This window comes from Bombina bombina, chromosome 6 (genome assembly GCF_027579735.1).
Source record: "Bombina bombina isolate aBomBom1 chromosome 6, aBomBom1.pri, whole genome shotgun sequence".
In the NCBI taxonomy this organism is placed as follows: Eukaryota; Metazoa; Chordata; class Amphibia; order Anura; family Bombinatoridae; genus Bombina; species Bombina bombina.
Window position 1 is genome coordinate 506,087,721 of NC_069504.1, and position 144,179 is coordinate 506,231,899.

Here is a 144,179-nt window from a genome sequence, read left to right on the forward strand (position 1 = left end):
CGATACAAGTAAATCAGAGGACCAGAGATTCACTCCGTTGGTGGCTGTCCCTGGACAACCTGTCACAGGGGATGAGCTTCCGCAGACCAGAGTGGGTCATTGTCACGACCGACGCCAGTCTGGTGGGCTGGGGCGCGGTCTGGGGACCCCTGAAAGCTCAGGGTCTTTGGTCTCGGGAAGAATCTCTTCTACCGATAAATATTCTGGAACTGAGAGCGATACTCAATGCTCTCAAGGCTTGGCCTCAGCTAGCAAAGGCCAAGTTCATACGGTTTCAATCAGACAACATGACGACTGTTGCGTACATCAACCATCAGGGGGGAACAAGGAGTTCCCTGGCGATGGAAGAAGTGACCAAAATCATTCAATGGGCGGAGACTCACTCCTGCCACTTGTCTGCAATCCACATCCCAGGAGTGGAAAATTGGGAAGCGGATTTTCTGAGTCGTCAGACATTTCATCCGGGGGAGTGGGAACTCCATCCGGAAATCTTTGCCCAAATCACTCAATTGTGGGGCATTCCAGACATGGATCTGATGGCCTCTCGTCAGAACTTCAAGGTTCCTTGCTACGGGTCCAGATCCAGGGATCCCAAGGCGACTCTAGTAGATGCACTAGTAGCACCTTGGACCTTCAAACTAGCTTATGTATTCCCGCCGTTTCCTCTCATCCCCAGGCTGGTAGCCAGGATCAATCAGGAGAGAGCATCGGTGATCTTGATAGCTCCTGCGTGGCCACGCAGGACTTGGTATGCAGACCTGGTGAATATGTCATCGGCTCCACCATGGAAGCTACCTTTGAGACGAGACCTTCTTGTTCAAGGTCCGTTCGAACATCCGAACCTGGTCTCACTCCAACTGACTGCTTGGAGATTGAACGCTTGATCTTATCAAAGCGAGGGTTCTCAGATTCTGTCATTGATACTCTTGTTCAGGCCAGAAAGCCTGTAACTAGAAAAATTTACCACAAAATATGGAAAAAATATATCTGTTGGTGTGAATCTAAAGGATTCCCTTGGGACAAGGTAAAAATTCCTAAGATTCTATCCTTCCTTCAAGAAGGTTTGGAGAAAGGATTATCTGCTAGTTCCTTGAAGGGACAGATTTCTACCTTGTCTGTGTTACTTCACAAAAAACTGGCATCTGTGCCAGATGTTCAAGCCTTTGTTCAGGCTCTGGTTAGAATCAAGCCTGTTTACAAACCTTTGACTCCTCCTTGGAGTCTCAATTTAGTTCTTTCAGTTCTTCAGGGGGTTCCGTTTGAACCCTTACATTCCGTTGATATTAAGTTATTATCTTGGAAAGTTTTGTTTTTGGTTGCAATTTCTTCTGCTAGAAGAGTTTCAGAATTATCTGCTCTGCAGTGTTCTCCTCCTTATCTGGTGTTCCATGCAGATAAGGTGGTTTTACGTACTAAACCTGGTTTTCTTCCGAAGGTTGTTTCTAACAAAAACATTAACCAGGAGATAGTCGTGCCTTCTTTGTGTCCGAATCCAGTTTCAAAGAAGGAACGTTTGTTGCACAATTTGGATGTTGTTCGTGCTCTAAAATTCTATTTAGATGCTACAAAGGATTTTAGACAAACATCTTCCTTGTTTGTTGTTTATTCTGGTAAAAGGAGAGGTCAAAAAGCAACTTCTACCTCTCTCTCTTTTTGGATTAAAAGCATCATCAGATTGGCTTACGAGACTGCCGGACGGCAGCCTCCTGAAAGAATCACAGCTCATTCCACTAGGGCTGTGGCTTCCACATGGGCCTTCAAGAACGAGGCTTCTGTTGATCAGATATGTAGGGCAGCGACTTGGTCTTCACTGCACACTTTTACTAAATTTTACAAGTTTGATACTTTTGCTTCTTCTGAGGCTATTTTTGGGAGAAAGGTTTTGCAAGCCGTGGTGCCTTCCATCTAGGTGACCTGATTTGCTCCCTCCCTTCATCCGTGTCCTAAAGCTTTGGTATTGGTTCCCACAAGTAAGGATGACGCCGTGGACCGGACACACCTATGTTGGAGAAAACGGAGAAAGTAATTTATCAGGTAAACATAAATTCTGTTTTCTCCAACATAGGTGTGTCCGGTCCACGGCCCGCCCTGGTTTTTTAATCAGGTCTGATAATTTATTTTCTTTAACTACAGTCACCACGGTATCATATGGTTTCTCCTATGCAAATATTCCTCCTTTACGTCGGTCGAATGACTGGGGAAGGCGGAGCCTAGGAGGGATCATGTGACCAGCTTTGCTGGGCTCTTTGCCATTTCCTGTTGGGGAAGAGAATATCCCACAAGTAAGGATGACGCCGTGGACCGGACACACCGTTGGAGAAAGTAATTTATCAGGTAAACATAAATTCTGTTTTTTCCCGAACTGCGGGGTTCTGGGGAGCTGGACAAGGGTTTTTTTCCCTTTATCTGTGGCTGCACTATAGCATGCTACTTAGTCGTCTGTGCGGTTTCCTGTTTCTCAAGATACTTTTTGTTCTCTTTCGGTTTCCAACTTGGTCGTGTTTGGCTGATGATGCTCTTTTTTTCTGGCATCTAGTGAGGCTTTCTAGAGTCTCCCGAGCTAGTTTGATCTGTCTTTTGGAAGACGGGGTTCTGGTTAGTTATCCCTCTACCTTGCTTCTTCCTTAGGGGAGTTGTTGGTCAGGGTTCCCTATGGGGGCGTCTGTATGGGATCTGCCTTTGGGAGATCATCTGCTTAGAGTCCTGTTGGCTCGGTGGTGTTGCATGTGGTTTTTACCCAAGTTTGGGACTGTCGTTTGTGTCCTTGGGGCCCTTTTTTCTTTATTTGTTTATTCCCTGCTTTTGGATGAAGCAGGACTTTTTTTTTAATTTATGGGATGTGGTTCAGTACTGGTGCCCTGATACCCTGCCGTTCTTGACATTCAGTGTCCGCTTTGGCTTGGGTATAATTTTCCCACAAGTAATGAATGCGGCTGTGGACTCTTTCCCATTAGGAAGAAAAACATAAATTATGCTTAACTGATAATTACATTTTTTTCTGTGGGAAAGAGTCCACAGAACCCCCCCCCGTTCTTTTAGGCGTTTTTCGTTTATATTCTTCTGGCACCCTTTCACCTTGATATTTCTTCCACTGATCCATGTTTTCTCGGCAGAATGGCTGGTGTGTCTTTGCCTCCTCCTGGTGGCCAGGTTCTTATTTCCCACAATTAATGAATGCGGCTGTGGACTCTTTCCCACGAAAGAAAATGAAATTATCAGGTAAGCAAAATTTGTTTTTTTCAATGCACAATCAACAAATGATTCATAGTTATACACACATGCTGGTTTCTAATTTACCATTATCAAATTTTGCACAGTATTTTTATATTCACATTTTCTAGGGAACAAGATCCTACTGAGCATGTGCATAAGCTCACAGGCCCAGAGGCAGAACTTTTTTTCACTTTCTGCGATGAGATTTTTTTGTAGTGAAAATTTTTCTGCAGGTCATTTTAAAATGAAATTCAGTTTTAACATGCATGTAAACGATATTTATTTAGAACAAAATAAACAAACAAACATTTATTTAAAACATGGTAAACTTTCACATGTAGCATCACAATTTTTTAATTCCTGGAGAGGCTTAGAAATCAGCCTATTTGCCTATCTAGGTTTAGCTTTTAACAAATAATACAAAGAGAACTAAACAAATTTGATGATAAAAGTAAATTGGAGAGTTGTTTAAAATATTCATGCCCTATCTGAATCATGAAAGTTTAATTTTGACTTTAATGTTCCTTTAACCCCTTAAGGACAAGACCATTTTTCAATTGTCTTACCCTTAAAGGGATACTATACCCATTTTTTTTCTTTCATGATTCAGATAGAGCATGGGATTTTAAGCACCTTTCTAATTTACTCCTATTATCAATTTTTCTTTGTTCTCGTCCTATCTTGATTTGAAAAAGCAGTACTGTAAGCTTTAGAGCTGGACCATTTTTTGTTCAGCACCTGGGTAGCACTTGCTGATTTGTGGCTAAATGTAGCAAACCAATCAGCAAGCTCTACCAAGGTGTTGAACTAAAAATGGGCCGACTCCTAACCTTTTATTACTGCTTTTTCAAATCAAGATAACATGAGAACGAAGAAACATTGATAATAGGAGTAAATTAGAAAGTTGCTTAAAATTGCATGCTCTATCTGAATCATGAAAGAAAAAATGTGGGGTTAGTATCCCTTTAAGGACCAGGGCTATTTTTAAATTTCTGCAGTGTTTGTGTTTAGCTGTAATTTTCCTCTTACTCATTTACTTTACCCACACATATTATATACCGTTTTTCTCGCCATTAAATGGGCTTTCTAAAGATACCATCATTTTCATCATATCTTATAATTTACTATAATTTTTTTTATAAAATATGATGAAAAAATTGAAAAAAAAACACACCTTTTCTAACTTTGACCCCCAAAATCTGTTACACATCTACAACCACCAAAAAACAACCATGCTAAATAGTTTCGGAATTTTGTACTGAGTTTAGAAATACCCAATGTTAACATGTTCTTTGCTTTTTTTGTTGTTGCAAGTTATAGGGCAATAAATACAAGTAGCACTTTGCTATTTCTAAACCATTTTTTAAAAAAATTAGCGATAGTTACACTGATATCTGTCAGGAATCCCTGAATATCCCTTGACATGTATATATTTATTTTTAGTAGACAACTCAAAGTATTGATCTAGGCCCATTTTGGTATATTTCATGGTACCATTTCACCGCCAAATGCGACCAAATAAAAAAATCGTTCACTTTTTCACAAACTTTCACAAACTTTAGGTTTCTCACTGAAATTATTTACAAACAGTTTGTCCAATGATGTCACAAATGGTTGTAAATGCTTCTCTGGAATCCCCTTTGTTCAGAAATAGCAGACATATATGGCTCTGGCGTTACTTTTTGGTAATTAGAAAGCCGCTAAATGCTGCTGCTCACCACATGTGTATTATGCCCAGCAGTGAAGGGGTTAATTAGGGAGCTTTTAGGGTTAATTTTAGCTGTAGTGTAGTAGACAACCCAAAGTATTGATCTAGGCCCATTTTGGTATATTTCATGCCACCATTTCACCGCCAAATACGATCAAATAAAAAAAATGCTCACGTTTTCACAAACTTTAGGTTTCTCACTGAAATTATTTACAAACAGTGTGTGAAATTATGGCACAAATGGTTGTAAATGCTTCTCTTTAGTGTAGAGATCAGCCTCCCACCTGACACATCCCACCCCTTGATCCCTCCCTGACCCCACTCAAACAGCTCTCTTCCCTCCCCCACCCCACAATTGTCCCCACCATCTTAAGTACTGGCAGATATTCTGCTTTGTAGCTGTCTGCCAGTAACCAGTTTGCATACAAATTTTTTATTTTATTTATTTATTATTTATTTTTCTCTAGTGTAGCTCCCCCCCCTCAATAACTAACCCCCTCCCAGATCCCTTAGATAAAAAATGTCCCCCCTCCTTTCTCCCTCCTTCCCTTTACACTGTTCCATAGTGTATGGTGCCCACCCGCCTTCCTGCAGCTGCTCCCACCCACCAACGATAGCACCATTGCTTGCCGAGGCTTCCAGCCGCTTTAAACTCCTAACGACGTACAGGGTACGTCGTCGGTCTTTAACCAGCAGTTTGTGTATGACATACCCTGTACGACGTGTGTCGTTAAGACACTTTTAAATTCACTGTTATTAACAAATATACTTTGTTATATTGAGATCCTTTGTTGAAAATCATATATACATATTTTCTGCAGAAATGCACTTCTGAGCTAGCAGGGGACTACAAACAGTGGGGCCCATTTATCAAGCTCCTCTAAAGACTGCTGCTCCATAACCTGTCCGCCTGCTCTGAGCAGACGGACAGACATCGCAGCATTTCAACCCGATCGAGTACGATCGGGTTAATTGACACCCCCTGCTGGCGGCCGATTGGCCGCGAATCTGCAGTGGGCGGCGTTGCACCAGCAGCTCACAAGAGCTGCTGGTGCAATGCTAAATACGGAGAGTGTATTGCTCTCCGCATTCAGCGAGGTCTGTCGTACCTGATCCGCACTGTCAGATCAGGTCCGACAGACTTTCTTAAATAGGCCCCACTGTCTCTTGTCATTAGCTCACCAGTGCAGTGCATTGCTGTTGACTTTAACCCATTTGCAGGGGTTAAACACATAGGTATATATACAAGCAATAGTGCAATAATAAAATCCCCCAACATTTTAGAACATTTTCAATTTGCACTTCTATGACCCTTTTACAATATGCTTTTTAAATCCATTACAGCTACAGTGTTTTTTATTTTTAGTATATAAAAAGGCAGGTGATACGTTTGGCACATTGTGCCATAATGAAGTTTAATAAGTTGACATACAACATGTGTATATTTATACGGTAAAAGGGGGTGATCTAATAAAAATAAGATAAAAAAACAAAAGGTGGTGGATATATAATTTCAGTTTTTGAAAAATATGTTCAAATTCTAGGAAGCAGGTATATTTTGGAGTGTGTATAAGCATGATATATATATATATATATATATATATATATATATATATATATATATATATATATATACCGTAAACTCTCAGTTAACCGGAACTCAAGAAACCAACACTCAAGCAGCCAGAAAAAAACAGAATTTATGCTTACCTGATAAATTACTTTCTCTTGTGGTGTATCCAGTCCACGGATTCATCCTTTACTTGTGGGATATTCTCCTTCCCTACAGGAAGTGGCAAAGAGAGCACACAGCAGAGCTGTCCATATAGCTCCCCCTCTAGCTCCACCCCCCAGTCATTCGACCGAAGAAAAAGGAGAAACCATAGGGTGCAGTGGTGACTAGTTTAAACAAAACAAATCTACCTGACTTAATAGCCAGGGCGGGCAGTGGACTGGATACACCACAAGAGAAAGTAATTTATCAGGTAAGCATAAATTCTGTTTTCTCTTGTAAGGTGTATCCAGTCCACGGATTCATCCTTTACTTGTGGGATACCAAAGCTTTAGGACACGGATGAAGGGAGGGAACAAGACAGGTACCTTAAACAGAAGGCACCACTGCTTGTAAAACCTTTCTCCCAAAAATAGCCTCCGAAGAAGCAAAAGTATCGAATTTGTAAAATTTGGAAAAGTATGCAGCGAAGACCAAGTCGCTGCCTTACAAATCTGTTCAACAGAAGCCTCATTTTTAAAAGCCCATGTGGAATCCACTGCTCTGGTAGAATGAGCAGTAATTGTTTCAGGAGGCTGCTGGCCAGCAGTCTCATAGGCCAAACGGATGATGCTTTTCAGCCAAAAGGAAAGAGAGGAAGCAGTCGCCTTTTGACCTCTCCTCTTAACAGAATAGATAACAAACAAAGAAGTTGTTTGTCTGAAATCCTTAGTTGCTTGTAAATAGAACTTTAAAGCACGAACCACATGAAGATTGAGTAACAGACGTTCCTTCTTCGACGAAGGATTAGGACACAGAGAAGGAACAACAATTTCCTGGTTAATATTCTTATTAGACACAACCTTAGGAAGAAAACCGGGTTTGGTACGTAAAACTACCTTATCCGCATGGAACACCAGGTAAGGTGAATCACACTGTAAAGCAGATAACTCTGAAACTCTTTGAGCAGAAGAGATTGCTACCAAAACCAAAACTTTCCAAGATAAAAGCTTAATATCTATGGAATGTAAAGGTTCAGACGGAACCCCTTGCAGAACTGAAAGAACTAAATTCAGACTCCATGGCGGAGCCACAGGTCTATAAACAGGCTTGACTCTGACTAAAGCCTGACTAAACGTCTGGTACCTCTGCCAGACGTTTGTGAAAAAGAATAGACAAAGCAGATATCTGTCCCTTTAAGGAACTAGCTGATAATCCTTTCTCCAATCCATCTTGGAGAAAGGACAAAATCCCAAGAATCCTAACCTTACTCCATGAGTAACCCTTGGATTCGCACCAAAAAAGATATTTTCGCCAAATCTTATGGTAGATTTTCCTGGTGACAGGCTTTCTAGCCTGAATCAGGGAATCAATAACCGACTCAGAGAACCCACGCTTTGATAGAATTAGGCGTTCAATCTCCAAGCAGTCAAACGCAGAGAAATTAGATTTGGATGTTTGAAAGGACCTTGCATTAGAAGGTCCTGCCTCATTGGTAGTGTCCTTGGTGGCACAGATGACATGTCCACTAGATCTGCATACCAGGTCCTGCGTGGCCACCCTGGCGCTATTAGAATCACCGAAGCCCTCTCCTGCTTGATTCTGGCAACCAGACGTGGGAGGAGAGAAACGGTGGAAAAACAAGCCAGATTGAAGGACCAAGGCGCTGCTAGAGCATCTATCAACACCGCCTGGGGATCCTGGGACCTGGACCCGTAAAGAGGAAGTTTGGTGTTCTGACGGGACGCCATCAGATCCAGTTCTGGAGTGCCCCATAGCTGAGTCAGCTGGGCAAATACCTCCGGGTGGAGTTCCCACTCCCCCGGGTGAAAAGTCTGACGACTTAGGAAATCCGCCTCCCAGTTGTCTACTCCTGGGATGTGAATTGCTGAGAGATGGCAAGAGTGATCCTCCACCCACCTGATTATTTTGGTTACTTCCATCATTGCTAGGGAACTCCTTGTTCCCCCTTGATGATTGACATAAGCTACAGTCGTGATGTTGTCCGACTGAAATCTGATGAATTTAGCCGCAGCTAGCTGAGGCCATGCCTGAAGCGCGTTGAATATCGCCCTCAGTTCCAGAATGTTTATCGGGAGAAGAGCTTCTTCCCGAGACCATAAGCCCTGAGCTTTCAGGGAGTCCCAGACTGCACTCCAGCCCAACAGACTGGCGTCGGCCGTTACAATGATCCACTCTGGTCTGCGGAAACACATTCCCTGAGACAGGTGAACCTGAGACAACCACCAGAGAAGAGAATCTCTGGTCCCCTGGTCCAACTGTATTTGAGGAGACAAATCTGCATAATCCCCATTCCACTGTTTGAGCATGCACAGTTGCAGTGGTCTGAGGTGTATCCGTGCAAAAGGGACTATGTCCATTGCCGCTACCATTAGTCCGATTGAGACCTCAGAAAAGGCCACTACAATTTCCGTGTGAGACTTGGCTCTTTGGAAAGTCGACGCCTGAATTAAGATGTCGTCTAGATAAGGCGCCACTGCTATGCCCCGCGATCTTAGCACCGCCAGGAGGGACCCTAGCACCTTTGTGAAAATTCTGGGAGCAGTGGCCAACCCGAAAGGAAGAACCACAAACTGATAATGCTTGTCCAGAAAGGCGAACCTGAGAAACTGGTGATGATGTTTGTGGATAGGAATGTGTAGGTACGCATCCTTTAGATCCACGGTAGTCATATATTGACCCTCCTGGATCATTGGTAAGATTGTCCGAATGGTCTCCATCTTGAATGATGGGACTCTGAGGAACTTGTTTAGAATTTTGAGATCCAGGATTGGTCTGAAAGTTCCTTCTTTTTTGGGAACCACAAACAGGTTTGAGTAAAACCCCAGCCCTTTTTCCGCAATTGGAACTGGGTGGATCACTCCCATTGTAAGTAGGTCTTCTACACAGCGTAAGAACGCCTCTTTCTTTGTCATGTCTGAAGACAGACGAGTCCTTGAATTCTAGAAGATATCCCTGGGATACAATCTCTAAGGCCCAGGGATCGTGTACGTCTCTTGCCCAGGCCTGAGCGAAGAGAGTCTGCCCCCTACTAGATCCGGTCCCGGATCGGGGGCTACCCCTTCATGCTGTCTTAGAGGCAGCAGCAGGCTTCTTGGCCTGTTTACCCTTGTTCCAGCCCTGGTAAGGTTTCCAGGCTGCCCTGGGTTGTGAAGTGTTACCCTCTTGCTTTGCAGCTGGGGAGGATGAAGCAAGACCGCTCCTGAAATTCCAAAAGGAACAAAAATTATTTTGTTTGTTCTTCGTCTTGAAGGACTTGTTCTGGGGGAGGGCATGGCCTTTTCCCCCAGTGATTTCTGAAATAATCTCTTTCAATTCAGGACCGAAGAGGGTCTTTCCTTTGAAAGGGATGTTCAATAGTTTGGATTTTGATGACACATCGGCCGACCAGGACTTTAGCCATAACGCCCTGCGCTCTAAAATGGCGAAACCTGAATTTTTTGGCACTAACTTAGCTAGTTGGAAAGCGGTATCTGTGATAAAAGAATTAGCCAGCTTAAGAGCCTTAATTCTGTCCATAATGTCCTCATATGAGGTCTCCGTCTGGAGCGCATCTTCCAGCGCCTCGAACCAGAAAGCAGCTGCAGTGGTTACAGGAACAATGCACGCAATAGGTTGGAGAAGAAAACCTTGTTGAACAAATATTTTCTTAAGTAAACCCTCTAATTTTTTATCCATAGGGTCTTTAAAAGCACAACTGTCTTCGATTGGTATAGTTGTGCATTTAGCAAGTGAAGAAACAGCCCCCTCCACCTTAGGGACCGTCTGCCACTAGTCCCGCATGGGGTTAGATATGGGGAACATTTTCTTAAAAACAGGAGGGGCAACAAAGGGAATACCTGGTTTATCCCACTCCCTAGTAACGATATCCACAATCCTCTTAGGGACCGGGAACACATCAGTGTAGACAGGAACTTCTAGGTACTTTTCCATTTTACACAATTTCTCTGGAACCACCATAGGGTCACAGTCATCCAGAGTAACTAATACCTCCATGAGCAATAAGCGGAGGTGTTCTAGTTTAAATTTAAAAGCCAACGTATCTGAGTCTGTCTGAGGAGCAACCTTTCCCGAATCGGAAATTTCTCCCTTAGACAGCACATCCCTCGCCCCCATTTCAGAGCGTTGTGAGTGTATATTGGATACGGCTACTAAAGCGTCAGGATGCTCAGAATCTGTTCTTAAAACAGAGCTATCACGCTTTGCAGGTAACATGGGCAGCTTAGATAAAAACACTGAGAGGTTATTATCCATAACTGCCGCCAAGTCTTGTAAGGTAAAAGAGTTAGACGCACTAGAGGTGCTAGGCGTTGCTTGAGCAGGCGTAACTGGTTGTGACACTTGGGGAGAGGTTAACGGGCAAACCTCATTACCTTCTGTCTGAGAATCATCTTGGGCCACATTTTTAAGTGCAACAATATGTTCTTTAAAGTGTATAGACATATCAGTACAAGTGGGACACATTCTGAGAGGGGGTTCCACCATGGCTTCTAAACACATTGAACAAGGATTTTCCTTGGTGTCAGACATGTTTAACAGACTAGTAGTAAGGCAAACAGGCTTAGAAATCACTTTAATCAAGTAAAAACTCACTTTGCAAAAAACGTTACTGTGCCTTTAAGAGGTTAAAAAGGCACACAATTTTCCAAAACAGTGAAAAATGCAGCAAACTTTTCGAAATTTTTACAGTATGTACCTAAAGCATTAGTAAGATTACACCACTAGCAATAAAAACGATTAACCCCTTAATGCCCAAACCGGATCGATATTAAGCCAACAGACCGGTTAAAACAACTTCAGCACCTTGCCACAGCTCTGCTGTGGCCCTACCTGCCCTTAGGAGTCAGTTTTGTGGGGAAAAAGCTTCTTATGGGTCCTCAAACTGTAACAGGACCCTCCATGTGAAACAGCCTGAAGTTCTAGTCACTAAAACTGCGCAACTGAGGCGCGAAATTAGGCCTCTCCCACCTTACTCCGGTGCTGTGAGGCCTAAAGAAACACTCCTAAGTGTTTTAATAATAGCCATGTGGGTAACAACCCCTGAAAGAAACCCAAAGGAACCTTCAAAGTGTCTCAAAAAACAATATTTTTCAATAAAAACCGTTTGCTATAAAGTAGTGTCAACCAGCATAAATTAGCCCTGTTATGTAAGCTTGCAATTCCATACTTAGTTTCTGAATACAGCTTACCCTTCCCTTATGGGGATCTTATCAGTCTTTTCTAGCATTATCACATTCTTGTCTAGAAATAAATGACTGAACATACCTTATTGCAGCCTGACCTGCAAACCGTTCCCCCCCAACTGAAGTTTTCTTGTACTCCTCAGTCCTTTGTGGGAAATCTTCATCACTTTTCTGCTGGAGAGTAAATAGTACACACCGGTACCATTTAAAATAACAAACTTTTGCTTGTAGACAATAAAAACTACAATTCTAACACCACATTCACTTTACCCTTCCGATTGTTTTGAGCCGGCAAAGAGAATGACGGGGGGTGGAGCTAGAGGGGGAGCTATATGGACAGCTCTGCTGTGTGCTCTCTTTGCCACTTCCTGTAGGGAAGGAGAATATCCCACAAGTAAAGGATGAATCCGTGGACTGGATACACCTTACAAGAGAAAAAACATCGAAAATACTGTACATTTAAATTAACACTAACTTTTCTCTGCAGCCTCCTTTCTCTATAGTGGGCTCTGGAAGGTTAAAGCAAGCCCGTTTCATGCCACCAGACCCTACATAACTGCTCTTGAAAGTTGTGAGTACAAGACAGTCTGAGAATTAGACATCACGCTGCCACTTTGTGCCCGGGACTGAATGGAGGCGGCATTAATATTAATTAATGATTTTCTTCTATTTACTGTAGTTAAATATTAATATTAAATAAATACCGAGTTTATAGTATGGGTTATAGAACTTGTTAGGCCTATTTTTAATAGTAACTCTCAAGCAACTAGAAACTACACTTATCCGTAATCTACCAATCCCCATAGGTGCCGGTTAACTTTGAGTTTACTGTGTGTGTGTGTGTGTGTATATATATATATATATATATATATATATATATATATATATATATATATACACACACACACATATATTGGGTTTGTTTGGCCATTAAAAGATAATTACAGTGAACAAGGTGTTTATATTAAAGTTTTTATGTGAGCTGTGACATCACACACATCTACAACAAGCAACAGTTTTACTAGGTAGCATGAAAACATTAGCAATAACACAGGTAATAAAGAAAGATTGAGAATAGCCCCTGCCACCACAGTAATTGTACTGTATATTCTACCCCAGAACAAGCAGAGAGACTCTTAAAGGGACATAATACCCAAATGTTTAAACACATGAAAGTGATGCAGCATAGCTGTAAAAAGCTGACTAGAAAATATCACCTGAACATCTCTATGTAAAAAAGAAAGATATTTTACCTCAAAATGTCCTAAGTATTCACACCCTATTGTAAAGGGCTTTAAGCAGCAAATCAGTATGCCTGTCCTGGGACAGGCAAGAGAGTGAGCCTTGTGCACACTAATGTTATTTCCCTATTAAGTTTAAGGAAGTTTACTATGAAATCTCATGAGAGTTAAGTGAAATCTCATAAGATCACAGTAAAAGAGTTCATGACCTCAGCACTGCTGATGCTGATTGGCTGCTGTTCATTTCTTCCTTTTTTTTTTTACCTGCCGCTGGACAGCAGCTGAAGTATAACTTTTTACACAGCACATACTCTAATGAGCTGATTGCACTGCATCAAACTTATTGTCAGTAACGTGCCAGTAGTTGGTAAGTATGAGGAGTGCGAACAACAGAATATTATGGTCAGATTACCGCCAATCATCGATCAGAGTGACTAATATTGGCCAGTCAGTTAGAAAATGACAGGTGGACGGAATAAACTGTGAGGCTAAATAAACTGAGTTTAGGACCATTCTATGCGCAACAGACAATTTTTTTTTTTTTGCAGACATGCTGCATTTTCTGAGTTGATATCGCAGATCGCAGTATGTTCTGCCTTGGGGCTCACAGGGTATACATATACTAGTCTGGGATTGACTGTCACATGATACAGGGAGCCGGAAAATAGGGGAGGGGAATACATTTGTTAGAAAAAAAATCTGCTTATTTGAAATTCTATTTGCTTTGTCTTTATATTATGTAATTATTAATGTTAATTATACAATTCTACTGCATTAAGTGATCCTTTAAGTATGCACCTGACAAGATATGTATCATCGTAAAATATATACATATATACATTTAGCAGATTGAAACAACCATACATAGCATGTATATGCACTGTGTTAATATATATAGGCTTCTATTCTTATTCCTTTTTGAAATTAAAAGACTTCTAAATAGTATCATGTATTAACTGTTAATACCACTACCTGAAGATCATTTGGTATTTTGTTTGACGTTTAATATTTTTAATAAAGTGAGAACGGCCAATAAAGGAACAGTGTAGTTTGTTTAGATGGAGATGTTACTTTTAAAATTCTATTTATAGACATACGTAACTATGTAACGACTCTCGATTGATCCATTTAAAATTGGCACATACGGGTTTTGTCTTTAAATTAGCACTTTTTTTAGGCCGAGAAACGCATTGTATTAAAGTTTGTCACAATTTTAAATGTATCTGAATAGGACTTGTCACTTGGGTGTGCGCTCACCCTTTTTATTTGACAAATACATTCCCTGTGTTGCTCCTTCAACTATCTGCTGTGCCACGGAGAGTGATACCAGTTTTAAAGAGCCTGTATCCAGTGAGTTACGCACTAGACCTCCAGGTTTGCTGTTATGAGTTTCCAACGAGCTGACCGGTGCGGTGTCAGCCGTCCTATTTTTACCTACGTCCCTCAGGGGCTATCACATCTGTGAATGTGATTCTTATGGGTTGGAAATATTGAGATTTTTACAAACATGGCTACGCTATGAGGCACCCCTTCTCCTTTTTTTGTGTGTGCAGCCAATGACTGTATGGAATATAACAGAGTTCTTCACTTCCATTTATAACAGGAACTGAAAAGCTCACTTTCTTCTATAAGATACGTCGAGTCCACGGATTCATCCTTTGCTTGTGGGATATTATCCTCCTGCTAACAGGAAGTGGCAAAGAGCACCACAGCAGAGCTGTCTATATAGCTCCTCCCTTGACTCCACCCCCTGTCATTCTCTTTGCCTACTCTAAGTAATAGGAAGGGTAAAGTGAAAGAGGTGATAAAATGTTAGTTTTTATTTTTTTCAAGCAAGACTTTTTTATTTTAAAATTGTACCGGTGAGTGCTATTTTTTTCTCAGGCAGCAGATGGATGAAGATTTCTGCCTGGAGACTGATGATCTTAGCAGTTGTTACTAAGATCCAGAGTAGTTCCTACAGAATGGCTGAGGAGTACTTAAGAAACTTCAGTGTGAGGAACGTTTTTCATGCTACAAGCATTGAGGTATGTTCAGTCATTTTTTTTCTGTAGAGAATGTGTTATTTCAGAATTGGCTGACAGTATCCCCATGAGGGAAGGGGTAAGCAGTAATCCTAATGTATAGAGAGGGGTATTACTGGACCTGTATATTGGGCTGTAAAAAATGGTTGACACTGATGATATGATGTTTGTGGGCAAACGATTCTATGATGGGAGATAAAATCAAAGATTCTAACTACTTGCCGAGCATTTCATTCCATTCCTCGGCCATCAGTGGCGCAGTGTATGGAGGTCATTGCGTTAATGGTAGTGGCAATGGACATTGTTACGTTTGCTCGCTTACATCTCAGACCACTGCAGCTGTGCATGCTCAGACAGTGGAATGGGGATTATGCGGATTTATCTCCGCAGATAAATCTGGATCTAGAGACCAGAGACTCTCTTCATTGGTGGTTGTCACAGGATCATCTGTCCCAGGGAATGTGCTTCCGCAGGCCAGCATGGGTCATAGTGACGATGGACACCAGCCACTTGAGCTGGGGTGCAGTCTGGAATTCCCTGAAGCCTCAGGGTGTGTGGACTCAGGAGGAGTCCCTACTACCAATAAATATTCTGGAACTGAGAGCGATATTCATGCGCTTCAAGCGTGGCCTCAGCTGACTTCGGCCAAATTCACGACTGTAGCGTATATCAATCATCAAGGGGGAACAAAGAGTTCTCCAGCGATGATAGAGGTTTCCAAAATAATTTGATGGGCAGAGACTCACTCTTGCCATCTTTCAGCAATATATATCCCAGGAGTGGACAACCTGGCTTATGTGTTTCCTCCTTTTCCTCTCCTACCTCGTCTGATTGCCAGAATCAAACAGGAGAGGGCTTCGGTAATCTTGATAGTGCCTGCGTGGCCACACAGGACTTGGTATGCAGACCTGATGGAAATGTCATCTCTGCCACCGTGGATACTGCCACTGAGACATGACCTTTGTCATAGCCATAAATTGGCTATTGTAGTTAAATTTCTCTGGTGTTTATTAAGTTATTTGTAGCTATTGTGATATATTTTAAAACATGTCTTATTGTGTCTAAATAAGAGGTTATTTCAACTCAGATTAATTGGCATATAATTTGGCTATTGCACAATACACACTTTTTGGTGGTTTAATTGGAATTATATAGAAACATTTGTGATATTGTAATAAGCGTATAATTGATTCATAATCTATTTTCTACATAAATATAATTCAAAGTGTATATAAGGATAACTAATCTAGAACTAAGGAATAAATATTGATTTTAATAAATAAAATATATATTGTTACGTATATACATTTTATTGGTTGGCAACTTCTAAGGTAAGTTCTTTAACATTTTACTGGAGATTACTGCTGATATAATTATACATGATATTGTAAACCCTCGTATATACCGACACTGTACATTTATTTTCCTTCTATTGGCAGTGAGAGTCCACAAAAACATTTATAACCTAAGGGAAATACTATTTCTAGCCACCAGGAGGAGGCAAAGACACTCCAGACAAGACTATAAATATCCCTCCCTCTTCCCCTAATCCCCAATATTTCTTTGCCTCGTATCATGGAGGTAGGTAGAGAGAGGTGCTCTGTAAGAAACATGAAGTTAACTTGGATTGACTTATTGATTTAGGGATAATATATCCATATAAATCTCCATGAAGTATTAGTATATATTGTGCTGGTTGATGCTGGGTTTCCCATACCTTTTTCCAGTTAACCTAAATCCCCTGTCTAATAACACAGTGTGTTTCACACTAAATTACAGATTTATGATAGCTATGATAGGATCAGGGGCTGTGAGGGCTGCATCTTGGCGCCTTTATTGCAGGACATTGATCATCATTACATATTCCCTGTCACGAGGTGTAATAAAATGTTAGCTATGTCTTAAAGGTAATATATAAGGTAGTATGAAGCAGTTCTCTTGATAGTAATCGCTGCCAGCCCAGGTCCTCCTCTACCGTATACAGGATAAAAGATGCAGATATGGCGGCGCTGTATCTCTGGGAATGGAGCTGCATATCCCTCCTTGCTTCTCCGACCAACTTCTTTAACCTCCAAAAGAAAGTAGCCCATAATAGTGCAATAACGTCACACAGGGGAGTACACAAAATTGAAGATACTCACAAGATTTAAAGTAAAGGTCAGCTTTTATTATCGGAGTCGCCAGCAAGACATCGGTGGGATACAGCTTCATTAAAGATTTTTCTTCTGTTATGTGTGATCAGTCCACGGGTCATCATTACTTCTGGGATATAACTCCTCCCCAACAGGAAATGCAAGAGGATTCACCCAGCAGAGCTGCATATAGCTCCTCCCCTCTACGTCAGTCCCAGTCATTCTCTTGCACCCAACGACTAGATAGGATGTGTGAGAGGACTATGGTGATTATACTTAGTTTTTATGACTTCAATCAAAAGTTTGTTATTTTAAAATAGCACCGGAGCGTGTTATTACTTCTCTGGCAGAGTTTGAGGAAGAATCTGACAGAGATTTTTTACTATGATTTTAACCGGAGTCGTTAAGATCATATTGCTGTTCTCGACCATCTGAGGGAGGTAAAGGCTTCAGATCAGGGGACAGCGGGCAGATGAATCTGCATTGAGGTATGTGGCAGTTTTTATTTTCTGAATGGAATTGATGAGAAAAGCCTGCCATACCGTTAAAATGACATGTATGTATACACTTCAGTATTCTGGGGATGGTATTTCACCGGAACTACTGTGTTAAGGTCACTAATCCTTTTAATAACTATTCTCATGTTAAACGTTTTTGCTGGAATGTAGAATCGTTTACATTGCTGAGGTACTGTGTGAATAAATGTTTGGGCATTATTTTCCACTTGGCAGTTTTTTGCTTTAATTGTGACAGTTTCGTTTCTCTTCACTGCTGTGTGGGAGAGGGAGGGGCCGTTTTTGGCGCTCTTTGCTACGCATCAAAAAATTCCAGTCAGCTACTTTTATATGTCCTGCATGATCCGGTTCATCTCTGACAGATCTCAGGGGTCTTCAAACTTCTTTGAAGGGAGGTAAATTCTCTCAGCAGAGCTGTGAGAATTCTTATAGTGACTGTGTATAAAAAACGTTGTTTTGTTTTTCTTATGTACAAATTTAATTAGTGTTGTTTTTTACTAATGGGAACAAACCTTTGCTAAAAGTTGTGTTGTTTTAAAATTTGATGCAATAACTGTTTTTCAGTTCATTATTTCAACTGTCATTTAATCGTTAGTACCTCTTTGAGGCACAGTACGTTTTTTGCTAAAAAAGATTATAACCAAGTTGTAAGTTTTTTGCTAGTGTGTTAAACATGTCTGACTCAGAGGAAGATATCTGTGTCATTTGTTCCAATGCCAAGGTGGAGCCCAATAGAAATTTATGTACTAACTGTATTGATGCTACTTTAAATAAAAGTCAATCTGTACAATGTGAACAAATTTCACCAAACAGCGAGGGGAGAGTTATGCCGACTAACTCGCCTCACGCGACAGTACCTGCATCTCCCGCCCGGGAGGTGCGTGATATTTTGGCGCCTAGTACATCTGGGCGGCCATTACAGATAACATTACAAGATATGGCTACTGTTATGACTGAAGTTTTGTCTAAATTACCTGAACTAAGAGGCAAGCGTGATCACTCTGGGGTGAGAACAGAGTGCGCTGACAATGCTAGGGCCATGTCTGATACTGCGTCACAGCTCGCAGAGCATGAGGACGGAGAGCTTCATTCTGTGGGTGACGGTTCTGATCCAAACAGATTGGACTCAGATATTTCAAATTTTAAATTTAAATTGGAGAACCTCCGTGTACTACTAGGGGAGGTCTTAGCAGCTCTCAACGATTGTAACACTGTTGCAATACCTGAGAAACTGTGTAGGTTGGATAAATACTTTGCGGTACCGGCGAGTACTGACGTTTTTCCTATACCTAAGAGACTAACTGAAATTGTTACTAAGGAGTGGGATAGACCCGGTGTGCCGTTCTCACCCCCTCCAATATTTAGAAAGATGTTTCCAATAGACGCCACCACTCGGGACTTATGGCAAACGGTCCCCAAGGTGGAGGGAGCAGTTTCTACTTTAGCTAAGCGTACCACTATCCCGGTGGAGGATAGCTGTGCTTTCTCAGATCCAATGGATAAAAAATTAGAGGGTTACCTTAAGAAAATGTTTGTTCAACAAGGTTTTATATTACAACCCCTTGCATGTATCGCGCCGATTACGGCTGCGGCAGCATTTTGGATTGAGTCGCTTGAAGAGAACCTTAGTTCCTCTACGCTAGACGACATTACGGACAGGCTTAGAGTCCTTAAACTAGCTAATTCTTTCATTTCGGAGGCCGTAGTACATTTAACCAAACTTACGGCTAAGAACTCAGGATTCGCCATACAGGCACGCAGGGCACTGTGGCTAAAATCCTGGTCAGCTGATGTTACTTCTAAGTCCAAATTACTTAATATACCTTTCAAGGGGCAGTCCTTATTCGGGCCCGGTTTGAAAGAAATTATCGCTGACATTACGGGAGGTAAGGGCCACGCCCTACCTCAAGACAAGGCCAAAGCTAAGGCTAGACAGTCTAATTTTCGTCCCTTTCGGAATTTCAAAACAGGAGCAGCATCAACCTCCACTGCACCAAAACAGGAAGGAGCTGTTGCTCGTTACAGGCAAGGCTGGAAGCCTAACCAGTCCTGGAACAAAAGCAAGCAGGCCAGGAAACCTGCTGCTGCCCCAAAGACAGCATGAACCGAGAGCCCCCGATCCGGGACCGGATCTAGTAGGGGGCAGACTCTCTCTCTTCGCCCAGGCCTGGGCAAGAGATGTTCAGGATCCCTGGGCACTAGAGATCATATCTCAGGGATACCTTCTAGACTTCAAATTATCTCCCCCAAGAGGGAGATTTCATCTGTCAAGGTTGTCAACAAACCAGATAAAGAAAGAAGCGTTTCTACGCTGCGTACAAGATCTGTTAACAATGGGAGTGATCCATCCGGTTCCGTGGTCGGAACAAGGACAAGGGTTCTACTCAAACCTGTTTGTGGTTCCCAAAAAAGAGGGAACTTTCAGGCCAATCTTAGATTTAAAGACTCTAAACAAATTCCTAAGAGTTCCATCGTTCAAAATGGAAACTATTCGGACAATTTTACCCATGATCCAAGAGGGTCAGTACATGACCACAGTGGATTTAAAGGATGCTTACCTTCACATACCGATCCACAAAGATCATCACCGGTATCTAAGGTTTGCCTTCTTAGACAGGCACTACCAGTTTGTAGCTCTTCCATTCGGATTGGCTACGGCTCCAAGAATCTTCACAAAGGTTCTGGGTGCCCTTCTAGCGGTACTAAGACCGCGAGGGATTTCGGTAGCTCCGTACCTAGACGACATTCTAATACAAGCTTCAAGCTTTCAAACTGCCAAGTCTCATACAGAGTTAGTTCTGGCATTTCTAAGGTCGCATGGATGGAAAGTGAACGAAAAGAAGAGTTCTCTCTTTCCTCTCACAAGAGTTCCATTCTTGGGGACTCTTATAGATTCTGTAGAAATGAAGATTTACCTGACAGAAGACAGGTTAACAAAACTTCAAAATGCATGCCGCGTCCTTCATTCCATTCAACACCCGTCAGTAGCTCAATGCATGGAGGTGATCGACTTAATGGTAGCGGCAATGGACATAGTACCTTTTGCACGCCTACACCTCAGACCGCTGCAACTATGCATGCTAAGTCAGTGGAATGGGGATTACTCAGATTTGTCCCCTACTCTGAATCTGAATCAAGAGACCAGAAATTCTCTTCTATGGTGGCTTCATCGGCCACACCTGTCCAGGGGAATGCCATTCAGCAGGCCAGACTGGACAATTGTAACAACAGACGCCAGCCTACTAGGTTGGGGCGCTGTCTGGAATTCTCTGAAGGCTCAGGGACTATGGAATCAGGAGGAGAGTCTCCTTCCAATAAACATTCTGGAATTGAGAGCAGTTCTCAATGCCCTTCTGGCTTGGCCCCAGTTAATAACTCGGGGGTTCATCAGGTTTCAGTCGGACAACATCACGACTGTAGCTTACATCAACCATCAGGGAGGGACAAGAAGCTCCCTAGCAATGATGGAAGTATCAAAGATAATTCGCTGGGCAGAGTCTCACTCTTGCCACCTGTCAGCAATCCACATCCCGGGAGTGGAGAACTGGGAGGCGGATTTCTTGAGTCGCCAGACTCTTCATCCGGGGGAGTGGGAACTTCATCCGGAGGTCTTTGCCCAAATACTTCGACGTTGGGGCAAACCAGAGATAGATCTCATGGCGTCTCGCCAGAACGCCAAACTTCCTCGCTACGGGTCCAGATCCAGGGATCCGGGAGCAGTTCTGATAGATGCTTTGACAGCACCTTGGAACTTCAGGATGGCTTATGTGTTTCCACCCTTCCCGCTGCTTCCTCGATTGATTGCCAAAATCAAACAGGAGAGAGCATCAGTAATTCTAATAGCACCTGCTTGGCCACGCAGGACTTGGTATGCAGATCTAGTGGACATGTCATCCTGTCCGCCTTGGTCTCTACCTCTGAGACAGGACCTTCTGATACAGGGTCCATTCAAACATCAAAATCTAACTTCTCTGAAGCTGACTGCTTGGAAATTGAACGCTTGATTTTATCAAAACGTGGTTTTTCTGAGTCGGTTATTGATACCCTGATTCAGGCTAGGAAGCCTGTTACCAGAAGGATTTACCATAAAATATGGCGGAAATACCTATACTGGTGCGAATCCAAAGGTTACTCCTGGAGTAAGGTTAGGATCGCTAGGATATTGTCTTTTCTACAAGAAGGTTTAGAAAAGGGTTTATCAGCTAGTTCATTAAAGGGACAGATTTCAGCTCTGTCCATCTTGTTACACAGACGTCTGTCAGAAAATCCAGACGTCCAGTCCTTTTGTCAGGCTTTAGCTAGGATCAAGCCTGTGTTTAAAGCTGTTGCTCCACCATGGAGTTTAAACTTAGTTCTTAACGTTTTACAGGGTGTTCCGTTTGAACCCCTTCATTCCATTGATATAAAAATGTTATCTTGGAAAGTTCTGTTTTTAATGGCTATTTCCTCGGCTCGAAGAGTCTCTGAGTTATCAGCCTTACATTGTGATTCCCCTTATCTGATTTTTCACTCAGACAAGGTAGTTCTGCGTACTAAACCTGGGTTCTTACCTAAGGTAGTCACTAACAGGAACATCAATCAAGAGATTGTTGTCCCATCCTTGTGTCCAAATCCTTCTTCAAAGAAGGAACGTCTTTTACACAATCTGGATGTAGTTCGTGCCCTCAAGTTCTACTTGCAGGCAACTAAAGATTTTCGCCAAACTTCTTCCTTGTTTGTCGTTTACTCTGGACAGAGGAGAGGTCAAAAAGCTTCTGCTACCTCTCTCTCTTTTTGGCTTCGTAGCATAATACGTTTAGCCTATGAGACTGCTGGACAGCAGCCTCCTGAAAGAATTACAGCTCACTCCACTAGAGCTGTGGCTTCCACTTGGGCCTTTAAGAATGAGGCCTCTGTTGAACAGATTTGCAAGGCTGCAACTTGGTCTTCGCTTCATACTTTTTCCAAATTTTACAAATTTGACACTTTTGCTTCTTCGGAGGCTATTTTTGGGAGAAAGGTTCTCCAGGCAGTGGTTCCTTCTGTATAATGAGCCTGCCTATCCCTCCCGTCATCCGTGTACTTTTGCTTTGGTATTGGTATCCCAGAAGTAATGATGACCCGTGGACTGATCACACATAACAGAAGAAAACATAATTTATGCTTACCTGATAAATTCCTTTCTTCTGTTGTGTGATCAGTCCACGGCCCGCCCTGTTTTAAGGCAGGTAAATATCTTTTAAATTATACTCCAGTCACCACTTCACCCTTGGTTACTCCTTTCTCGTTGTTTCTTGGTCGAATGACTGGGACTGACGTAGAGGGGAGGAGCTATATGCAGCTCTGCTGGGTGAATCCTCTTGCATTTCCTGTTGGGGAGGAGTTATATCCCAGAAGTAATGATGACCCGTGGACTGATCACACAACAGAAGAAAGGAATTTATCAGGTAAGCATAAATTATGTTTTTCTACCTTAATTCCGATTGGCTGATGGAATCCTATCAGCCAATCGGAATTCGAGGGACGCCATCTTGGATGACGTCATTTAAAGGAACCTTCATTCGGACTTAGGACGTCGTTGGAAGAGGGTGGATCCGCGTCGGCTGCTTCAAGATGGTCCTGCTCCGCGCCAGATGGAAGAAGATAGAAGATGCCGCTTGGATGAAGATGTTTGCCGGTCCGGATCTCCTCTTCTGGCCGAATAGGATGAAGACTTCGGAGCCTCTTCTGGACCTCTTCTTGCCAGATAGGAGGAAGACTTCGGACCCTCTTCTGGACGGATCGGTGATACCCGGCATGGTGAAGACAAGGTAGGAAGATCTTCAGGGGCTTAGTGTTAGGTTTTTTAAGGGGGGTTTGGGTTAGATTAGGGGTATGTGGGTGGTGGGTTGTAATGTTGGGGGGGTATTGTATGTTTATTTAAATGCAAAAGAGCTGTTTTCTTTGGGGCATGCCCCGCAAAAGGCCATTTTAAGGGCTGGTAAGGTAAAAGAGCTTTACAATTTTTATTTTTGAATAGGGTAGGGCATTTTTTATTTTGGGGGGCTTTATTTTTTTAGGGGGCTTAGAGTGGGTGTAATTAGTTAAAAATTCTTGTAATCTTTTTTTATTTTTTGTAATTTAGTGTTTGTTATTTTTTGTAATTTAGTGTTTTTTTTTTTTTTTGTAATTTAGTTTTGTTGATTTAATTGTAGATAATTATAGATAGTTTAATTAATTTATTGATAGTGTAGTGTTAGGTTTAATTGTAACTTAGGTTAGGATTTATTTTACAGGTAATTTTGTACTTATTTTAACTAGGTAGCTATTAAATAGTTATTAACTATTTAATAGCTATTGTACCTGGCTAAAATAAATACAAAGTTGCCTGTAAAATAAATATTAATCCTAAAATAGCTACAATATAATTATTAGATATATTGTAGCTATATCGACGTTGGGGGCGGCAGATTAGGGGTTAATAAATATAATATAGGGGTCGGCGGTGTTAGGGGCAGCAGATTAGGGGTACATAGGGATAATGTAGGTTGCGGCGGTGTATGGAGCGGCAGATTAGGGGTTAAAAATAATATGCAGGGGTCAGCGATAGCGGGGGCGGCAGATTAGGGGTTAATAAGTGTAAGGTTAGGGGTGTTTATACTCGGGGTACATGTTAGGGTGTTAGGTGCAGACTTGGAGAGTGTTTCCCCATAGGAAACAATGGGGCTGCGTTAGGAGCTGAACGCTGCTTTTTTGCAGGTGTTAGGTTTTTTTTCAGCCCAAACTGCCCCATTGTTTCCTATGGGGGAATCGTGCACGAGCACGTTTTTGAAGCTGGCCGCGTCCGTAAGCAACGCTGGTATTGAGAGTTGCAGTGGCGGTAAATATGCCTCTACGCTCCCTTTTTGGAGCCTAACGCAGCCCTTCTGAGAACTCTCAATACCAGCGTTGTTTAAAAGGTGCAGGGGAAAAAAAGCACACGCAGCTAACGCACCCCTTTGGCCGCAGAACTCTAAATCTAGGCGTCAGTTTGTTATGTGAATTTGGGACAAACGTTTTTGTGTCTGGGAGTATTGTTTTCTGTTTTATGGGAAATTTGCTTGAGGGTTCTTTGGGGTTGTTTATAACCCACATGGCTTTCAGGCAGGGTTTTTAGTTTTGTGTAGGCCCCAGCAACATCGAGTGTGGTGGGCGGGGCCTACATTTACAAGCAGCAAGCAACTTCTCCTAAGGTCCTGAGAGTCTTCTGAGGGAATAATTGAAGCTTTAAACCCCATATTATCGCTTCCTAAGGGCAGGTAGGGCCACAGCAGAGCTGTGGCAAGGCGCTTTAGGGGTTTTAGACATATTTCAATCTGTTTTTTTTCATTTGTGGGTTTATTGCTTATTAACTTGTGGTGCAATCCTTCTAAAGCTTAGTGGGTACACTGTTAAAATTTCAGAAAAATGTAAGCAATTTTAACCTGTTTTGCAGTTTGTGTATGCCTTTTTTTCTCTTAAAGGCACAGTACCGTTTTTGCAAATTGTGTTTTTTTCATTTCAAGTGTTTTCCAAGCTTGCTTGCTTTATTACTAGTCTGTTAAACATGTCTGACACTGAGGAAACTCATTGTTCAATTTGTTTAGAAGCCATTGTGGAACCCCCTCTTACAATGTGTCCCACTTGTACTGATATGTCTATAAATGGAAAACAGCATATTTTGACTTATAAAAGTTTGGCATTAGATGATTCTCAGACAGAAGGAAATCAGGTTTTGCCATCTAGTTCTCCCCAAGTGTCACAACCAGTAACGCCCGCACAAGCGACGCCAAGTACTTCTAGTGCGTCTAATTCTTTCACCTTGCAAGATATGGCTTCAGTTATGAATACTTCCCTCACAGAGGTTTTATCTAAGCTGCCTGGGTTGCAAGGGAAGTGCAGTAGCTCTGGGTTAAGAACAAATGCTGAGCCTTCTGACGCTTTAGTAGCCGTATCCGATATTCCCTCACAATGTTCTGAAGTAGGGATGAGGGATTTGCTGTCTGAGGGTGAGATTTCTGATTCAGGAAAGATGTTCTCTCAGACAGATTCAGATATGACGGCATTTAAATTTAAGCTAGAGCACCTCCGCTTATTGCTCAGGGAGGTTTTAGCTACTCTAGATGATTGTGACCCTATTGTAGTTCCAGAGAAATTGTGTAAAATGGACAAATATTTAGAGGTTCCTGTTTACACTGATGTGTTTCCGGACCTTAAGAGGATTTCGGACATTGTTACTAAGGAGTGGGATAAACTAGGTATTCCGTTCTCTCCCCCTCCTGTTTTTAAGAAAATGTTTTCCATTTCTGACACCATAAAGGACTCATGGCAGACGGTCCCTAAGGTGGAGGGAGCTATTTCTACCCTGGCTAAGCGTACAACTATACCTATTGAAGACAGTTGTGCTTTCATTGATCCTATGGATAAAAAATTAGAGGGTCTCCTAAAGAAATTTTTTGTTCATCAAGGTTTTCTTCTTCAACCTATAGCATGCATTGTTCCTGTAACCACTGCAGCTGCCTTTTGGTTTGAGGCTCTAGAAGAGGCTCTTCAGATGGAGAACCCACTAGATGATATTTTGGACAGAATTAAGGCTCTTAAATTGGCTAATTCTTAGACGCCGCTTCTCATCTTGCTAAATTAGCGCCTAAGAATTCAGGTTTTGCCATTTTAGCGCGTAGAGCATTATGTCCATCCCTTTCAAAGGTAAGACCCTATTCGGGCCTGCATTGAAAGAGATCATTTCAGACATTACTGGAAGGAAGGGTCATACCCTCCCTCAGGATAGGTCAAATAAGACAAGGACCAAACAAAATAATTTTCGTTCCTTTTGAAACTTCAAGAGTGGTCCCTCTACCTCTTCCCCTGCTGCAAAGCAAGAGGGGAACTTTACTCAATCCAAGCCAACCTGGAGACCTAATCAGGCTTGGAACAAGGGTAAACAGGCCAAAAAGCCTGCTGCTGCCACTAAGTCAGCATGAAGGGGTAGCCTCCGATCTGGGACCGGATCTAGTAGGGGGCAGACTCTCTCTCTTTGCTTAGGCCTGGGCATGAGACGTTCATGATTCCTGGGCAGTAGAAATTGTAACCCAGGGATACCTTCTAGATTTCAAGGATTCCCCTCCAAGGGGGAGGTTCCATCTTTCTCAATTGTCTGTAAACCCGACAAAAAGAGAGGTGTTCTTACGCTGTGTAGAAGACCTTTTTACCATGGGAGTGATCTGCCCAGTTCCAAAAGCAGAACAGGGGCAGGGGTTCTACTCCAATCTGTTTATAGTTCCCAAAAAGGAGGGAACCTTCAGACCAATTCTGGATCTCAAGATCCTAAACCAATTCCTAAGAGTTCCATCTTTCAAGATGGAGACCATTCGGACTATCTTACCATTGATCCAGGAGGGTCAATATATGACCACCGTGGACTTAAAGGATGCGTATCTGCACATTCCTATCCACAAAGATCATCACCAGTTCCTCAGGTTCGCCTTTCTGGACAAGCATTATCAGTTTGTGGCTCTTCCTTTCGGGTTGGTCATGGCGCCGTGAATCTTCACGAAGGTGCTAGGGTCTCTTCTGGCGGTTCTAAGGCCACGGGGCATAGCAGTGGCGCCTTATCTAGACGACATTCTATTTCAAGTGTCGTCCTTCCAACTAGCCAAGTCTCACACGGACTTAGTGTTGGCCTTTCTAAGGTCTCACGGGTGGAAAGTGAACGTAAAAAAGAGTTCTCTTTCCCCCCTCACAAGAGTTTCATTTCTAGGACTCTGATAGACTCGGACATGAAAATATTTCTGACGGAGGTCAGGAAATCTAAGATTTTGTCCACCTGCCGAGCTTTTCATTCCATTCCTCGGCCGTCAGTGGCTCAGTGTATGGAGGTAATCGGACTAATGGTAGCGGCAATGGACATAGTTCTGTTTTCTCGCTTGCATCTCAGACCACTGCAACTATGCATGCTCAATCAATGGAATGGGGATTGTGTGGATTTATCTCCTCAGATAAATCTGGATCAAGAGACCAGAGACTCTCTTCTTTGGTGGTTGTCACAGGATCATCTGTCCCAGGGAATGTGTTTCCGCAGTCCAGAATGGGTTATAGTGACGACAGACGCCAGTCTTCTGGGCTGGGGTGCAGTCTGGAATTCCCTGAAAGCTCAGGGTTTGTGGACTCGGGAGGAGGCTCTCCTACCGATAAATATTCTGGAATTAAGAGCGATATTCAATGCTCTCCAGGCATGGCCTCAGCTGGCTTCGGCCAGATTCATCAGGTTTCAGTCGACATCACGACTGTGGCTTATATCAATCATCAGGGCGGGACAAAGAGTTCCTTAGCGATGATAAATGTCTAAATAAACAATGTCTAAATAAACAAAAATGTATTCACATTAAGTGATATGTAAAAACGGACGTCTCCGTAATTAAAAACAAGAATTACAATATAGTTGCCACCATTTGATATATGACTAGACTTGAGTTGCAAAGTTCACAATAACAGCAAGGATAGTCCGATTCCACACTGAAATTTCAATCGGAAGTTGGTTTGCTAGCAAAACAGGGGCTTACCCAGACGAGTGCACATTCAGTCTCCTCCGTGACTAGTTGTACGGCCGTAATGACGTCACTATTGAGGGCGCTGTCCCAAACACACCTTCTGATTGGTGTAAATGCGAGGTCAGTAAGTTGCAGTATTACTTGGCTTTCTTTGCTATAATGTAGCAATCATTGAAGAAAAGATTCCTGCACTTAGTGCCAGATAGCACGCAGGATGCCGAACACAAGGCTGAGGATTGTCGTTTAGAGTAATGTCCAATAATGACCCGTTACAGGTCTAGTGGCAAAATTGGAAAAAGCTGACAGTGTTAGCAGTATTGCACACTTTTCATATGACGAATAGTAACTTCAGCTTGTATGTCAAAGCTTGTCTTTGTCTTGTCTTTATCAGTTGCAGCACATCAACGCGTTTCTCCCTCTGCAGGGCTTTTTCAAGATGAATATTCTGCAACAGGTGTATCTTCTTTTAAAGGTGTAGCTTGCTTCTCATTGGTCAAATTCCACCTGGGAAATTGGAACTGAGGCGGGCTTTGGTTTTAAGGTGGTCATACTTTTAAGATGGTATTGGCAACATTTGTCTAGCTTAGGCAACTTATATATAAAAACATATATACAATCTTAGGGAGTTTTACACTTGGTTTTCCCAGCTCCCTCAGAAGGGATTATTTAATAAGAAAGATTAATAATCTTTATATATATAGATAATGAATAATAGAAAAGGGTAAAAGGTGAATAGAAAGAGTATCATTAGAACCTGCTAAGTGATATGGTGTAATGTTTATGTCTACATAATGATTTTTAATCAAATAGAAATAGAGAAATGTCTAATTCAGAGTTCAGACCGGCAGGGAACAAGGTATTATATCTATAAATCAATTCTGCTTCTTTAATTTTCAAAGCTTTTTCTATATTTCCTCCCCTCCAGTTCTGCTTCACCTGTATTATTCCCCAATAGCTCAAATCTTTAGTGTTCCCATTGTGTATTGACTTAAAGTGCTTATATAAGTTAGTGTCCACCATTCCTTTCTCAATGCATAGTAGATGCTCCCTGATCCTATCCCTAATCATACGTTTGGTCTCCCGAAAATATATCAAATTACATGTACACCTCAGAATGTAAATTACTCCCTTTGTAGTACATCTAATACAGTCCTTAATAATAATTTCTTCATCTGATTTTGGGATATGTATTATTTTTCTCTTATCACTATGCTTGCATGCCTTGCAAGAATAGCAGGGAAAAAAAACTGATATTTTCCCCCCTTGTAGATCTTTCTGTGTGAGGATAGGTTTTTGAGTTCTTACACGTGAACTAGGTGCAAGTAATGTTTTGAAATTTTTGGGTTTTTTGAAGATCATTCTTGGTTTGTGTGGGAGAGAATCTCCTAATATAGAGTCGGCTTTTAATATGGGCCAATGTTTATTTAGAATTTTTCGCATAATTCTATGGTCCACATTATATTCGGTTATGAATGGGACATTTATTATTTCAGAGTCATTCTTAGGGGGTTTCTGGAGGCTTTTTCTGTCTGTGTTCCTTGCTCTTACCACAGCCTTATTTATGACCTCATCGTCATAGCCTCTATCTTTGAATTTATCAATCAGGGATTCTATTTGGTTGTCAAAGTCTGAGATCCTGGAGCAGTTCTTCCTTACTCTCAGGCTTTGGCCCACTAGAATGTTGTCTATCCATTGCTGGAGATGACAGCTTTTTGAATGGATAAAGCTATTACAGTTGACTTCTTTGAAATGTGTTTTAGTCTCTAAATTGCTATTTATAACCATTATTTCTAGATCTAGGAATACCACCCTATCTTTACTGTGGTTAAAGGAAAAATTGAGCCCTTTGTCATTCAGATTTATATCAGAAAATAATTTCAATAGCTCAGATTCGGACCCCTTCCATATTAGTAAGACGTCATCTATGTAACGTCTATAGAGCACAAGGTTCGCGCCATAGCCACCCAACTGGAAGAAGGATTCTTCCCAGTTACCAACAAACAGGTTGGTGTAACTTGGTGCGAACCTCGTGCCCATAGCCGTACCTTCTATTTGTAAATAAAATTTGTTGTTATACATAAAGTAATTGTTTTTTAGGATAAATGAAATACTTTTTAACAGAAATTCTTTTTGTTCAGATTTTAGCTCCACATCTCTATCCAGATATTGTTTAACTGCCATGACTCCTTTCTTGTGATCAATTACCGTGTATAGGGACGTGATGTCCCCAGTTACTAGAATAAAGTCATCTTCCCAATTAACTTGTTCTAAGATATTAAGAACCTGAGTAGAGTCTCTCAGATATGAGTCCAAACCCCTTACATATTTTTACAGGAATGTGTCCACATATTGTGAGAGATTTGAAGAGAGTGACCCTATACCCGAGATAATAGGCCTCCCTGGGGGTTGGGAAAGATTTTTATGTATTTTTGGGAGGAAGTAGAATACCGGGACCCTTGGATAATTGGGGTCCAGGTATTCTACCTCCCTTTCATTTAGTATTCCTAAATCTCTGCCTTCTCTTATCAATTTTTTGAGTAATGCAGCAAACTTATTGGTGGGGTTTAGATCAAGTTTTTTATACGTTTTATTGTCTCCTAAAAGTCTTAGGTCCTCGGTTTCATAATAAGTTGTATCCATTACTACAATCCCGCCGCCCTTGTCGGCGGGCTTAATGGTAACTTTTTGATTCTTTTTTAGATTTTCTAGAATTAGGGTCTCTTTTTTTGTCATATTTGTTTTAAGAAACTTTGATGGTTTGCTATTTTTCAGATCTTTTAGTACTAATTGTTCAAAAGTCTCAAGGTGATTCCCTTTCGCAGAGATAGGGTTAAAGGTAGATTTTGGTTTTAGATTAGTGTGACTAAATTTATCTTCTGATGATTTTGCTTTATTAACAGAGATTCTCTCCAGAGGACCTTTCATATAGAATCTCTTCAGGGTGAGGTTTCTAATTAATTTTTTGACGTGAATGTGTGTATTAAATTTGTTTAGCCTCACACTAGGGGCAAAGGAGAGACCATAGTTCAAAATCTTTGTTTCCTCATCTTGTAGTGTAATGCTACTAATATTAAAGACTCCATTTTTTGTTATCTCCCTCTTTTTGCCTCTTTTGTTGATCCCACTACCTCTTGTTCCTCTAGAGGTCTTTTTCTGTTTTTCTGTTGTGGATACTGTCCCCATACACTCATCTTGTTGCTCTCCATGAGATCTTTTGATGTGCCCTCCCTTGGAGGGTTGTTCACTAAAAAAGGAGTGTTAGTCTCCCCACGACTTTTTTTTTCAGTATCAGGATCCAGGGGTAAATACCTATTTCTTACAGGTGTCTCCCACTTATCTTTATATTCCCAAATGGGTCTATTTGTACAATAGGGTAATTCTCTGTCTGAGTGATTATTATAGTGGTCATTAGATCTGCCTCCCATATAGTGGTTATAGTAATTATTCCGATTATCATATGAGTGGGCATTTCTATAGTTATAATGTTCATTATTATGTCCCCTGTTGTGATGTGAGTAATTTGGCCTCCAGGATCTATTTGGATCTCTGTTGGATTCCCTAGTATCTCTATCTCTATAATTATAAGTATTAGATCTAGAGACATGGAAATTTCTCTTATCTTTCTTTTTACTATAACTGACTGTTGTCCAATTTTCATTTGAAATGTGGGGATCCCTAATATTACTCTCATTGTTTACATTTTCATCTGGTTTCTTTTTCCATTTAGTTCTTAAAATATCTTTGTTCAAGATGTTTAATCTGTCAATAATATCTTTCTGTTTTTCTTTAAAAGATAACGATTTTTTATCCTTCAATTTATCCTTAATATCCACTATTTCTTTCTCTAAATCCACTAAGGTATCTTTTCTAGATCTTTTTAAGATCTCTATTAGATTCCGGATCATTTACCTAGTGGGAATATCAAGCTCTGGGGTAGCAAGTCAGGTAGGCACCTCAGCAAAGAAGCTGAGGTGTAGAGGTGTTAATTTTATTATTATCATTCAGATAATTTTTCACTTTTGCAGCCCAAGTAAAAAAGGTTACGGTTTAAATTTAAAGAGACAGTAACGGTTTTGTTATTTTAATTAAAAATTCAAGGTTATATTTTGACAATTTGATCCATTGTGAATCAGGATGGACCCAAGAGGCTTTGCAAAATGTCACTTGTTCTTTGTGTTTTAATACCAATGTGGAACCACCAATCCCTTTCTGTTCCTCATGTATTGAGAGAACTTTAAATTACAGGGATAGACTCTTTTCTGAGCCAACATTTTCCAAGGAGGATGCTGTTCAGGAGTCTAATGTCAATGTACAATATATGCCGCAGCTTTCTCCTCAAGTGTCCCAACTTGTATCGCCCACACATGCAGTGCCCTGCGCTTCCTCTCTAACTCCTCCTGGAGTTACGTTGCAAGACATCGCTTCTCTCATGTCCTCTGCGGTTTCTGATGCATTATCGGCCTTTCCCTTGCTGCAGGGAAAGCGCAAGAGGAAGAGTAGACATTCAGTAGGTGAGGTTACTGATGCAGTTGTGGCTATTTCGGATGCCCCCTCCCAGAAGCCTGAGGAGGAGGTTTCTTCGGTAGCATCTGAGGGTGAGATCTCAGACTCTGACAGTGTAATTCCTCCTGCTGATACTGAAGTTGTATCCTTCAGGTTTAAGTTTGAACCCCTCCGTCTGTTACTTAAGGAGGTTTTAGAAACATTGGACGATAGCGACACTATGGTCGTAGTTAATCCGAAGAAATCCAGTAAGATAAACAAATATTTTGAGGTACCTTCCTCAGTAGAGGTTTTTCCGGTACCGGATCGAGCTTCTGAGATCATTGCTAAGGAATAGGAGAGACCGGGTATCCCTTTTTCTCCATCTCCTATTTTTAAAAAGATGTTTCCCATTTCAGACTCTGTCAAGGAGGCTTGGCAGACAGTACCCAAGGTGGAAGGAGCTATTTCCACTCTGGCCAAGAGAACTACTATTCCCATAGAGGATAGTTGTGCCTTTAAAGATCCTATGGACAAAAAATTAGAGGGGTTACTCAAGAAGATGTATGTACACCAAGGTTTACAATGGAAACCTGCTGTGTGCATTGCTACCGTCACTAGTGCGGTGGCATATTGGTTTGATGCGTTGTCTGACGCTATTAGGACAGACACTCCCCTTGATGAGATCCAGGATAGGATAAAAGCCCTTAAGTTGGCTAATTCCTTTAATACTGATGCTTCCCTACAGGTTATCAAACTGGGAGCAAAGATTTCAGGTTTTGCTGTTCTAGCCTGCAGAGCCTTATGGTTAAAACCTTGGTCTGCGGATGTGTCATCTAAGTCTTTAAAGTTTTAGCGATTCCTTACATAGGGAAGACCTTGTTTGGACCGGGCTTGACGGAAATAATCTCTGATATTACAGGAGGAAAGGGTTATCTTCTCCCTCAGGATAAGAGAAACAAGCAAAAGGGACGTCAGAGTAATTTTCGTTCCTTTCAAAATTTCAAGGGAAATTCTTCCACTTCCTCTTCCAAGCAAGAACAGTCTAAACCTTCCTGGAGACCCAATTAGTCTTGGATCAAGAAAAAACAATCCAAAAAGCCTGCTATTGAATCAAAGACAGCATGAAGGGCCTGCCTCCGATCATCCGGGACCGGATCTTGTAGGGGGCAGGCTTTCCTTCTTCGCTCAGGCTTGAGTTCGAGATGTTCAGGATCCCTGGGCAGTGGACATAGTGTCCCAGGGATACAAACTAGAGTTCAAAAGTTTTCCTCCCAGAGGCAGGTTTCTACTTTCAAGATTATCTGTAGACCAGACAAAAAGAGAGGCGTTCTTACACTGTGAACGGGACCTCTCCGTCCTTTGAGTGATAGTTCCTGTTCCAATGCAGGAACGGGGTCTGGGGTTTTATTCCAATCTGTTCGTGGTTCCCAAAAAGGAGGGAACCTTCAGGCCAATTTTAGATCTCAAGAGTCTAAACAAATTCCTCAGAGTTCCGTCCTTCAAGATGGAAACTATTTGTTCCATTCTTCCTTTGGTCCAAGAGGGTCAATTTATGACAACGGTGGATTTAAAGGACGTGTACCTGCATGTTCCCATTCACAGGGATCATCACAAGTTTCTAAGGTTTGCCTTTCTAGACAAACACTTCCAATTCGTGGCTCTTCCTTTCGGTCTTGCCTCAGCTCCCAGAATTTTCTCAAAGGTACTAGGATCTCTGTTGGCGGTGCTCCGATTGCAGTGGCGGCCTATCTGTATGACATCCTGGTCCAGACGCCATTCTTTCAACAAGCAAGGTCCCACATGGAAATATTGTTATCCTTCCTGAGATCTCACGGATGGAAGGTAAATTTGTAAAAGAGCTCCTTGGTTCCAAATACAAGGGTAACTTTCTTGGGGACCATAATAGATTCCCTATCAATGAAGATTTTTCTGACAGAAGTCAGGAAATCAAAGATTTTCGATTCTTGACTAGCGCTTCAGTCCGCTCCTTGGCTATCAGTGGCTCAGTGCATGGAGGTAATCGGGCTCATGGTGGCGGCAGTGGACATCATCCCGTTCGCTCATTTCCATCTCAGACCTCTGCAGTTAAACATGCTCAGTCAAGGGAACCAAGATTATGCGTATTTGTTTCCACGAATACTACTGAAGCAGGAGACAAGGATTCTCTTCAATGGTGGTTGTCTCAGGATCATCTCTCCCAGGGAACCTGCTTTCGCAGACCCTCCTTGGTGATTGTGACAACAGACGCCAGCCTTCTAGGATGGGGAGCAGTCTGGGGCTCTCTAAAGGCTCAGGGAGTTTGGACTCAGTCAGAGTCTGTTCTGCCTATAAACATTCTGGAGCTGAGAGCGATCTTCAATGCTCTTCTGACCTGGCCCCAGTTAGCCTCGGTCCATTTTATCAGGTTCGAGTCAGACAACATAACTTCAGTGGCTTCCATCAATCATCAGGGAGGAACGCGGAGTTCCTTAGCAATGACAAAGGTAGCCAAGATAATTCGGTGGGCGGACACCCACTCTTGCTGACTGTCAGCGATCCACATCCCAGGGGTGGACAACTGGGAGGCAGACTTCCTGAGCAGACAGACCTTTCACCCGGGGGAGTGGGAACTCCATCCGGAAGTGTTTTCCAGCCTGATTCTGAAATGGGGTCAGCCGGAATTGGATCTCATGGCATCTCGACAGAATGCCAAGCTTCCAAGGTACGGATCAAGGTCAAGGGACCCTCAGGCGGTAATGATAGACGCCCTGGCGGTACCTTGGAATTTCAGTCTGGCATACCTATTTCCTCTGTTCGCTCTTCTTCCTCGGGTCATTGCTCGAATCAAGCAGGAGAGGGCGTCGGTGATCCTCATTGCACCGGCTTGGCCTTGCAGGATTTGGTATGCAGACCTGGTGGAAATGTCATCTCTTCCACCTTGGAGACTTCCGTTGAGGACGGACCTTCTACTTCAAGGGCCCTTCCTTCATCCAAATCTAGTTTCTCTGAAGCTGACTGCTTGGAGATTGAACGCTTAATTTTATCCAAGCTGGAATTTTCAGATTCAGTCATAGAGACCATGATTCAGGCTCGTAAACTTGTGACTATAAAGATTTACCACAAGATATGGCATAAATATCTATATTGGTGTGAATCCAAGGGCTACTCTTGGAGCAGAGTTAGGATTCCTAGAATTATATAATTTCTCCAAGAGGGTTTGGAGAAAGGATCATCGGCTAGTTCCCTAAAGGGTCAAATATCTGCCTTGTCTATTTTGTTACATAGAGGTCTGGCAGACGTTCCAGACGTGCAGTCGTTTTGTCAGGCCTTGGTCAGGATCAGGCCCGTGTTCAAACCAGTTATTCCTCCCTGGAGTCTTAATTTAGTTCTTAAAGTTCTTCAAGGGGCTCCGTTTGAGCCCATGCAACTTAGATATAAGTTGTTATCTTGGAAAGTTTTGTTTCTCGTGCCTATTTTATCTGCTCATAGAGTGTCAGAGCTCTCACCTTACCTTATTTTTCATTCGGATAAGGTAGTTTTATGTACAAAGTTAGGTTTTCTTCCTAAAGTAGTTTCTGACCGGAACATTAATCAGGAGATTGTTGTTCCTTCATTGTGTCCTAATCCTCCTCCTCAGAAGGAACGACTTCTGCATAATTTAGACGTGGTCCGTACTTTAAAATTTTACTTACAGGCGACTAAGGATTTTCACAGTCTTCTGCCTTGTTTGTGGTTTTCTCTGGAAAACGTAAGGGACAGAAAGCTACAGCTAGTTCTCTTTGGCTGAAGAGTATCATACATTTTGCCTATAAAACTGATGGACAGCAGCCTCCAGAGAGGGTTACGGCTCATTCCACAAGGGCTGTTTCTTCCTCATGGGCATTCAAAAATGAAGCTTCTGTAGATCAGATTTGCAAGGTTGCAACTTGGTCCTCTCTTCACACTTTTTCAAAATTTTCAAAATTTGACACTTTTGCCTCGGCTGAGGCCGCTTTTGGGAGAAAGGTTGTACAAGCAGTGGTGCCTTCCGTTTAGTTTCCTTGTCTTGTCCCTCCCTTATCATCTGTGTACTCTAGCTTGGGTATTGATTCCCAATAGTAATTAGATGATCCGTGGACTCATTGTGTCATTAGAAAGAAAACAAGATTTATGCTTACCTGATAAGTGTTCTTTCTTGACTCGATGAGTCCACGGCCCGCCCTGTTCTTTAGACAGGTTGTGATTATGTTATAAACTTCAGACACCTCTGCACCTTGTTGCTTCCTTTCTCTCCTTTACTTCAGTCGAATGACGGGTGGGAGGGAAGGAAGGTGATATTTAACAGCTTTGCTGTGGTGCTCTTTGCCGCCTCTTGCTGGGCAGGATTGATATTCCCAATAGTAATTACATGATCCGTGGACTCATCATGTCAATAAATAAATACATTTATCAGGTAAGCATAAATTATGTTTATTTTTTTCTACATTATATAACGTTTGTATTGCCATTACCAGTTACCACTAGTCTTTTCAGCTGCTGCTTTTCCTAAACTAATGCTGCATGTTTAGTTCTTTCACTGCTGATATTTTACTGATCTGGTTTATATTCTTTGGGAGTGTCTGCTTTGCACTCAAAACTTTCTACCGAAATACCAGCCTCTGTGTTTGCTTATGCTTATGTGTCTGCATATACCTGCATCTGTGTTTGCTTATGTGTGTGTCTGCATATACCTGCCTCTGTGTTTGCTTATGTGTGTCTCTGCATATACCTGCCTCTGTGTTTGCTTATGTGTGTCTCTGCATATACCTGCCTCTGTGTTTGCTTATGTGTGTCTCTGCATATACCTGCATCTGTGTTTGCTTATGTGTGTCTCTGCATATACCTGCCTCTGTGTTTGCTTATGTGTGTCTCTGCATATACCTGCCTCTGTGTTTGCTTATGTGTGTGTCTGTATATACCTGCCTCTGTGTTTGCTTATGTGGGTCTGCATATACCTGCCTCTGTGTTTGCTTATGTGGGTCTGCATATACCTGCCTCTGTGTTTGCTTATGTGTGTCTGCATATACCTGCCTCTGTGTTTGCTTATGTGTGTCTGCATATACCTGCCTCTGTGTTTGCTTATGTGTGTCTGTCTATCCCTGCCTCTGTGTTTACCTATATGTGCCTGTCTATCCCTGCCCCTGTGTTTGTCCGAGTGTCTGCCTAGCTCTACCTCTGTGTTTGTATGGGTTACTTTCTGCCTATATTTGCCTCTGTTTGCTTATCAGGGCAATTTCTAGGGGTGGGCAGAAGGGGCAGTGGCCCATTGTGTGCATGTCTCTGTCTATTAATGCCTGTTTGTGCATGTCTGTCTATTACGGCCTGTTTGTGCATGTCTGTCTATTACTGCCTGTGAGTGAATATCTCTGTATATTACTGTCTGTGTGCGCATGTCTCTGTCTGTTACTGCCTGTGTGTATAGTATATTTGAAAAATAAACAGCTATTACAGTTCTTTATCAAATTATTTAGGTGCAAAAATTTCATAGACTTTAAAAGTGAATTTTGTAAAAAAAAAAAAAAATTGTTATAACTTTTCTAAATAATTGTAATAGACCCCTAAATATGTTGCAAATACACTCAGTGACATATTACAATCCTTTAGAAAATCTTACCTGATTACTTTTTTGCAAAGTTCAACTTTAAAGTCTATTGGAAGTTTTGTAGATACATTTTGGATAAGAATTTAAAGGGATTGATATGCATTAAACAAATAAATATGCATAGCTATAAGAAAAGTATAAATATAATGGCAATTAGTAAAAGATATAAAGATATCATCAATATATTTAGAAAAAAACATTGTAGTAGAAAAAGGACATATTTAAAGGGATAGGAAAGTCAAAATTAAACTTTCATAATTCAGGATACACCAAAAAATTTTAAGACAATTCTATTATTCTTGTTCTCTTGGTATCCATTGTTGAAAAGCATATGTACATATCCTTAGCAGCAGCAATGCACTACTAGGAGCTAACTGATGGTTGGCCACAACACACATTTGTCTCTTTTCATTTGCTCACCAGATGTGTTCAGCTAGGTTCCAGTAGTGCACTGCTGCTTTGGAGCTGACCTCTAAATGACAGTGACATGCAAGGTCTAGGAGGGGGACTTTAGAATTAATCTGTGAGGCGGGCACATTTTGGAATTTTGTCCTGAGAGCCAGATTCTCTAGAAACGGCCCTGAGCTAGGATCTGGACTACCTGCGGGTCAGTGTCCTTGGGGCTTTTTCCTTTTAAAGTTTTCTTGGCTTCGGACGAAGCTGGGTTCTTTGTGGGCAGTGGTTTTAGACTTGGTGCCCTCAGAATGGCCCACCCATTGTACCCTCTCGTCTTAGCATTCAGTGTCCTCTATAGCTTGGGTATTGTTTTCCCAAAAGTAATGAATGCAGCTGTGGACTCTTTCCATTTAAGAAGAAAAACATAAATTATGCTTACCTGATAATTTTCTTTTCTTCTGATAGAAAGAGTCCACAGCTCCCCACCTGTAATTTTTATGTGGGGTGTCCTTATTTTATTCTTCTGGCACCTTTCACCCTGATATTTCTTCTACTGTTCCTTGTTCCTCGGCAGAATGACTGGGGGATGAGGGGAGTGGGAGGAGTATTTAAGCCTTTGGCTGGGGTGTTTTTGCCTCCTCCTGGTGGCCAGGTTCTTATTTCCCAAAAGTAATGAATGCAGCTGTGGACTCTTTCCATCAGAAGAAAAGAAAATTATCAGGTAAGCATAATTTATGTTTTTCCTTTTCTTGGGTTTTCAAGAATGAAGTTTCTGTGGAACAGATTTGCAAGGTTGCAACTTGATTTTCCTTACATTCTTTTTTCCAAATTCTATGAATTTGATGCTTTTGTTTCGGTTGAGGCTTCTGTTGGGAGAAAAGTTTTTCAAGCGGTGGTGCCTTCTGTTTAGGTTACCTGTCTTGTCCCTCCCTAATCATCTGTGTCCTCTAGCTTGGGTATTGGTTCCCACTAGTAATTGATTATGCCGTGGACTCACCATATCTTAGGAAAGAAAACATAATATATGCTTACCTGATACATTTCTTTCTTTCTGCATATGGTGAGTCCACGGCCCCGCCCTTTATTTTAAGAAAGTAATTTTTTTACTAACACCTCAGGCACCTCTACACCTTTGTGTTTTCTTCTTTTTCCATTTCCCTTCGGTTGAATGACTGGGTGTTATAGGTAAGGGAAGTGACATTTAACAGCTTTGCTGTGGTGCTCTTTGCCTCCTCCTGCTGGCCAGGAGTGATATTCCCACTAGTAATCGATGATGCCGTGGACTCACCATATCCGGAAATAAATACATTTATCAGGTAAGCATAAATTATGTTTCTCCTACATTGGTGTATCCGGTCCACGGCTTCATCCTTACTTGTGGGATATTCTCAATCCCTACAGGAAGTGGCAAAGAGAGCACACAGCAAAGCTGTCCATATAGCTCCCCTCAGGCTCCGCCCCCCCAGTCATTCTCTTTGCCGCTTTAACTAGTAGCATCTCCCCGGGGGTGGTAAAGAGTATGTGGTGTTAGTGGTAGTTTTTTATTTCTTCTATCAAGATGATTCTTTAGCTGAAGGGTGTGAAGATAGCTCGCTATCCTCCCCTTCTGTGTCAACACCAGCTATGCCCGCGCAAGCGATGCCCAGTACATCTAACGCACCAATTGCGATTACTATGCAACAGTTAGCGGCAGTAATGGATAATTCTCTCTCAGCATTTTTATCCAAACTGCCTGCTTTTCCTAGGAAGCGTGATTGCTCAGTTTTAAACACAGAGGATGAGCAAGCAGACGCAGAGGATAAGTTATCTGTAGTTCCCTCACACCAATCTGACCTTAAAAATTCTAAACAAATTCCTCAGAGTTCCATCATTCAAAATGGAAACCATTCGGACAATTTTACCAACGATCCAGGAGGGTCAATACATGACTACCGTGGACTTAAAGGATGCGTACCTGCATATTCCTATCCACAAAGATCACCATCAGTTCCTGAGGTTCGCCTTTCTGGACAAGCATTACCAGTTTGTGGCTCTTCCGTTCGGATTAGCCAATGCTCCCAGAATTTTCACAAAGGTGCTAGGGTCCCTTATAGCGGTGCTAAGGCCGAGGGGCATTGCAGTAGCACCTTACCTAGACGACATTCTAATACAAGCGTCGTCCCTTCCCAAAGCAAGGGCTCATACAGACATTGTTCTAGCCTTTCTCAGATCTCACGGGTGGAAGGTGAACATAGAAAAAAGTTCCCTGTCCCCGTCCACAAGGGTTCCCTTTCTGGGAACAATAATAGACTCAGTAGAAATGAAGATCTTTCTGACAGAGGTCAGGAAGTTAAAGCTTCTGAACGCTTGTCGAGTTCTTCAATCCATTCCTCAGCCCTCCATAGCTCAGTGCATGGAGGTAATAGGACTAATGGTTGCGGCAATGGACGTTGTTCCTTTTGCTCGAATTCATTTAAGACCATTGCAACTGTGCATGCTCAAACAGTGGAATGGGGATTATGCAGACTTGTCTCCCCAGATTCAAATGGACCAGAAAACCAGAGACTCACTCCTCTGGTGGCTGTCTCTAGATCACCTGTCTCAGGGAATGAGTTTCCGCAGACCGGAGTGGATCATCGTCATGATCGACGCCAGTCTTTTAGGCTGGGGCGCGGTTTGGGAGTCCCTGAAGGCTCAGGGTCTATGGTCTCGGGAAGAATCTCTTCTCCCGATAAACATATTGGAATTGAGAGCGATATTCAATGCGCTCCAGGCATGGCCTCAACTAGCGGAGGCCAGATTAATCAGATTTCAGTCGGACAACATGACGACTGTAGCGTACATCAATCATCAGGGGGGAACGAAGAGTTCCCTGGCGATGAGAGAGGTATCCAAGATCATCAAATGGGCAGAGGATCGCTCCTGCCATCTATCAGCAATTCACATCCCAGGAGTGGACAACTGGGAAGCGGATTATCTGAGTCGTCAGACTTTCCATCCGGGGGAGTGGGAACTTCACCCGGAGGTTTTTGCCCAGTTAACTCAACTATGGGGCATTCCGGATCTGGATCTGATGGCGTCACGTCAGAACTCAAAAGTTCCATGTTACGGGTCCAGGTCCAGGGATCCCAAGGCGACACTGGTAGATGCCTTAGCAGCGCCTTGGTCGTTCAATCTAGCTTATGTCTTTCCACCGTTTCCTCTTCTACCACGGCTAGTAGCCAGGATCAAACAGGAGAAGGCTTCGGTAATTCTGATAGCTCCTGCGTGGCCACGCAGGACCTGGTATGCAGACCTGGTGAATATGTCATCGGTTCCACCATGGAAGCTACCTTTGAGGCAGGACCTTCTAATTCAAGGTCCATTCGTACATCCAAACCTAGTCTCTCTGCAACTGACTGCTTGGAGATTGAACGCTTGATTCTAGCTAAGTGTGGGTTTTCGGATTCAGTTATAGATACCCTGATTCAGGCTAGAAAGCCTGTCACTAGGAAAATTTACCATAAGATATGGCGGAAATATCTTTGTTGGTGCGAATCCAAGGGTTACTCATGGAGTAAGATTAGGATTCCAAGGATTTTAGCTTTTCTCCAAGAAGGATTGGAGAAAGGTTTGTCAGCTAGTTCCTTAAAAGGACAGATATCAGCTCTGTCTGTTTTGTTACACAAACGTCTGGCAGCAATGCCAGATGTTCAGGAGTTTGTGCAGGCTTTAGTCAGAATCAAGCCTGTCTACAGACCTGTGGCTCCTCCATGGAGTCTAAATTTAGTTCTTTCAGTTCTTCAGGGGGTTCCGTTTGAACCTCTACATTCCATAGATATTAAGTTACTATCTTGGAAAGTTTTGTTTTTGGTTGCTATCTCTTCCGCTAGAAGAGTTTCTGAATTGTCTGCTTTGCAGTGTAATTCACCCTATCTGGTGTTTCATACAGATAAGGTCGTTTTACGTACCAAACCTGGTTTTCTTCCAAAAGTGGTTTCCAATAAGAATATTAACCAGGAAATAGTTGTTCCTTCTCTGTGTCCTAACCCAGCTTCTAACAAGGAACGTCTGTTACACAATCTCGATGTGGTTCGTGCTTTGAAGTTTTACCTAAAAGCAATTAAAGATTTCAGACAAACATCGTCCTTGTTTGTCTATTCTGGTAAGAGGAGAGGTCAAAAAGCGACTGCGACCTCTCTGTCTTTCTGGCTGAAAAGCATCATCCGGTTGGCTTATGAGACTGCTGGAAGGCAGCCTCCTGAACGAATTACAGCTCACTCTACTAGAGCTGTGGCTTCCACTTGGGCTTTCAAGAATGAGGCTTCTGTTGAACAGATCTGTAAGGCAGCGACTTGGTCTTCACTGCATACATTTGCCAAATTTTACAAATTCAATACTTTTGCTTCTTCGGAGGCTATTTTTGGGAGAAAGGTTTTGCAAGCAGTGGTGCCATCCGTTTAGGTTACCTGACTTGTTCCCTCCCTTCATCCGTGTCCTAAAGCTTTGGTATTGGTTCCCACAAGTAAGGATGAAGCCGTGGACCGGATACACCAATGTAGGAGAAAACAGAATTTATGTTTACCTGATAAATTTCTTTCTCCTACGGTGTATCCGGTCCACGGCCCACCCTGGCATTTTAGTCAGGTTTAAATTTATTTTTTATAAACTACAGTCACCACTGCACCCTATGGTTCTCCTTTTTCTCCTAACCGTCGGTCGAATGACTGGGGGGGCGGAGCCTGAGGGGAGCTATATGGACAGCTTTGCTGTGTGCTCTCTTTGCCACTTCCTGTAGGGATTGAGAATATCCCACAAGTAAGGATGAAGCCGTGGACCGGATACACCGTAGGAGAAAGAAATTTATCAGGTAAACATAAATTCTGTTTTTTTTATATAGTTTAAGCTTTGGTGTTTTTTTTATTTCACAGGTAAGTTTTTATTTATTTTAAGATATTTATATTGTAACTTTAATTTAAATTTAAGGGGGTGTTAGGTTTAGGGGTTAAAAGTTTAATTTAGTGTGTCGCGATGTGGGGGTTAATAGATGTTTTTTAGTAGTAGCGATGTGGGGGGTTGGCGGTGTAGGGGTTAATACTTTAATTTAGTGTTGGCGATGTGGGCGGCGGATTAGGGATTAATAGATTTTATATAGTATTTGCGATGCGGGTATGGTTGTTTAGGGGTTAATAGGTAGTTTATGGGTGTTAGTGTACTTTGTAACATTTTTGTTATGAGTTTTGTGAAACTTTTTTTTTCACAAAATCTATAACTACTATTTTTTGATCGCAGAATGGATTGTTGCGGTATAAGCTATAACGTTAGCGTAATAGCCTGACCAAACAACTTGTATTACGGGAGACCACACTACACACTGAAAAGCCATTTTTTGATTGCGGAATGCAAAGTTGAAGTACAGGCTAAAACGCTTGTGGTATAGCCGTATCGCCGCTACTTGTAATATGGGTGAGCTGCTATTTCGTGTGCAAAGGCCAATTTTTCAGCGGTATAGCCGTACCCCAAAACTTGTAATTTAGGTGAATGTAATCTATATGGCACAAATAAACTAACGCCATTTAGCTGGGAAAACTGTCAAATGCTTTGAGATAAGAGGCGGCCTTCAAGATTTTAGAAATTAGAATATGAGCCAACCTAGGTTTAGCTTTCAGCAAAGAATACCAAGAACACAAAGCAAATTTCATGATAAAAGTGAGTTTTAAAGTTGTTTAAAATTGCATGCCCTTATCTGGATCATGAAAGTTTAATTTTGACTAGATTGTCCCTTTAAGGGCCAAATGTCTTATTCAAGGCTTGACTACTTTTACTGTAGGTCTTTGTGACAAATCAGGGTTAACTAAATCTGCACCAGTCATTTGTTTAGCACAGTAAAGGGTTTACAGACCCTTTCCACCTTAATCAATTTGTTACAGTCTAGCCACTCTATGCAAGCATGTGACTTAGGGATCGATTTATCAAAGCCCTACGGCTGCAAGTTCTCACAAGAACTTGCTCGCCGTAATTTAACAAGCAGCGGTCACCAGACTGCCGCTTCCCTAACTTCTTCGCCACCTCTAAGGTGGCGAAATTCAATCTCCGTGGTCGAGTCCGACCGAGGAGATTGACAGCTCCTGCCCGCACGTGATTGGCTGTATGCGGGCAGTGGGCGGGATTGCACGTGAGTGCTTGTGTGCAATGGTGATTACCTGCAGGTAATTTTGCCCCGCCACAGGTGAGCTGAGGCGTACAGGGGCGCATATACGCACCCCTGTCCACCTCAGCTTTGATAAATCTAGCCCTTAGTTCAGTGGCTGCAAGGATTACTAGTCTGTTCTAGACCTAGAAAAATGCCTAAAATTCCCCTTTAATGCCACCCACACTAAGCAATCTCTAAGCTGCAACGATTTAAGATTTATTATATGGGAAATGTTAAGGGAAACCCAGACTAACAAATTAAAATCCCAAAGTACAATTTAGCAAAAATTATTCTAAAAAAAACACAGTATTAATATACTTTCAGTAACGTGGTTCAAATATTAGAACATTTAAAGAAAGTCAGTTACAGTGCATTACTAAGAAAAGTGTGTTATTGAGGGCTCTGGGTTATCTAAGGGAAAAACACAGGAACACATTTCTTCTGAAAAAAACAAATGTTTTTAGCACACAGGCTAAATAAAAAAAACTTTAACAGCTAAATCATGAGGTCTTCATGACAGTCTTGTACCATGAATAAGGTGTAAACAGCCCTAGTTGGTACTTGTAGCATGTCCGATTATATTAGTTTGCTATTTATCTAACATGAACTCCGGTTGTCTGACTTGGAATCTGCAACTATAACTCTGAGAAGTCCTTAATTTATACTGAAACTGTGGACTTATTGAATTTAACCCATTGTCACATGTCCAACATACTGTCTTTTTTTACAGAGTATGAAGGTGGCATCATCACAAATTATCATCGTGCCAAGTATCTCTTCAGCAGTGATGCAAATCATTACGACACACTGAGGTATAGATAATTCTGTAAACTATTTTGCTGCAAAATACATTTGTCTTTGGTGTTTATTTTTTAATGTCAGCTGTTTTCTTTTATAGAATTTACAACAGCCTAGCTTATGTGAATGATAAAGCCACAGTATTTCACTCCAGCTTTCTTCAAACAAACACTAGATGTGAAAGCAAGGACTCAGTATCTCTGGGGCACTTCATTCTACCACCAACATGTCTGCAACAAGGTTGTATATCATGATATTGTACTATCTGCCAAATAAATATGTATGTGTTGTGTGAATATATCTTTATCTATATATACCGTTTCTATCTGTGTGTATATGAGCAAGTGTTACAGTCACAAGACTAAAACAACCCGGGTAATAAGCGCAAACAATAAGACACCAAAATTAAACTTGTATTGATTAAATAAATTGATTCAGCTAAAGTCCTGAGAGACAATATATGACAGGATAGAGTTAAAATGTAGCAACAGGAGTAGGGCAGTGCAGAGCATAAGGAACTTAATGGGATATAAAATGTTAAATCTTTTATTTTCTTAAATGGAAAGAGTCCACAGCTGCATTCATTACTTTTGGGAAATAAGAACCTGGCCACCAGGAGGAGGCAAAGACAAACCAGCCAAAGGCTTAAAGGGATACTGTAAGTAAATATTTTCTATGCCTGTTACTAACTAACTACCCCAAATACGCTTTTTATCAATAGCATTTCATTAACATATCTCTACCGTATATCAGAAATCTTGTCTGCAAATTTAATTGTTTTCCAAACCCACTCTGTGGGTATCCTTTGCTCTGTACCAATCCGTTTACAATACCTAGGTTTCAAAATGGCGCTTTAAACACAAAGTTATTGGTTTAAGTATTTTGAACATGCAGTGCTGAAAATAGTGGGCAGGATAACGTGACATCATCGGCGAATAAAAGATATAACTTTTAGAACGTTATGAAACTTCGTTTTGGAGAAAATATAGGTCAGTAGGTTTTAATTAATGTTTATTAACTTTAATATGTTAGTTGTTTAGCTTAAAAATTATAACAGAAAGTAATCCTTTAACTACTCCTCCCAGTCCCCTCATCCCCCATTCATTCTTTGCCTTTCATCCCAGGAGGATGGCAGAGATGTGTCAGAATTTTTAATTTTTGTTTTTGTCTCTTATGGAGGGTAGTACTCTTCGACATGGGACAGGAGTTTTAAAGGGACACTGAGCCCAAATTTTTCATTTGTGATTCAGATAGAGCATGCAATTTTAAGCAACTTTCTAATTTACTTCTATTATCAAATGTTCTTCATTCTCTTGATTTTTTTTTTTTTAAAAAGCAAGAATGCAAGTTTAGATGCCGACCCATTTCTGATGAACAACCTGGGTTGTTCTTGCTGATTGGTGGATAAATGTATCCACCAATAAACAAGTGCTGTCCAGGGTGCTGACTTTCTTTTTCAAATAAAGATAGCAAGAGAAGAAAGAAACAATGATAATAGGAGTAAATCTGAATCATTAAATAAAAAAAAATGGGTTCAGTATCCCTTTAAGTAGTCCTGTCAGTGAGGGCTTGGATGAAAGTTAGAGTCCGGAGATGCAGGGAGTTTCTTTCTTTGAAACCATCCCGACTCATATTAACAGTTCCTAAAGCAATCTGCGTTGTCTAACCGCTTCGCTGCCTGCTTTCTTCTCTCAAGTCCATGGCGGAGGCGATGCTGCTATCCGTCACACTTGAAGGGCTGTGTTCCTGTTCTACGGCGTAGATTCCGGTAAGATTGTTTCATTTTATTTTATTCGCAATGTACTGTAATGTGAATGTTTCCCGAGAGGCTACCACCTTGCAGGTCTAACTTATAACATAAGGGTCTCAGTGAGTCTCTCTTAGTATCTTGTAATCGAGGGTTAATATCTCCTGAGGGGGGTTATTGAACAGGGGGGGTTATAATCATGTTTGTTATGTGATTCAACCTGCTTATGTGCAATGTTTACTGGGCTCGTGGTTGGAACATTGAGGCCTTTGTAAGTGACACAGTCTTTTGGCTGGGCGCGCTTGTTTGGACTGTACGGTTCACCTTGTGTTCGGGCGTGACTACGTTCCGTTGTTCCATTTCTGCATTCCCGACTGCGTGGCGAAGGAAATTTTCTAGTCCGCAGGGGTCTGTTCATAGGAGGTGGTGAGTGCCCCAGCCATTGGGGGTGTCAGGTGCCATTTTAGTTTTTTGACTACTTTAGTCCATATTTAAATATCTTCTATCCAGCTATGGAGGATACTGATGCTGAGACTGTGTTAATTTCAGATTCAGTTACAGAGAATTCTGATACTGAGACTATTTTGATTTCAGATTCTGCGTCCGGTGATGAATCCGGAGTGGCCTCGTTGACGCCTGTCAACCAGTTTTGTTCCGTATGCCATTTTAGAGCTCCTGGTTCCTCAGGCTCGGGGAATCCAGGGACTGCTGAGCCATCCGCCTCTGTCCTCCAATAGGCGAGTTCCCTACCAAATCATACTTCTGCACATGCGGTTAACCTAGTTTATGGTTCCTCCATGCGGGGTGGCGTGTTTACCCCGTAGGTTGCAGCATGTTTTCGCTTCCACATAATATTGGCGATTGTTCATCTGCAGAGTCCAGTTGTTTATTTGAGAATGTGCTTGTGCCCTATTGTCCCGGGCCTTCCGCATTGGGGAGGGCCTCTACAGTTCCCCGCGGGTGTATCTGTCCCTGAGTGTTGTGCCTTCCGTTACAGGATTGCGAGCCTTCGCGTGTTGCTCAGACATGTATTTCAGTAATCTCCTGATTGTCATTTGTTAGAGAGTCATTTGTTAGAGATCTTTCCCAGTTTGGTGTGATAGGGCTCCGTTTGGCTGATCCTGCGGGTAGGCCTGTGTCTTTTTGGGTGTTAACCTCCAGGTTGCCTTATATTTTATTTATATCTGATGGAATGTCTTTTATTTGTTTTTGGTTCCTTCAGGAATCTTCTGGGATTCATACTCTTTATTACTTCTTTCTCTTGTTAAGTGTATTCAGTCCACGGGTCATCCATTACTTATGGGATATATTCCCTTCCCAACAGGAAGTTGCAAGAGGATCACCCAAGCAGAGCTGCTATATAGCTCCTCCCCTCATATGTCATATCCAGTCATTCTCTTGCAACTCTCAACATAGGAGGTCGTGAGAGGAGTGTGGTGTTTTATACTTAATTATTTCTTCAATCAAAAGTTTGTTATTTTTAAATGGCACCGGAGTGTGCTGTTTTTTTCTCAGGCAGTATTTAGAAGAAGAAATCTGCCTGCGTTTTCTATGATCTTAGCAGAAGTAACTAAGATCCACTGGCTGTTCTCGCACATTCTGAGGAGTGAGGTAACTTCAGAAAGGGAATAGCGTGTGGGGTCTCCTGCAAATGAGGTATGTGCAGTAAAATATTTTTCTAAGGAATGGAATTGACTAAGAAAATACTGCTGATACCGAAGTAATGTAAGTACAGCCTTAAATGCAGTGGTAGCGACTGGTATCAGGCTGATTAAATGTATGTGCAGTAATGTAATTTTCTAAGGAAAGGAACTTATAGGGGCATGAATTTTTCCACATGGCTGACTTATATTTCTGCATAGAAACAGTTAACTGAGGTTTCCCACTGCTGTAATAATGAGTGGGAGGGGCCTATTTTAGCGCTTTTTTGTGCAGTAAAAATTCAGTCACAGTCTTCCCGCTTCTTCCTGCATGACCCAGGACGTCTCTAGAGAGCTCAGAGGTTTTCAAAAGTCATTTTGAGGGAGGTAATCAGTCACAGCAGACCTGTGACAGTGTGTTTGACTGTGTTAAAAACGTTTATTTGCATATTGATTATCCGTTTTTGGGTATTAAGGGGTTAATCATCCATTTGCTAGTGGGTGCAATGCTCTGCTAAACTAATATATTTACTGTGAAAATTTGGTTGCTATAACAGACTTGGTTCATTGTTATTTCAACTGTGACAGTTTTTTGTGCTTCTTAAAGGCGCAGTAGCGTTTTTTATATTGCTTGTAAATTTATTTTAAAGCATTTTCCAAGCTTGCTAGTCTCATTGCTAGTCTGTTTAAACATGTCTGACACAGATGAATCTGTTTGTTCACTATGTTTGTAGGCCAATGTGGAGCCCCATAGAAATATGTGTACTAAATGTATTGATGTCACTTTAAATAATAAAAGTCAGTCTTTATCTGTAAAGGAATTATCACCAGACAACTAGGGGGAAGTTATGCCGACTAACTCTCCTCACGTGTCGGTACCTTCGCCTCCCGCTCAGGAGGCGCGTGAGATTGTGGCGCCAAGTACATCAGTGACGCCCATACAAATCACGTTAGAAGACATGGCTACTATTATGAATAATACCCTGACAGAAGTGTTATCTAAATTGCCAGAATTAAGAGGCAAGCACGATAGCTCTGGGATAAGGACAGAGCGCGCTGGTGATATGAGAGCCATGTCTGATACTGCGTCACAGTTTGCAGAACATGAGGACGGAGAGCTTCATTCTGTGGGTGACGGATCTGATCCGGGGAAGCCGGATTCAGAGATCTCTAATTTTAAATTTAAGCTAGAGAACCTCCGTGTATTGCTTGGAGAGGTTTTAGCGGCTCTGAATGACTGTAACACAGTTGCAATTCCAGAGAAAATGTGTAGGCTGGATAGATACTATGCGGTGCCGGTGTGTACTGACGTTTTTCCTATACCTAAAAGGCTTACAGAAATTATTAGCAAGGAGTGGGATAGACCCGGTGCCCTTTTCCCCACCTCCTATATTTAGGAAAATGTTTCCAATAGACGCCACTACACGGGACTTATGGCAGACGGTCCCTAAGGTGGAGGGAGCAGTTGCTACTTTAGCTAAGCGTACCACTATCCCGGTGGAGGATAGTTGTGCTTTTTCGGATCCAATGGATAAAAAATTAGAAGGTTACCTTAAGAAAATGTTTGTTCAACAAGGTTTTATCTTACAGCCCCTTGCATGCATTGCGCCTGTCACTGCTGCTGCGGCATTCTGCTTTGAGTCTCTAGAAGAGGCCATTCGCACAGCTCCATTGGATGAAATTATGGACAAGCTTAAAGCACTTAAGCTAGCTAATGCATTTGTTTCTGATGCCATTGTACATTTAACTAAACTAACGGCTAAGAACTCCGGATTCGCCATCCAGGCGCGCAGAGCGCTATGGCTTAAATCCTGGTCAGCTGACGTGACTTCTTAATCTAAATTGCTTAATATTCCTTTCAAAGGGCAGACCTTTATTCGGGCCCGGTTTGAAAGAAATTATCGCTGACATTACTGGAGGTAAGGGTCATACTTTTCGTGCCTTTCGAAACTTCAAGGCAGGAGCAGCATCAACTTCCTCCGCTACAAAACAGGAAGGAACTGTTGCTCGTTACAGACAGGCCTGGAAAACTAACCAGTCCTGGACAAGGGCAAGCAGGCCAGAAAACCTATTACTGCCCCTAAGACAGCATGAAGAGAGGGCCCCCTATCCGGAAACGGATCTAGTGGGGGGCAGACTTTCTCTCTTCGCCCAGGCGTGGGCAAGAGATGTCCAGGATCCCTGGGCGTTGGAGATTATATCTCAGGGATATCTTCTGGACTTCAAAGCTTCTCCTCCACAAGGGAGATTTCATCTTTCAAGGTTATCAGCAAACCAAATAAAGAAAAAGGCATTTCTACGCTGTGTACAAGACCTCATAGTAATGGGGGTGATCCACCCAGTTCCGCGGACGGAACAAGGGCAAGGATTTTACTCAAATCTGTTTGTGGTTCCCAAGAAAGAGGGAACCTTCAGACCAATCTTGGACCTAAAAATCTTAAACAAATTCCTAAGAGTTCCATCATTCAAAATGGAAACTATTCGAACCATCCTACCCATGATCCAAGAGGGTCAGTATATGACCACAGTGGACTTAAAGGATTCCTACCTTCACATACCGATTCACAAAGATCATTATCGGTACCTAAGATTTGCCTTTCTAGACAGGCATTACCAGTTTGTAGCTCTTCCCTTCGGGTTAGCTACGGCCCCGAGAATTTTTACAAAGGTTCTGGGCTCACTTTTGGCGGTGCTAAGACCGCAAGGCATAGCGGTGGCTCCGTACCTAGACGACATTCTGATACAAGCGTCAAGTTTTCAAATTGCCAAGTCTCATACAGAGATAGTTCTGGCATTTCTGAGGTCGCATGGGTGGAAGGTGAACGTGGAAAAGAGTTCTCTATTACCACTCACAAGGGTTCCCTTCCTAGGGACTCTTATAGATTCTGTAGAGATGAAAATTTACCTGACGGAGTCCGGGTTATCAAAACTTCTAAATGCTTGCCGTGTCCTTCATTCCATTCCACGCCCGTCAGTAGCTCAGTGCATGGAAGTAATCGGCTTAATGGTAGCGGCAATGGACATAGTACCATTTGCGCGCCTGCATCTCAGACCGCTGCAATTATGCATGCTAAGTCAGTGGAATGGGGATTACTTTGATTTGTCTTCTGGGATTTATACTTATATAAATTTATACTGATTTATACTTATATAGGAATCTTCTGGGATTTATACTCTTTATTACTTCTTTTGGACAAGTTAGTCCTATGTTAAACATGTCTGTTTTCTGGGTTTTTTCCCTATGAGGGAGAATTTATGAAGCTTGCTGGTTAGGACCCTAGGTGCAGGCTGGTCCTGTCTGGTTCGTTCGGTCTTGCGGCTGTTCAGACACGTGCCGCTGTTTCTGCTCGGCTGGTTCTGTAGAAGCGCCGAGTGCTCAGGTTATCATTGTTTTTCATGTTCAACTAAGCATTCGAGAGGACCTGTGGATCCGTGAGGCGGGAAGGATTGTTTCAGTCCTTATAGCCTTCAGTCATAGATGACCGGGCAGGGGAGTTTTTCCGCTGCGTCACTCTGACATCTGATTTCATCAGAACTTATAGTTTTCCTCCCCCATGTGGTGGAGGGTTGGAGGGCTTAACGCCCCTTACCACATTTGAGCGGTTTGGCTTCATTTTTAGGTCTCTGGATTGTCCTTTTGGGCTTGGTCCAGCTTGTACAGGATAGCTGTTTAGCATGTAGAAGTTTTGCAGTTTGAAACCAGTTGCAGCTCTTGACACCTTGCAGGTGTACACGTAAGCTGTTTATAGTGTATCTAGATACAGCTCTTACTCTTTGACGTGTATTGTCTGTCTGAGTTATAAGAGACCTTTGGTTCTTCTTCCATTGTCTCAGGGTGAGTTGAATCTCCTTTTAGGGATCTGTGTTTCCGGGTGATAGTTGTTCCCTGCGGGGACTTTGTTTAGCTCCGGGTTTTCAGGAGCTGGGTAGTCTTAGTGCCTTTCTCTTCCTTGTGTCCTCTGCTTGTGCGGAGGTGATAGGGAGACTAGTGCTGCTAGTATGATTTTTTTTTTTACCTCGAGGTATCCCTTGGTTGTCCTGAGGCTCTGAGAAGTATCTTCATACAACTTCTAGCCTTGCTCCTTGGAGCGTTGGACTTTAGCTAGGGGTGTTTCCTTCCTTTGATGGGGGCTTTTGAGTTCTTCTCGCTATTCGGATCCTATGGATATGCATCCATATCCCTTGTGTCTGGCTTTTAGCCAGCTGAGGTGTTTAGTTCTAGGGTAAGGTTTGCCTGAACTATTAGGTGCCCAGACCTGTTTTTCTCCCTGAGACTTCTGGTTGCTGAAGCTTCGCTTGGCCTTTTTCCTGACCCAGTCTTGGGTGGTTTGGAATCTTGGATCTCAGGGCTGGTCGGGGTGTTCCACAGTAGTGGGAATTTGGGCTATGTCCTTGGTCCATCTACCTTACCTGGTCATGGTTGGCCAGGTTTTGGGAGTATTTTTTACTCTTTGCCACAGAGTAGCCCATGTCATCTGGTGGTTAGCTTTGTGGCTTGCGCCTCAAGGGTTGTTGGCTCATACTCAGCTGCTGGCGCTGGATGTCCAGTTTCTGGTGCGCCTTAGGGTTGCATTCCCCTCGTCAGCTTGCCAGTGTTCCCGTGGATTCCCTGCTCTGCAGGCGAAAGGGTTGGCTGTGCCTCTGTTTGGCAAGCTACTTGTAGGGGGGTCCTTTTCTAGGACATCTGTGTTGGGAATTTCACATCCCATTAGCCGGTGCTTTCAGGCCTTGAGGACAGTTGTTTCCCTTTCGGCATCATCTTTTTTCTTTAGGGGATATTCTCCTCCCTATGGGGTTAGAGTCCTTGCTTAGGGCTTCTCCTGGATGGGAGGCGGAATGGTGGGATTGGTTCCCCCTGGGGTCTTGCTGGCTCCAAGCAGACTTGTTGGGCCTTTATTTTGATAGATCCTTAGGTCTATGGCCTTGTTGTCTGTTTTCAGAGTCGTGTTGTACTTGTGTTCTGTTGGGATGGCTGTGCTATCCTTACACTCGTTCCTGTACCTGTTTCGGGATTCTTTTGTTTCCCTTTCTTGGATCCCTGAGGCTGGGTTGGTCCAGCTGAGAGTGGGTCTGCAGGTCACTATGGCCGAGCGGTCTAAGGAACTGTGTTTGTGCAGTTTCCTCTAGATGTGTGAGCTTGTTGAGTCTATCCTGTTAGTTTAGTCTGCTAGTATATATATTTTCATTTCAACTTGCTCCATTGAGTAGAGGAGGGTTTACTCTTCCTTCAGGTTTTGAGAGTATACTCTCCTTCTTGGGGGACCTCGATTGAGGTTTTTGTGTTTCCTTTTTCATGGACCTGTGTGTAGGTCTGGCGACTTAGATTGCCTGGAATGTGCCATCTGTATGGGGGTTGCTTTTGCGGTCTTTTTTTTTTGCTTGACTGCTTCTTCTTCCTCGCAAGTACCCTCTGTGTCGTCCTGTTGTGGACCCCTTGGTATTCTATGGCCAGACACTGGGAGGACTTGGCCTCTTCCGTTACAGTCCGTGCTTGCAGGATATTTAGGAGATATCTGTTCTATCTCTGTGCCCGGTCTTATCCCTGGTTTCGCTTGGTATAGGCGTGGCCTCTTTTCCCTGTTTGGGCCCCTTTGGTTCTCTGTGAGCTGGGCTCACTAGTGGAGGTGTTCCTTTTTGTATTAAGGGTCCTTGGTTCTTCTTTGCCTTGTTCCCTTGGGGGTTTTGGCTGGTGTCTCCTTCATTTGTGGAGATGTGCAGTGGGGGACCGTTTGTTGGGCGACTTTTTCTCCTGGAGGACTGTTGGCTCAGTCGAGTCCGTTTGCGGTCTCTAGTTTGGCTTCTGGACTAACTGTGAGTCAGTGTCACTGGAGCTTTTCCTCTTTAAATTTTCTCAGCTTTGGCTGGGTTGTCTTTGCCTCCTCCTGGTGGCCAGGTTCTTATTTCCCAAAAGTAATGAATGCAGCTGTGGGCTCTTTCCATCAGAAGAAAAGGAAATTATCAGGTAAGCATAATTTATGTTTTTATCATTCCCCAGTTTAATAAAAACATGCCTAAATGCCTTCCATTTTCGGTATCGTGTACTTTTGCCACAATTTTCTCTCCAAAACCAGCTGATTTCCTAACCCACCCAGCAACCTGGGTTCTCTGATTCACGCTAATTCCGGGAGCTTGCATGTACCAAAGCATACGCAAATAAACAGCACCATCCTGCGCATGTACAATGATTTACGGACTAGACCGCTTACACCACACTAATATCGCTCACGTGACCGTAGCTAAATTGCAGCCGCAGTTGAAGAATCAAGACTGAAGAGGGAGCAACAGAGAAGATTTTGTGTTAAGTATTTCATTGATCCCCCCTAGAAAAATGAGCATAATTAATTTTTATAACGTGTTTGAAATACACATGTGATCAGGAACATGCAAAGCCAACATTAATATGTAAATTTAAACTGCTGCATTTGGACAAACTGAAATAAGGAAGCCAGACCCATTTTATGGGCTGGAGTTTGTAACTTCAATTTGGAAAATAAAATATAAGTTTTTATTATTACAGCAGCTTCGTTTTCAAGATGCAGTAAGTGTAATCTACAGAGTAAAGTTTCAACGTTCAAATTATATATTTATTTGCAGGTCATTTTGTTAACTTCTATAATCTTATAGGGTTCCTGTTTTGAATTGAACAAGATAAAAACAGAGATGCACTCTTCCCAGGAGATAATCATTAAAAATAAAGCCAAAAGCTATCAAAGTTGCCGACAGCTAAAAGTAGTTTACAGCGTACTTTTTAGTACGAGGTTTTCATTGATATATTTTGCTAAGTGCGCGCAGTCAGTCTTTTCGTGTATGTGTAAGTTAACTTGTGTTGACGCTTCCATCTGACGCAGGATTTCTAGAAAAGAAAAGAGTTTGTTGCTATGGTAATCTGACTTTACACTATAAAAGTAACGTTTAACACCTGCACTCCTTATCTGTGATTGCCTCTAGAGAGAAAGACACAGGAGTTGTGTAGGTCACAAAAAAAAGATACACTGCATTTATTACATTTTTAAATGTATTGATATATGTAATATTTAGTGATGCCCTAGGCATAGCTCTAGTTGGAATTTCCTTCTAAATACAGGGAGAGTCCACAGCTGCATTCATTACTTGTGGGAATACAGAACCTGGCCACCAGGAGGAGGCAAAGACACCCCAGACAAAGGCTTAAATACCTCCCCCACTTTCCTCATCTCCAAGTCATTCTTTGTCTTTCGTCACAGGAGGTTGGCAGAGTGTCGGAAGTTTTTCAGAGTAGTTCCTTAGGAAGGGTATCTGTCCTTCGGGATGGAACTGGAGTTTTGAAAGTTAGAGTCTGGAGATGCAGGGAGATTCTTTCTGTGAATCCATCCAGACTCATAATAACAGCTCCTATAAGCAATCAGCGTTGACGAGTTTTGCTGCCTGCTTTCTTCACTCAAGTCCATGTCAGAGGCGCTTCTGATATTCTAGAGGATTCCTCTCATACAGATTTTGATACCTGCTTATGTTGTGAGGAGGCCCGGGTAGACCAGCCCGCTCAATTATGTTCCGTCTCAATGTTGAGATGTAATAGACCACTGAGCCGTCTACCTATGAGTATTTCTCGTCCTGTGAGGTGCGTTCACTAGAATCTTCTCCTACACATGCAGTTCCCCTAAGTACCAATACTCCTTCTTCTGATTTGAGACTTTTTTCCACCGGAGGTTACTGCGCGTTTTCGCATGGCCACCTCTATGGCTTTAGCGAGTTTGCCTCTTCCTGCTACGTGCAAGGGAAGGGTTAATCCAATGCTCTCCTACCCATGGGCCGTCGTGTAAAATGACGATTGTGCCCGATTAGTCATGTGGGGATGAGGTTCCCTCTGAGGCTTAAGAGGTAGAACCTCCGGGGTCGGAGTCACCTGATTTGACTCCTCCGACTGAAGAGGATTTGGCATTCAGATTTAAAATGGCACGTCTGCGTTTACTTCTGAGAGAGGTTCCCAGTCCTGATCCGTCAGGTGGATCTCAGTCCTCTAAATTGGATAACGATCTTGAGTAGACGAGTGGAGAGGGTTGGATCCTCTTCTTTATGTCTATATGTATATAGTTATAGAATCCCAGTCCCGAGCTCTATGAGGGATTGTGTTGTATAACAGTCAGGACCTGTTTGTTTTAGTTTGCACACCCTTTTGACGTCCCTTTTTGTGTGTTTACCTATTTTCATTTCTAATCTGTTTCGTATAGTTTTTGTTTTAGAGCTCAGGGTTCTTGTGGAAGAAGTTTCGTCACTTGGGTTGTTTTTGGTTGTATCGATTTTGATGATCGTTGGAGTCTTCTGATGGAAGCTTCTAGGTCTCTGTTCGGGGTGATGATTCCCTCTATTATCTAGAGATAAAAATGTAAGCCTCAAAATTTATTTTCTTTATTTTGTTTATTCTCAGTTTTACTAGCACTGCTGGAACTTAAAGGGACATTAAACACTTGTCATTAGTTTTTTGTTTTTTTTAAGTCATAATGCTGTTTTAGTTTTTAAAATGCAAAAAATGCAAATCACATTTTTTTTTTAATTATAGGTGTTTATAGGTGTTATTTTAATTTTTTTTACATTTACTTGTGCTTTGTTCCTGCTCCCTGCCGAATCCAGACAGACATGGTAGAAGTCTGTGCTATAACGTTTGCAGTGATTATCTTTAGCTTTTTGCACAAGAATAGATTTTGAAGCAGTATCAGCTATTGATTGCTATATAGCTAATAAAATTGCATATATTATTTAAAGTTTAATTTATGTACACTACTGTATTTCTTAATTTCTATAAGCACATTTAAAATATTTTTCCCTCTTTTCCCTTCTTCCCCTCACCTCACCTTTCTCTCCAAGTTCCCACTCAAGCCATACATTATTTTGCTTTCCTATGCCTGAGTCTGATTGGACTCTATGCAAATCTACTACATTCCTAGGCTTTGATTTGCAGCTCTGCCCGGCAGCTCACTCTCTGACTGTGCTCCGCATGTGATATGGAGCAGACATTAGGAAGATCAGAGCAGGGAAAGCTTTGTCTTTTGTTAGGTGTAGGGAAAGGTCAGCCAAAGAATGTAGTGTTTAGTTTTCTGTTCCGTACACAACAGGGATAAGAAGACCAGACAGCCAAGCACTGCAGTGTAAGTGTTATGTGGCTGCAAATTACCCTTTTGTCCCTAGTGTCATTGTTATATGGTTTTGTATATGTGTAAATATTATTAGATCTAATGACATGAAGCTGCACTGACACAGTAAACAAACTCCAAGAAACAATACATTACAAAACGTTTAAAGAAAATAAAACATAATAATTATACATATATTTATACTCAACAATTAAAATGAGTAACGTTTTAAAATGTGTGTATTCTAAATCAATGGAACTAAAGATCGATGCAAAGTCCACTTAAAAGAGATGTCTTTAAAATTAATTAATTTTAAAAGAAACAAACAGTGCATAAGATACTAAGAACTGTATTGTAATGATTCTTACAGCTATTAGGTAATAAAAATCTTCAAAGAAAGTAAATTCTGACAAGCCGGTCCTCTCACACAGCTGTCATTCAGTTACATCGGCTCCACTGAATGTACGAAGCTCGTTCACAAGGTTGCTGAGTACGAGCCTCATAGATTCAGTGGAGAGTGCTCTCTTCGTATGTGCGGTAGGGGAAATGGGTGCGCACATCACGTGACACGGCATCAGCTGTAACGTGCGTTACAAGATGGCGGCGATCATTACTTTCAATAGGCGGTGCTTTAGGTAAGTATTTGAAACAGCAATAAATATGAAATGGGTAATAAAAAAAAAGTAAAAACACAATAAAGATGCAAATCAGTAACTATTAAGTTTTAAAAATTCGTAATATGAGAAACCAGAAGGTGTTTAGGGTCCCTTTTAAGAATTTGCCATTTATTTATGTTTTTTATGACAAGACGTGTTGTACCCTTGATGATGGACAGGACCTGTTTTGGGTAATAGTTAAGTCTGTTCTTCCCTTCTACTCTAGAGAAGGAGCTCTTTTTAGTTATTCTGGTCCAGACGCAGGACCTGTCTTAGGTTCTTCTGGATGGATTCTTGATGCTGGATCATATGGGTCCGGGGGTCCTATGGGCTGGAGTTGAGTTTTTAATTCCGTCTTTCTGGACTAGGTGACTTTTGGAGTCTTGTCCCAGTACTCTTCGCAGTGTCATTACACTGTTGGTGACTGGTCCAATAAGGGGAGGGGTTTCACATTCTTTTTGGGTCTTATGATTTTTAAGCAGAGTTTATTAGATCTCTTTGTTCAGAGAGAATACACGGTTCTCTCTACCTGGATTTTAATAGAGGGATATCTTTCCTGTCTAGAGCAGCCCTGTGTAGCCTGGTGGTTATCTCTGTGGCTTTGCAACTCGAATGTTGATTGTTCGAATGCAGCTGCTGACGCTGGATGTCCATTTAAAACATCCTTGTTTAAGCAGGTTCGGTTCTTAGGGACCGTTTTCTTCTGGATCCTCGCTTGGATCCTAAGTTTTTTTGGGGGGGATCTGGGATTTAATGTGGCAGAGGTTTTTCCAGTGTCTGCTAGTAGACCTTTGGGATTTGCTTCCTGCCGATTCCATCCTCAGAGGGGGACCTAGACCTGAGTTTTGGTGTTGGCACCAGGTTGCATCCTTTGGATGCGGCTTGGTCTGTCAGACTGGAAGGCTCTTTGCTTTAGAGCTTACGAAGTTAGAATAACTTCATTGGGTTCTGCCCTCTATTTCACCTTCAGGCCTTCATTGGCGCTGTGGTGCGGAGTGATGGATTCAGCCCAGGCCGAGTCTTCGACATAGCATTGGGTTTTTGTCTCTGTCTGTGTCTTGGCAGTCTTTTTGGATTACCGGTTGGGGAATCGTTCTCCAGTGTTCAGTCCAGATTCCCCGGTGTTGGGGATTTTTATCCTAGTTCCCCCGGGGCAGTTTTGTTTTAGTTTCTTCCCTGTCAGCAGGGTGAGAGTGTTTTCTGGGGTATGTGGATCAGAATTTTCCTTCCAATTATCCTTGTTTTTTTTTTTCAGTGGAGTATTTTGCTCTGAGGTCTGGTCTTTTGGGTCCATGCCAGTCGGGACCTCTCTGTGAGTGGATTATTTCTGAGTTAGTGAGTTCCTCCTGCGTAGACGGGAGAGTCTCGAATTTGGTGGTGGGCAGATCATCCGTTTGATCTGACTATCCAGAGGTTTTAGAATGTGTATTTGAGGAAAGCAGATCGAGTTTCTCAGCTGAGGCCCGCAGGACTTAGTGGCCTAAGGGAATAGTTCCCGGCCTAGCAAGCTGTAGGCTTGGAGTTTGATTCCTGCTGTGGCAGTTTTCTTAATTCTGAGGAGGTCTATTTTAACCTTCTTTTCGGCCATGTCACTCTTTTTCGAGGATGGCTCGATCCTTTCTGGAGTGGGCGTCAGACTGTTGCTACATTTTTGCCCGCGAGTTTGTAATCACGGTTTAGAGGCTCGCTGCCATGAGAGTTCCCTTGTTGCAGGGATCTACCGGGTAAGAGTCTCTTTGTGTCTTGGGATCTTTTCTTCCGGGCGAATTGCAAGGGGTTGCTTGGCCCTATCCGAGAGAAGGTTTTTTTTCTGAAGGGTTTCGGTCCTTTCCTTCAGCTCGTACCTGGTTCCTTGTCACCTGTTTTAGACATGGAGGACTCCCTCTTCTTTTGTCGGGAGGAGCTAGCTTGTCCTGACTCTCTTCTGGATCCTGGAGTATTCTTCTTCCCCTGTAGAATGAGCTGGGGAAGGGTTTGTCTAGCTAGTTCTTGTTCGAAGGGGCAGCCTGCAAGGATAGCCTGTTGGTTAGCTTAGCTGCCTGACAAGCGGAAGGTTGCAGATGGATACCAGCTGTGGTTCCTTTCTCTGGTATGTGTTTTCGCAAGCAGTCTTTGCTCTCTGTTTGTGCTCCAGTTCCAGAGGTTCATTGATCTTCCAGGTGTAGAGTTGTTTTTGATAGGGCACTGGCTGTGGCAGGGCTGGCAAGTCAATTCATTGCTCCTTTTGGGGTTGGATTTATCCTTCCGGAGTTGCATTGGGTAACCTTTGTACCTGTACAGGAGGTGGTCTTTGAATTCTTATTCAAGGACTTATTTCGTCTGTAGATTGTTTTTCCATGTGTCATAGTTTCTGTGTTGCAATTTGCAATACGTTCTTCCTTATTATGGTCTCCCTTCTAATAAGGCTATCCGAGTTTTTTCTCCCTAAGATTGTCGTACTCCTTGTCCAAATGGGAATTGGTTCTTCCTTTTTTGGGGAATCTTACCTTGAGGTTTCTGTCAGACTTTCTTTAGAATAGACAGTTTTTTTCCTTTATGTTATTCATATCTGGGGAGTGCAAGGTTCTGGAAACTGATTAACTTCCTCCTTGTTGGGGGAGGAGTGTTTTTAGCTGGTTCTAGGAAACAGTGGGACACGAGCCTCCTCAGAGGTTTATGGCTCAGTTCGAGTGCAGTGTCCCTGACGAGATCCTATTGTTCTGATTGTTGGGCGGCTGCTTGGTCCTCCTAACATTCTTATTCTTTTTATTTTTTTGCTTCTATCAAGAAAGCCTTTGAGAGTTTGTTTTTTTTGCAGGCTGTGGTGTCCTCAGGTTGGGCCACCTCTTATTTGTACCCTCCATTAGCATTCAGTGTCCTCTGTAGCTTGGGTATAATTTCCCACAAGTAATGAATGTGGCTGTGGACTTTCCCTGTATTTAGAAGGAAAACATAAATTATGACTTACCAGATAATTTCCTTTATTTCGATATTGGGATATAGGGAAAGTCCACAGCTCCCGCCCGTGCTCTCCGGTGGGTGGCCCTTTAAGTTGTTTTCTTCTGGCTCCTTTTTCACCCTGATATTTCTCCTACTGTTCTTTGTTCCCTCGGCAGAATGACTGGGGGATGAGGGAAGTGGGGGAGGTATTTAAAGGGACAGTCTAGGCCAAAATAAACTTTCATGATTCAGATAGAGCATGTAATTTTAAACAATTTTCCAATTTACTTTTATCACCAATTTTGCTTTGTTCTCTTGGTATTCTTAGTTGAAAGCTTAACCTTGGAGGTTTATATGCTAATTTCTTAGACCTTGAAGGCCACCTCTTTTCAGAATGCATTTTAACAGTTTTTCACTGTTAGTTCATGTATTTCATATAGATAACTTCACGTGCACGAGCACAGTGTTATCTGGGAGCAGGCACTGATTGGCTAAACTGCAAGTCTGTCAAAAGAACTGAAATAAAGGGGCAGTTTGCAGAGACTTAGATACAAGATAATCACAGAGGTTAAAAGTATATTAATATAACTGTGTTGGTTATGCAAAAATATGGAATTGGTAATAAAGGGATTATCTATCTTTTAAAGCAATAAAAATTCTGGTGTAGACTGTCCCTTTAAGCCTTTGGCTGGGGTGTCTTTGCCTCCTCTTGGTGGCCAGGTTCTGTATTCCCACAAGTAATGAATGCAGCTGTTGACTCTCCCTGTATCGAAGGAAAGGAAATTATCTGGTCATAATTTATGTTTTTTATATATTTTAAGTAGATACATATAGATATTTAAATAGGAACATAACTCCAACTAGCCCTATTCCTGGGCCAGCAATAAATATTACATTTAATAATATATTTATAAAGCAAAACACTTACATTGTTTAACATCTCATTGGGAACTATGCCTCAAAGCATTTATTTTTCCCTCCTTTTTTACACCTAGTTGATCATGAAGTAATGTTTGAGACTTTATCAACACCTCCTGGCAGTGTTTTACCTGTTAACGCGGTGAATGGAAACCGGGTGTAATTTTACTCTTTTCGGCTTCTATTATTTTCCATGGGACACATAATTTTTTTTCGTCAGTCAGTATTGATGGAAAACGAATTGTTGGAAACTGTCGATAAGTGTAATAGCTTGCGACAGCAGGTTTGTTTTTTTCATTTTGTGACCATTTACGTTGCAATGGAAACAAGCTCATAGTGCAGATCATACCACATAGAATGAAACACTAAATTGAATGTACTCACAGCAGTAAAATGCCACAGATGTTTATTTAAGTAAAACAGCTCCTTAAAGGGACACTGTACCCAAAAATTTTCTTTCATGATTCAGATTGATCATGAAATTTTAAGCAACTTTCTAATTTACTCCTATTATCAAATTTTCTTCATTCTCTTGATATCTTTATTTGAAATGCAATATTGTAAGTTTAGATGCCGGCCCATTTTTGGTGAACAACCTGGGTTGTCCTTGCTGATTGGTGGATAAATCCATCCACCAATAAAAATGTGCTGTCCAGAGTACTGAAACAAAAAAAAAAAAAGCTTAGATGCCTTCTTTATCAAATAATGATAGCAAGAGAACGAAGAAAAATTGATAATAGGAGTAAATTAGAAAGTTGCTTAAAATTGCATGCTCTTTCTGAATTACAAAAGAAAAAATTTGGGTACAGTGTAGGGCTGCATCTAACGATTATTTTCATAATCGATTCATCGGCCGATAATTTTTTCGATTAATCGACTAATCGGATAAAAAGAGAATCAATAATAGTTTTCTATGTTATAAATAAAATCCACATAATTAGTGTTACAAATATAAACTTCAGACTAAAACTTTACATTAACACAACTGTTTGTCCAATTTTTAAGCAGCAGAGCACAGTTTTATAATTAAACAAAACAAAACCACAAACTCTTTGAAAAGAGGTAGAACTAGAAAGAGTTAGACTATCACTGTTAATAACATTCTGTTATTCACTTTTTCAGAAACTTTGCATTAAAATGCAAAAATCTCAACATGTCCACATGCTTCTGGCTAAGGCTGGTTCTCTGTTTGCAGCTATATTTCCTGCAGCAGAGAAAAGGCTGTTGAGGTGTATAAGTAGGGTTTTGCCAATTTCACCAAAGTGGGATATTTATCTTTGTTAGCTCTTCACCAATGCTAAGTGTTTTCTACCTTGGCAAGGGGCCTCTCAATAAAGTAACCCTTGACTTCATTCTAACATAAAAATATCTTGAATATCTATATGCAATGGTAAATAACCAGCTATAAGGTTAGGGGAAATATCTAGTCCGCTCTAAAAATAACGAATATATACTTATAAAGGTTGAATCTGGTACATATTATCACACTATATTAAAAATATAAAAAACCAAAATCAAAAGCACTAAGGACTGTATATCAATAACAGGACAAAGCCTTACACATTTATTTATACAGTACATATAATCCGCAATAGCAAGCAATACGCTAATAATTGTGCAAACAGATAATAGTGCACATCAATTTAAATAACTCCCATCAGTCTAGGGGCTAGGTGTAAATAACAAGCTCAGCAGTATATCATGAAAAGCATAGTTCCAAATCACCTGATTTTATATAAACGATACAAATGATGACTATTATTTCTGGGTTGCACATAAGCCAGGGGTAGTTGTAAACTTATAATGTCCTGAAAAAGTGTAAACTTATACTGTCCTGAAAAAGTAGTAGGCTAAGGACATAACCATAAAACACAATACCATGTGCAGAAGTCCATTGGCATGAAGCAGCTGGTGTTGTGTACAGACCAACTAATTGCAAGCCAACTAATCGATTAATCCATTATGAGATTCGTTGACAACTATTTTCATAATAGATTATTATCGATTATGACGATTAGTTGTTGCAGCTCTAGTACAATGTCCCTTTAATCCCTATACCCTGTATTTCAGCATCATAGCCATCTTTCTTAAGAGCAATAATTCATGTACACATTTTATATTACAGTTGAAGGAATGACCTGATCAGGGCCTCCATAGAGCAGGTTTACAATAATAATTGTATTTGTTTGGAAATGTTAAAATTATATTCTTTAATATAATATATACATTTTTAAATAAGATATATATAATTTTTTTTTATCTTTAAACTGTTTATTGCAAGTTTTTTTTTTATTTCTTGCAGAGAAATGGTGTATGTTTATTTTCTTCTTGTTTGCAAAGCTGGAACAAAGCAACTGTTTATCATCTTTACAAAAGCAGATACTTTCTCCTGTTAAGTGTAGTCAGTCCACGGGTTATCCATTACTTATGGGATTATAACTCCTCCCTAACAGAAAGTGCAAGAGGATCACCCAAGCAGAGCTGCTATATAGCTCCTCCCCTCTACGTCATATCCAGTCATTCTCTTGCACCTAACTAAAGATAGGACGTGTGAGAGGACTGTGGTGTGTTAAACTTAGTTTTTATTTCTTCAATCAAAAGTTTGTTATTTTAAACGGCACCGGAGTGTGTTGTTTGTTCTCAGGCAGCATTAGAAGAAGAATCTGCCTGAGTTTTCTATGATCTTAGCGGTTGTAACTAAGATCCACTTGCTGTTCTCGGCCATTCTGAGGAGTGAGGTAACTTCAGAACAGGGGATAGCATGCAGGGCCCACCTGCAAGGAGGTATGTGCAGTAAATTATTTTCTAAGGAATGGAATTGACTGAGAAAATACTGCTAATACCGATGTAATGTAAGTGCAGCCTTAAATGCAGTAGTAGCGACTGGTATCAGGCTGATATGTATGTATGTATACTCTGAGGTATTTCTGGGGAATGGAATTTCACTAAGAAAATACTGTCAATATTAAAGTAATATTTGAGCCTGCACTGCAGTGAAAGCGACTAGCAGCAGGCTTATTAATAACACTTCATAATTTTCAATTTTAAAACGTTTACTGGCATGTTAATCGTTTTTTCTGAGGTACTTGGTGATAAAACTTTATGGGCATGATTTTTACCACATGGCTGTCGTTTTTTTCTGCATAAAAACAGTTTACTGAGCTTCCCCACTGTTGTAATATGAGTGGGAGGGGCCTATTTTAGCGCTTTATTGCGCAGTAAAAATTTAGTCACAGTCTTCCTATTTCTTCCTCCATGATCCAGGACGTCTCTACAGAGCCCAGGGGTCTCCAAAACTAGTTTTGAGGGAGGTAATCAGTCACAGCAGACCTGTGACAGTGTGTTTGACTGTGATAAAAACGTTTATTATTTCAACTGTTATCCGTTTTGGGTATTAAGGGGTTAATCATCCTTTTGCTGGTGGGTGCAATCCTCTAACTTTATACATTTTCTGTTAAAATTTGGTTGTTTTAACATATTTGGTTCATTGTTAATTCAACTGTGTCACATTTTTATGTTTCTTAAAGGCGCAGTAGCGTTTTTTATATAGCTTGTAAATTTATTTAAAAGTTTTTTCCAAGCTTGCTAGTGTTATTGCTAGTCTGTTTAAACATGTCTGACACAGATGAATCTGTTTGTTCACTATGTTTAAAGGCCAATGTGGAGCCCAATAGAAATTTGTGCACTCAATGTATAGATGTTACTTTGAATAAAAGTCAAACTTTATATGTTAAAAAAATATCACCAGACAACGAGGGGGAAGTTATGCCGACTAACTCTCCTCACGTGTCAGTACCTTCGCCTCCCGCTCAGGAGGTGCGTGATATTGTGGCGCCAAGTACATCAGGGCGGCCCATACAAATCACTTTGCAAGACATGGCTAATGTTATGACTGAAGTACTATCTAAATTGCCAGAATTAAGAGGTAAACGCGATCACTCTGGGGTAAGAACAGAGTGCGCTGATAATAGTAGAGCCATGTCTGATACTGCGTCACAATTTGCAGAACATGAGGACGGAGAGCTTCATTCTGTGGGTGACGGATCTGATCCAAGTAAACTGGATTCAGAGATTTCAAATTTTAAATTTAAGCTTGAGAACCTCCGTGTATTACTAGGGGAGGTATTAGCGGCTCTGAATGATTGTAACACGGTTGCAATTCCAGAGAAAGTATGTAGGCTGGATAAATATTTTGCGGTACCGGCGTGTACTGACGTTTTTCCTATACCTAAAAGGCTTACAGAAATTGTTAACAAGGAGTGGGATAGACCCGGTGTGCCCTTTTCACCTCCTCCTATATTTAGAAAAATGTTTCCAATAGACGCCACCACACGGGACCTATGGCAGACGGTCCCTAAGGTGGAGGGAGCAGTTTCTACTCTGGCTAAGTGCACCACTATCCCGGTGGAGGATAGCTGTGCTTTTTCAGATCCAATGGATAAAAAGTTAGAGGGTTACCTTAAGAAAATGTTTGTTCAGCAAGGTTTTATATTACAACCCCTTGCATGCATCGCGCCTGTCACTGCTGCGGCGGCATTCTGGTTTGAGTCTCTGGAAGAGACCCTTAGCACAGCTCCATTGGATGAGATTATGAACAAGCTTAAAGCCCTTAAGCTAGCTAATTCATTTATTTCTGATGCCGTAGTACACTTAACCAAACTTACTGCTAAGAACTCCGGATTCGCCATTCAAGCGCGCAGAGCGCTGTGGCTTAAATCCTGGTCAGCTGATGTGACTTCTAAATCTAAATTGCTTAATATTCCTTTCAAAGGGCAGACATTATTCGGGCCCGGCTTGAAAGAAATTATCGCTGACATTACTGGAGGTAAGGGCCATGCCCTGCCTCAAGACAGGGCCAAACCAAAGGCTAAACAGTCTAATTTTCGTGCCTTTCGTAATTTCAAGGCAGGAGCAGCATCAACTTCCTCCGCTCCAAGACAGGAAGGAACTGTTGCTCGCTACAGACAGGGCTGGAAACCTAACCAGTCCTGGAACAAGGGCAAGCAGGCCAGAAAACCTGCTGCTGCCCCTAAGACAGCATGAAGTGAGGGCCCCCGATCCGGAAACGGATATAGTGGGGGGCAGACTTTCTCTCTTTGCCCAGGCTTGGGCAAGAGATGTCCAGGATCCCTGGGCGTTGGAAATCATATCTCAGGGATATCTTCAGGACTTCAAAGCTTCTCCTCCACAAGGGAGATTTCATCTTTCAAGGTTATCAGCAAACCAGATAAAGAAAGAGGCGTTTCTACGCTGTGTACAAGACCTCTTACTAATGGGAGTGATCCACCCAGTTCCGCGGTCGGAACACGGGCAAGGATTCTATTCAAATCTGTTTGTGGTTCCCAAAAAAGAGGGAACCTTCAGACCAATCTTGGACTTAAAGATCCTAAACAAATTCCTAAGAGTTCCATCGTTCAAAATGGAAACTATTCGAACCATCTTACCCATGATCCAAGAGGGTCAGTACATGACCACAGTGGATTTAAAGGATGCCTACCTTCACCGATTCACAAGGATCATTAACGGTATCTAAGATTTGCCTTCCTAAACAGGCATTACCAGTTTGTAGCTCTTCCCTTCGGGTTATCTACGGCTCCAAGAATCTTTACAAAGGTTCTGGGCTTTCTTCTGGCGGTACTAAGACCGCGAGGCATAGCGGTAGCTCCGTACCTAGACGACATTCTGATACAAGCGTCAAGTTTCCAAACTGCCAAGTCTCATACAGAGTTAGTTCTGGCATTTCTAAGGTCGCATGGGTGGAAGGTGAACGTAGAAAAGAGTTCTCTATTGCCACTCACAAGAGTTCCCTTTCTAGGGACTCTTATAGATTCTGTAGAAATGAAAATTTACCTGACGGAGGACAGGTTATCAAAACTTCTAAATGCTTGCCGTGTCCTTTATTCCATTCAACACCCGTCAGTGGCTCAGTGCATGGAGGTAATCGGCTTAATGGTAGCGGCAATGGACATAGTACCATTTGCGCGCCTGCATCTCAGACCGCTGCAAGTCAGTGGAATGGGGATTACTCAGATTTGTCCCCTCTGCTAAATCTGGATCAAGAGACCAGAGATTCTCTTCTATGGTGGCTTTCTCGGCCACATCTGTCCAAGGGAATGCCCTTCCGCAGGCCAGATTGGACGATTGTAACAACAGACGCCAGCCTTCTAGGTTGGGGCGCAGTCTGGAATTCCCTGAAGGCTCAGGGATCATGGACTCAGGAGGAGAGACTCCTTCCAATAAACATTCTGGAATTAAGAGCAATTTTCAATGCTCTTCTGGCTTGGCCTCAGTTAGCAACTCTGAGGTTCATCAGGTTTCAGTCGGACAACATCACGACTGTGGCTTACATCAACCATCAAGGAGGAACAAGGAGTTCCCTAGCGATGATGGAAGTCTCAGATAATTCGCTGGGCAGAGTCTCACTCTTGCCACCTGTCAGCGATCCACATCCCAGGCGTGGAGAACTGGGAGGCGGATTTTCTAAGTCGCCAGACCTTTCATCCAGGGGAGTGGGAACTTCATCCGGAGGTGTTTGCCCAACTGCTTCATCATTGGGGCAAACCAGATCTGGATCTCATGGCGTCTCGCCAGAACGCCAAGCTTCCTTGTTACGGATCCAGGTCCAGGGACCCGGGAGCGGTGCTGATAGATGCTCTGACAGCACCTTGGGTCTTCAACATGGCTTATGTGTTTCCACCTTTCCCGATGCTTCCTCGATTGATTGCCAGGATCAAACAGGAGAGAGCATCGGTGATTCTAATAGCGCCTGCGTGGCCACGCAGGACCTGGTATGCAGATCTAGTGGACATGTCGTCCTGTCCACCATGGTCTCTGCCTCTGAAACAGGACCTTCTGATTCAGGGTCCTTTCAAACATCCAAATCTAATTTCTCTGAGGCTGACTGCATGGAGATTGAACGCTTGATTCTATCAAAGCGTGGATTCTCGGAGTCAGTGATTGATACCTTAATACAGGCTAGGAAACCTGTTACCAGGAAAATTTACCATAAAATATGGCGTAAATACTTATATTGGCGCGAATCCAAGAGTTACTCATGGAGTAAGGTTAGGATTCCTAGGATATTGTCTTTTCTACAAGAGGGTTTAGAAAAGGGTTTATCTGCTAGTTCGTTAAAGGGACAGATTTCAGCTCTGTCTATCCTTTTACACAAACGTCTGGCAGAAGTTCCAGACGTTCAGGCTTTTTGTCAGGCTTTGGCTAGGATTAAGCCTGTGTTTAAGACTGTTGCTCCGCCGTGGAGCTTAAACTTAGTTCTTAACGTTCTGCAAGGTGTTCCGTTTGAACCCCTTCATTCCATCGATATCAAGCTGTTATCTTGGAAAGTTCTGTTTTTAATGGCTATTTCCTCGGCTCGAAGAGTCTCTGAGTTATCGGCCTTACATTGTGATTCACCTTATCTGATTTTTCATTCAGACAAGGTAGTTCTGCGTACTAAACCTGGGTTCTTACCTAAGGTAGTCACTAACAACAATATCAATCAAGAGATTGTTGTTCCATCATTGTGCCCTAACCCTTCTTCAAAGAAGGAACGACTTTTGCACAATCTGGACGTCGTCCGTGCCCTGAAATTTTATTTGCAGGCAACTAAAGATTTTTGTCAAACTTCTTCCCTGTTTGTCGTTTATTCTGGACAGAGGAGAGGTCAAAAGGCTTCGGCTACCTCTCTCTCTTTTTGGCATCGTAGCATAATATGTTTAGCCTATGAGACTGCTGGACAGCAGCCTCCTGAAAGGATTACAGCTCATTCTACTAGAGCTGTGGCTTCCACTTGGGCCTTTAAGAATGAGGCCTCTGTTGAACAGATTTGCAAGGCTGCAACTTGGTCTTCACTTCACACTTTTTCAAAATTTTACAAATTTGACACTTTTGCTTCTTCGGAGGCTGTTTTTGCCTGTCCCTCCCGTCATCCGTGTACTTTTAGCTTTGGTATTGGTATCCCATAAGTAATGGATGACCCGTGGACTGACTACACTTAACAGGAGAAAATATAATTTATGCTTACCTGATAAATTCATTTCTCCTGTAGTGTAGTCAGTCCACGGCCCGCCCTGTTTTTACGGCAGGTCTAAATTTTAATTAAACTCCAGTCACCACTGCACCCTATAGTTTCTCCTTTCTCGTATGGTTTCGGTCGAATGACTGGATATGACGTAGAGGGGAGGAGCTATATAGCAGCTCTGCTTGGGTGAACCTCTTGCACTTCCTGTTGGGGAGGAGTTATAATCCCATAAGTAATGGATGACCCGTGGACTGACTACACTACAGGAGAAATGAATTTATCAGGTAAGCATAAATTATATTTTTTTGTAACTTAGTTCTTTTTTATTTTTTGTACTTTAGCAAGTTTATTTATTTGTATTTATTTGTAGGAATTGTATTTAATTAATTTATTGATAGTGTAGTGTTAGGTTAATTGTAGGTAGTTTATTTAATTAATTTATTGATAGTGTAGTGTTAGGTTAATTGTAGGTAATTGTAGGTATTTTATTTAATTAATTTATTGATAGTATAGTGTTAGGTTTAATTGTAACTTAGGTTAGGATTTATTTTACAGGTAAATTTGTAATTATTTTAACTATTTTAGCTATGAAATAGTTCTTAACTATTTAATAGCTATTGTACCTGGTTAAAATAAATACAAAGTTACCTGTAAAATAAATATAAATCCTAAAATAGCTATAATATAAATATAATTTATATTGTAGTTATATTAGGATTTATTTTACAGGTAAGTATTTAGCTTTAAATAGGAATAATTTATTTAATAAGAGTTAATTTATTTTGTTAGATTTAAATTATATTTAACTTAGGGGGGTGTTAGTGTTAGGGTTAGATTTAGCTTTAGGGGTTAATCCATTTATTAGAATAGCGGTGAGCTCCGGTCGGCAGATTAGGGGTTAATAATTGAATTTAGATGTCGGCGATGTTAGGGAGGGCAGATTAGGGGTTAATACTATTTAATATAGGGTTAGTGAGGCGGATTAGGGGTTAATAACTTTATTATAGTAGCGCTCAGGTCCGCTCGGCAGATTAGGGGTTAATAAGTGTAGGCAGGTGGAGGCGACGACGTGGGGGGCAGATTAGGGGTTAATAAATATAATATAGGGGTCGGCGATGTTAGGGAACCAGATTAGGGGTACATAGGGATAATGTAAGTAGCGGCGGTTTACGGAGCGGCAGATTAGGGGTTAAAAATAATATGCAGGGGTCAGCGATAGCGGGGGCGGCAGATTAGGGGTTAATAAGTGTAAGGTTAGGGGTGTTTAGACTCGGGGTACATGTTAGAGTGTTAAGTGCAGACGTAGGAAGGGTTACCGCATAGCAAACAATGGGGCTGCGTTAGGAGCTGAACGCGGCTTTTTTGCAGGTGTTAGGTTTTTTTTCAGCTCAAACAGCCCCATTGTTTCCTATGGGAGAATCGTGCCCGAGCACGTTTTTGAGGCTGGCCGCGTCCGTAAGCAACTCTGGTATCGAGAGTTGAAGCTGCGTTAAAAATGCTCTACGCTCCTTTTTTGGAGCCTAACGCAGCCTTTATGTGGACTCTCTATACCAGAGTTATTTTTATGGTGCGGCCAGAAAAAAGCCGGCATTAGTTTTTCGGGTCGTTACCGACAAAACTCCAAATCTAGGCCTAAGGTTGCCCAGGATGATTCCTCAGATGAAGGAAGTAGAGATAGTTCTACATCTTCTCCTTCTGTGTCTATACCAGTTATGCCCGCGCAGGCGACCCCTAGTATTTCTAGCGCGCCAATGCTTGTTACTATGCAACAATTGACGGCAGTAATGGATAACTCCATAGCTAATATTTTATCCAAAATGCCAGCATTTCAGAGAAAGCGCGATTGCTCTGTTTTAAACACTGTAGAGCAGGAGGGCGCTGATGATAATTTTTCTGTCATACCCTCACACCAGTCTGAAGTGGCAGTGAGGGAGGTTTTCTCAGATGGAGAAATTTCTGATACAGGAAGAATTTCTCAGCAGGCAGAACCTGATGTTGTGACATTTAAATTTAAATCAGAGCATCTCCGCGCATTACTTAAGGAGGTGCTATCTACTCTGGATGATTGTGACAATCTGGTCATCCCAGAAAACTTGTGCAAGATGGACAAGTTCCTAGAGGTCCCGGTGCACCCTGATGCCTTTCCGATACCTAAACGGGTGGCGGACATAGTGAATAAGGAGTGGGAGAAGCCAGGCATACCTTTTGTCCCTCCTCCTATATTTAAGAAATTGTTCCCTATGGTCGACCCCAGGAAGGACATATGGCAAACAGTCCCTAAGGTCGAGGGTGCAGTTTCTACACTAGCCAAACGCACGACCATTCCCATTGAGGACAATTGTGCTTTCAAAGATCCTATGGATAAAAAATTGGAGGGTTTGCTTAAAAAGATTTTTGTACAGCAAGGTTACCTCCTTCAACCTATTTCATGCATTATTCCTGTCATTACAGCGGCGTGGTTCTGGTTCGAGGAACTGGAAAAGTCGCTCAGTAGGGAGACTCCGTATGAGGAAGTCATGGACAGAATTCACGCACTTAAGTTAGCTAATTCCTTTATTTTAGACGCCGCTTTGCAGTTAGCGAGATTAGCGGCGAAAAATTCAGGGTTTGCAATTGTGGCGCGCAGAGCGCTCTGGCTAAAGTCTTGGTCGGCGGATGTATCTTCCAAGACAAAATTGCTTAATATCCCTTTCAAAGGTAAGACCCTTTTTGGGCCAGAATTGAAAGAAATTATTTCAGACATCACTGGGGGAAAGGGCCATGCCCTCCCACAGGATAGGCCTTTCAAGGCTAAGAATAAGTCCAATTTTCGTTCCTTTCGCAATTTCAGGAAAGGACCGGCTTCTAACTCGGCAGCCTCTAGACAAGAGGGTAACGCTTCCCAGACTAAACCAGCTTGGAAACCAATGCAAGGCTGGAATAAGGGTAAACAGGCCAAGAAGCCTGCTGCTGCTACCAAGACAGCATGAAGGGGTAGCCCCCGATCCGGGACCGGATTTAGTAGGGGGCAGACTCTCTCTCTTTGCTCAGGCTTGGGCAAGAGATGTTCAGGATCCCTGGACACTAGAAATAGTCTCTCAGGGTTTTCTTCTAGAATTCAAGGAACTACCCCCAAGGGGAAGGTTCCACATTTCTCACTTATCTTCAAACCAAATAAGTAGACAGGCATTCTTACATTGTGTAGAAGACCTGTTAAAGATGGGAGTGATACACCTAGTTCCAACTGTGGAACAAGGTCAGGGGTTTTTACTCAAATCGGTTTGTAGTTCCCAAAAAAGAGGGAACTTTCAGACCAATTCTGGATTTAAAAATTCTAAACAAATTTCTCAGAGTTCCATCGTTCAAAATGGAAACCATTCGAACAATTTTACCTACAATCCAGGAGGGTCAATGTATGACTACCGTGGATTTAAAGGATGCGTATCTACATATTCCTATCCACAAAGATCATCATCAGTTCCTAAGGTTCGCCTTTCTGGACAAACATTATCAGTTCGTGGCTCTCCCATTCGGACTAGCCACTGCTCCCAGAATTTTCACAAAGGTGCTCGGGTCCCTTCTAGCGGTTCTAAGACCAAGGGGCATTGCAGTGGCACCTTATCTGGACGGCATTCTAATTCAAGCGTCGTCTCTTTCCAAGGCAAAGGCTCATACAGACATTGTTCTAGCCTTTCTCAGATCTCACGGGTGGAAGGTGAACATAGAAAAGAGTTCCCTGTCTCCGTCGACAAGAGTTCCCTTTTTGGGAACAATAATAGATTCTTTTGAAATGAAGATCTTCCTGACAGAAGTCAGAAAGTCAAAGCTTCTAAACGCTTGTCAAGTTCTTCTCTCTATTCTGCAGCCTTCCATAGCTCAGTGCATGGAAGTAGTAGGGTTGATGGTTGCAGCAATGGACATAGTTCCTTTTGCTCGAATTCATCTAAGACCATTAAAACTGTGCATGCTCCAGTAGACAGGATCACCTGTCTCAGGGAATGAGTTTCTGCAGACCAAAGTGGGTCATTGTCACGACCGACGCCAGTCTATCAGGCTGGGGCGCGGTCTGGGATTCCCTGAAAACTCAGGGTTTATGGTCTCGGGAAGAGTCTCTTCTCCCGATCAACATCCTGGAACTGAGAGCGATATTCAATGCTCTCCGGACTTGGCCTCATCTAGCGAAGGCCGGATACATAAGATTCCAGTCAGATAACATGACGACTGTAGCTTACATCAACCATCAGGGAGGAACAAGGAGTTCCTTGGCGATGAGAGAGGTATCCAAGATCAAATGGGTGGAGGATCACTCCTGCCACCTATCTGCAATCCACATCCCAGGAGTAGACAACTGGGAGGCGGATTATCTGAGTCGTCAGATTTTCTATCCGGGGGAGTGGGAATTCCACCCGGAGGTGTTTGCCCAGTTGACTCAATTATGGGGCATTCCAGACATGGATCTGATGGCGTCTCGTCAGAACTTCAAGGTTCCTTGCTACGGGTCCAGATCCAGGGATCCCAAGGCCGCTCTAGTGGATGAATTAGTGGCGCCTTGGTCGTTCAACCTAGCTTATGCGTTTCCACCGTTTCCCTCTCCTTCCCAGTCTTGTAGCCAGGATCAAACAGGAGAAAGCCTCAGTGATTCTGATAGCTCCTGCGTGGCTGCGCAGGACTTGGTATGCAGACCTGGTGAATATGTCATTGGCTCCACCATGGAAGCTACCTTTGAGACAGGATCTTCTAGTACAAGGTCCATTCGAACATCCAAATCTAATTTCTCTGCAGCTGACTGCTTGGAAATTGAACGTTTTTTATTTTATCCAAGCGTGGGTTTTCAGATTCAGTGATAGATACTCTGATCCAAGCCAGAAAACCTGTGTCTAGAAAGATTTACCATAAAATATGGAAAATATATATATCTGTTGGTGTGAATCCAAGGGATTCTCCTGGAGTAAGATTAAAATTCCTAAGATCCTCTCCTTTCTCCAAGAAGGTTTGGATAAGGGATTGTCAGCGAGTTCTCTAAAAGGACAGATTTCTGCTTTATCTGTCTTGTTATACAAACGACTGGCAGCTGTGCCAGAGGTACAAGCTTTTGTACAGGCTTTGGTCAGAATCAAACCTGTTTACAGACCCTTGACTCCTCCTTGGAGTCTAAATTTAGTTCCTTCAGTTCTTCAGGGGGTTCCGTTTGAACCCTTACATTCCATAGATATCAAGTTGCTATCTTGGAAAGTTCTGTTTTTGGTTGCTATTTCTTCTGCTAGAAGAGTTTCTGAATTATCTGCTTTGCAGTGTGATCCACCCTATCTGGTGTTCCATTCAGATAAGGTTATTTTGCGTACCAAGCCTGGTTTTCTTCCAAAAGTTGTTTCCAACAAGAATATTAACCAGGAAATAGTTGTTCCTTCTCTGTGCCCGAATCCAGTTTCAAAGAAGGAACGTTTGTTACACAATTTAGATGTAGTCCGTGCTTTAAAGTTCTATTTAGAAGCAACAAAGAATTTTAGACAAACCTCATCCTTGTTTGTCGTTTACTCTGGTAAGAGGAGAGGACAAAAAGCTATTGCTACCTCTCTTTCTTTCTGGCTGAAAAGCATTATCCGATTGGCTTATGAGACTGCCGGACGGCAGCCTCCTGAACGAATCACAGCTCACTCCACTAGGGCTGTGGCTTCCACATGGGCCTTCAAGAACGAGGCTTCTGTTAATCAGATATGTAAGGCAGCGACTTGGTCTTCTCTGCACACTTTTGCCAAATTTTACAAATTTGATATTTTTGCTTCTTGGGAGAAAGGTTTTGCAAGCCGTGGTGCCTTCTGTTTAGGTAACCTGATTTGCTCCCTCCCTTCATCCGTGTCCTAAAGCTTTGGTATTGGTTCCCACAAGTAATGGATGACGCCGTGGACCAGACACACCAATGTTGGAGAAAACAGAATTTATGCTTACCTGATAAATTACTTTCTCCAACAGTGTGTCCGGTCCACGGCCCGCACTGGTTTTTTAATCAGGTTTGAAAATTTTTTCTTTTTCTTTATTACACTACAGTCACCACGGCACCCTATAGTTTCTCCTTTTTCTCCTAACCGTCGGTCGAATGACTGAGGGGCGGAGCCAGAGGGGGAGCTATATGGACAGCTCTTGCTGTGTGTTCTCCTTGCCTTTCCCTGTAGGGGAGGAGAATATCCCACAAGTAATGGATGACGCCGTGGACCGGACACACCGTTGGAGAAAGTAATTTATCAGGTAAGCATAAATTCTGTTTTTGGGGGTATCCCCACCAATATATCTCGGTTTTAGGAACATTGAGTTTGCAAAAGGAAAGGTCGCCAAATGCTTTCAGGATCTCCAGAAGTCTAGGGATGGTGCGAGCAGGGTCTGCAGAGAATATGGTAATGTCATCCGTAAACAATGCGATTTTATGCCTTGTTCCGGATAGTGTAATTACCTCCAATTCCCCGTCAGAACGTATCCTCTCCGCCACAGGCTCGACAGCTAGAGCGAACAACAATAGGGACAGAGGGCATCCCTGCCGGGTGCCATTAGAGATCAGGAATAGAACGATTTGGAAACCCAAACCCCTAACCGCAGCCGTTGGTATAGAGTATAAAGCTTGAATGGCAAGACAGATGGCAGAAGGAAATTTGAAAGCTTTAAGCCTTTTTCCAGAGATAGGCCCATCGAACCCTGTCAAAGGCCTTCTCTGCATCTAAAGAGATAACCGAAATAGGCTTATTCATTCTCGTTGATTCACATATGACATTAATAAGACGCCTAGTGTTGTCCGGACCCTCCCGATTGTAAATAAAGCCCACCTGATCCGAATTAATTAAACTGGGTAGAAGTTTACAGATGCGATTGGCCAAGAGTTTGGAATAGATTTTGACATCTATATTGATCAAGGAGATTGGCCTGTAGTTAGAGCACAATGAGGGGTCTTTGTTTGGTTTGGGGATCGTGACAATAGTAGCCTCCAAGAACTCTTTTCTAAAGCTCCCCTCTTGTCTAGCAAGACTAAAGAATCTGAGCAGCAGGGGTGATAGTTCCTGGGAGTAAATCTTATAAAATTGGGCGGGGAATCCGTCTGGCCCAGGGACCCTAAAGGGTTTCAGGTGTTTAATTATTTGCTTGAGTTCCAGTGGTGAACGGAGCAGTAAGTGAGTCTTGTTGTTCAGGTGTGAGTGTTGGGAGGTTTAGGGAGCTAAGGAATTGTCTAATAGACTGTGTCAAGGCAGTGCGGATAATTTCTTCTTTTTCAATATTATATAGGTTTGAATAATAGTCTGCAAAGCATTCCCCTATCAATTAAGGTAATCTGAGCATTGTGTTATCATGTTGGATTTGGTGAATTCGGGATACACTATTCCGGTGACGTAGTTTGTTAGCTAACATAGTGTCTGCTCTGTTACCCTTATGATAAAATATTTGCTTAAGTTTTGTGACATTTTGTTGGGTTTGACGCAATTCTAATTGGTTAATGTGTCCCCGAATAGCAGAAATTTGTGCTAATGTTTCTCCTGTAATAGTGGTGTGGTTAGCAGTCTCCAGGGTTCTAAGTTTATTATGTGCCTGGGCAAGAGTAAGTCCTGCAAGCTTTTTGAGGCGGGCTTGCTTGCAAATGATATATCCCCTGATCACCTCTTTAACAGCACCCCAAAGGGTGTCATCTGCGGTCTGTCCATTGTTATTTTGTTGGATAAGTTCAGTTATATCTTGTCTTAATTCCTCCCTAAAAGGAATATCTGACAAAATATGTGGCAAGCACCATGTGGTTTTAGTCGGGTGGCCATCTGTAGATCGTAAGTCAGCTTGGACTAAGTCATTTTCTGACCAGGAGCATAGGGAGATGTGGGATACTGAGTCTAGGGTCTCTGCCAAACAAAATATGTGGTCTAACCTGGAGTAAGTTTTGTGCGATTGAGAGTAATGGGTGTAGTCTCTGTCTGTCGTATGCAGCGACCTCCAGATGTCAAAATAACCAAATTCTGACATAGTAGTCTTAAAGCGTGCGGAGAGAAGGCCCGATTGAGAATTTTCTTTACCTGAAGTCAGAGTTTTACGGTTCATTTTAGTGTCCCAAATCATGTTTAAGTCACCCGCCAGGAGAACTCTGCCCTGTCTATACTGGTCCACCACCCGTAAAATTTTTCTAAGGTATGCGGGTTGATGGGAATTGGGTAAGTATATTGAAACTAGGGTGTGTAAAACATGATCCAGCTTGCAAACCAAGATGGTGTACCTGGCTTGGGGGTCTTTGATCACCTGTATTTGCTCAAATGCTATCCTATGTGATACTATGTGTATCAGTATTGCTGTACCTCTAGCCTTTTTTACAAAAGGGGAGTATTATATGGTTTTATAAGTTCGCAAGTGAAATCTATGAGGGACATCTAACTGCCAATGAGTCTCCTGGAGAAACACGAGGTCTGGGTTATGGAATTTGAGAGTACGGGTTAGTAGACTATGTTTAAAGGGAGAATTGAGGCCCCTAGTATTATGAGTGAGGATTCTTAGACGGTTCATTCTCGTATCGTGTTCTTAAAGGGCCACTAAACCCCAAATTTTTCTTTCATGATTCAGATAGAGAATACAAATTTAAACAACATTACAATTTACTTCTTTTATTTATTTTGCTTCATTTTTTAGATATCCTTAGTTGAAGAAAAAGCAATGCACATGGTGAGCCAATCACACAAAGCTTCTATGTGCAGCAACCAATCAGCAAAGAATATCAAGAGAATAAAACAAATTAGATAATATAAGTAAATTAGAAAGATGTTTAAAATTGCATTCTCTTTCTAAATCATGAAAGAAAAAATGTGGGTTTCATGTCCCTTTAAGTTCTAAGTCGAGGATAAAGGGGGGAGAGGGGAGTTGTGAGTTGAAGTCCTGTCAGGTCAAATATTTTGAGCAATCTAAAGTTGGGAAAGAAGGGAAATGGGGAAGAAAATGGGAGAGGGAATAAGTCAAACTCTTAAGTCAAAGTACTGTATCAAACATTTGAGGTGGAAATAGTCCACCTGGGTGGAACCCTTGCATGGGCTACCCTTTGTGGGGGGGAGCTAAAAGTATAGTGGAGCGCGTGGGAGCCGGGAACCCCGGGTCCACTCCGTAAATAAGAGGGTCAAGTTGGGGGCGTAAATTATGAAATTAGTCAACCAGTGGGGCTTTTCTTAGAAGTGTTAACAACTTTTCATCAATGATATCAATAATAACCTTAAATATAATTAACAACAGGTTCCCTCCATCAAAGTGATCGAATAACATTACTTGTAGTATGCCAACCCTGTTTCTTAACTTATAAAACATTGCAGCAAACAGTGGCCTAGATTTAGAGTTTGGCGGTAGCCGTGAAAACCAGCGTTAGAGGCTCCTAACGCTGGTTTTAGGCTACCGCCGGTATTTGGAGTCAGTCAGGAAAGGGTCTAACGCTAACTTTTCAGCCGCGACTTTTCCATACCGCAGATCCCCTTACGTCAATTGCGTATCCTATCTTTTCAATGGGATCTTTCTAACTCCGGTATTTAGAGTCGTGTCTGAAGTGAGCGTTAGAAATCTAACGACAAAACTCCAGCCGCAGAAAAAAGTCAGTAGTTAAGAGCTTTCTGGGCTAACGCCGGTTCATAAAGCTCTTAACTACTGTGCTCTAAAGTACACTAACAGCCATAAACTACCTATGTACCCGTAAACCGAGGCCCCCCCCACATCGCCGCCACTCTATAAAAAATTTTAACCCCTAATCTTCCGCTCCGTACACTGCCGCCAACTACGTTATCCCTATGTACCCCTAATCTGCTGCCCCTAACACCGCCGACCCCTATATTATATTTAACCCCTAATCTGCCGACCCCGCTATCGCTGACCCCTGCATATTATTATTAACCCCCTAATCTGCCGTCCGCACGCCGCCGCCAGCTACATTATAGCTATGTACCCCTAATCTGCAGCCCCTAACACCGCCGACCCCTATATTATATTTATTAACCCCTAATCTGCCCCCCTCAACGTCGCCTCCACCTGCCTACACTTATTAACCCCTAATCTGCCGAGCGGACCGCACCGCTACTATAATAAAGTTATTAACCCCTAATCCGCCTCACTCCCGCCTCAATAACCCTATAATAAATAGTATTAACCCCTAATCTGCCCTCCCTAACATCGCCGACACCTAACTTCAAGTATTAACCCCTAATCTGCCGATCGGAGCTCACCGCTACTCTAATACATTTTTTAACCCCTAAAGCTAATTCTAACCCTAACACCCCCCTAAGTTAAATATAATTTTATTCTAACGAAATAAATTAACTCTTATTAAATAAATTATTCCTATTTAAATCTAAATACTTACCTGTAAAATAAACCCTAATATAGCTACAACATAAATTATAATTATATTATAGCTATTTTATGATTAATATTTATTTTACAGGCAACTTTGTATTTATTTTAACCAGGTACAATAGCTATTAAATAGTTAAGAACTATTTAATAGCTAAAATAGTTAAAATAATTACAAAATTACCTGTAAAATAAATCCTAACCTAAGTTACAATTAAACCTAACACTACACTATCAATAAATTAATTAAATACAATACCTACAATTATTTACAATTAAACCTAACACTACACTATCAATAAATTAATTAAATACAATTCCTACAAATAAATACAATTAAATAAACTAACTAAAGTACAAAAAATAAAAAAATATTTACAAACATTAGAAAAAAATTACAACAATTTTAAACTAATTACACCTACTCTAAGCCCCCTAATAAAATAACAAAGACCCCCAAAATAAAAAAAATGCCCTACCCTATTCTAAATTACAAAAGTTCAAAGCTCTTTTACCTTACCAGCCCTGAACAGGGCCCTTTGCGGGGCATGCCCCAAGAAATTCAGCTCTTTTGCCTGTACAAAAACACATACAATAACAATACCCCCCCCCAACATTACAACCCACCACCCACATACCCCTAATCTAACCCAAACCCCCCTTAAATAAACCTAACACTAAGCCCCTGAAGATCTTCCTACCTTATCTTCACCTCACCGGGTATCACCGATCGGTCCTGGCTCCAAAATCTTCATCCAACCCAAGCGGGGGCTAGACATCCATCATCCGGCGGCTGAAGAGGTCCAGAAGAGGCTCCAAAATCTTCATCCTATCCTGGAAGAAGAGGCGATCCAGACCGGCAACCATCTTGATCCAAGCGGCTCCATCGTGAAGACCTCCAGCGCGGATCAATCTTCTTCCGACGACGTCCAACTGAAGAATGACGGTTCCTTTAAGGGACGTCATCCAAGATGGCGTCCCTCGAATTCCAATTGGCTGATAGGATGCGAGCTCAATCTGATTGGCTGATCGGATCAGCCAATCGGATTGAACTTGAATCTGATTGGCTGATTCCATCAGCCAATCAGAATTTTCCTACCTTAATTCCGATTGGCTGATAGATTGGCTGATCGGATCAGCCAATCGGATTGAACTTGAATCTGATTGGCTGATTCCATCAGCCAATCAGAATTTTCCTACCTTAATTCCGATTGGCTGATAGAATCCTATCAGCCAATCGGAATTCGAGGGACGCCATCTTGAATGACGTCCCTTAAAGGAACCGTCATTCTTCAGTTGGACGTCGTCGGAAGAAGATTGATCCGCGCTGGAGGTCTTCACGATGGAGCCGGTCCTCATCGGATGAAGATAGAAGATGCCGCTTGGATCAAGATGGTTGCCGGTCTGGATCGCCTCTTCTTCCCGGATAGGATGAAGATTTTGGACCCTCTTCTGGACCTCTTCAGCCGCCGGATGATGGATGTCTAGCCCCCGCTTGGGTTGGATGAAGATTTTGGAGCCAGGACCGATCGGTGATAGCCGGTGAGGTGAAGATAAGGTAGGAAGATCTTCAGGGGCTTAGTGTTAGGTTTATTTAAGGGGGGTTTGGGTTAGATTAGGGGTATGTGGGTGGTGGGTTGTAATGTTGGGTGGGGGGGTATTGTATGTGTTTTTTTACAGGCAAAAGAGCTGAATTTCTTGGGGCATGCCCCGCAAAGGGCCCTGTTCAGGGCTGGTAAGGTAAAAGAGCTTTGAACTTTTGTAATTTAGAATAGGGTAGGGCATTTTTTTATTTTGGGGGGTCTTTGTTATTTTATTAGGGGGCTTAGAGTAGGTGTAATTAGTTTAAAATTGTTGTAATTTTTTTCTAATGTTTGTAAATATTTTTTTATTTTTTGTAACTTAGTTCTTTTTTATTTTTTGTACTTTAGTTAGTTTATTTAGTTGTATTTATTTGTAGGAATTGTATTTAATTAATTTATTGATAGTGTAGTGTTAGGTTTAATTGTAGATAATTGTAGGTATTTTATTTAATTAATTTATTGATAGTGTAGTGTTAGGTTTAATTGTAACTTAGGTTAGGATTTATTTTACAGGTAATTTTGTAATTATTTTAACTATTTTAGCTATTAAATAGTTCTTAAATATTTAATAGCTATTGTACCTGGTTAAAATAAATACAAAGTTACCTGTAAAATAAATATAAATCCTAAAATAGCTATAATATAATTATAATTTATATTGTAGCTATATTAGGGTTTATTTTACAGGTAAGTATTTAGCTTTAAATAGGAATAATTTATTTAATAAGAGTTAATTTATTTTGTTAGATTTAAATTATATTTAATTTAGGGGGGTGTTAGGGTTAAAGTTAGACTTAGCTTTAGGGGTTAATAAATTTAAATAAAGAGTAGCGGTGAGCTCCTGTCGGCAGATTAGGGGTTAATACTTGAAGTTAGGTGTCGGCAATGTTAGGGAGGGCAGATTAGGGGTTAATACTATTTATTATAGGGTTATTGAGGCGGGAGTGAGGCGGATTAGGGGTTAATACATTTATTATAGTAGCGCTCAGGTCCGGTCGGTAGATTAGGGGTTAATAAGTGTAGTTAGGTGGAGTCGACGTTGGGGGCGGCAGATTAGGGGTTAATAAATATAATATAGGGGTTGGCGATGTTAGGGCAGCAGATTAGGGGTACATAGGGATAATGTAGGTGGCGGGGGTGTACGGAGTGGCAGATTAGGGGTTAAAAATAATATGCAGGGGTCAGCGATAGCGGGGGCGGCAGATTAGGGGTTAATAAGTGTAAGGTTAGGGGTGTTTAGACTCGGGGTACATGTTAGAGTTTTAGGTGCAGACGTAGGAAGTGTTTCCCGAAACAATGGGGCTGCGTTAGGAGCGGCTTTTTTGCAGGTGTTAGGTTTTTTTTTCAGCTCAAACAGCCCCATTGTTTTCTATGGGGGAATCGTGCACGAGCACGTTTTTGAAGCTGGCCGCGTCCGTAAGCAACTCTGGTATCGAGAGTTGCAGTGGCGGTAAATATGCCTGTACGCTCCCTTTTTGGAGCCTAACGCAGCCATTCTGTGAACTCTCAATGCCAGAGGTATTTAAATGGTGCGGCCAGAAAAAAGCCAGCGTTAGCTACGCGGGTCGTTACCGGCAAAACTCTAAATCTAGGCCAGTATAAGTATATAACTCATCATAGCCTGAGGAAACAGACAGTTGTAGGCTGAGAAACATGTTGCTTTTAAAATAAAAATATTCTTTTTAACTAATACCCTTGCTGCTGGATTTTATCTGGGAATCCATCTATACTCCTGCATCAGTTTTGGGAGCTTTCTTATTTGCTGAAACCTTTGAAAGAGTCAGCTGGGCGGCTGAGAAGTCCCAGTCTGTGTATATTGCACCTGGAGGTGCTTTGCTACATGAACCAGGAGGACCTCACTGGTGAAGAAGTACTACAGAATTATCTCTGCATCTGTTCAGTTTGCTGGGCAACTCTGAGGTTCCAGTCTGCTTCCTTGCACTTTTTGGTGCTATTCATTTGTGAGTATTAGTCTTACATATTTTGCTTGTCCCTTGGTATTAGGCCATTGGGCGCCTCTGTATTTCTTTTTTCAGACCATCTGTTATCATCAGGATTTTGACCCCCCTACGACAGAGAGCTGACCTATTGTGACTTACAGGATATCATTTAGTTATTGGACATTTATTGTGTTTCCAGTCACAAGGTTATATATATATATATATATATATATATATATATATATTTCCTCTGGTTTTCTGCTGTTTATTTTTAGAGTGTTGTTGTTTACATTATTATTGCTCTTATTACATTGTGTTACATTTGTTTTGATTGAGAGTGCCCCCTTGAGGATTGGTGTGCTTCCACACACCATATCTATATATTTAGTATAAGTATATAACCTTGTCAACTTAACTTGTTGGTTGGGACATCATCCAGACGGCAAACACTCCAAGTGCCCCTTACACCTCAGAGTTAATCAACAAAACTTGTAGAGAGAATAAGTCTCCATGGAGGGAAGCAAAGAAAACCCCTTAATTTCAGCTTTGATTCAGGGAGGTAGTGCGTGAGTTTGAAGGGGTCCTGGATCTGTTGGATTTTCATCCTCTTGGGCCTTTGGTCTTTGACGGACCATTCAGGAGCAGTGACCCTCAACTTCGACTGAATGGAAGGAGGGTCTCTCACGGCATCAGCCGAAAGTCCCCACTGTGTGAGAAGAGTAGTCCCCTGAGATAGAGGACACTGTATGTGTCTGGTTATCTTTTGGGATTATCAATTTGGTTGGATAGCCCCATCTGTATTTGATGCCTGTCCACCAGAGTATTAGTGTGACTGGCTGAAAATACCTTTGCTGCATGGTATGTGCTGAAAGGTCAGGAAGCAGCTGAATGTCCTTGAACTTTTCTGACATCTCTGGCTTACGGAAAGCAGCCTGCATAAGTTTGTCCTTATATAGAAACAGCCAATGACGTCTCTCGGTATCTCCTGTGATACCGATCTTTAATGTAAGGCTCTATGAGCCCTCTCCATGGTGGAAGTCATATTCTCAGTGGGTCCAAGCAGGTCATTAAAAAGTTCTTTTAGGTAATTCTGAAGATCGTTGAACTTCCTCTGGAATCCCTCTAAACCGAACATTATTTCTGCGAGCTCGGTCTTCCACGTCAGCAAGCTTGAATTCCAGTTGGTTTAGCTGTTCAGATAAGGCTTCCGAATATGCTAAGAGGTTTGTCTGGTCAGTAGCAATGTCATATTGCTTCCTCTCAAGGGAGTCTACTCTCCTATTTCCAAAATATCCTTTTGAAGTTCGGCATGACTTCTCTGGATTTCCTTTGTAATAGAGTGGGTTTGACGCGCAAATATTTTTTTAATGGTTGCCTCCGTGATAAAGTGTTGGGACTGGGCAGATAACATGGTATCGGGCTGGGAGCCATCTCCCACTGACTCAGAATCACTTAGATCATCATTTGAATCTTCTGTTTGCCCTTTAGGAGGCTGGGTAAAGTGGTCAAGCACCGTTTTTTTTACAGCCCATGGGGTTGTCGGGTGTATTCTGGAAGTATGCGGTATTTTCAAATACAGTGGGTAAATAGAAGGAACTAATCAACTAACAAAATATATAAGAATATAAGTAAGGTATGGATACCCCTCTGGTTGACAGAATAAAGATAAAATCACAGATTAATATACATTTATATTTCGAGCAGGGCTGGGTGGCCTCTCCTGGCCATTACCCCCTCATATCGGCACTTATTAAGCAAATGTACTGTCTCTCAAACTTATTATCCGTTGCGAAGTACCTTAACAGGGGGCAAGGGCCACAAAGATGCCACAGACAAGACCTCAAAACACAGCTTATGGAGAAAACACGTTAAAAAGGAATGCAGGCAACAGTTAAGTGTGTAGATTACGCTATAATTGGCAGAATTAGTCTCAATGAGTGAACCAATACAGTGCTGGTAAGGCTATGTTGCCAAGGACTCAGTCCACAAAACACCTATTAGCGTGTTCAAATTACCACTCATGAAACTCCTACAGACCCCCTCTAAACTCAGGGAAGGGGAAGTGACCAGCTCAGACAAGTAAAGCCGGAAAGGGAGAGTTTCGAGGGCTAGAGCACAAATTTATGGTAGTGGGGTAAAGCGTGGTCAAATATAGACCACCAGCCTCCCAGTGATATAGCCCAAGTAATGACCTTAAACTGTATGTGGAGTGTCCCAGACCCGCATGTGGTGGCAATCATTAAGTGAATAGTATTTAAAGATAATAGCAAGGATCTCACCCAGGTCTTCTGTTATATTGGTGCCTCAGGTTCCTCAGCAACCGTAACAGATACCATCCCGAAAAGGCCATGCAGGTCCCATACAGAGGCTGTTCCGTTGGGGTATTTGTGGCAGCTCCCTGCCGTAGAAGTATCACCTCAGAGGTTGCAAGGACAATCAGACTCCTTGTGTCAGGGTCCTCCTTCCAATGCTTGGCTCCTAACTGAAGCGCCTCACTAGTCTCGGTCAGGGTCTGGCAAGTAACGGACCTTTTCAGGTAGGCCCCAGAGCTTCACACCCGTGCCAGACACTTGGTCTTCTGTTCACTCTGCTACTTCAGACCACTGTTCAAGAACGCCTACTCTCTGTTGCTCCGAAGCGGATCCCCGACCCTCCGGAGTCTGTCAGGCAACTGCCCTACTGTGTGAGTAGCTGTGTCACAGTTTGCTATATAGTGGAATGGAAACTCCTCTGTTGATGGCTTTTAAACCTCCGTTCAGCAACAGATGGAGGGTGTAAGAGAGTTAGTTGAGCTATAAACCTCAGTTAGACACTCAATTTGTACAATTATGAGAATTATTACACTTTTTTTTTTTTAAGGATAAGGTCTGGAGCTTCGTTACTGTGCGTCTGCTCTGCACAACGGTTAGCTCCGCCCCCTTCTGTAGAGTCTTTTAAGTATGAGTCCAATTGCTCTACATATTTTTGTAAATAAATGTCTATATATTGCGACATATTGCATGTAATCAATTCAATCCCCAATACTATTGGCCACCCTGGGGGCTCTGGATGGATTTGTGTATTTTCGGAAGAATATAAAAGGCCGGTATTTTGGGAAATTCAATTAGGAGAAAGGAATACTCTTTGTCATTTAATTCTCCCACTTGTTTATATTTATCCAACAGCCTCTTAAGGCAAAGCAAGAGGGTAACGCTTCACAGCCCAAGGCAACCTGGAAACCTTACCAGGGCTGGAATAAGGCTAAACAGGCCAAAAAGCCTGCAGCTGCCACCAAGACGGAATGAAGGGGTAGCCCCCGATCCGGGACCGGATCTAGTAGGGGGCAGACTCTCTCTCTTCGCTCAGGCCTGGGAAAGAGATGTACACGATCCTTGGGCATTAGAGATTGTATCCCAGGGATATCTTCTAGAATTCAAGGACTCTCCTCCAAGGGGAAGGTTCCACATTTCTCGTCTGTCTACAGATCAGACAAAGAAAGAGGCGTTTTTACGCTGTGTAGAAGATCTACATACAATGGGAGTGATCCACCCAGTTCCAATTGCGGAACAAGGGTTGGGTTTTTACTCAAACCTGTTTGTGGTTCCCAAAAAAGAGGGAACTTTCAGACCAATCCTGGATCTAAAAATTCTAAACAGATTCCTCAGAGTCCCATCATTCAAAATGGAGACCATTCGGACAATCTTACCAATGATCCAGGAAGGTCAATATATGACTACCGTGGATCTAAAGGATGCATACCTACACATTCCTATCCACAAAGATCATCACCAGTTTTTCAGGTTCGCTTTTCTGGACAAGCATTACCAGTTTGTGGCTCTTCCCTTCGGCTTAGCCACTGCTCCCAGAATTTTCACAAAGGTGCTAGGGTCCCTCCTGGCGGTTCTAAGACCGCGGGGCATAGCAGTAGCGCCTTACCTAGACGACATCTTAATTCAAGCGCCGTCTTTCCAAAGAGCCAAGTCTCACACGGAGATTGTATTGGCCTTTCTGAGGTCTCACGGGTGGAAGGTGAACATCAAAAAGAGTTCTCTTTCCCCTCTCACAAGGGTTCCCTTCCTAGGGACTCTAATAGACTCGGTAGAAATGAAAATATTTCTGACGGAGGTCAGAAAATTAAAACTCTTAACTGCTTGCCGAGCTCTTCATTCCATTCCCCGGCCATCTGTAGCTCAGTGCATGGAGACAATCGGATTAATTGTAGCAGCAATGGACATAGTCCCTTTTGCTCGGATACACCTCAGACCACTGCAACTATGCATGCTCAAACAGTGGAATGGGGATTATGCAGATTTGGCTCCTCAAATTCAGTTGGACCAGGAGACCAGAGATTCTCTTCTCTGGTGGTTGTCTCAGGATCACCTGTCTCGGGGAATATGTTTCCGCAGGCCAGAGTGGATCATTGTAACGACCAACGCCAGTCTGTTAGGCTGGGGTGCGGTCTGAGACCCCCTGAAAGCTCAGGGCTTATGGTCTCGGGAAGAAACTCTTCTCCCGATAAACATTCTGGAACTGAGGGCGATATTCAATGCTCTTCAGGCATGGCCTCAACTAGCTGCGGCCAAATTAATCAGATTTCAGTCGGACAACATCACAACAGTAGCTTACGTCAATCATCAGGGGGGAACAAAGAGTTCCCTAGCGATGATGGAAGTAACCAAAATAATCAGGTGGGCGGAGGATCACTCCTGCCATCTCTCGGCAATTCACATCCCAGGAGTAGACAACTGGGAGGCGGATTTTCTAAGTCGTCAGACTTTTCACCCGGGGGAGTGGGAACTCCACCCGGAGGTATTTGCCCAGCTGACTCAGCTATTTGGCACTCCAGAGTTGGATCTGATGGCGTCCCGTCAGAACACCAAACTTCGTCTCTACAGGTCCAGGTCCCGGGATCCCAAGGCGGTATTGATAGATGCTCTAGCAGCGCCTTGGTCCTTCAATCTGGCTTATGCTTTTCCACCGTTTCCTCTTCTCCCTCGTCTGGTCGCCAGAATCAAGCAGGAGAAGGCTTTGGTGATTCTGATAGCGCCTGCGTGGCTACGCAGGACTTGGTATGCAGACCTAGTGGACATGTCATCTGTCCCACCATGGACACTGCCAATGAGGCAGGATCTTCTAATACAGGGTCCGTTCAAGCATCCAAATCTAATTTCTCTGCGTCTGACTGCTTGGAGATTGAACGCTTAATTCTATCAAAGCGTGGTTTCTCTGAGTCAGTTACAGATACTCTGATTCAGGCTAGAAAGCCTGTCACCAGGAAAATCTACCATAAGATATGGCGGAAATATTTTTGTTGGTGTGAATCCAAGGGTTACTCATGAAGTAAGATTAGGATTCCCAGGAAATTGTCTTTCCTCCAAGAAGGATTGGAGAATGGATTGTCAGCTAGTTCCTTAAAAGGACAGATATCTGCTCTGTCTATCCTTTTACACAAGCGTCTGGCAGAGGTACCAGACGTTCAAGCGTTTACTCAGGCTTTAGTCAGAATCAAGCCTGTTTATAAACCCGTGGCTCCGCCATGGAGTCTAAATCTAGTTCTTTCAGTTCTTCAAGGGGTTCCGTTTGAATCTTTACATTCCATAGATATTAAGTTGTTATCTTGGAAAGTTTTGTTTTTTGGTAGCTATCTCTTCTGCTCGGAGAGTCTCAGAATTATCTGCCTTGCAGTGTGATTCACCTTACCTGGTGTTCCACGCAGATAACATAGTTTTGCGTACCAAACCTGGTTTTCTTCCTAAAGTTGTTTCTAACAAGCATATTAACCAGGAAATAGTTGTTCCTTCTCTGTGTCCTAATCCTTCTTCGAAGAAGGAACGTCTGTTACACAATCTTGATGTAGTTCGTGCTTTAAAGTTCTATTTACAAGCAACTAAGGATTTCAGACAAACATCTTCCTTGTTTGTTATCTATTCTGGTAAAAGGAGAGGTCAGAAGGTGACTGCTAACTCTCTTTCCTTTTGGCTGAAAAGCATCATCCGTTTGGCCTATGAGACTGCTGGCCAGCAGCCTCCTGAAACTATTACTGCTCATTCTACCAGAGCAGTGGCATCCACATGGGCTTTTAAAAATGAGGCTTCTGTTGAACAGATTTGTAAGGCAGCGACTTGGTCTTCACTGCATACTTTTTCCAAATTTTCCAAATTCGATACTTTTGCTTCTTTGGAGGCTATTTTTGGGAGAAAGGTTTTGCAAGCAGTGGTACCTTCCGTTTAAGGTACCTGTCTTGTTCCCTCCCTTCATCCGTGTCCTAAAGCTTTGGTATTGGTATCCCACAAGTAAAGGATGAATCCGTGGACTGGATACACCTTACAAGAGAAAACAGAATTTATGCTTACCTGATAAATTACTTTCTCTTGTGGTGTATCCAGTCCACGGCCCGCCCTGGCAATTGAGTCAGGTAAATTTTTTTTGTTTAAACTACAGTCACCACTGCACCCTATGGTTTCTCCTTTTTCTTCCTAACCTTTGGTCGAATGACTGGGGGGTGGAGCTAGAGGGGGAGCTATATGCACAGCTCTGCTGTGTGCTCTCTTTGCTACTTCCTGTAGGGAACGAGAATATCCCACAAGTAAAGGATGAATCCGTGGACTGGATACACCACAAGAGAAAGTAATTTATCAGGTAAGCATAAATTCTGTTTTTTTTTCAAATGTTTCTAAAAAAAAAAGGACCCTTCTCATGTTTTGGATAGAATAGTGATTTACATTTGAGATCAGAATGTATGAAACCATTCTCGTCCTTTTATGATTTATAATAGGCTCTTGTATTTCTCTTTCTATTGGACTCTTAAGAAAGTAACATTTTAAGGTAAGTGCTCACCCCTGATTTCTAAATCAGATATCAATATAACTAGCCCTTAAAATATGTTTGTAAGCATTTAAAGGGACATAGAAATAAAAAATATTTTTCATGATTTATATTAGTTTAAAAATACAATTTTAACAAACTTTCTAATTTAATTCTATTATCACATTTACTTCATTCTCTTGGTATAGTTTGTTGAAAGAGCAGCAATACACTACTGGTTACTTACTAAACACATGGGGAGAGACTATGAAAAAAGGCATATATATGCAACCTCCAATCAGTAGCTAGAACCTTGGTTCTTTGCTTCTGATAAACATTTCAGCAAAATATAATAAGAGAAGGAAGCATATTGCATAAAGGGATTACATTTGAAAGTATTTTTAATTTGTATTCTTTTGTAATAAATAAAGAAAACTTTAGGTTTTCAGGTCCCTTTAATTAATAAAGCTAATTAAAAACGTCAAATGTGATGCCATTACTGCTTACCTAGAAGCCATCCTTCGGGCATATTTCCATTCTCAAACTTTCTATATAATACAGTCTGCCTTAAAATGTAGGAATCATGACACGAGTCTGGGTAGTTTGAATGGACACTGATGATCTTCATATTGGGGTCACAGACCATCTGAACATTCAAAGAATGGAAGTGCTTTTGATTGCGATACACCTCCTCACGTGCACAAAGTGGTCTTACTGCAACATAGGTACAGTCAATGGCCCAGAGGACATTTGGCATCCCTGACATTTTATAGAAATTTGATTTTATAGATTGCCATTCTTCAGGGGTAGATGGCAAGCAAACATATTTAGGAAAAATACTCATCATTGCCTCAATGACTTTACATAAGTGACTTGAAAATGCGGATTGACTTATTCCAATAATGACGCTCAAAACTGCCTGAAAGGACCCTGTTGCCAAAAAATGCAATGCTGCTAATAGCTTTAACACGGGGGACATGCAATCTCCTTCGTCTAAATCTATTTGCCACATTTTCTTTTATATTCGGTCTTCTAGCCATGATTTGCATCAAACAGATGAGAAACAAATACAGAAGTGTCTCCATGGCTCAAACACTCACTAATGTAAGTACACTAATGAGTTTACACCCTTTTATATAGCTATAGACTGGCAACTTTGTTGCCTTTCCTATTGTTTTGTACAGTGCCTGCCACCTAAAAGGTGCCGAGACAAAATCCACAAGGTGCTAGCGAAAAATACAGCGAGCGGATAAATTGATTTATTAGTACATTAGGATTATTGCAAGTTTGTTGTCAAATGAGGCTTTTTTCATTGAAAAATACAGTGGTATTGAGGATTGGCGAACAAGTACGCTCGCAAGTTTAAAACTGCGGGTTTTGCCGTAGTTGACTACTTTGTAAATACGATTTCCTATCTGTGCACAAGTTTTAATGCAAAAAAAATCACAGCAGTTCGTTGACTGCTTAGTACATGGAGCCCTAGGACTACCTAGTGACCAGTAAAGTTTAAATAAGCAAAAGGTAGGGAACAGCGGCCAAACAATTAGGCACAGGAGCCAGGAGGCAGCCACCTCATCCACATCAAATGAAACTCCAAAAGAAAGGGTGCTCCAGCCTTTGCAGTTTAAAGTAAAATGACCTTTATTGTGCCATGGTCCACAAAACAAACAACGTTTCAGACCTACATTAGGTCCTTAGTCATGACTAAGGACCTAATATAGGTCTGAAACGTTTGTTTTGTGGGCCATGGCACAATAAAGATCATTTTACTTTAAACTGCAAAGGCTGGAGCACCCTTTCTTTTGGAGTTTCTAGTGATCAGTAAAGTGGCATAAGATCCTTGCTATTTCTACTGCTAATACCTCTTCCAATGCAACCAAGTATTCTACTGGCCTTCCCGGATGCACTGCTGCATTGTCTACCAAATTTTAGATCTTCTAAAATAATTCCCAAGTTCCATTCCTCTTTAGTTACGGTAAGTAATGTACTATTGAAACTGTAACTGGCCTTTGGGATTTTGGATCCTATATACATAATTTTGCTCTTGACAATATCACATTTTAGATCCAGTCCTCCTGTTTTTTAATATCACTGCTCGTTTGTAACATAGTTAATGTTCCAGAGGTAGAATACATTTTATATCAGTAAACAAGCACACCTTTCCCTGGAGCCCAATATCACTGATGAACATCCATACCATATATGCTTGTAACACTAAAAGATATGCAATAACTTAATGAAAATGTAAAAGATAGATTTAGTTTTCTATAATAACTGATAAAACTTTCCAATTACCATACTGTTTAAAATTATATATATATATATTTTTTGCGTAACAGAAATCAAAAGCAAAATTGGTAGCTTCATATGGGAACAAGAGAACTTGCCTCTCGTACAAAAGGTCAGTATCTAATAAGCTATACCTTGCCTTTCAGTGATAATGTATGGGTAACATAATGCTAAATTGGTGCATCATATTTATGTATTTTCTGTAAAACTAGATATCCACTAGTGCTTGACTGCTGAGATATTTAAATCCATTAAATTGTCAAAGACACTTAAAGGGCCATTAAAAACAGTAGAATTGCATAATTCACAAATGCACAATAAAAAGACACCGCAAACGCACTTTATTTACTCTGAATTTTAAATTATCAGTAGATTTTTTTAAAAGATATTTCAAAGATTGCTTCTATCATGTGACAGCCATCAGCCAATTACAGACTTGTATGCGGATACACTGTGAGCTCTTGCGCATGCTCAGGAGCTGGTGCCTCAAAAAGTGTGCATATAAAAAGTCAGAGCACAAATTGATAATGGCAATAAATTGCAAGTCGAAAATGGCAGTCCAGCATCTGTAGAAAAGTGTGCACACTGCAGGAGTCACTGCAAAGGCTCCCAAAATCAAACAAACAAATACAGAAGCACAACCATCAAAAACCTAATTCTGTTTTTGAAGGTTGTGCATTTTTATTTGTTTGTTGTTTAATGAAAATAAATTGGAATGTTTTTTTTTTTAATTATTATTAGCATACTCTCTCTGTTTCTTGAAAGCTTAATTTTGACTTTTCTGTCCATTACACAACCCTTTTTTAAAGTACAAATGATCTATGTATATAAAGATGAAAGGCCAGATTACAAGTGGCATGCTAATGTAATTTTTAGCATGCATGCTACAAGTTGAAAGTTAAAAGTTAGCATGCAATCAAAACCCGTTGTGCGCTAACTTTAGGACTTCAGATATCGCAACCACGTTAACTTCTTCTCTCCACAGACATCAATGGAGCGCACTGATTAAAAAAGAACCCTTGCGCGCTTACCTGACATGCATTAGACCAACTGCTCTAAATCCAAAGGTAGTTATGCATATTTTACATTCCAATGATCTTCACATAGAAGAAAATGTAGAACATTTTATTTTTAAATCTCTCTCTCTCATATATTTATTTTTTACCCATTTATATGTTTACAGGTACAGATATAAATATAAACTGTATATATATATATATATATATAAAACTACAAAGATTATTTTCTTCTAAGTGAAGAACATTGGAATGTAAAATTTTAAAATAAAAACATAGTAAAACATATTTATCATATTTCAAGGTATTCGAGTGAAAAGGGTTCAAAAGTGTATATATTTGTATGTATATAGATATATACACATCAATACACTTGTGTATATATATAAACACACAGATACATTATAGCCCTTTCCAGTTTAATACTTTGCCATATACCTTTTAGCTCTTATAAAAAAATTGTAATTATTTTATTTTATTGAGGAAAGTGCAACAAGCAGATATATAGTATGGTACAACAAAGTTGTCAAAGCTGTATATAGTAAGAAGTAACATTACTTAAATAATTGCAAACAACAACATTCCATGTGCACAATTCAATTATGTATATACAGAGTATTATTCATAAATCTATATATACCTATACAAATGCTTATTGAGTATCTGTATGAGGCATATAATAGTAAAAAAGCTAGGAGAATTTTCAAAAGTGGGTTAAGCAATTAGCATCTTGTATAGCAAGTGAATAGTCATTTACTCAATGTGTCAATAATTCCTCATTTATGTTTTACCAAAACAAACAAAATAAGAAACATAAAAAATAAATAAACAAAAAAACATAACAAAACTATAACTGAACCCACTTTCTAATCTAGGGGATAGGATCTCTCTATCTTGCCTATGTCTCACATCAAGGAATGCAAAACATATTAACATTCAATTTAAAAAGACATTATACACTAGATCTTTACATAAATGTTTTGTAGATGATCCATTTATATAGCCTATACAGCTTTTTTTTTTAAAAATGTGTAGTTTATCTTATTTTTAAATAACATTGCGCTGATTTTCAGACTCCTAACCAAGCCCCAAAGTTTTAGGAGAATACTGATGTATACCTACTCCAGCTTGCTCCTGTTTGTGTAAATAGTCTTTTTATATGCAGGGGAGGGTCTGTTTTTTATCTATAGAACCACTTTCAGTGGGTGTTCCAGCTAACCTTTTTAACAGTGCTAAACTGTGAATTTCTAATTAACACCTAGATTACGAGTTTTGAGCGCTATAGAGAAATTAACGAACGCAACAAAAGTTACGTTATTTAATTTACTATAGCGCTGCCATTACAAGTTTTCAAACATACGCCTTTTGCTTGCAATATGGTTGCGTTGAGCTCCATACTGCACACAATCAGAGCGCTGCTGAGACGTGCTCATGCACGATTTCCCCATAGACATCATTGGGGAGAGCTGACAAAAAAACCCCTAACAGCTGCAATTGCGGAAACAAAAGTTCCGTAATGTAGCCCCATTGATGTCTATGGGGAAATAAAAATACTGTTTAAACTTAACACCCTAACATAAACCCTGAGTCTAAACCCCCCTAATCTGCTGCCCCTGACATCGCCTGCTTACAGTTATTAATCCCTAATCTGCCGCTCCTGATATCGCTGCTACTATACTACATTTATTAACCCCTAAACCACCAGCCCCCCACATCGCAACAAGCTAAATTAAACTATATTAACCCCTAAACCTAACCCTAACGTAATCCTAACTCTAACACCCCCTAACTTTAACATAATAAAAATATAGCTAAATTAAATTTACAATTATTAACTAAATAATACCTATTTAAAACTAAATACCTGTGAAATAAAACCTAAGCTAGCTACAATATAACTAATTATATTGTAGCTAGCTTAGGTTTTATTTTTATTTCACATGTAAGTTTGTATTTATTTTAACTAGGTAGACTAGTTAGTAAATAGTTATTAACTATTTACTAACTACCTAGTTAAAATAAATACAAACGTACCTGTGAAATTAAACCTAAGATGCCTTACACTAAAATCTACCATTACAAAAAAAAAAACTACCATTACAAAAAATAAAAAACCTATCATTACAAAAACAAACAAACAAAATTATCCAAAAAAATAAAGATTAATCCTATTCTAATACCTTTAAAAAAATAAAAAAACACCCCAAAATAAAAAACCCTACTCTAGAATAAACTACCAAGGGCCCTTAAAATGGCCTTTTGTAGGGCATTGCCCTGAGATAAACAGCTATTTCTGTCTAATGACACGGTGAGTCCACAGATCATCTAATTATTATTGGGAATATCACTCCTGCCCAGCAGGAGGCAAGAAAAGAGCACCACAGCAAAGCTGTTAAATATCACCTCCCTTCCCTCCAACCCCAGTCATTCTCTTTGCCTATGTTAAGAGCAAGGAAGTGGTAAAGTTTAGGTGTTTGAAAGAAGATTCTTCAAGCAAGATTTTATTATTTCTCCAACATTGGTGTGTCCGGTCCACGGCGTCATCCTTACTTGTGGGAATATCTCTTCCCCAACAGGAAATGGCAAAGAGTCCCAGCAAAGCTGTCCATATAGTCCCTCCTAGGCTCCGCCCACCCCAGTCATTCTCTTTGCCGTTGCACAGGCAACATCTCCACGGAGATGGTTAAGAGTATGTGGTGTTTTAGTTGTAGTTTTTTATTCTACTATCAAGAGTTTGTTATTTTAAAATAGTGCTGGTATGTACTATTTACTCTGAAACAGAAAAAGATGAAGAGTTCTGTTTGTGAGAGGAAGATGATTTTAGCAGACAGTAGCTAAAATCGTGTGCTGTTTCCACATAGGACTGTTGAGATGAAGTAACTTCAGTTGGGGGAAACAGTTAACAGACTTTTTCTGCTTAAGGTATGACTAGCCATATTTCTAACAAGACTGTGTAATGCTGGAAGGCTGTCATTTCCCCTCATGGGGACCGGTAAGCCATTTTCTTAGTCTCAAACAGAATAAAGGGCTTAATATGGGCTATAAAACTGGTAGACACTTTTATGGGCAAAATCGATTGCTTTATTTGGGCATTTTATACATGTTTATGCTTGTAATTCACACTTATAAGCTTGGGGAACGTTTTTTAACGTCAGGCACTGTGTTAGACACCTTTCCAGTCAGGAAGGGCCTACCCAGTTGTAGGCTGAGCCTCATTTTCGCGCCATTGCTGCGCAGTTACTTTTGAGAGCAAGACATGCAGATGCATGTGTGAGGATCCTAAAGTAGTTGGAAAAGTTCCTAGAAGGCTTCATTTGGTATCGTATTCCCCCCTGGGTTTGGTAAAGTCGCAGCAAAGGCTGTAGCTGGGACTGTAGAGGGGTTAAAACTGTAACCGGCTCCGGTTTCTTTATTTTAAGGGTTAAAGCTTTGAAAATTGGTGTGCAATACTTTGAATGCTTTGAATTTGGTAATTTTTGAACAATTCCTTCATACTTTTTCACATATTCAGTAATAAAGTGTGCACTGTTTAAAATTTAAAGAGACAGTAACGTTTTTGTTTTAAAACGGTTTTTGTACTTTATTGACAAGTTTAAGCCTGTTTAACATGTCTGCACCTTCAGATAAGCTATGCTCTATATGTATGAAAGTCAATGTGTCTCCCCCTTCAAAATTGTGTGATAATTGTGCCATAGCGTCCAAACAAAGTAAGGACAGTACTACCACAGATAATAAAGTTGCCCAAGATGATTCATCAGATGAAGGGAGTAGACATAGTTCTACATCATCTCCTTCTGTGTCTATACCAGTTTTGCCCACGCAGGAGGCCCCTAGTACTTCTAGCGCGCCAATGCTTATTACTATGCAACAATTGACGGCTGTAATGGATAACTCCATAGCAAATATTTTATCCAAAATGCCTGCATATCAGAGAAAGCGCGATTGCTCTGTTTTAAACACTGAAGAGCAGGAGGGCGCTGATGATAATTGCTCTGTCATACCCTCACACCAATCTGAAGGGGCCATGAGGGAGGTTTTGTCAGATGGGGAAATTTCAGATTCAGGTAGAATTTCTCAACAGGCTGAACCTGATGTTGTGACATTTAAATTTAAATCAGAGCATCTCCGCACACTGCTTAAGGAGGTGTTATCTACTCTGGATGATTGTGACAACCTGGTCATTCCAGAAAAATTATGCAAGATGGACAAGTTCCTAGAGGTTCCGGTGCACTCCGACGCTTTTCCTATACCCAAGCGGGTGGCGGACATAGTGAATAAGGAGTGGGAGAAGCCCGGCATACCTTTTGTCCCCCCTCCTATATTTAAGAAATTATTTCCTATGGTCGACCCCAGAAAGGACTTATGGCAGACAGTCCCTAAGGTCGAGGGGGCAGTTTCTACTCTAAACAAGCGCACTACTATCCCTATCGAGGATAATTGTGCTTTCAAAGATCCTATGGATAAAAAATTGGAGGGTTTGCTTAAAAAGATTTTTGTACAGCAAGGTTACCTCCTGCAACCCATTTCGTGCATTGTTCCTGTCACTACAGCAGCGTGGTTCTGGTTCGAGGAACTAGAAAAGTTGCTCAGTAGAGAGACTCCGTATGAGGAGGTTATGGACAGAGTTCACGCACTCAAGTTGTCTAATTCTTTTATTTTAGATGCCGCTTTGCAATTAGCTAGATTAGCGGCGAAAAATTCCGGGTTTGCGATTGTGGCGCGCAGAGCGCTTTGGCTAAAGTCTTGGTCAGCGGATGTATCTTCCAAGACAAAATTGCTTAATATCCCCTTCAAGGGTAAAACTCTCTTTGGGCCAGAATTGAAAGAGATTATTTCTGACATCACTGGGGGAAAGGGCCACGCCCTCCCACAAGATAGGCCTTTCAAAGCCAAGAATAAGTCTAATTTTCGTTCCTTTCGCAATTTCAGGAACGGACCGACCTCTAACTCTGCATCCTCTAAACAAGAGGGTAACGCTTCACAAACCAAACCAGCCTGGAAACCGATGCAAGGCTGGAACAAGGGTAAGCAGGCCAAGAAGCCTGCTGCTGCTAACAAAACAGCATGAAGGAGTAGCCCCCGATCCGGGACCGGATCTAGTAGGGGGCAGACTCTCTCTCTTTGCTCAGGCTTGGGCAAGAGATGTTCAGGATCCCTGGACGCTAGAAATAGTTTTTCAGGGTTTTTTCTGGAATTCAAGGAACTACCCCCAAGGGGAAGGTTCCACATGTCCCACTTATCCTCAAACCAAATAAAGAGACAGGCATTCTTACATTGTGTAGAAGACCTGTTAAAGATGGGAGTGATACACCCAGTTCCAATGGCGGAACAAGGAATGGGATTTTACTCAAATCTGTTCGTAGTTCCCAAAAAAGAGGGAACCTTTAGACCAATTCTGGATTTAAAAATCCTAAACAAATTTCTCAGAGTACCATCGTTCAAAATGGAAACCATTCGAACGATTCTACCTACAATCCAGGAAGGTCAATTTATGACTACCGTGGATCTAAAGGATGCGTATCTACATATTCCTATCCACAAAGAACATCATCAGTTCCTAAGGTTCGCCTTTCTGGACAAACATTACCAGTTTGTGGCCCTCCCATTCGGGTTAGCCACTGCTCCAAGGATTTTCACAAAGGTACTCGGGTCCCTTCTAGCGGTTCTAAGACCGAGGGGCATTGCAGTAGTACCATACTTGGACGACATTCTAATACAAGCGTTGTCTCTTTCAAAGGCAAAGGCTCACACAGACATCGTTCTGGCCTTTCTCAGATCTCACGGATGGAAGGTGAACATAGAAAAAAGTTCCCTGTCTCCGTCGACAAGAGTTCCTTTCTTGGGAACAATAATAGATTCTTTAGAAATTAGGATTTTCCTGACAGAAGTCAGAAAGTCAAAACTTCTAAACGCTTGTCAAGTTCTTCATTCTATTCCTCGTCCTTCCGTAGCTCAGTGCATGGAAGTAGTAGGGTTGATGGTTGCAGCAATGGACATAGTTCCTTTTGCGCGAATTCATCTAAGACCATTACAACTGTGCATGCTGAAACAGTGGAATGGGGACTATACAGACTTGTCTCCAGTGATTCAAGTAGATCAGAAGACCAGAGATTCACTCCGTTGGTGGCTAACCCTGAACTACCTATCCCAGGGAATGAGCTTCCGCAGACCAGAGTGGGTCATCGTCACGACCGACGCCAGTCTAGTGGGCTGGGGCGCGGTCTGGGAATCCCTGAAAGCTCAGGGACTATGGTCTCGGGAAGAGTCTCTTCTCCCGATAAACATTCTGGAACTGAGAGCGATATTCAATGCTCTCAGGGCTTGGCCTCAGCTAGCAAAGGCCAGATTCATAAGATTCCAATCAGACAACATGACGACTGTTGCTTATATCAATCATCAGGGGGGAACAAGGAGTTCCCTGCGATGAAAGAAGTGACCAAAATAATACAATGGGTGGAGGATCACTCCTGCCACCTATCTGCGATCCACATCCCAGGTGTGGAAAACTGGGAAGCGGATTATCTGAGTCGTCAGACATTCCATCCGGGGGAGTGGGAACTCCACCCGGAGATCTTTGCCCAGTTGACTCAATTATGGGGCATTCCAGACATGGATCTGATGGCGTCTCGTCAGAACTTCAAGGTTCCTTGCTACGGGTCCAGATCCAGGGATCCCAAGGCGACTCTAGTGGATGCACTAGTAGCACCTTGGACCTTCAACCTAGCCTATGTGTTTCCACCATTTCCTCTCATTCCCAGGCTGGTAGCCAGGATCAAGCAGGAGAGGGCCTCAGTGATCTTGATAGCTCCTGCGTGGCCACTCAGGACTTGGTATGCAGACCTGGTGAATATGTCATCGGCTCCACCATGGAAGCTACCTTTGAGACAGGATCTTTTTGTACAGGGTCCATTCGAACATCCAAATCTGGTCTCCCTCCAGCTGACGGCTTGGAAATTGAACACTTGATTCTATCAAAGCGTGGGCTTTCAGATTCTGTGATTGATACTCTAGTTCAAGCCAGAAAACCGGTAACTAGAAAAATTTACCATAAAATATGGAAAAGATATATCTGCTGGTGTGAATCCAAGGGATTCTTATGGAATAAGATCAAAATTCCTAAGATCCTTTCCTTTCTACAAGAAGGTTTGGATAAAGGATTATCAGCGAGTTCTCTAAAGGGACAGATTTCTGCTTTATCTGTCTTATTACACAAAAGACTGGCAGCTGTGCCAGATGTTCAAGCATTTGTTCAGGCTCTGGTTAGGATCAAGCCTGTTTACAGACCTTTGACTCCTCCCTGGAGTTTAAATCTAGTTCTTTCAGTTCTTCAAGGGGTTCCGTTTGAACCTCTACATTCCATAGATATTAAGTTGTTATCTTGGAAAGTTTTGTTTTTGGTTGCTATTTCTTCTGCTAGAAGAGTTTCTGAGTTATCTGCTCTGCAGTGTTCTCCGCCCTATCTGGTGTTCCATGCAGATAAGGTGGTTTTGCGTACTAAGCCTGGTTTTCTTCCAAAGGTTGTTTCTAACAAAAATATTAACCAGGAGATAGTTGTACCTTCTTTGTGTCCGAATCCAGTTTCAAAGAAGGAACGTTTGTTACACAATTTGGACGTAGTCCGTGCTCTAAAATTCTATTTAGAAGCTACAAAAGATTTCAGACAAACATCTTCTCTGTTTGTCGTCTATTCTGGTAAAAGGAGAGGTCAAAAAGCGACTTCTACCTCTCTTTCCTTTTGGCTTAAAAGCATCATCCGATTGGCTTATGAGACTGCCGGACGGCAGCCTCCTGAAAGAATCACAGCTCACTCCACTAGGGCTGTGGCTTCCACATGGGCCTTCAAGAACGAGGCTTCTGTTGATCAGATATGTAAGCCAGCGACTTGGTCTTCACTGCACACTTTTGCCAAATTTTACAAATTTGATACTTTTGCTTCTTCGGAGGCTATTTTTGGAAGAAAGGTTTTGCAAGCCGTGGTGCCTTCCGTTTAGGTAACCTGATTTGCTCCCTCCCTTCATCCGTGTCCTAAAGCTTTGGTATTGGTTCCCACAAGTAAGGATGACGCCGTGGACCGGACACACCAATGTTGGAGAAAACAGAATTTATGCTTACCTGATAAATTACTTTCTCCAACGGTGTGTCCGGTCCATGGCCCGCCCTGGTTTTTTAATCAGGTTTGATGAATTATTTTCTCTAACTACAGTCACCACGGCACCCTATAGTTTCTCCTGTTTTTTTCCTCCTGTCCGTCGGTCGAATGACTGGGGTGGGCGGAGCCTAGGAGGGACTATATGGACAGCTTTGCTGGGACTCTTTGCCATTTCCTGTTGGGGAAGAGATATTCCCACAAGTAAGGATGACGCCGTGGACCGGACACACCGTTGGAGAAAGTAATTTATCAGGTAAGCATAAATTCTGTTTTCTCAGCAGTGCAAGCTTGTTCTGCTTTGTCCTGGGGTGTAGCTGTAGTCCATATCAGTCTCTTCAGTAGAGCAGTCGTGGCTTTTAAGCAATGGGAACTTGTGGGGTACAATCCTCACTGCGCCTCCCATGTATTTAATGCTGCCCTAACTTTGTTTTTCTTCCACAGGTCCATGTGAGGGAACATGCCTCTCAAACCAAGTGAGCTGCCTTGCTGCCTGGCAGATTTCTGAGGTAAGTGCTAACTTTATTTTTCTGGGAACATATGCAGGAAAAAGATGGCACTTTAAAATTTGTTTGAGACAAGAGACATTCTCCTATTGCTTAGGTGATCATGTTATTATTAGCAGCAATGGCAGGCACTGGGGACGAGGAGACTTAGGCTCAATAGGTGGTGTTTTATTTATTATCTTACTACCGACAGCTTTAGAATACATTTAGCCAACCGGGAGGTTAATTTTGTAACGCCCACGATGGGCGGGGTTAGCTGAGGCGGTGATTTTCTGATGCGCATCTTTTACTCCTATACTTCCTGTGTTCCGGAGCGGAGATAGCTTTGTTGCAGTTGTTATCAGTGGTTACGGTTACCAGACTGCAATTTACAGCATATAGAAGTTGAGTCCGGATTATCTATCAGAATATTCACTCTGTTGTCAGTTAGGTAGGTAAGCACCTCAGCAAAGCTAAGCTGAGGTGTAGAGGTTGTCCGGAGTGTTTTTGTGACAGTTTATTATTTTCTTGCAGAAAAATAAAACAGTTTCGTTTTAAAATTTAAAGAAACAGTAAAAATTTTTGTGTGGTAATTTCTAATTTAAATATCAGTTTATTTATCTATTTTGTTTATTTGTGAATAAAGATGGACCAAGATGCCCTGTAAGATGTTACATATTATTTATGTTTTAATGCTAACGTGGAACCACCAATCCCTTTCTGTTTCTTGTGTATTGAGAGAACTTTTTTTCTGAGCCAACATTGTCTAAGGCGGATGCTGTTCATGAGTCTTCTGACAATGTTTAAGATATGCCACAGCTTTCTCCTCAACTGTCCCAAATTTTATTGTCCACACATGCAGTGCCCTGCGCTTCCTCTCAAACTCCGCCTGGAGTTACGTTGCAAGACATTGCTTCCCTCATGTCCTCTGCGGTATCTGATGCATTGTCCGCTTTTCCCATGCTGCAGGGAAAGCGCAAGAGGAAATGTAAAGAATCAGTGAGTAAGGTTTCTGACACAGTAGTGGCTATTTCAAATGTTCCCTCCCAGAAATCTGAGGAGGAAGATACTTCGGTAGCATCTGAGGGTGAAATCTCAGACTCAGACAGTGTAATTCCTTCTTCTGATACTGAAGTTGTTTCCTTCAGGTTTAAGCTAGAACACCTCCGTTTGTTACTTAAGGAGGTTTTGGCTACCTTGGACAACTCCGACACTACTGTCGTAGTTAATCCTAAGAAGTCTAGTAAGCTTAACAAGTATTTCCATGTTCCTTCCATGATGGAGGTTTTCCCTGTACCAGATCGGGCTACAGAGATTATTGCTAGGGAATGGGAGAGTCCGGGTATCCCTTTTTCTCCATCCCCTATTTTTAAGAAAATGTTTCCTATTTCAGACTCTATCAAGGAATCTTGGCAGATGGTCCCCAAGTTGGAAGGGGCAATTTCCACTTTAGCTAAGAGGACCACTATTCCCATAGAGGATAGTTGTTCCTTTAAAGATCCTATGGATAAGAAGTTGGAGGGGTTGCTCAAGAATTTGGCCAATTCCTTTTAAACTGATGCTTCTCTACAGGTTATCAAGCTGGGAGCAAAATTTTCTGGGTTTGCCGTGCTGGCTGCAGAGCCTTATGGTTAAAATCCTGGTCTGCAAATGTGTCATCTAAGTCTAAGCTTTTGGCAATTCCTTACAAGGGTAAGACCTTGTTTGGGCCGGGATTGGCGGAAATTATTTCTGACATTACTGGAGGAAAGGGTCATTTTCTCCCTCAGGATAAGAGGAATAAGCAGAAGGGACATCAGAGTAATTTTTGTTCCTTTCGAAACTTCAAGGGTAAGCCTGCCTCTCCCTCTACCAAGCAGGAACAGTCCAAGTCTTCCTGGAGGCCCAACCAGTTTTGGAACAATGGAAAGCAATCAAAGAAGCCTGCTAATGACTCAAAATCAGCATGAAGGCCCTGCCCCTATCCGGGACAGGATCTTGTGGGGGGCAGGCTTTCTTTCTTCGCTCAGGCTTGGGTTCGGGATGTTCAGGATCCCTGGGCGGTGGACATTGTTTCCCAGGGATACAAACTAGAGTTCAAGACCTTTCCTCCCAGGGGCAGGTTTCTGCTCTCAAGATTATCTGTAGACCAGATAAAAAGAGAGACGTTCTTACACTGTAATCGGGACCTTTCCAATCTGGGAGTGATAGTTCCTGTTCCAATGCAGGAACAGGGTCGGGGATTTTACTCCAATCTGTTTGTGGTTCCCAAAAAAGAGGGAACTTTCTGACCAATTTTAGATCTCAAATGTCTAAACAAATTCCACAGAGTACCATCATTCAAGATGGAAACTATTTGTTACATTCTTCCATTGGTTCAAAAGGGTCAATTTATGACAACGGTAGATTTAAAGGACGCGTACCTGCATGTTCCCATCCACAGGGATCATCACAAGTTTCTTAGGTTTGCATTTCTAGACAAACACTTCCAGTTTGTGGCTCTCCCATTCGGCCTTGCCACACCTCCCAGAATTTTTTCAAAGGTTCTGGGATCCCTGTTGGCGGTGCTCCGGTTGCGGTGCATTGCAGTGGCACCTTATCTGGACGACATTCTGGTTCAGGCGTCATCCTTTCAACAAGCAAACTCCCACACGGAGATGTTGTTATCCTTCCTGCGATCTCACAGATGGAAGATAAATTTGGAAAAGAATAAATAAAAAGAGAGAAGCGCTCAACCTGGGAACAAACAACAGCATAATAGCTTGTTCTATGGCTAGTTACTACCCAAGAAGCAGCCTCTTTTTGCTCAACATGTGTCTTTCACAGAGAAGAACTTTCTTGAAGCATATCAGTCTGGTCCTGACTTCACAGTACAGTCCAGCCCAGAAATACCAGGCAATCCCTCTCTGAACAAGAGAAACAGCAAAACCCCAGACGTACATTTCGGCCTATTGTGGGCCTCGTCAGTGAGGTGCAGCCATGTCCTTCTAGGCACACTGAGCAACAGGTCCACGTCTGGATTCCTGCACCACACTTAGGGAGACTTCCCTAAGTGTCATAATTTGCATAAATAAAAAGAGAGAAGCGCTCAACCTTGGAACGAACAACAGCATAATAGCTTGTTCTATGGCTAGTTACCACCCACGAAGCAGCCTCTTTTTGCTCAACATGTGCCTTTCACAGAGAAGAACTTCCCTGAAGCATATCAGTCTGATCCTGACTTAACAGTACAGTCCAGCCCGAAATACTAGGCAATCCCTCTCTGAACAAGAGAAACAGCAAAACCCCAGACGTACGTTTCAGCCTATTGTGGGCCTTGTCAGTGAGGTGCAGCCATATCCCTCTAGGCACACTGAGCAACGGGTCCACGTCTGGATTTCCACATCAGGAAAGTTCTCTGTGAAAGGCACATGTTGAGCAAAAAAAGGCTGCTTCTTCGGTTGTAACTAGCCATCGAACAAGCTATTATGCTGTTGTTCGTTCCCAGGTTGAGCACTTCTCTCTTTTTATTTATGCAAATTATGACACTTAGGAAAGTCTCCCTAAGTGTGATGCGGGAATCCAGATGTAGACGTGCCTGGTATTTCGGGGCTGGACTGTACTGTGAAGTCAGGATCAGACTGATATGCTTCAGGAAAGTTCTTCTTTGTGAAAGGCACATGTTGAGCAAAAAGAGGCTGCTTCTTGGGGGGTAACTAGCCATAGAACAAGCTATTATGCTATTGTTCGTTCCCAGGTTGAGCTCTTCTTTTTATTTATGCAAATTTGGAAGAGAGTTCCTTAATACCAACTACAAGGGTAGTGTTCTTGGGAACCATAATAGATTCCCTATCAATGAAAATATTTCTGACAGAAGTCAGGAAATCAAAGATTTGGTCTGATGGTAGCTGCCATGGGCATCATTCCGTTTGCCCGTTTCCACCTCAGACCTCTGCAGTTATGCATGCTCAGGCAGTGGAACGGAGATAATGCGGATCTGTCTCCACAATTACATCTGGATCAGGAGACAAGGGATTCTCTTCATTGGTGTTTGTCTCAGGATCATCTCTCCCAGGGAACATGCTTCCACAGACCCTCCTGGATGAATGTGACAACGGACGCCAGCCTGCTGGGATGGGGAGCAGTCTGGGGCACTCTAAAGGCTCAGGGGAGATGGACTCGGAAGGAGTCTATTCTACCCATAAACATTGTGGAGCTAAAAGCAATCTTCATTGCTCTTCTGGCCTGGCCTCAGTTAGCTTCGGCCCTGTTTATCAGGTTCCAGTAGGACAACATAACTTCAGTGGCTTACATCAACCATCAGGGGGGACTCGGAGTTCCTTGGCCATGACAGAGGTAGCCAAGATTATTCAGTGGGCAGAGACCCAGGACTGCGGTCTGTCTGCGATCCACATTTCAGGAGTGTACAACTGGGAAGCGGATTTTCTGAGCAGACAGACATTTCACCTGGGGGAGTGGGAACTTCATCCAGAAGTGTTTTCCAGCTTGATTCTCAAATTGGCACAACCAGAACTGGATCTCATGGCATCTCGGCAGAATGCCACGTTCCTGAGGTATGGGTCGAGGTCAAGGGATCCTCAGGCTGTACTGGTAGATGCTCTGGCGGTCCCTTGGAATTTCAGTCTTGCATATCTATTTCCTCCATTCGCTCTCCTTCCTCGGGTCATTGCTCGAATCAAACAGGAGAGGGCATCAGTAATCCTCATTGCACCGGCGTGGCCTTGCAGGATCTGGTATGCAGATCTAGTGGAGATGTCATCTATCCCTCCTTGGAGACTTCCATTGAGGAAGGACCTTCTACTTCAGGGGCTCTTCCTTCACCCAAATCTAGTTTCACTGAAGCTGACTGCTTGGATATTGAACGCTTAATTTTATCTAAGCATGGTTTTTCTGAGTCGGTCATTGAGACCATGATTCAGGCTCGTAAGCCTGTCACCAGGAAGATGTACTATAAGATATGGCGTAAATATCTGCATTGGTGTGAATCCAGAGTCTACTCTTGAAGTAGAGTTCGGATTCCTAGAATTTTGTCTTTTCTCCAAGAAGGTTTGGAGAAGGGTTTATCGGCAAGTTCCTTACAGGGTCAAATATCTGCCTTGTCTATTTTGTTACATAAACGTCTGGCGGATGTACAAAACGTGCAATCGTTCTTTCAGGCCTTGGTCAGAATCAGGCCTGTGTTTAAACCGGTTACTCCTCCCTGGAGTCTTAACCTTGTTCTTAAAGTTCTTCAGCAGGCTCCGTTTCAGCCTATGCATTCCTTAGATATTAAATTGTTATCTTGGAAGTTTTTGTTTCTTGTTGCTATTTCATCTGCTTGTAGAGTCTCAGAGCTCTCAGCATTACAGTATGAGTCTCCTTACCTTATTTTTCATTCGGATACAGTAGTTTTGCGTACTAAGTTAGGGTTTCTTCCTAAAGTAGTTTCAGATCGGAACATTAATCCGGAGATTGTTGTTCCTTTTTTATGTCCTAGCCCTTCTTCTCATAAGGAACGTGTGCTGCACAACCTAGACGTGGTGCGTGCATTGAAATTCTATTTACAGGCGACTAAGGATTTTCGTCAGTCTTCTGCTCTGTTTGTGGTTTTCTCTGGGAAACTTAAGGGGCAGAAATCTACGGCTACTTCTCTATCTTTGTGGCTGAAGAGTATCATTCGCTTGGTCTATGAAACTGCTGGACAGCAGCCTCCTGAGAGAGTTACGGCTCATTCTACGAGGGCTGTTTCCTCTACCTGGGCATTCAAAAATGAAGCTTCTGTGGAACAGATTTGCAAGGCTGCAACTTGGTCCTCTCTTCACACTTTTTCAAAATTCTATAAATTTGATAATTTTGCCTCGGCTGAGGCTTCTTTTGGGAGAAAGGTTCTTCAAGCAGTGGTGCCTTCTGTTTAAGTTCCCTGTCTTGTCCCTCCCTTATCATCTGTGTCCTCAAGCTTGGGTATTGATTCCCAATAGTAATTAGATGATCCGTGGACTCACTGTGTCAGCCAATAGAAATTAGGGCTGCTAAAATCCTATTGGCTGTTCAAATCAGCCAATAGGATTTAAGCAGCTCTCATTTTATTGGCTAATTCGAATTAGTTGATGGGGGCTTTTTTATTTTGATAGAGCTATTAGATTAGGTGTAATTCTTTTTTTATTTTTGATAATTTGTTATTTTTCGTAATTTAGTGTTTTTTTTGTAATTTAGTTAGTTTTTAATTTTTGTAATGAGATACTTTTTGTTAGTTTAATTTTAGTTTAATAATTATAATAGTTTAATTGTTAGTTTAAAATTATTTTTTTTAATTTGACAGGTAAGTTTTAATTTTATTTAAGATAGGGAAATTGTAATTTTAATATAAAGTTAGGGGGGGGGGCGTTAGGATTAGGGTTACTAGTTTAAATTAGTTTATTTCATTGTGGGGGGCTTTCGGTTTAGGGGTTAATAGGTTTATTATAGCGGCGGTGTGGGCGGACGGCAGATTAGGGGTTAATAATATTTAAATAGTGTTTGCGAAATGGTAGGGTGGCGGTTTAGGGGTTAATAAGTTTATTATGGTGGTGACAATGTTGGGGAGCGGCGGAATAGAGGTTAATACATTTTTTATGTGAGCGGCAGATTAGGGGTTAATAAATTTATTATAGTGTTTGCAATGTGGGAGGGCCTCGGTTTAGGGGTTAATAGTTTATGGGTGAATAGTGTACTTTGTAACAGTTATGAGTTTTATGCTACAGCTTTGTAGTGTAAAACTCATAACCAATGACTTTAGATGGCGGTACAGATCTTGTCGTTTTAGACTGTAACGCTCACTTTTTAGCCTCACCTCAAAACTCGTAATACCAGCGCTATGGGAATCCCATGAATAAACATAATTTTTACGTGTGCGGGACTGACGTTGCATTACAGGCTAAAAGGTGTGCGGTACAGCTATACTGACAACACTTGTAATAGATGCAGTCCTGTTTTAATGCTGAAAATGCCATATTTTCAGCGTTACAAGCCGCAACGCAAAACTTGTAATCTAGGTGTTAGTTTTTAAATGGTTTTATACTGGATTTTTAGATTATTATATGTGCATATTATTCTTTATAGTAGTGTCTATTACATGCAGTCAAATTAAAATTGGTGTATACTGTCCCTTTAAGCTTATTTGAGACAGATACATATATATAACTACTAATGTCAGCTTACATTGTAGTCTTAAAAACATCTATAACTGAATATCAGTTCTCCAAAGCATTATTCTAAATTAGAAAGTATATTAGCAGATTCAATATAGGAGACGCTTATAAGGTTACTGTCCAACCCTAGGATTAAACCTGGGACCTCAGCTTCCTGGGATTTTGCTTTAGCTGTGCGCTATCCTTGCATCTGGACTGCAGACTGTTTCTTTTGCCTAGTTTGCTTTTTGTTTTCCTGCACTTTGGGTCCACCTACCTGCAGCTGCTGGTAATTGGCATTTACTGTCTGCCTATATAAACCCAGCTCTTCCAGCAGTCATTGCCTGTTTATTGAGTTACTACTCAGGGTGTGCTGTGCTTTTTTGGATTGCTATTTGTTACAGACTTGGATTTGGATTCTGGACTTTTTCTCCGCCCCTTTGCTGTTGACTTTAGCACTGCAAAAAACAGAGAAAGATATTGCTTATTATTTTGAACACTTTGATCTTGGAACTGGACTATGCTTTGCTTTAACCCCTTGTACCTCGCTGGATATTTTGCCTTTCTTTTGCTGACCTGGATTGTCTTTGACTACGCTCAAGCCTGATTGTAACCAGAGCTTCAGGCTGGTTGTTACTCCACCTTAATCTCTGGGTTACTCTGTACCGTACCTATTCTTCGTGTAGGTATTGTATTTATCTGCCTGTCTCTCCACCTGGCACTGAGGCAGGTGTGACGGTATAAACAGGCCATGAAACCAGAGGAGATAGCGAAAGCTGTGACCTTACAAGGGAAAATGCTTGGAACCCACTCTACTCAACTACACGCATTGAATGATAAATTTGATCTTATTACTGCTATGCTGTCCTCTCTATGTAACCAGGGAGCCACTTCAGCAAATGCACCCCCATCTGCTTCATCTCCTGTAGATGCTATGACCTCCAGTTTAGATTCTTCTACTATTCCCAAGATTCCTATGCGTGAAAAATTTGATGGCTCTTCACAGGATTGCCGAGGCTTCTTAAATCAATGTACACTGCACTTTCGTAATAACTAAGCAATGTTTCAGTCTTCCCAAGCCAGAGTTACTTTCATCATCTGTTTGTTAAATGGTCAAGCACTAGCTTGGGTATCTCCTTTAATGGAGAACAATGAATCTATTCTGGATAATGCTGAAGATTTCATCTCTACTTTCACCTCTGTCTTTGATATCCCAGGCAGAACAGCCGTTCCTGAATCTTCTCTTCTATAGATTATTTTGCCAAGGTAATAGGCCTGTCTCCCAATATGCCATAGAGTTTTGAACTATTACCTCTGAGACTAATGTGGGCTCTGGAGCTCTAAAGGCAGCTTTCCGTAGAGGATTAGCCGATAGAATTAAGGATGAGATCACCTATAGAACAATCCCTGAATTGATAGAAGATGTTATAGCTTTCGGTATACGCTTGGAAAATCACTACCTAGAAAGACAGCGAGAAAGGGGAAGAGACTATCTCACCTCTGTCAGGCAACCTGTACGTTTAGCCCATCCCGTCCGGGGAAGAGACAGAGCTTAGTGGAGTCTGGAAAAGCCCCACTAAGTTAACATATCATGGTACCGCTAAAAATAAATGTAGGCTCAATACAACACCATTTGAAAGCCTTGGTAGACTCATATGCTGCAGGGATTTTTCTTGACTCCAACTTGGCCCAACAACTGCAACTTCCATCTTGTACTAAGTCACAGTTATTTAAAGTAGCCACTATCAATGGTCATCCTTTGTGATCTGTACTGGGGCACAATGATACTTTGCCTTTGCTAGTTACTGTTGATATTTTTCATCAAGAAGTCCTTATTTCACCTTATTGAATCTCCATTGTATCCCATAGTATTAGGATTACCCTGGCTGACTCTACATAATCCCCAGTTCCATTGGCCTTCTGGACAACTCTCTCAAAGGGGTGATTCCTGTTTTGGTACCTGTTTGAAACAACTCTTCCTTAGGAAACAGCATCTCATTTCTGCCATCACATCTGACTTGGGTATCCCTGAACCCTATAGTGAATTTACAGATGTTTTTGAGGAAAATGGGGCTGACAAATTGCCACCCCATCAGACTTATGATTGTAAGATTGACCTGTACCCTGGGGCACCTATCCCTAAGGGTAGAACTTACCCTCTCTCTCAAACAGAAACCAAAGCTATGGATGAATGAATTATATTAAGCAGAACCTGGCAAAGTGATTTATTCATCCATTTTGGTCACCTGTTTTGGCAGGTTTTTTTCTTTGTTGAAAAGAAGGATGGGAGTCTACGGCCTTGTATTGATTATAGAGTGCTTAATAAGATTACAATAAAAAAACGGTACCCTCTTCCATTGATTCCAGAGTTATTTGACCTTATTCGGGGGCCCAGGTTTACTAAATTGGATCTTTGTGGGGCCTATAACCTAGTCCGTATTCATCAAGGGCATGAATGGAAGACAGCCTTTAACACCTGGGCTGGTTATGCCCTTCAGACTATGCAAGGCTCTGGTGAATGATATCTTCCGGGATCTTTTCAACAAATATGTGCTAGTTTATTAGGAGGATATCTTGATCTTCTCTTACTCCATAAATGAGCACCACAGTCATGTGAAACCAGTCCTTTCTCGTTTACGTAACAACCACTTTTATGTTAAATTGTCGAAATGTGAGTTTGAAAGACAAGAGATCTCATTTTTGGGATATGTCATACCTAAAGAAGGATTTACCATGGATCTCAATAAATTACAGGCAATTGCTGATTGGCCTCAATGCACTACAGTCAGGGGAATCCAGCGCTTCATTGGCTTTGCCAATTGTTACTGGAAGTTTATTAAGGACTTTTCACAAATTATTGCCCCAATAACTGCACTTACATGCAAAGTGTCACGCCGCGCCTCTCTAGCCGTTGCTAGGGGCGTGGTGTCTCCTTTCCTGCTCGTCAGGGGCTGTGTCAGGTCCGGATGCGTGCGGCGCTGACGTCATCGCTGCACGCTCCTCTGTCCATGCCCGTCTGGATTCCTGTGGCGTGAATCCTGTGCCTATGTAAGTCCATATTAACTATCTATTACTGCCCAAGTATAGGTGTTACTTTGTGTGCTCCTGGGTGTGAAAGATTGTTACTGCTATATTACCTTATTGTGTTTGAACCCTGCCTGTCTGACTACCTGTTATACCCCTGAATTGCTGGATTGATATACTGCTGCTGAATTCTGCTTGTCTGACTACTCTACCTGTTTAACCCCTAAATTGCTGGACTGGTACTCTGCTGCTTAACTCTGCTTGTCTGACTACTCTGCCTGTTATACCCCTGAATTGCTGGATTGCTATACTGCTGCTGAACTCTGCTTGCCTGACTACTCTGCCTATTGACCCCTATTATTCTGGATTGCCTCTCTGTTGCCAAACCCTGCCAGCCTGACCATTCTAGTGGTTTGCCCTTGGACTGCTTTACCGTTGCCAAACCCTGCCTGCCAGACCATTCTAGTGGTTTGCCCTTGGACTGCTTTACCATTGCCAAACCCTACCTGCCTGACCATTCTAGTGGTTTGCCCTTGGACTGCTTTACCGTTGCCAAACCCTGCCTGACTGATCATTCTAGTGGTTTACCTTGGACTGTTCTACCATTGCTGCTGAAGACTACCCTGCCTGTGGTCAGTGCTGCTTCCATCATCTTGCTAACTTTCTCTGCTCTGGGATATTCCCTATCTTTCCGGCTCGATGCCGGGATAACAAGACTACTGGCCGAGTTCGGTCTGATAGAGGAGTATCCCACGAGCATTACATTATACTTGGGTCATGGAGCCAGATGAGGTGGCACGAGCGGTTTATCTTCAGGGACAGATATTGGGAACCCATACCACACAATTGCAGAATATGAATGCCAAGCTAGAGGCTATTACCGCTCAACTCTCTTTACTAGTTACAGCGAGGACTACTGCTCCTGTTGTTGTACCGCCAGTCTCTACTCCTAGTACCGCAGCTTCTTCCTCTGCTTCAAGAAGTATTCCCTGGATACCATTGCCTGACAAATATGAAGGTAATTCTGATTGCAGGAGTTTTCTTAACCAATGCAGGCTACACTTCCGCAATAATTCTCACACCTTTCAGTCTCACCAGTCAAGGGTCATCTTTATCATTTCCTTACTGAAAGATAAGGCCCTAGCCTGGGTCTCTTCTCTTTTGGAACAGAACGTTCCACTCCTGCATGATGCCGATGATTTCGTTTTTTGCATTATCTTCTGTGTTCGGGACTTCTGGCCATACCTCTGCTGGGAATTTTCTCTCCTGGACCTCCGCCAGGGCAATAGAACTGTGGCACAATTCGTCATCAAGTTTCACACCTTGGCACTTGAAACCACTTGGGATGACAGTGCTTTCAAGGCAGCCTTTACAACAGCTCTCCAACAAACTTGGTCCTAGATTAATTGTTCCCTACTGAAATGTACGACGAGTCTCTGACAGTCTTCAAACTAGCACTTAAATAATCTCTCCGTGTTTTTCCAGTATTTCACATGTTTCTGCTAAAACCAGCTGTTTTTAATAATTTGTCCTGAAATGTACCTCCACCTCCTCCAGTTACAGTTCATGGCCAGCCAGAATACATCATTTAAAAGATTCTGGGCTCCAGATATTATATTATTATTATTATTATCGATTATTTGTAAAGCGCCAACAGATTCCACAGTGCTATAAACAAATGCGGAGTACAACAAAACAATTATATGGGTAGAGGGCCGTGCCAAGAGTTGCACTGTTGTAGTCAACTCTTAAGGTGATCTACAAACAGTTGGACTCTTAGGCTTACATGCTAAGGGGGTAGAGGGGATAGCGATGGAGGAGAGGAACTGGTATAAAGAAATGTTAGCGTAGGTTGTATGCATCCCTGAACAGTAAAGTCTTTAGGGAGCGCTTGAAGTTTTCAAAACTAGTGGAGAGTCGTGTGGAGCGAGGCAGAGAATTCCACAAGATGTGAGCCAGTCTGGAGAAGTCCTGTAAACGGGAGTGTGACAAGGTAACAAGAGAGGAGGAGAGTAGGAGGTCATAAGCAGAGCGAAGGGGACGGGAGGGAGATTATCTGGAGAAAAGGTCTGAGATATATGGGGGGAGCAGTGCAGTTGAGGACTTTGTATGTCAGAGTGAGAATTTTGTGTTTGATCCTAGAGGCAAGAGGAAGCAAGTGAAGGGATTGGCAGAGAGGTGCAACAGATGAAGAGTGACGTGTAAGGAAGATGAGCCTGGCAGAGGCATTCATTATGGATTGTAAAGGAGCTAGGCAGCAGGTGGGGAGACCAGAGAGGAAAGAATTGCAGTAATCGAGGCGGGAAAGGATGAGAGAGTGGATTAAAATATTAGTTGTGTCTTGTGTAAGGAAGTGTCTAATTTTAGAGATGTTTTTAAGGTGGAAGCGACAGGCTTTAGCCAAGGACTGAATGTGAGGAGTGAAAGAAAGATCTGAGTCAAATGTGACACTGAGACATCGGGCATGCGGGGTAGGGGTAATGATGGAGTTGTCGACAGTTATAGAGAGATTGGGGGTGGAGATTTTGGAAGAAGGAGGGAAAAGAAGGAGGGAAAATAAGGAGCTCAGTTTTGGAGAGATTTAGCTTAAGGTAGTGAGAGGGACATCCAGGAAGAGATGTGAGAAAGACGGTTAGTGACACGGGTTAGCAAGGAAGGAGATCGGTCCGGTGCAGAGAAGTAGATTTGGGTGTCGTCGGCATACAAATGATATTGGAAACCGTGGGACTTTATTAGGGAACCTAGTGATGATGTGTAGATTGAGAAGAGAAGGGGACTGAGGACAGAGCCTTGCGGTACTCCGACAGAAAGTGGTGACAGGGCAGAGGAGGCCCCAGAGAAGGCTACACTAAAGGTACAGTTTGAAAGGTAGAAAGAGAGCCACGAGAGGGCTGTGTCACAGATGCCGAAGGATTGGAGGGTTTGGAGCAAAAGAGGGTGGTCAACAGTGTAAAAGGCTGCGGACAGATCAAGGAGGATAAGCAGAGAAAAGTGACCTTTTTATTTTACTGTAAGTAGGTCGTTGGTAACCTTAACAATTGCTGTCTCTGTGGAGTGATGGGGACAAAATCCAGATTCCAATGGGTCAAGGAGGGAGTTTGACGTAAGTAAATGGGATAGGCGTGCATATACTAGTTTTTCAAGAAGCTTTGAGGCAAGAGGGAGGAGGGAAATAGGGCGGTAGTTGGATGGAGAGGTGCATGTTTCAGAGATGAGGAAGAGGTTGAAAATGTGTGTGAGTATAGGGGTAATGGTAGCAAAGAGGGAGGGGAGTAGCTATGAGGGGATAGGGTCAAGGGGACAGGTAGTGAGGTGAGAGCACAGTATAAGTGCCGAAACTTCTTCCTCAGCAACAGGGGAGAGTGAGCTAAGTTTAAGGTTATATGGGTTGCGGTTGATTGAGGGAGTAAGAGAATGGAATTATGTTGAGAGCTGATTTCGTTTCTGATGGAGTCTATTCTGTAAATTAAGTGGCTGGCAAAGTCTTGAGCTGACACAGAAGTTGTAGTAGGAGGTGGGGGAGGGCGGAGAAGAGTATTGAAAGGGGAGAACAGACATTTTGGGTTTGAAGAAAGATTAGAGATAAGAGTAGAGAAGTAGTGTTGCTTATGGATATTAATGGCAGAATAGTAGGAGTTCAAGATGAATTTGTAATGAAGAAAATCAGCTGAACTCCGAGATTTTCTCCAGTGCCGCTTAGCAGTACATGAACATCTGCGTAGGTACAGTGTCAGAGGAGTATGCCAAGGCTGAGGATGAGTGTGTGATTTCCGAGCTATGGTAAGAGGGGCCAGATTGTTAAGGGTGGAATTATAGTGGCAGATAGATTGGTCAGGGCAGGAAAAGGAGAAGGGTGAGAGGAGAGATTCAAGGGAATTAGCAAGCTGTTGCTGAGCTAATGACATAATGCTTCTGTGAAGTTTAGTGTGAGGAGTAGAAGGAGGGAGAGTTGTAGGGAGGGATGATATGTTGCAAGTAAGGAGATGGTAGTCAGAAAGAGGAAAGGGGGAGTTTGTGAAGTTTGAGAGAGTGCATCGATAGCTAAAGATCAGGTCAAGGGAGTCATTATAGTCATTTACTCCAATACCTTGTCGACTGGAAGGGCTATTCTGTTGCGAATCGCTCCTGGGTTCCTTAAAAAAATGTTCATGCTCCAGCTCTCCTTAAAGCATTTCATCTTTCTCAGCCACATAAGCCTAGTGACCCTCAGAGAGGTCCTTGAGGAGGGGTACTGTCACACCCTGGGACCTCAGCTTCCTGGGCTTTTGCTTTAGCTGTGTGCTATCCTTGCATCTGGACTGCAACTATTTGTTACAGACTTGGATTTGGATTCTGGACTCTGCTTTTTCTCTGCCCCTTGGTACTTCATTGAATTTGCTGTTTACCTTATGTTTAAATATTTTTTATTGAGTTTTTTACAACATAAATATAACAAATTATAAACTGTTACATGAGGTAAATACATCAAGGCCCCTTTTAGTGGGGGGCAGTTGGCATCATACGATCGTATTAATACCTTTCATTATGGCATACAAACAAAAAAAAACCAAGGGGTGGAAGGAAAAAGAGGGGAAGGGGAAACCAGAAGAGGGAGGGATGGGACAGGGAAGGAAATTACCCTGAGTTTTCGAAAAGATTAAAACTGAATAACATATGGGCAAGGTTAGCCATATATCTATACATCAAAGAGATGAAAAGAGAAAAAAAAAAGAGAAAAAATAAATAAATTTCAAAACTAGGGAAAAAAAACAAATTTTGTACTCACATCGAAGTTGTATATATCAATATCAAATATCTTACGTTATGAAAGAAAGAAGCATTTAAAAATTGCTTTGTAGAGGCTACTTATTCTTTCTCGAGCCAACATACCGCTGCTATTGTGTATATATATTTTCTTCTGATCCAACCCCCAGATCAAGCGTCTGTACTGTATAGTGTTTAAATGGTAGTGGCGTTATTCAGGGCCCAATAGAACCAAACCCTCTCAAATGACTCTCTAGTATTCATGATCCATGAAGCTGACTCATACATTCTAAAAATATTGTTAATTTTATTCCTCACCTCCATCCATGTTGGTACCCCCGTTTTCCAGTGGTATGCTATTGCTATTCTTGTGGTCGTGCATAAGATTCTGATGAAGGCATTAATTTCTTATTATATTGTTTGAAACCTGTGTGTAATAAGGCCTGAGAAATATCAAGCTCTATCTCTTCCTCTAGGATAGAGCTAAGTAAAGTGGAGAGGGAATGCCATATCTGTTTTACCCCATCACAGTCCCACCACATGTGTTTAAAGGTGCCTATGCTCCCACATCCCCTGTAGCATAAGTTGGATGCCGCCTGTGACATATGAGAGGTAATATTTGGTGTGAGGTACCAGCAAAATGCTATTTTGAGAGTATTTTCACGTAGGTCTGCACTGATCAACCCTCTTCCCATGGAGCTAAATATATTCTCCCATGTATGTTTATCATATATGACATTAATGTCTTCTTCCCAGCTTCGCATCAAAGTTGTTTTAGGGGCATTGGGGTCTTTCTGTAGCGCTATATACAGAATAGAGATTGTATGTTTAGGCCTGGATGTTAGTGAGTATATGTTTTCCAGTGTTGTGGGGGAAGAGGCTCCCTCATTGCCCATATATTTACGGATGGAGGAGGACAACTGTAAGTATTGAAACCACCTTATATTTATCGGGGTCAGTTTATCTTGAATCTGAGTGTAGGTCATAAGTGTATTATTGAGTAAGGCGTCCGCTACTCTATACAGCCCTTTATTGGCCCATTTATCTATAGTGGTATAAAGTTCTTGAGGCATAATTTTCCTAAGTGGGATAATCACTGATCTCGAAGGTAGTATGTTGTGGTGATCTGTTATCCATTTTTTAACTTGTTTGGTGGATGCATGGATTGGTGATCTATATATAAGTGTATTACTTGTTTGGTCATTCTATAACATGTCATCTGCATTTGGTAGTCCCTCTATCCCCGCCTCTAACTTGGGCCAGATAATGTCCCCCTGTCTCCTCCCCATTAGTATTGTTTGTGATATTCTGGCTGCCTTGTAATAGTCAATTAGGTTTGGGACACCTACCCCTCCCAGAGTTTTGTGTTGTGTCAGAACCACTGAAGGGATTCTTGCTTTTTTGCTACCCCTAACATAGGCTATTAGTTCCTTCTGTAGTGTGGATAATTCTAAAATCGGGATTGGTAAAGGTAGTGTGCGGAATAGGTAAAGTAACCCTGCGAAAACATTCATTTTGACTGCGGAAAGTCGGTCGTACCAGTATGTCTCCTCCAACTCTGGAGGTCCTTTCTTATAGTTTTAAATAACGGAGTATAATTGTACTTATACAGTTGGTTGTATTGAGCTGTTAGCTGGATCCCCAGGTACCTTAGAGAGTGTTTCACCCATTTAAACTCAAAGTTAAGCTCTATGTTTTTCTTTGTATGGGGGGGTAAAGCTATTGGTAATGCCTCGCATTTCTCAAGATTGATTTTATATCCCGATATCTGTGAGAATCTACCGAGGAGATTGTATAAATTCGGGAGAGACAACAGGGAATTCGTAACGGTGACCAAAATGTCATCTGCAAAGAGGGTGAGTTTGTATTCTTGATTAGCTATAGTGGCGCCGGCGATATCCGGGTATAGTCTTATTCTAGCTGCTAGGGGCTCTATGCATAGCGCAAATATCAGGGGAGACAGAGGGCACCCCTGTCTTGTCCCATTCCTTATGGGAAAAGGTTTAGATCTATATCCTGCCGATACAACCTGTGCAGTGGAACTAGAGTAAATTGCCTGAATTGCTTTAATAAAGGGACCATCAAACCCCATCTATCCTATCAAATGCCTTCTCCGTGTCCAAAGATAGGAGCAGAGAAGGCGTTTCCTCCCTTCCCAGGTGTTCTATAATATTTATCATTCTTCTTATGTTATCCGGGGCCTCCCTATTTGCTATAAATCCCACCTGGTCCGGATGGACAAGTGAGGGCAATATAGTTTTTAAGCGATTGGCCAATATCTTGGTGAATATCTTCAGATCCTGATTAATGAGCGATATAGGGCGATAACTGGCGCAGAGTTTGGGATTTTTCCCTGTTTTAGGAATGACCACAATTTTAGCCCCCAGTAATTCCTTTGGTATTTCCCGGCCCTCTAAGAAATGATTACAGAATTTTGTGAGATGAGCTAATAATGTTGTACGAAATAGCTTATAATAATCCCCCGGGAAGCCGTCTGGTCCCTCTGCATTTCCCACTTTCAATTCTTTTATAACCAGTATAACCTCTATTGGAGATACGGGGGCATTTAGGATAATTTTGTCCTCATCTGAGATAACCGGAAGATGTGCATCAGTTAAAAAGTTATGTGTGTCTTTTGTAATAGATGGTGAGTGTTTAGTTTTGTGACCATCATAGAGTTGGCCATAGTACCTTGCGAATTCATCTACTATCTCCTGAGGAGATGCTGTCGTATCTCCATTGGCTAGCTGTAGGGAGGGAATAGCCATGGCTCTATTTCTCTCCTGTAGTTTGTGCGCCAAATATATGTCTGGTTTATTGGCAAATATGAAATATTGTACTTTCAGTTTATGTAGTGTTTTAGTGGCATTTGTAGTCAGTAAGTTAGCTAATGTGGTTCTTTTTGCCTGTAAGGTTCTTAAGGTATTCTCATTATGTGTAAGTCTGTGTGACTTCTCTAAAGTGGCTATCTCTTGGTGGAGTGTAGATATCTGTTTTCGACATTGTCTGGTATGTGCCGCCTTCCCTTGCATTAGTATTCCCCTAAGATATGCTTTGTGGGCCGCCCATGTATATAAAGGGTTGGAGGTGGTATCTATATTTATGTCCCAGTACTCTTTGAGATATTTCAGGACCTGGTCTTGTGCTAGGGGCTGCTGAAAATATTGCGGGTCATAAGACCACGACTTTTCCCGCTTATGATCTTGTATCCCATCTAAAGATAGCGTCAGTATGGAGTGGTCAGACCAAACGCAGGGGTGAATTTCAGAAGATAGTAAGATCGGGTGAAAGATTTGGCTGGTATAGATATAATCAATTCTTGTATAAGATTTATGCGCAGCGGAATAATAGGTGGTGTCGTTTGTAGTTCCATATAAGGCCTGCCAGGTATCTATAAGAGTGTGGGATGCCAGGTGTTCCTGAATGTGCTTTATATCCCGGTTGTGTTGCTGTTTTTTATGTGATAAAGTCTCTCGACTGGGTGTCTGGATCGGAGATAAGTTAATGTTAAAATCTCCTGCTACTATAATTTATTTGGGACCACTGAGTTAGAAGATGCGATATATAGGCAAAGAATTCTGTCTGTTTCGTATTAGGTGCGTATATATTGCAAAGTACTATGTCTGTATTATCAATTTGACATTTAACTATTAAATATCTCCCCTCCTCATCTGTGGTTATGGATTCAAGTTCAAAGTTAAGGACCGAGTGAATCAAAATGGAGACTCCTCTTTTTTTGGTAGAGGCTGTGGCATGGTAATGTTGTTGAAAGTGTCTGGACCAATATTTAGGAACCTGATTATTAAGAAAGTGAGTCTCCTGTAAGAAAAGAATATTGGCTTTGATATTTATACAGGGAGTGCAGAATTATTAGGCAAATGAGTATTTTGACCACATCATCCTCTTTATGCATGTTGTCTTACTCCAAGCTGTATAGGTTCGAAAGCCTACTACCAATTAAGCATATTAGGTGATGTGCATCTCTGTAATAAGAAGGGGTGTGGTCTAATGACATCAACACCCTATATCAGGTGTGCATAATTATTAGGCAACTTCCTTTCCTTTGGCAAAATGGGTCAAAAGAAGGACTTGACAGGCTCAGAAAAGTCAAAAATAGTGAGATATCTTGCAGAGGGATGCAGCACTCTTAAAATTGCAAAGCTTCTGAAGTGTGATCATCGAACAATCAAGCGTTTCATTCAAAATAGTCAACAGGGTCGCAAGAAGCGTGTGGAAAACCCAAGGCGCAAAATAACTGCCCATGAACTAAGAAAAGTCAAGCGTGCAGCTGCCAAGATGCCACTTGCCACCAGTTTGGCCATATTTCAGAGCTGCAACATCACTGGAGTGCCCAAAAGCACAAGGTGTGCAATACTCAGAGACATGGCCAAGGTAAGAAAGGCTGAAAGACGACCACCACTGAACAAGAAACACAAGCTGAAACATCAAGACTGGGCCAAGAAATATCTCAAGACTGATTTTTCTAAGGTTTTATGGACTGATGAAATGAGAGTGAGTCTTGATGGGCCAGATGGATGGGCCCGTGGCTGGATTGGTAAAGGGAAGAGAGCTCCAGTCCGACTCAGACGCCAGCAAGGTGGAGGTGGAGTACTGGTTTGGGCTGGTATCATCAAAGATGAGCTTGTGGGGCCTTTTCGGGTTGAGGATGGAGTCAAGCTCAACTCCCAGTCCTACAGCCAGTTTCTGGAAGACACCTTCTTCAAGCAGTGGTACAGGAAGAAGTCTGCATCCTTCAAGAAAAACATGATTTTCATGCAGGACAATGCTCCATCACACGCGTCCAAGTACTCCACAGCGTGGCTGGCAAGAAAGGGTATAAAAGAAGAAAATCTAATGACATGGCCTCCTTGTTCACCTGATCTTAACCCCATTGAGAACCTGTGGTCCATCATCAAATGTGAGATTTACAAGGAGGGAAAACAGTACACCTCTCTGAACAGTGTCTGGGAGGCTGTGGTTGCTGCTGCACGCAATGTTGATGGTGAACAGATCAAAACACTGACAGAATCCATGGATGGCAGGCTTTTGAGTGTCCTTGCAAAGAAAGGTGGCTATATTGGTCACTGATTTGTTTTTGTTTTGTTTTTGAATGTCAGAAATGTATATTTGTGAATGTTGAGATGTTATATTGGTTTCACTGGTAAAAATAAATAATTGAAATGGGTATATATTTGTTTTTTGTTAAGTTGCCTAATAATTATGCACAGTAATAGTCACCTGCACACACAGATATCCCCCTAAAATAGCTGTAACTAAAAACAAACTAAAAACTACTTCCAAAACTATTCAGCTCTGATATTAATGAGTTTTTTGGGTTCATTGAGAACATGGTTGTTGTTCAATAATAAAATTAATCCTCAAAAATACAACTTGCCTAATAATTCTGCACTCCCTGTATATTGGTTCATTGCCACTCGTCTCTTTACATCACTATTCAGGCCTCTCACATTGTGAGAAATTAATTTTAGGGGCTATCTAAGTTGGTATAGGATGTATCATAAATATATTGGGACATAGTTTGAGAAGGTGTGTGCATCTGGAATTTCTCTGACCGGGCTAAGCCTCTATCCATTCTAAGACTGTTTCATCTGGGCGTGTGTGATGTGCTACAACAGTATGTGGCTCTAAAAGGAGAGTGTAGTAAGTAGTGTGAGTACAATAACAAATTAGTAAATTAACCATAGAAAAAAAACATAATAATTCCCTCACATGAGGGCAAGATAATAAGATAAATAACCTTAACATTTTAAATTTAAGTAACTGTGCAAGTGCTATAACTATGCAATAGAGAACAAGAACAACGGGCGTCCCTGTCTCTTCTACAGGCACATGGTAACTGCAGTTCATCTTTCTCCCAACTCCCTGCTTTACCCCATTACCTGCAGACATCTTCATATATAACCTGATGGTCTATACAGGGAGTCCCGTAGCATACCTATTAAGCTTACAAAACTTCCATAGCTGGTAGCACAGCTACCACCTACTCATTAGAGAGTCAGATAAAAGGGTACTTCATGTGAGATAGCTATGTTCCTCCTGCTTTTGTAGACTTGTGGCTTTCATTTCTTTTTCTTCCAGAGATAAAAAAAGATTTCCCAGAAGGAAGATGTGTTTCACTTATTCTTAGAACGTTTTTTACTGACTGTTTTCCATCTAGGAATGGTGTTTGATTTCAGAGATGCCTGGGGTTCCAGTTGTAGGGCCGAGACCGGCAGATCAGGCATTTTTGGTGTTTCTAGCCCCAGTCGTTGGCATAAGTCGGGATGTCTGCAGCTTCCTTGATAGTCACAGTTAAGTTGTCCTTCAAAATATACAGAGCGAAAGGGAACCCCCATTTGTATTGAATCTGTTGTTTTCTCAATAGCTGAGTTAAGGGCGAAAAGAGTTCCGCCTTTGAAGAGTCCTAAAGGATAGGTCTTGATAGAATTGAACAACTGACCCCTGGAATTTGAACGTAGGAGCATTTCTAGCTGCTGAGAGTATTAGCTCCTTGTCTTGGAAGAGCAGCATCTTCACTATTACATCTCGTGGCGGAGCCTCCCCTCTTTCCATAGTAAAATCACTGTTTCCTTTATTTCCAGTTATGCTTCTGAAGTGTTGTTGTAGATAGGTAGGTAGATCTTTACCATCCACTGTCTTCGGGATACCTTTTAGCCTTAGATTGCTTCTTCTACTCCTGTTCTCCAGATCTTCAATCTTGTCTTGCATCTCTATGAACAGTTGGTGATGTGAGGCAATGGTTTGTGAAAGTCCATTCATATCCTCTGGCAGTCCTGCTAAAGTATAGTGTTAATCCTCCAATTGGCCTTATAAACCCAAGAGGGTGTTAATTCAGCATCAAAGTGTCCCAAAGGATATAGTCAGCTAACTGGATGTGTGCAGCTAATTTCCTTCTGTTACGTTTTGGGAGATAGGCCCCGGAGTGTTTAAAACTTGTTTCTGTCAATAGATACGTTCAATCTCACCATTAGTTGTCTCCTGGGGTCTCCTTTATAGCACTCCTGTAATCGGATGGGTCACTTGTTTCTTTGTTCCTCTTTTTAGGGCCGGAGGTTCCGGAGTAGGCCGCAGCCGCTGCCTTTCCTAGAAATCTGCTGGTTCTCGTTTGTGGGTATATCGGAAATCGGCAGGTATCCACTCCAAAGTTGTACCGGATAGTCCCTGTTAGTATATCTATCACCTAGTGGGCTTTTTACGGTGATATTCCTCAAATAAAGGTGTAAAACTAGTGTTATTTGTCACTTTCTGTGCAGAGCTAAACAGAAGTGCTGCTTCTCCCTTTGCTGGCAAACTCCGCCTCTCGAATTTGCTGTTTACTTTAAAGGGACAGTCAAGTAAAAGAAAAATAGGACATGTAATTTTAAACAACTTTCCATTTTACTTTTATCACCAATTTCCTTACTTGTGGAATATTAACCTCCTGCTAACAGGAAGTGGCAAAGAGCACCACAGCAGAGCTGTATACATAGACCCTCCCTTCCCCTCCACCTACAGTCATTCTCTTTGCCTGTGTTATACTAGGACTATTGTCCAATGCTATAAGCATTGAGGTATGTTCAGTCTTTTTTCTAAGGAGACCTGTTATATCAGAATAGCTGGCATTTTATTATTTGCTAAAAAAAGGGGGTTAAAAAAGGTGTGTTACTTTAAATCCTTTACTAAACATTTTTCATTTGACATATTGGGTGTTTGTAAGGGACACTGGGAGAGGCAGCTCGTTATCTGACGCGCAGTATACTTTGACTCAGAAGGCAACAGGCATGAGCTCTGGTTAGGCCTAAACTTATGCTCTGATGTCTGGTTCATGGTAGAGTCATTTTTCCAGTACTTTAAGGGCAGGTAGGCACCACAGCAGAGCTGTGGCGAGGTGCAGGGGTCATTTTGTCAAACATATTGTTTTTTCTACTATAAATGTCCTGTAAGGGTTAATTTTGCCTATTGCTCTTAGGTGCAATAATTTTTGGGCACATTAAACATGTTTTTCTAATCGGATTTCGTTATTTAGCTTTTATAAGCAGTTTTAGAAAAATTGTACACTTTTTATTTTTTTAAAGGCGCAGTACATTTTTTGAAAAAAATTGTTGAAAGTGTTTAACAACTTTTAAGATTATTGTTAGTCTGTTCAACATGTCTGACATTGAGGATACTAATTGTTCTATGTGTTTAGAAGCCATTGTGGAACCCCCACTTACGTTGTGTACCTCTGGTACTGAAAGGGCCTTACAATGTAAAGAAGCATATTTTAAATAAAGAAAGTGTGCCTAAGGATGATTCTCAGTATGAAGAGAATCAGGATGTGCCATCCAATTCTCCCCAAGTGTCACAACCTTTAACACCCACACAAGCAACGCCAAGTACTTCTAGTGCGTCTAATGCTTTCACTCTGCAGGAAATGGCTGCAGTTATGTCAACTACTCTCACAGAGGTATTATCCAAATTACCAGTGTTACAGGGTAAATGCAGTAGGTCAGGTATTAATGTAAATACTGAATCCTCTGATGCTTTATTAGCTATTTCCGATGTACCCTCACAGTGCTCTGAGTTGGGGGTTAGGGAATTGCTGTCTGAGGGTGAACTTTCAGACCAAGGAAATATGTTACCTCAGACAGATTCGGACGTTATGTCTTTTAAATTTAAGCTTGAACACCTACGTCTGTTACTTAGGGAGGTTTTAGCGACTCTGGATGATTGTGACCCTATTATAATACCACCAGAGAAATTGTGTAAGATGGACAAATATCTAGAGGTGCCTACTTACACTGATGTTTTTCCGGTTCCTAAGAGAATTTCGGAAATTGTTAAAAAGGAATGGGATAGACCAGGTATACCGTTCTCTCCTCCTCCTTTTAAGAAAATGTTTCCCATATCAGACACCATTCGGGACTTGTGGCATACGGTCCCTAAGGTGGAGAGAGCTAAGCGTACAACTATACCTATTGAGGATAGTTGTGCTTTCAAAGACCCTATGGATAAAAAATTAGAGGGTCTTCTAAAGAAATTATTTATTCATCAAGGTTTACTTTCTCTTGTAAGGTGTATCCAGTCCACGGGTTCATCCATTACTTGTGGGATATTCTCCTTCCCAACAGGAAGTTGCAAGAGGACACCCACAGCAGAGCTGTCTGTATAGCTCCTCCCCTAACTGCCACTCCCAGTCATTCTCTTGCAACTCTCGACAAGAAAGGAAGTATCAAGAGATATGTGGTGACTTAGTGTAGTTTTACCTTCAATCAAGAGTTTATTTTTAAACGGTACCGGCGTTGTACTTTTTTTCTCTCAGGCAGAAATTAGAAGAAGAGTTCTGCCTGGAGATTTGATGATCTTAGCAGTTTGTAACTAAGGTCCATTGCTGTTCTCACACATAACTGATGAATATGGGAAAAACTTCAGTTGGGGGAACGGCCTGCAGATTACCTGCTTTGAGTTATGTTCAGTATTTTTATTTCTAGAGAGAGGAATAAGTTCTAGAAAATGCTGACAGAGCCTTGTGTATTTGAGGTAAGCCTGATGCAGTGATTTAACAGTGACTGGGATCATGCTTACATAACAGGATAATACTCATGTTAATATTCATATTGTTTAGTGACAAAACGTTTACATGATTTCAAAAATAGGACGTTTTTTTCTCTGAGGGACATAAGTCTTTATTTGGGGCCTAGTTTCCACATGGCTAGTCAGATACTCCCAGGAGTATTTTCTTAAGGCCCCTCTGACATCCAGTACATGGTGGGAGGGGCCTATATTAACTGTGCAGTTTTAATTCAGACTGAGACATCCAGCTTCCCTAGAAGAGTCCCCTGGCATCTGAGAACCATTTCAAAAGGGTTATTTCTGCACAAAATCGTTTTTATGGGCAGGTAGGAGCCTCAGCAGAGCTGTGGCATGGTGCTCAATTGATTTTTAACGTTTTTTTAACGTTTTTCAATCTGGCTTGGGGCCTAAGGGGTTAATCATCCATTTGCAAGTGGGTGCAATGCTGCTTTAGTCCCTTATTCACACTGTAAAAATTTCAAAGATTTTACTGTATTTTTTCACTGTTTTGCAGTTTATGTGCTAGTTTTTTTCTCTTAAAGGCACAGTAACGTTTTTGTTTAATTGCTGTTTCACCTTTATTAAAGTGATTTCCAAGCTTGCTTGTCTCATTACTAGTCTGTTAAACATGTCTGACATAGAGGAAACTCCTTGTTCAATATGTTTGGAAGCCATTGTGGAACCCCCTCTTAGAATGTGTACCAAATGTACTGAAATTTCTATAAACTATAAAGACCATATTATGGCGCTTAAAGATTTATCTCCAGGGGAGTCTCTGACTGAAAAGAGGGAGATTATGCCATCTAACTCTCCCCATGTGTCAGAACCTATAACTCCCGCTCAAGTGACGCCAAGTACATCTAGCGCGTCTAATTCTATTACCTTACAGTACATGGCGGCAGTTATGAATGCTACCCTCACAGAGGTATTCTCCAAACTGCCAGGGCTACAAGGAAAGCGAGACAGCTCTGGGGCTAGAATTAATACAGAGCTTTCTGACGCTTTATTGCCTGTGTCCGATATACCCTCACAATGCTCAGAAGCCGAGGCAGGTGAGCTTCTATCTGTAGGTGACATTTCAGACTCAGGGAAGGCGTTACTTCAATCTGATTCTGAGATGACAGCGTTTAAATTTAAGCTTGAACACATCCGCATATTGCTTAGGGAGGTTTTAGCGACTCTGGATGACTGTGACCCCATTGTGGTTTCAGAGAAATTGTGTAAAATGGACAAATACTGCAGTACCTGTTTACACCGATGTTTTTCCAGTCCCTAAGAGGTTTTCAGAAATTATTACTAAGGAATGGGATAGACCAGGTGTGCCGTTCTCTCCCCTCCTGCTTTTAAAATGATGTTTCCCATAGATGCCACCATACGGGACTCGTGGCAGATGGTTCCTAAGGTGGAGGGAGCAGTCTCCACCCTAGCTAATTGTACAACTATCCCCGTCGAGGACAGTTGTGCTTTCCTAGATCCTATGGATAAAAAATTGGAGGGTCTCCTTAAGAAAATTTTTATACATCAAGGTTTTATTTTCCAGCCTCTTGCATGCATTGCCCCAGTTACTGCTGCAGTGGCTTTTTGGTTTGAGTCTCTTGAGGAGGCTCTACAGGTGGAGACCCCGTTAGACGATATTCTAGACAGGATTAAAGCTCTTAAGTTAGCTAACTCCTTTATTTCTGACGCCATTTTTCATCTAGCCAAGCTAATGGCTAAGAATTTAGGTTTTGCCATTTTGGCGCGTAGGGTGCTATGGCTTAAGTCCTGGTCAGCAGACGTTACTTCAAAGTCTAAGCTTCTTAACATCCCCTTCAAGGGACAGACCCTATTCGGGCCCGGTCTGAAGGAGATCATTTCTGATATTACTGGAGGAAAAGGTCACGCCCTTCCTCAGAATAGGTCCAATAAGTTAAGGACCAAACAGAATAATTTTCATTCCTTTCGAAACTTCAAGAGTGGCGCAGCTTCAGTTTCCTCTAATGCAAAACAAGAGGGAAATTTTGCCCAGTCCAAACCAGTCTGGAGACCTAACCAGGCTTGGAATAAGGGGAAGCAAGCCAAGAAACCTGCGGCTGCCTCTAAGACAGCATGAAGGAGTAGCCCCCAATCCGGGACTGGATCTAGTGGGGGGCAGACTCTCTCTCTTCGCCCAGGCTTGGGCAAGAGACGTCCAGGATCCCTGGGCATTAGAGATTGTTCCCAGGGATATCTTCTGGACTTCAAAGCTTCATCTCCAAAGGGGAGATTTCATCTCTCACAATTATCTGTAAACCAGATAAAGAGAGAGACATTCTTATGTTGTGTTCAAGACCTGCTGGTTATGGGAGTGATCCATCCAGTTCCAAGGGAGGAACAGGGGCAGGGCTTCTATTCAAATCTGTTTATAGTTCCCAAAAAAGAGGAAACTTTCAGACCAATCTTGGATCTCAAGATCCTAAACAAATTTCTCAGGTTATCCGAACCATCCTCCCAATGATCCAGGAGGGTCAATATATGACTACCGTGGACTTAAAGGATGCTTATCTCCACATTCCGATTCACAGAGATCATCATCAGTTCCTCAGATTCGCCTTCTTAGACAGGCATTACCAGTTTGTGGCTCTTCCCTTCGGGTTAGCCACAGCACCAAGAATCTTTATGAAGGTTCTAGGGTCCCTACTGGCGGTTCTAAGGCCACGGGGCATAGCGGTGGCTCCTTACCTAGACGACATTCTGATACAGGCATCGACTTTTCAAATCGCCAAGTCCCATACGGACATTGTTCTGGCCTTTCTGAGGTCTCACGGGTGAAAGGTGAACGAAGAAAAGAGTTCTCTCTCCCCTCTCACAAGAGTTTCCTTCTTAGGAACACTGATAGATTCAGTAGAAATGAATTTTTTTCTTACAGAGGTCAGGTTATCAAAGCTTCTAACTTCCTGCCGTGCTCTTCATTCCACTTCTCGGCCGTCAGTGGCTCAGTGTATGGAAGTAATCGGCCTAATGGTAGCGGCAATGGACATAGTTCCGTTTGCCCGCCTACATCTCAGACCACTGCAACTTTGCATGCTCAATCAGTGGAATGGGGATTACACAGATTTGTCCCCTCTGCTAAATCTGGATCAAGAGACCAGGGATTCTCTTCTCTGGTGGTTCTCTCGGGTCCATCTGTCCAGGGGAATGAGTTTCCGCAGGCCAGAGTGGACTATAGTGACGACAGATGCCAGCATTCTGGGCTGGGGCGCAGTCTGGAACTCCCTGAAGGCTCAGCTTTCGTGGACTCAGGAGGAAGCCCTCCTTCCGATAAACATTCTGGAACTGAGAGCAATATTCAATGCTCTTCAGGCTTGGCCTCAATTAGCTGCGGTCAGGTTCATCAGATTTCAGTCGGACAATATCACGACTGTAGCCTATATCAACCATCAGGGGGGAGAAGAAGCCCCCTGGCAATGTTGGAGGTTTCAAAGATAATTCTATGGGCAGAGGTTCATTCTTGCCAACTCTCAGCTATCCATATCCCAGGAATAGAGAACTGGGAGGCGGATTTTCTAAGTCGGCAGACTTTTCATCCGGGGGAGTGGGAGCTCCATCCGGAGGTATTTGCCCAGCTGATTCAACTATGGGGCAAACCAGAAGTGGATCTGATGGCGTCTCGTCAGAACGCCAAGCTTCCCTGTTACGGGTCCAGGTCAAGGGATCCCTAGGCAGCGCTGATAGATGCTCTAGCAGTGCCCTGGTCCTTCAGCCTGGCTTATGTGTTCCCTCCATTTCCTCTCCTCCCTCGTCTGATTGCCAAGATCAAGCAGGAGAGAGCTTCAGTGATTTTGATAGCACCTGCGTGGCCACGCAGGACTTGGTATGCAGATCTGGTGGACATGTCATCCCTTCCACCATGGACTCTGCCGCTGAGGCAGGACCTTCTACTCCAAGGTCCATTCAAACATCCAAATCTAATTTCTCTGCAGCTGATGGCTTGGAGATTGAATGCTTGATTTTATCAAAACGTCGTTTCTCTGAGTCGGTCATTTATACCTTAATTCAGGCTCGAAAGCCTGTCACCAGGAAAATCTATCTTAAGATATGGTGTAAATATCTTCATTGGTGTGAATCCAAGGATTACTCATGGAGCAAAGTCAGGATTCCTAGGATATTATCCTTTCTCCAAGAAGGATTGGAGAAGGGATTGTCAGCTAGTTCTTTAAAGGGACAGATTTCTGCTCTGTCTATTCTTCTGCACAAGCGTCTGGCAGATGTTCCAGACGTTCAGGCGTTTTGTCAGGCTTTGGTTAGAATCAGGCCTGTGTTTAAACCTGTTGCTCCGCCATGGAGTTTAAATTTAGTTCTTAAAGTTCTTCAAGGGGTTCCGTTTGAACCTCTGCATTCCATAGATATCAAACTTCTATCTTGGAAAGTTCTGTTTTTGGTAGCTATCTCTTCGGCTCGAAGAGTTTCAGAGTTATCTGCCTTACAGTGTGATTCTCCTTATCTGATCTTCCATACAGATAAGGTAGTTTTGCGTACCAAACCTGGGTTTCTTCCTAAGGTGGTATCTAATAAGAATATTAATCAGGAGATTGTTGTTCCATCACTGTGTCCTAATCCTTCTTCAAAGAAGGAACGTCTATTACACAATCTTGACGTGGTTCGTGCTTTAAAGTTTTATTTACAAGCTACTAAGGATTTTCGTCAAACATCTGCATTGTTTGTTGTCTACTCTGGACAGAGGAGAGGCCAAAAGGCTTCGGCATCTTCTCTTTCTTTCTCCAACATAGGTGTGTCCGGTCCACGGCGTCATCCTTACTTGTGGGATATTCTCTTCCCCAACAGGAAATGGCAAAGAGCCCAGCAAAGCTGGTCACATGATCCCTCCTAGGCTCCGCCTTCCCCAGTCATTCTCTTTGCCGTTGTACAGGCAACATCTCCACGGAGATGGCTTAGAGTTTTTTAGTGTTTAACTGTAGTTTTTATTATTCAATCAAGAGTTTATTTTAAAATAGTGCTGGTATGTACTATTTACTCTGAAACAGAAAAGAGATGAAGATTTCTGTTTGTAAGAGGAAAATGATTTTAGCAACCGTTACTAAAATCGATGGCTGTTTCCACACAGGACTGTTGAGAGGAATTAACTTCAGTTGGGGGAACAGTGAGCAGACTTTTGCTGCTTGAGGTATGACACATTCTAACAAGACGATGTAATGCTGGAAGCTGTCATTTTCCCTATGGGATCCGGTAAGCCATTTTTATTACAGAAAGAAAAAAAGGGCTTCACAAGGGCTTTTTAAGACTGTAGACATTTTCTGGGCTAAATCGATTTATATATAAACATATTTTATACTCCATAGCCTTGAGGAATTATTTTAATCTTGGGAATTATGTAAAATAACCGGCAGGCACTGTATTGGACACCTTATTCTCTAGGGGCTTTCCCTAATCATAGGCAGAGTCTCATTTTCGCGCCTCTATTGCGCACTTGTTTTTGAGAAGCATGACATGCAGATGCATGTGTGAGGAGCTCTGATACATAGAAAAGACTTTCTGAAGGCGTCATTTGGTATCGTATTCCCCTTTGGGCTTGGTTGGGTCTCAGCAAAGCAGATACCAGGGACTGTAAAGGGGTTAAATATAAAAACGGCTCCGGTTCCGTTATTTTAAGGGTTAAAGCTTCCAAATTTGGTGTGCAATACTTTTAAGGCTTTAAGACACTGTGGTGAAATTTTGGTGAATTTTGAACAATTCCTTCATACTTTTTCGCAATTGCAGTAATAAAGTGTGTTCAGTTTAAAATTTAAAGTGACAGTAACGGTTTATTTTAAAACGTTTTTTGTACTTTGTTATCAAGTTTTTGCCTGTTTAACATGTCTGAACTACCAGATAGACTGTGTTCTGAATGTGGGGAAGCCAAGGTTCCTTCTCATTTAAATAGATGTGATTTATGTGACACAAAATTTAGAGAAAATGATGCCCAAGATGATTCCTCAAGTGAGGGGAGTAAGCATGGTACTGCATCATCCCCTCCTTCGTCTACACCAGTCTTGCCCACACAGGAGGCCCCTAGTACATCTAGCGCGCCAATACTCCTTACTATGCAACAATTAACGGCTGTAATGGATAATTCTATCAAAAACATTTTAGCCAAAATGCCCACTTATCAGCGAAAGCGCGACTGCTCTGTTTTAGAAAATACTGAAGAGCATGAGGACGCTGATGATATTGGTTCTGAAGGGCCCCTACCCCAGTCTGAGGGGGCCAGGGAGGTTTTGTCTGAGGGAGAAATTTCAGATTCAGGGAAAATTTCTCAACAAGCTGAACCTGATGTGATTACATTTAAATTTAAATTGGAACATCTCCGCGCTCTGCTTAAGGAGGTGTTATCCACTCTGGATGATTGTGAGAATTTGGTCATTCCAGAGAAACTATGTAAAATGGACAAGTTCCTAGAGGTCCCGTGGCCCCCCGAAGCTTTTCCTATACCCAAGCGGGTGGCGGACATTGTAAATAAAGAATGGGAAAGGCCCGGTATACCTTTCGTCCCTCCCCCCATATTTAAAAAATAGTTTCCTATGGTCGACCCCAGAAAGGACTTATGGCAGACAGTCCCCAAGGTCGAGGGGGCGGTTTCTACTCTAAACAAACGCACCACTATACCCATAGAAGATAGTTGTTCTTTCAAAGATCCTATGGATAAAAAATTAGAAGGTTTGCTTAAAAAGATGTTTGTTCAGCAAGGTTACCTTCTACAACCAATTTCATGCATTGTTCCTGTCACTACAGCCGCGTGTTTCTGGTTCGATGAGCTAGAAAAGGCGATCAATAATAATTCTTCTTATGAGGAGATTATGGACAGAATTCATGCTCTCAAATTGGCTAATTCTTTCACCCTAGACGCCACTTTGCAATTGGCTAGGTTAGCGGCGAAAAATTCTGGTTTTGCTATTGTGGCGCGCAGAGCGCTTTGGTTAAAATCTTGGTCAGCGGATGCGTCTTCCAAGAACAAATTGCTTAACATTCCTTTCAAGGGGAAAACGCTGTTTGGCCCTGACTTGAAAGAGATTATCTCTGATATCACTGGGGGCAAGGGCCACGCCCTTCCTCAGGATAGGTCTTTCAAGGCCAAAAATAAACCTAATTTTCGCCCCTTTCGCAGAAACGGACCAGCCCCAAGTGCTACGTCCTCTAAGCAAGAGGGTAATACTTCTCAAGCCAAGCCAGCCTGGAGACCAATGCAAGGCTGGAACAAAGGAAAGCAGGCCAAGAAACCTGCCACTGCTACCAAGACAGCATGAGATGTTGGCCCCCGATCCGGGACCGGATCTGGTGGGGAGCAGACTCTCTCTCTTCGCTCAGGCTTGGGCAAGAGATGTTCTGGATCCTTGGGCACTAGAAATAGTCTCCCAAGGTTATCTTCTGGAATTCAAGGGGCTTCCCCCAAGGGGGAGGTTCCACAGGTCTCAATTGTCTTCAGACCACATAAAAAGACAGGCATTCTTACATTGTGTAGAAGACCTGTTAAAAATGGGAGTGATTCATCCTGTTCCTTTAGGAGAACAAGGGATGGGGTTCTACTCCAATCTGTTCGTAGTTCCCAAAAAAGAGGGAACATTCAGACCAATCTTAGATCTCAAGATCCTAAACAAGTTTCTCAAGGTTCCATCGTTCAAAATGGAAACCATTCGAACAATTCTTCCTCCCATCCAGGAAGGTCAATTCATGACCACGGTGGATTTAAAGGATGCGTATCTACATATTCCTATCCACAAGGAACATCATCGGTTCCTAAGGTTCGCATTCCTGGACAAGCATTACCAGTTTGTGGCACTTCCATTCGGATTAGCCACTGCTCCAAGGATTTTCACAAAGGTACTAGGGTCCCTTCTAGCGGTGCTAAGACCAAGGGGCATTGCAGTAGTACCTTACTTGGACGACATTCTGATTCAAGCGTCGTCCCTTCCTCAAGCAAAGGCTCACACGGACATTGTCCTGGCCTTTCTCAGATCTCACGGGTGGAAAGTGAACGTAGAAAAAAGTTCTCTATCTCCGTCAACAAGGGTTCCCTTCTTGGGAACAATAATAGACTCCTTAGAAATGAGGATTTTTCTGACAGAGGCCAGAAAATCAAAACTTCTAAACAAGTAGATCAGAGGACCAGAGATTCACTCCGTTGGTGGCTGTACCTGGACAACCTGTCACAGGGGATGAGCTTCCGCAGACCAGAGTGGGTCATTGTCACGACCGACGCCAGTCTGGTGGGCTGGGGCGCGGTCTGGGGACCCCTGAAAGCTCAGGGTCTTTGGTCTCGGGAAGAATCTCTTCTCCCGATAAATATTCTGGAACTGAGAGCGATATTCAATGCTCTCAAGGCTTGGCCTCAGCTAGCAAAGGCCAAGTTCATACGGTTTCAATCAGACAACATGACGACTGTTGCGTACATCAACCATCAGGGGGGAACAAGGAGTTCCCTGGCGATGGAAGAAGTGACCAAAATCATTCAATGGGCGGAGACTCACTCCTGCCACTTGTCTGCAATCCACTTCCCAGGAGTGGAAAATTGGGAAGCGGATTTTCTGAGTCGTCAGACATTTCATCCGGGGGAGTGGGAACTCCATCCGGAAATCTTTGCCCAAATTACTCAATTGTGGGGCATTCCAGACATGGATCTGATGGCCTCTCGTCAGAACTTCAAGGTTCCTTGCTACGGGTCCAGATCCAGGGATCCCAAGGCGACTCTAGTAGATACACTAGTAGCACCTTGGACCTTCAAACTAGCTTATGTATTCCCGCCGTTTCCTCTCATCCCCAGGCTGGTAGCCAGGATCAATCAGGAGAGGGCATCGGGGATCTTGATAGCTCCTGCGTGGCCACGCAGGACTTGGTATGCAGACCTGGTGAATATGTCATCGGCTCCACCATGGAAGCTACCTTTGAGACGAGACCTTCTTGTTCAAGGTCCGTTCGAACATCCGAATCTGGTCTCACTCCAACTGACTGCTTGGAGATTGAACGCTTGATCTTATCAAAGCGAGGGTTCTCAGATTCTGTCATTGATACTCTTGTTCAGGCCAGAAAGCCTGTAACTAGAAAAATTTACCACAAAATATGGAAAAAATATATCTGTTGGTGTGAATCTAAAGGATTCCCTTGGGACAAGGTAAAAATTCCTAAGATTCTATCCTTTCTTCAAGAAGGTTTGGAGAAAGGACTATCTGCAAGTTCCTTGAAGGGACAGATTTCTGCCTTGTCTGTGTTACTTCACAAAAAGCTGGCAGCTGTGCCAGATGTTCAAGCCTTTGTTCAGGCTCTGGTTAGAATCAAGCCTGTTTACAAACCTTTGACTCCTCCTTGGAGTCTCAATTTAGTTCTTTCAGTTCTTCAGGGGGTTCTGTTTGAACCCTTACATTCCGTTGATATTAAGTTATTATCTTGGAAAGTTTTGTTTTTGGTTGCAATTTCTTCTGCTAGAAGAGTTTCAGAATTATCTGCTCTGCAGTGTTCTCCTCCTTATCTGGTGTTCCATGCAGATAAGGTGGTTTTACGTACTAAACCTGGTTTTCTTCCGAAAGTTGTTTCTAACAAAAACATTAACCAGGAGATAGTCGTGCCTTCTTTGTGTCCGAATCCAGTTTCAAAGAAGGAACGTTTGTTGCACAATTTGGATGTTGTCCGTGCTCTAAAATTCTATTTAGATGCTACAAAAGATTTTAGACAAACATCTTCCTTGTTTGTTGTTTATTCTGGTAAAAGGAGAGGTCAAAAAGCAACTTCTACCTCTCTCTCTTTTTGGATTAAAAGCATCATCAGATTGGCTTATGAGACTGCCGGACGGCAGCCTCCTGAAAGAATCACAGCTCATTCCACTAGGGCTGTGGCTTCCACATGGGCCTTCAAGAACGAGGCTTCTGTTGATCAGATATGTAAGGCAGCGACTTGGTCTTCACTGCACACTTTTACTAAATTTTACAAGTTTGATACTTTTGCTTCTTCTGAGGCTATTTTTGGGAGAAAGGTTTTGCAAGCCGTGGTGCCTTCCATTTAGGTGACCTGATTTGCTCCCTCCCTTCATCCGTGTCCTAAAGCTTTGGTATTGGTTCCCACAAGTAAGGATGACGCCGTGGACCGGACACACCTATGTTGGAGAAAACAGAATTTATGTTTACCTGATAAATTACTTTCTCCAACGGTGTGTCCGGTCCACGGCCCGCCCTGGTTTTTTTAATCAGGTCTGATAATTTATTTTCTTTAACTACAGTCACCACGGTATCATATGGTTTCTCCTATGCAAATATTCCTCCTTTACGTCGGTCGAATGACTGGGGAAGGCGGAGCCTAGGAGGGATCATGTGACCAGCTTTGCTGGGCTCTTTGCCATTTCCTGTTGGGGAAGAGAATATCCCACAAGTAAGGATGACGCCGTGGACCGGACACACCGTTGGAGAAAGTAATTTATCAGGTAAACATAAATTCTGTTTTTTGGCTGAGAAGCATAATCCGTTTAGCTTATGAGACTGCTGGCCAGCAGCCTCCTGAAAGAATTACAGCTCATTCCACTAGAGCGGTAGCTTCCACAAGGGCTTTTAAAAATGAGGCCTCTGTTGAACAGATTTGTAAGGCGGCGACTTGGTCTTCGCTTCATACTTTTTCTAAATTCTACAAATTTGACACTTTTGCTTCCTCTGAGGCTATTTTTGGGAGAAAGGTCTTGCAGGCAGTGGTGCCTTCCGTTTAAGTTCCTGCCTTGTCCCTCCCTTCATCCATGTCCTAAAGCTTTGGTATTGGTATCCCACAAGTAATGGATGAACCCGTGGACTGGATACACCTTGCAAAAGAAAACAAAATTTATGCTTACCTGATAAATTTATTTCTCTTGTGGTGTATCCAGTCCACGGCGCGCCCTGTCACTTTAAGGCAGGTGTTTTTTATTTTTAAACTACAGTCACCACTGCACCCTATAGTTTCTCCTTTTTTTTTTTGCTTGTCTTCGGTCGAATGACTGGGAGTGGCAGTTAGGGGAGGAGCTATATAGACAGCTCTGCTGTGGGTGTCCTCTTGCAACTTCCTTTTGGGAAGGAGAATATCCCACAAGTAATGGATTAACCCGTGGACTGGATACACCACAAGAGAAAGAAATTTATCAGGTAAGCATAAATTTTGTTTTTACAACCTACGGCTTGTATTGTTCCAGTAACTACTGCAGCAGATTTTTGGTTTGAGGCTCTAGAAGAGTCTCTGAAGGTTGAGACTCCATTAGATGATATTCTGGATAGAATTAAGGCTCTCAAGCTAGCTAATTCTTTTATTACTGATGCTGCTTTTCAAATTGCTAAATTAGCAGCAAAAAATGCAGGTTTTGCCATTCTGGCGCGTAGAGCGTTATGGCTCAAATCTTGGTCTGCTGATTTGTCATCAAAATCTAAGCTTTTGACTATTCCTTTTAAGGGTAAGACCCTTTTCGAGCCTGAATTGAAGGAGATCATTTCTGACATTACTGGAGGTAAAGGCCATGCCCTACCTCAGGATAAGTCTGTTAAAATGAGGGGTAAACAGAATAATTTTCGTTCCTTTCGAAACTATAAAGGAGGACCCTCTGCTTCTTCTTCCTCCACAAAGCAGGAAGGGAATTTTGCTCAATCTAAGTCAGTCTGGAGACCCAACCAGACTTGGAATAAAGGTAAACAATCCAAGAAGCCCGCTGCTGTTTCCAAAACAGCATGAAGGGGTGGCCCCCGATCCGGGACCGGATCTGATAGGCTGCAGACTTTCTCTCTTTGCTCAGGCTTGGGCAAGAGATGTTCAGGACTCCTGGGTACTGGAAATAGTGACCCACGGGTATCAACTAGAATTCAAGGACTTTCTCCCAAGGGGGAGATTTCATCTTTCACGATTATTTGTAGACCAGATAAAAGGAGAGGCGTTCTTACACTGTGTAAAAGACCTCTATACCATGTGAGTAATTTGTCCTGTTCCAAAGCCGGAACAGGGACAGGGGTTTTACTCAAATCGTTTTGTAGTTCCCAAAAAAGAAGGAACTTTCAGACCCATTTTAGATCTCAAGTGTCTAAACAAATTTCTCAGAGTCCCATCGTTCAAAATGGAGACTATATGAACAATCTTACCAATGATTCAGGAGGGTCAATATATGACTACCGTGGACTTGAAGGATGCATACCTTCATATCCCTATTCACAAGGATCATCATCGATTCTTAAGGTTTGCCTTCCTGGACAAACATTATCAGTTCGTGGCTCTTCCTTTCGGTCTTGCCACGGCACCCAGAATTTTCACAAAGGTTCTAGGGTCTCTTTTAGCGGTTCTCAGACCGCGGGGCATAGCAGTAGCGCCTTATCTGGACAATATTCTGATTCAGGTGTCGAATTATCAATTGACATAATATCACACGGACATAGTAGTGTCTTTCCTGAGATCTCACGGTTGGAAAGTGAACATAGAAAAGAGTTCATTAGTTCCACGGACAAGGGTTCCCTTCTTGGGGACTCTTATAGACTCGGTAGACAGAGGTCAGAAAGACAAAGATTCTGAATACTTGCCGAGCACTTCAGTCCATTCATCGGCTATAAGTGGCTCAGTGCATGGAAGTCATTGGATTAATGGTAGCGGCAATGGATATAATTCCGTTTGCCCACTTTCATCTCAGACCACTACAGCTGTGCATGCTCAGACAGTGGAATGGGGATTATGCAAATTTATCTCCTCAGATAAATCTGGATCAAGAGACCAGAGACTCTGTTCTTTGGTGGTTGTCGCCGGATCATCTGTCCCAGGGGACTTGTTTCTGCAGACCCTCGTGGGTGATAGTGACAACGGATGCCAGCCTTCTGGGCTGGGGTTCAGTCTGCAATTCCCTGAAGGCTCAGGGTGTTTGGACTCAGGTGGAGTCTCTACTTCCAATTAATATTCTGGAACTGAGAGCAATATTCAATGCACTTCAGGCGTGGCCTCAGTTGGCTTCGGCCAAATTCCTCAGGTTCCAGTCGGACAACATCACGACTGTGGCATATATCAATCATCGGGGGGAACAAGGAGTTCCTTAGCGATGATAGAAGTATAAAAGATAATCCGATGGGTGGAGACTCACTCTTGTTATCTGTCGGCAATCTACATCCCAGGAGTAGAAAATTGGGAAGCGGATTTTCTAAGTAGTCAGACTTTTCATCCGGGGGAGTGGGAACTCCATCCGGAGGTATTTGCCTCACTGATTCTCAGATGGGACAGACCAGAGTTGGATCTAATGGCGTCTCGACAGAAGGCCAAGCTCCCAAGATACGGATCCAGGTCAAGAGATCCACAGGCCGAACTGATAGATGCCCTGGCAGTGCCTTGGAAGTTCAGCCTAGCTTATGTGTTTCCACCATTTCCTCTCCTTCCACGCATGATTGCTCGAATCAAACAGGAGAGAGCTTCAGTAATCCTGATAGCGCCTGCATGGCCATGCAGGACTTGGTATGCATATCTAGTGGACATGTCCTCTCTGCCACCGTGGAAACTTCCATTGAGACAGGACCTTCTCATTCTAAGTCGTCTGCAGCTGACTACTTGGAGATTGAACGTTTGATTCTATCTAAGCGAGGATTCTCTGATTCGGTCATTGATACTTTGATACAGGCTAGAAAGCCTGTTACTAGAAAAATCTATCATAAGATATGGCGTAAATATCTTTATTGGTGTGAATCCAAGGGTTACTCATGGAGTAAAACTAGGATTCTGTCTTTTCTCCAAGAAGGATTGGAGAAAGGGTTATCAGCAAGTTCTTTAAAGGGGACAGATTACTGCTTTGTCAATTTTGCTTCACAAACGTTTGGCAAATATGCAGGATGTTCAGTCTTTTTGTCAGGCTTTAACTAGAATTAAGCCTGTATTTAGACCTATTACTTCTCCCTGGAGTTTGAATTTAGTTCTTAGAGTTCTTCAAGGGGTTCCGTTTGAACCCATGCATTCCATAGATATTAAATTGTTATCTTGGAAAGTTCTGTTTTTGGTTGCTATTTCTTCTGCTCGAAGAGTTTCTGAGCTTTCAGCATTACAATGTGATTCACCTTATCTTATATTTCATTCTGATAAGATGGTTTTACGTACCAAACCTGGATTTCTTCCTAAGGTTGTTTCAAATAAGAACATTAATCAGGAAATTGTTGTTCCCTCCTTGTGTCCTAATCCTTCTTCCAAGAAGGAGCGTCTGTTACATAATCTGGACGTGGTCCGTGCCTTGAAGTTTTACTTACAGGCAACCAAGGATTTCTCCAACATTGGTGTGTCCGGTCCACGGCTTCATCCTTACTTGTGGGATATTCTCTTCCCCCACAGGAAATGGCAAAGAGAGCACCCAGCAAGAGCTGTCCACATAGCTCCCCCTCTGGCTCCGCCCCCCAGTCATTCTCTTTGCCACTCTGAACAAGTAGCATCTCCACGGGGATGGTAAAGAGTATGTGGTGTTAGTTGTAGTTTTTTATTCTTCTATCAAGAGTTTGTTATTTTAAAATAGTGCCGGTTTGTACTATTTACTCTAAAACAGAAAAGAATGAAGAGTTCTGTTTAAAGAGGAGTAGGATTTTAGCAGCAGTAACTAAAATCAATTGCTGTTCCCACGCAGGACTGATGAGCACAGAGAACTTCAGTTGGGGGGAACAGTTTGCAGACTTTTCTGCTCAAGGTATGATCAGTCATATTTCTAACAAGACATGTTAATGGTAGAAGACTGTCAGTTTTCCCTTAAGGGGTAAGTAAGCCATTTTCTTAGACTCATAACAGATTAAGGCTTACAAATGGGCTATACACTGGTTGACACTATTGTGGGCTAAATCGATTGTTTTATTTCATATTTTAATGGCATTTAGAGTGTTTTGTGCACTTAAAAGCACTTTTGGGAACGTTTTTTATCGCCTGGCATTGAGTTAGACGGCTATTTCAGTCAGGAAGGCTCCTTCACTCTGGTATGCAGAGGAAGGAGGCCCCGTTTTCGCGCCTCAATTGCGCAGTTTACTTCCATGGCAGTGCATGCAGCTTCATGTGAGGGGTCCTGTGACATACTAAAATGGACTCTGGAAGGTTTATTTCATTGCTGAATAACTCTCAGGGAAGGTAAAAAGCTGCAGCAAGGCTGTGGCTGTGATTGTAGTGTACTAAAATGGGAGTGATAAACCCAGTTCCAACAGTGGAACAAGGTCTGGGTTTTTACTCAAACCTGTTTGTAGTTCCCAAAAAAGAGGGAACTTTCAGGCCAATTCTGGATCTAAAAATTCTAAACAAATTCCTCAGAGTTCCATCGTTCAAAATGGAAACCATTCGGACAATTTTACCAACAATCCAGGAGGGTCAATATATGACTACCGTGGACTTAAAGGATGCGTACCTGCATATTCCTATCCACAAAGATCATCATCAGTTCCTGAGGTTCGCCTTCATGGACAAACATTACCAGTTCGTGGCTCTTCCGTTCGGTTTAGCCACTGCTCCCAGAATCTTAACAAGGTGCTAGGGTCCCTTCTAGCGCTTCTACGACCGAGGGGCATTGCTGTAGCACCTTACCTAGACGACATTCTAATCCAAGCGTCGTCTCTTTCCAAAGCAAAGGCTCATACAGATATTGTTCTAGCCTTTCTCAGATCTCACGGGTGGAAGGTGAATGTAGAAAAGAGTTCCCTGTCTCCGTCAACAAGAGTTCCCTTTTTGGGAACAATAATAGATTCTTTAGAAATGAAGATCTTCCTGACAGAGGTCAGAAAGTCAAAGCTTCTAAACGCTTGTCAAGTTCTTCACTCTATTCTTCAGCCTTCCATAGCTCAGTGCATGGAAGTAGTAGGATTGATGGTTGCAGCAATGGACATAGTTCCTTTTGCTCGAATTCATCTAAGACCATTACAACTGTGCATGCTCAATCAGTGGAATGGGGACTATGCAGACTTGTCTCCCCAGATTCAAGTAGACCAGGTAACCAGGGATTCTCTCCGCTGGTGGTTGTCTCACGATCAACTGTCTCAGGGAATGAGTTTCCGCAGACCAGAATGGGTCATTGTCACGACCGACGCCAGTCTCTTAGGCTGGGGTGCGGTCTGGGACTCTCTGAAAGCTCAAGGTCTATGGTCTCGAGAAGAGTCTCTTCTTCCGATAAACATTTTAGAACTGAGAGCGATATTCAATGCGCTCCTGGCGTGGCCTCACCTAGCAAAGGCCAAATTCATAAGGTTCCAGTCGGACAACATGACGACTGTAGCGTACATCAATCATCAGGGGGGAACAAAGAGTTCCTTAGCGATGAGAGAGGTATCCAAGATCATCAAATGGGCGGAGGATCACTCCTGCCACCTATCTGCAATTCACATCCCAGGAGTGGACAACTGGGAGGCGGATTATTTGAGTCGTCAGACTTTTCATCCGGGGGAGTGGGAACTCCACCCGGAGGTTTTTGCCCAGTTAACTCAACTATGGGGCATTCCAGATATGGATCTGATGGCGTCTCGCCAGAACGCAAAGGTTCTTCGATACGGGTCC